The sequence below is a fragment of the Phasianus colchicus genome, chromosome 5, assembly GCF_987193195.1.
Source record: "Phasianus colchicus chromosome 5, bPhaCol1.hap1.1, whole genome shotgun sequence".
Taxonomy (NCBI): domain Eukaryota; kingdom Metazoa; phylum Chordata; class Aves; order Galliformes; family Phasianidae; genus Phasianus; species Phasianus colchicus.
In genome coordinates this window covers 25,887,681-26,009,576 of record NC_143440.1, presented here as the reverse complement: position 1 = coordinate 26,009,576, position 121,896 = coordinate 25,887,681, and the positions used below count along the sequence as shown (strand labels likewise).

At 44.4% G+C, this 121,896-nt stretch overlaps 3 protein-coding genes across 16 annotated transcripts; 1 reads left to right on the top strand and 2 right to left on the bottom strand.

Moving 5' to 3' along the window:
• Positions 1 to 813: 813 nt before the first annotated feature.
• On the bottom strand, positions 814 to 40,476 carry TYRO3 (TYRO3 protein tyrosine kinase). 4 transcript variants are annotated; one of them, XM_031593528.2, is made up of 19 exons: positions 40,247 to 40,476; positions 37,272 to 37,455; positions 34,969 to 35,069; positions 30,834 to 31,004; positions 28,124 to 28,210; positions 23,912 to 24,027; positions 21,251 to 21,428; positions 20,670 to 20,812; positions 19,287 to 19,431; positions 14,957 to 15,086; positions 14,670 to 14,770; positions 13,766 to 13,861; positions 11,433 to 11,513; positions 9,728 to 9,820; positions 9,226 to 9,347; positions 8,834 to 8,943; positions 7,242 to 7,401; positions 5,725 to 5,861; positions 814 to 3,288 (listed from the first exon to the last, which is right to left on the bottom strand). In XM_031593528.2, exons 1-19 carry the CDS (start codon positions 40,332 to 40,334, stop codon positions 2,910 to 2,912), a joined length of 2,622 nt encoding a protein of 873 aa, XP_031449388.2. In that variant the 5' UTR covers positions 40,335 to 40,476; the 3' UTR covers positions 814 to 2,909. The 4 variants fall into 4 exon arrangements, with proteins under 4 accessions (XP_031449388.2, XP_089997118.1, XP_089997117.1 ...); XM_090140992.1 differs by lacking the exon at positions 37,272 to 37,455 and having other exon boundaries at positions 40,247 to 40,385; XM_090140991.1 differs by lacking the exons at positions 34,969 to 35,069; positions 37,272 to 37,455.
• A 40-nt stretch (positions 40,477 to 40,516) lies between these two features.
• LOC116228996 (transmembrane protein 151B-like) lies at positions 40,517 to 74,405 on the bottom strand. Of its 4 annotated transcripts, none has more exons than XM_090140998.1 (2): positions 74,327 to 74,405; positions 40,517 to 46,130 (listed from the first exon to the last, which is right to left on the bottom strand). In XM_090140998.1, exon 2 carries the CDS (start codon positions 46,095 to 46,097, stop codon positions 44,700 to 44,702), a length of 1,398 nt encoding a protein of 465 aa, XP_089997124.1. In that variant the 5' UTR covers positions 46,098 to 46,130; positions 74,327 to 74,405; the 3' UTR covers positions 40,517 to 44,699. The 4 variants fall into 4 exon arrangements, with proteins under 4 accessions (XP_089997124.1, XP_089997122.1, XP_089997120.1 ...); XM_090140996.1 differs by having other exon boundaries at positions 74,270 to 74,359; XM_090140994.1 differs by lacking the exon at positions 74,327 to 74,405 and adding an exon at positions 62,933 to 63,276.
• An 808-nt stretch (positions 74,406 to 75,213) lies between these two features.
• On the top strand, positions 75,214 to 113,953 carry RPAP1 (RNA polymerase II associated protein 1). Of its 8 annotated transcripts, none has more exons than XM_090140986.1 (26): positions 75,221 to 75,359; positions 79,448 to 79,631; positions 80,001 to 80,238; positions 81,210 to 81,358; positions 81,873 to 81,965; positions 83,306 to 83,489; positions 85,409 to 85,585; positions 86,337 to 86,543; positions 90,430 to 90,545; positions 90,977 to 91,075; positions 91,529 to 91,630; positions 93,186 to 93,353; positions 94,476 to 94,664; positions 96,272 to 96,406; positions 96,575 to 96,754; positions 99,333 to 99,490; positions 100,755 to 100,934; positions 101,616 to 101,811; positions 103,168 to 103,277; positions 104,699 to 104,894; positions 105,491 to 105,640; positions 106,057 to 106,199; positions 107,301 to 108,105; positions 109,689 to 109,865; positions 110,564 to 110,620; positions 112,085 to 113,953. In XM_090140986.1, the coding sequence occupies exons 3-26, from the start codon at positions 80,049 to 80,051 to the stop codon at positions 112,241 to 112,243; spliced, it is 4,320 nt and encodes a 1,439-aa protein (XP_089997112.1). In that variant the 5' UTR covers positions 75,221 to 75,359; positions 79,448 to 79,631; positions 80,001 to 80,048; the 3' UTR covers positions 112,244 to 113,953. The 8 variants fall into 8 exon arrangements, with proteins under 8 accessions (XP_031449383.2, XP_031449384.2, XP_089997112.1 ...); XM_090140985.1 differs by having other exon boundaries at positions 79,998 to 80,238; XM_090140987.1 differs by lacking the exon at positions 75,221 to 75,359 and adding an exon at positions 75,366 to 75,532 and having other exon boundaries at positions 79,998 to 80,238.
• The last annotated feature ends 7,943 nt before the right edge of the window (positions 113,954 to 121,896 follow it).

The window sequence follows — 121,896 nt, the reverse complement described above, 5'->3', positions numbered from 1 at the left end:
AGGCACAGTCTTTTACTCAAAATTAAATGTATTTGACTCCAGTGAGTGTTTTAACTGAGTAAAGCCCTCAAGGCCTCGTTGTTGGGCTTTTTAAGAAACCAGTATGGCATGACAGTGCCTGCATCAGAACTCCTGGCACAGAGCAGCACTGCATCCTCCAATGCCATCTTTCTATTTCCTCTCCTCCTCTTCCCACAGCGACTCTCCCTCTGCTGCTGCTTGTGTACCTGATCTGACCGGGCTCGTGTGCAAAAGGATTCAATCATCCTTTGAACCAGATCCAAGGGATGGCGCTGAGCACTGGAACCTCACAATACTAACCAAGTCAGCCACTCCGTGCTTCGGAAGTCATTCTCCCTGCGCAGCAGATGGGGGTGAGCACTCCCTCCCACTGCTCGCCATCGCTCATCCTCCTGGTGGGAATGTATAGGCAGAGGCCGTGCACTGTGCTGCTGGCTGATGAATAATGAACGTGTGATGTGCATCTCTTCTTCTCAGCGAGCTGGAAACCCATGGGCTTTTCTGCGTTGCATTGGGAACATTTGATTCAGCAGCAGAGTTCCAACCACCTCCTCCAAGGCTGTCCTCCTCAGGGAGTGCAGTCAGTGGAGGGCAGGGAGAAGGAATGAGTGCAGAGGCTGCCGGCACCTAAGTGGGATGTGGCACTGCCTGCCTCCATGGAGGTCGCTGAAGGCTTTCGGCTCGGGCTGAGGCTCCCTGGGAGACAAGCCCACGTTACCAATGTACCCACCCAACAAGGAAGATCCATTCAGAGCATCCCCACAAACTCTGCCACAGATAACAGGCTGGGACTCAGACACAGTACATGTTTTATTATTTAAAAAAATGCATAAAAACTATGACATGCTTCCCAAAGTTAGAGTCTCTATGTACATCTGCGCTTCCCAGGCAGCTACAGGGAGCATAGCCTTCTGCCCTCACTGCCAATGTGTGCACTGCACAGGTTTCTGCTAACCTTTGTTAGCTGTTATTTTCTCCCCTGCATTGACAGCGATCCAGCTAAATGATGAAAAAAACCCGTACTGCCCGGGGTGTAAAGTTTTGCAGTTTGTGACCAAGAAACCGTACTGGGCTTCCAGCTGTAGGGCAGCACTGGGTAGTAGGAAATCTTACAGAAAGGACCCCTTCCCAAGCCCCAGATTGAACTTTCCCTTCCCTAGGAAGGTGCTCTCAGCAAGGGATGAAACTGGACCCAAATTTTGTAGTTAGCCCCTCACCTGGCAACAGCCAAGAATGGGGCATTGAATGATAGGGTGTCCTCATACCGAGCCTGAAGTCTATCTTGGCTCATTGGTCCCACCTTCGCCAACCTGGCAAGCGACGACATTGGTGGTATTTGTGTCTGAGGAAAAGCAGTGTGGAATCCTAAGTCCTGTGATACTGCTGAGTTTTCAGCACACTGAAAATAAAACAAATGAAGATCTAGCAAATATTTAGGATAACTAGAGTAAGATGTAGCTGCACTTCCTTGTTGGGAAACACTACACAAAACAAATGCTGATTTTACATTAAAATATTAAATTATTAAAAACCACAAAAGCGCTTGCAGTTACAGTGAGTCAGACATGCTGATTGGAAAACAGAACCCAAAGAGCAAAACCATCAATTTTGCCCTGTGTGGAAGGCTGCAGTGATACGGGTCTACAATCTGATGTGGCTTTTACAGTGTGCCAGAAGACCTCCTAAATAAGACAGCCAGTGGTTCTCAAGCTTTTTCGTGATAAGGACTCTCTCTTTAGAAAGAGGCTTCCCTGTTGGTTCCTTCCCCCCATCTCACACATACCTTCCCCAAAGTGACTTCAGACCTTCACCACAGCAGCTACAGCACTGGATTGTTTGAAAAAGTCAGAGGATGGTTAAAAAGAGAAAGATTAAAGAAATCCTACTTTCAAGCAAATGCTGAATCCTGCTCCTGCTGAAAGTGATGCGTGTCTGCCATTCTCTATCTAAGCAGTCTCCTGCGTGTCTGCCATTCTCTATCTAAGCAGTCTCCTTTCTCTCCTGGAGGGCAGCATTTTGCATCAATTAGCACTGCTTCCCCACACTGCCAGCAAGTCCTCTCTACACAGTTTCCTCTCAATTCCTTTGAAGTTGGATTCTGTCCTCACCCATGCCAGCTGCTCTCCCTCCCTTCCCATTTGAAGGCCAGCTGCAAGGCTGGTCAGGCCCAAACCAGCACCAAACAGGAAAAAAAAAAAACCACAGAAAAGAGGTATGCGGGGTGGAGGGGGATGTTCCACTTTTTTTCTAATTTCATCGCTCCCTGCAAGTCTGAGTACCTTAAAAGGGCGCTGGGCAGAGGGAGCAGCGAGTGTTACTGCATGAAATGTGCCAGATGTTCAATGTTGGATGAATGCATATCTGCAAACTGCAGTTTGAGAACCACTGAGGTAGGCAAGACATCTAGGCAGCACTGCTGAGTGAACACAAGAGGAACTTCCCCCAGTGTCCTGATGACAGTGTAAATACCCACTAGTGTTTTCAGAGGTCCCGAAGTCACGCAGCCAGGATCAAAGACAACATCTACACAAGAGCGAGCACTGACTGAACAGAAGGTGCGTTCAGCTCTGCTCCAGCTGCCAGTGAGAAAGACCAGAGCAGAGGCTCTGACTGCCCACCTTGGCTTTGACCTTCTTTCTGCGGGATGTGAACGGCCTGCCACCCTACCACCTCCCTCCCGAAATCCAAGGGCATGTCAGGGCCGTGGTCCATACAAGCTGTCCGCAACTGCAGCCCACACAGAAATGAAAGCTGCCAAAGCTGCCCAAGAGCTCCGGCCTGTGCTGTTCAAAGCCATTCCAGATCCGGCATCAGAGACCCAGGCGATACGGCACTGTGGCTGCACACATCCCGTCCCCGAGAAGCAGAGTGTCACTGCTATGTACAGACTAACAACTTTTCTCTCCTTCTGTCTCCAGCTCATACAGAAGGCTTTTGTTCTCCCCTTCCTGCCCATCTGGATGCCTTTCACCCTCGACATCATCTCCAAGGCACAAGGGGCTCATGATGTAGCGATAGTCACTCGTGACAGCAGCAGCTGCTGCCCCAGCAATGGTCTCATCACCGTCCGTGTTTCCAAAAGAGGTGTGCACGGCAGGGTCACTGACAGATGACTCTTTGTCCTTCCCAATGTTGACATAGAGAGGGTCTTGGCTTAAAGAGAGTGTGGACATCCTCCCCCGAATCATTTCCAGCTGGGACCGAAGCACTCCAAAGCTTGGGCGTAGCTTGGGCTCAGGATGCCAACATCTGCACATGAGATCGTAGCTGCAACACAGAAGAAGAGCATTGAGACACAACGCATCTAGCCCTGCACAACCCAGCAGCAACTCTGTGCAGTCCAGCACAGGCATCAAATGAGAGGATCTTTGCAGAGGTGAACAGAGCCAGCTCTTCACGAGCTGTCAGAAGGCTCCATCTCACCTCTGTAACACTGAAGCTCATGCAGTTCTTCACCACTTCAAGGGTGCCTTGGGAAAGAACTGTTACCCTAAGGCCTCCAAAATCCCTAACGTAAGACATGAGTGAGTAGGTTCTGACCTCCACCAAGGCACTGGCTTCACTCAACAGAGAAAACAGAGAATGGCAAGAATTCTAGATTTGGTGTGTGATTTTTTGCATAAGATTTGCACACCTTTTCTTTTTAATAGTGAGATTGGGTATGTCTCGGGGGGTATTGCAAACATTTAGGGAGGCATTTATTTTTGCAATCACAATTAACAAACACCATGGGCCCTGTGTAGCTGATGGGACTTAGACAGGTTTTATGGATTTAAAATCCTTGTTTCTTCCTATTTTCAAAAGCACTTTAATCAAAATAATTAGAGAGTACCAAAAAAAAAAAACCCAAAACCCTGAACTTCAAGGCCTGCCTAGTGCTGGCCACAGGCTCCATCCTGCCACGCAGGCAGTGTTTATCCTGTGGTCAAACACCAGCTGAGAGTTCTGGTTGCCTGAGGGCTGATGCAAGATGTCATCAGTATCAGCATCCACACAGAACACAGGGTGATGCCTCTAGCGTGGCTGGAGAATGGCCAGAGCCATCGTTCTCCTTCCTGCACATCACCCACCAAAGCCACAGCTGTGCTCCTGTTTCTTCATTGTCACCAGTTCTGTGGGGAGCAGGGACAAAACACAGTGCTGGCACTGGAAAACACCATGGACAAACAACCTCAGTTAAACTTGTAAGTGGAAAAAATCTGAAGATGGCCCTCACTGGGAAATGAAGCATTTCATGATGGCCTTTACTTTGCTTTTACCTCCCTTGCTCTCTATCAGCTTTATGAGCCTCTTGGATTTCACACTAGTTTTATAGAAAGCTTCAATGCCTCTTTTATCTCAATCCTGAATTGCGCCCCTTGCGAGTGGTTGAAATAACTATAAGTGCTCCATATAAAACAGAAACTCCCTACTCTGCAGCAACAAATTAAATACATTCTTTTATCCCACCCTGTGAACAGCAGAAATTCATTCGAAAGAAGGGGAAAGACCTACCAGCTGTATTGGATCAGCCCAACAGCCCACCAGGACCTTGCCACTGCCAGTGGCCATCAGCACAAGCTGAGGGTGAGCATGTAGGGAAGTGTTTTGAGTGTATCCCATCGGTTTCAATCAAAAGAGGCTCAATGGCCTCTCAAAATGAAGTTGTATATTTTTTTGGTAGTTTTCTTATGCATTTTTCTTCAGTGTCTAGCAGTTCATTGCATCCCTTTTCTATTTTTGGCCCTTATAGCCACAACTGGGAACCAAAGCTACTCACAGCAGTCAAGAGGCAGACATACAATGATTTTAAGAAGTGGCATAACTATGTTTTCATTTAAGCTTGGGAACAGTCAAAATGAAATGCTGAGAAACAAAAGTGCACAGTTTCAGTAACAAGACACAGATTATTCCCTTACACTGAAAAAAAGGGGAAAAAAAAAAAGCAGAGGAAAAGGAAGGCACATGAAATATATTCCACTGTCATAGCAGGAAGAAAGGGGGAAGAAAGGGGAGTTCTTCTTGTCGCTTTTACACAAAATGTACAAATTTAAAAGGCCACCAAAGCCAGTGTTTGCAGATATGCCACAGGAATAAGGCAGGAGCATGGGCTGCAACACACCAGCAAACTACCTGAGTGCTTCCTTTCAGTCTGGAAATGTCTGAAACCCATATCCACAACAGTGTTCTGGTTTTGTTTCCACCTGCAATTTAAGGTGGGACCTTGATCTACAGAACATTATATATATTCTTGTCTCCTATCCCTCTGTCATCCTGATATTTCTGTGTGAATATTAGGTGCAATTTTGATAACTGGACCTAGGTTTGAAAGGCTCACACAGCCTCTGCAATCTTGTTTCCTTGTAATCTTGCTTCAGGCTGTACGATGAAATTCATCTCTTTTCTTAGATGCTGGCCTGAGAAGACAGGGAACAGTGAGCTTCTGGAGACATAGTTACAGTTTCCATACAGCCAAGAGCTTCTAGCATTGACACTGTTCAAACTCCTCAGCCAAGCTGGCTGCTTGCGGAGCTACCACAGGTTCCAGGGAGTTCTGCCAACAGAGAGAGTTTGATAGCTAACCCAGAGACTCTATAGTGAATGCTTTTGTGTGATGGAAAGTGGATGGATTCAGGCTGCAGGGTCAGCCAGCTGCCCCCGTTTCGTTCCCGTAAGCCAAACTTCTCAAGGAACCATGTGTCTGCAGGGAGAGGAAGTACTCACACATCTTCCAGGCACTCCGGCGGCTGCTTCAGCCTGTTCCCACTGATGAGGTAGTTGTAGATTTCTGCATTCTCAATGCCAGCATAAGGGGTTTGTCCTCGGGTCACAATCTCCCACATGGTCACCCCAAACGCCCACTGAAAGGGAACAGCACAGAGAACCGATGAACAAAGTTCCCTGCTTGTTGGGGTTACGTCATGTGAGCAGCAGTGATGCTGGCCCTACTCTAGCTAGAAAACAAAATAAAATCAGATGCTGCTGATGCCAACACATCGTCTGTTGACCAGTCCCATCCTGCAGTGGAGCAGAAGGCTCTTGGAGGTATCGCTGTCTCCCACCTATAAACTTCTCCCAGGCACCTTTTACTCATGATTTTGAGATGTAGCATCAGCTTTGTGGTCCCCAGCTACATAAAGAGTTTGGTTTGGAGCTCACAAATTAATACATGGAGACAGATTCTCTATTACTGGAAATGTACGGGCACAAATGAAAGAGTTTAGCCACTAAGCAGAGCAACGAACAAACTGCTTATGGCTCACACTGATTTGTGCTGTACTTTGTACTGTCATACTTCTAACTTTAAATCAAAACTGGACTGTTAGGTGGAAAAAAAAAAAATCTTCATAAGCAAACCCTGCCCAGTGTCTGTTGTAAACTGGCTGAACTGTGATCAGCAATCACTAAACACTGCCTGCGGTGGTTGTAGCAATCACCAGGCAACACAGTAGCCAAGCTACAAGGCACTCTTGGTTTCCTGTCAGAGACACACATGGGTAAATTTGAAGGCAAGTCCACAGGTTTGGAGAAGAAAACGAATGCAAAACCAGATCTGCAAAACCAGATCAGAAGGCAGAAAGGAAGAATGGATAAGGCATCAGAGCAGAAAAAGATAACAACCACTCTACCCTCTTTCCATTCCCAAACAAATAATAACAGAAAAAAAAAAAAAAAAAAAAAAAAAACAACTCCCACCAAAAATTACCCCATGCCAAAGAGAAGAGAAGCAAAAATCTCAGACAAATGGGAGAAGTTATGGGAAGGAGTATGTAAGCACTGATGTATTCATTCCATGGTTCCACCAATGTCTTCTGTATGATGGAGTGCCATTCCTGCATATGTACATGAGTGTATGCAATAGAGATTTAGATCACCTTCAGATTGTAATGCAGAATAGCAAGGAGAAAGAGTAAAAGACTGTCCAAAGAATAGAAAATGAGAAGGATAGAGAGACAAGTAAAGGAAAGGATAGGGGGAAGAAGTGAACAATGAAGGCTCAAAGGACAAGAAGAAAATGAGAAAAGGGTTCATCACTTCTGCCATAAATCACTCATAATTTACATCTTGGGTTCTGAGAGCACTCAAGGCAGAGGTGACACTGCCCCTCGAACACAGACTACCAGGTAAACTCCCTTTCCCGCCACCAGGGCCTTTCCCCACCCTCCACGATTACAGAAGGATTCTTCCTCCAGTTCTGCAGAAATACAAGCAGTCCCCAAATGCACCAGAGCAAAACTCACCACGTCACTGTGTGTTGTGTACAGATTATCTGCCAGACTTTCCAGAGCAAGCCACTTCACTGGCAGCTTGGAAGCACAGCCCTGACGGTAGTAGTCTCCACTGTAGATTTTCTTAGAAAGCCCGAAGTCTGCAACACTCACATTCATGTTCTCATCCAGCCTATGGGAAAGTTTTAATGACTAAGAAAAGCATTCACTTGCCACCTCAGGCAATAAAAGAGGTATAACCAGGACTACTTGGGCAGGGAAGTGAGGTGTTTAGTCATCAAGTATTACCCAGAAGGATAATGACTTAATCTACTTGACAACTGATGTGAAATAATTCAGTGGTCTCTAATCAGTTCCTTGAGACTAACAGAGAGATAATTAGGAATAAGGAAATAAACAAATGGCCATGTTCAGGTGTCCTGCACTGTCATCCAAAGTGAACTCAGCTACTTTATAGAGGTTCAAAGGTCAATAGTGTTTACCTGCATTGCTCACTGCTATCACTAAGGCCCATGCCTTGTATAAGCAATCAAAAAACACAAGGTCCTTGCCTAGATGCATATCACAGCTGCCTAAACTACATCTGTAAGCCATTCTCTTCTGGCCAAGTTAACAGCCTGAATTGCTCTGTCACACACTTACTTAAACCTAGACACTTCAGTAGGTAGTACAAGTGAAGCCCATAAAGACATGCCTCCAGGCTGCATAAAGGATGGTGTTATGACACAGGCAGTTGGTTTCCTCTAAAGGAAGACTGTCTTTTTTAAAAATATTATAAAATAGGAAAACAATAGGAGTTTCTCAGCAGTGTCAATGCAGGCTAATTCATCATTTTTCATTATTACTTATCAGCCTGCTGTCTGTACAGCTGGACATTTAGATGCCTTTGGAAATCTGTGTCTCACTGCAGATTTCATTGGTTGTTGTCATTTTGTTCAGAGGCAGAGTTCTGCCTGCCAGAATGGGTTGTTCCTTTCCACTCCCAGGAAAGAAGCAGAGAGGAAAGAACAAAAAGGGATTTATCTTCACTTCAAAGCAGGCAAGGCAATTTGGGGACATAACAGCAATGTGGGATCACATAGTGTTCACCAGGCAATTATTTTTAAAGGCATTCTCCACATTAGCCATTCTCCACCTGCTTTCCAGGAAATTCTACATTTCTTATACTGCAATAATCAAGTCTTCAAAAGAGTTACAAGAAATAGAGATTTCAGACTATATTTAAAGCTTCTGACCCAGACAAACCCTTTCTCTTCTGTTGATTACATTATAAAGTGGAACAAATAGCCCATGCTGACACACAACATTGTAATCAACCCTCTGAAAATATATGTATGTCCAAACCAATGATGGAATAGTTTCTTCTAAATATGGTCAGTTTGAAGCTCAGCTGAAGGCTAACAGTTGCCCCCCACAGTACCACCACCTCATACATGTACATTCATGGACAAGACTCTCCCATGCCTCCTGTCAGTTAGATGCAAGGGCCAACATCCCCCAAGAGGATCCCTCCTCACTTCTGTTGTGCAAAAGGCTTCTCATTCCTTCCTCATCCACTCCGATCTTTCTTTTCTCTAAAAATTCATGGTTCATGGTTCACTTACATGCAGTTCCGAGCTGCAAGGTCTCTGTGTATGAAATTTTTTGAGCTCAAGTACTCCATCCCACTGGCAATGTCAATCATGAACTTGAGGAGTGTCTGAACAGGCAAGTTCTGAAAGAAATAACTGAGTTATTTCAACTTTCAACTTCTTATGGCAGGATTGCAACATTTTCTACTAGCTTACTGACCAGGGACAGGAGGATATAGGGAAAGCAGGACTTGGTTCTCAGTGTGCATGGGATTAAATACTTCAACATCTGATCAGAGTTTCCTCTGGTGTCAAAATCTGATCATCTGCCAATGCCTCTGCAAGACCGAACCCAAACTGATCTGAGCACATTCTCTGAAAATCCATGCCCTCCCTACAGGAATTCTACAGTAAGAAAGACTTACAAAAGGATTTTCACCGATCCTTGACATCAGCAGAAAAGCATGAAGGTCTCCATGCTTCATGAAGGGCAGGATCACCATGGGAATTGGGAGACGACCCTTGGGACGGCTCCGTAGACTGACTCCTAGTGAATGCACACACAGCAAAGGGGTTTTAGCAAACAGAGCAGGCCCAAGAGGAATCTTAGAGGTTACCATGCCATTCTTTTTTGAAACTGCAGAAAAAATGTGCATTTTTTGGCAGGTAGGATCTAAACTCCTTTGTATGCTCTGTAGAGGTTTCAAGAACCAGAGAATTAGTTTAAATAACAGATGTTTATTGCAGGTGTATGAGGGCTGCACATATTTGTTTTCAGCACTCCAAACCCTTCTAGGCCTGGAAAGTGCAGGTGCTGCTCCCTACAGCGCAGAGATCGCTGCACCAATTCTGCTTTTGGAGAGCAGTGTTGCTGGGCACGTGAGGCTGGGGGGGATGTTGAGGGAGTGAGCAGCACTGCTGGCTTACCAATCAGCTTAGTGACATGCGGGTGGTCAAACTCCTTCATACAAGCAGCCTCCCGAAGGAACTCCTCGATGTCAGTGGAGGTGAAGATGTCCGCTGGAAGAAAAGGTCACTGTAAGTTTTCTCCCTTGGTCCTTCAGTGAACGGCTCCAAAGGACATTACAGATAATGATCTTCAGAAGCTTGTTCTTTGTGGAGGTTTTGCATATCCTCCCAGACCTACAGCTAGATGAGCCAGTTTACAACAAGGCAGAGCCTGACACTTTCCTCTGGGACAGTGGTCAGTAAGCATGCATCAGGGACATCTGGTAAATTGCTTTTTGGCAGAGGAAAGACCTGACAATCTTTTCTCAGCAACAACTTTCCTTGGAAGCCATAGAAATCGTGTGTGCATTAAAGATGTAAGAATAAATTAGCTAAAAGGACCTAAACTACAGTCTCAGGAAGAGGAGATGGTACACGGAATTAAAGAAAATGCTAAGACTGAGGAGATAGCTGGAAATCCCAGCAGAGGTCACAGAGCTCAATTCATCTCTAATGAGGACAGCATGAGAGATCCATACTTCTCCATCTCTTAGCACAATTGAGCCTTGCTAGAGCTCAGATTTCTTAAATAACCTCAGTACTGGAGACCTTGGACCAAATTTGTTAGTGACACACATCAATATAAATGGAGAAACCATTTATCACTGTTAGTCCAGATTTACAGAAGTATGATATAATCAAGAATTAGCCCAGCAGAATACTTCCTCCACTGGTGCTGTTGAATTTAGTAAGAGTCCTTCAGTTCTGCTACGAGATCAGACTCAGACCTCTATGAGAATATTCTTATTTTTTTTGCTTTAGGGAAGTCATTTAATATGATTCAGAAGACAGAAGTACATGATTTCCTTTCTACAGCCAAGAGGAGAAAGGAAGGTCCCACTAGATGGTAACAGTTCCCAAGTCAGATGCTTGAAGGCAGTTTGACTATCCACTAAACTCCTTGCAAACTGATTAGAATGATTGTTGAGACTGGAGAAAATGTTTTAACTTACACTACTGTGGTATCAGTATACTTAGCACAAACTGGCACTCTGTGGCAGCCAATTTTAACTTCAAAGGTACACAAATGTGACTCTGCTTTCAGTCAATCACAGTTAATTTCTGCCTTACAGGCAACAGGGCTAAAATAACATAGGTTAACACATGTATAAATATATACATGCATAGTTGCTTTCACTTATACCTATTAATTGCTTTTTGTGTCACACATCTCTACCTGATGAACGTTAGCTGCCCTTGTTCTGTACACTCCTCCAGTGACTAATCGGAAGGGAGTTGGACTACTTTGCCACCTACTGCTGACCACATCATAGGGCAAAGCAGCCCTGCCTGAGCAGCCTATGCCAGGTGATGTAGAGCTGCTGTTGAATCAAGCAATTGAACGAGATCCTCTGCACACTGCAGTTATGACATGCTTTTGGTTGCAATTACCACGTGCTGGATGCTGTATAACCAGCTGAGGTAATACAGGTCCTTCCCTGAAGAGCTTCCACTGCAAAAAGTCTTCAGATGAGATGGAAAGAACACTGGTAGAGGGGCTGAGTGGGAAGCTCAGAGGGGAGTAAGGAAGAATGTCAGTAGATATCTGATGGAGAATAGGACAGATTACATTTAATCCTTCCAAGCTCTCTTCTCTACTTCAGGTAGCCCCGCTCCCACTTACCTTTCAGCATCTTCACTGCCACTTTCTGGAAAGAGCCATCATCTAGCTTCAGTAGTGCCTCTCGAACTGACCCAAACTCTCCTGTGAAAAGACCAGAGCAGGCAGTGAGGGAACAGCTTTTAGTGAGGAAAGTATGATTCACAGCAGGATCACACTGGGGGTCGCTGACAGGGAAGCTGAGTAAGCATAAGAAATGCAACTACCAGCTTCATTTTTCATTCTGCAACTTGAGTCAGCAGTTTTCAGCATACTCGTGCCTAGAAGCGGTAGCACAATCAGCAGACAGAGGCCACTGTGCCAGCAGTTCAGAAAGAAAAACAAGAGGGAAAGCAACCAATCCTCTACTAAGTGGACAATGCAGTCACAGTATAGGTTGAGACCTCAGGCAGACATTTCTGGGGAAATCACATCATGAGGAATGCAGCCAAGTGAAATTCTGGTCAGAGAAGGGGCCGTGAATGGGAGCTAGTAAGTGGATGGGCTGGATGAGGATGCTCCCAGTGCTGACCGTTCTTGGAGGTGACAGCTGTCAGAGCTGACAACCCAGTAATGGTGCCAGCATTCAATCACTTGGGACACAATCAGGCCTTATCTCTCAAAAGTCAGGGAACGACTTGCATGAATCACTGCTGGCTAGACAAAATATACAACACCTTCTGGGTGTGTGACACATCAATTAATATAAGGAAGAGTTTATCCTTGTGTTTTCTCTAAGGGAGATGAGAGGAAATGCAAACAGTCAAATCTTCAAATTATTTGAGCCTGAAGTGGCTTTACATCCACAGCGTAACAGACTCTCTGCATTAGTTCTGGCCCTAGATTTGGTCTCCCTAATTTTGTAACTGATTACCCAATCCAAAATCTGTTGATGAGAGTCTCTGGTACCGAAGAGGAAGAAGTAAAACGTGGTACTCAAGATGCATACCCCAAAACATTATCTTTCCACTGGTTTTTTACAGTGTCCTTCACTGCTGTGTGGCATGTGCTTATTTCACAATAATCAAATGCAGTGGATATCAGACCAAAGAAGAGAAGAAAGGGAAGATCTGAGCAATTTTGTATTGCTTCTGCATTGTGCAGCTCTTTTCAGCTGCAGAGTCAGCAGAACCCAAGATAACACAGCCGTGCCCTCTTCTAACCTGTATGCTGAACAGAGGTTGGGTGAATGGAGCTGACAATGTAAAACAGGTCTTTCCAGCTAGCATCCTTCCACCAAGGACCCCAAGCAGCCAATTTCCACTTTGTTAATTGTTGAGGGGACAAAGTGTTAGAAGGATCCCAGAAACTGGCCAAAAGCTGACACTGTTGAATTACTTAGCATTGTTCAGCCCTCTGACCTTCGGCAGGAAGGTCATCTTCCTGATCTAAAAGAGTCTTCAGAAACACATTTGTTCTGGAAGGATTGGAGCAGCATATAGCTCCCAGTGGGACAGGGTCAAGAGAATGCAATAAAACTAGTCTCATTAAGAAAAAGGAAGCCAAACACTTCAGCTCTCTTTTGCGCGCGACTCCTGACTCACAATCCTCTCTTAGTTACTTGCTTTATTGTTACACGCTTTCAGTTGAAAAGAAGGAAAGTCTGATTCAACAGCTAGGACACTAGTCTGCAATTTGGGAAATCTAAATTCAAAACCCTCTTTTACAGAGAGTTTCTGGGCCAATTTTTTAGCTAAAGTTAGGTGAGAAGCATCCCAACTTTATTTTGCCCATTCCAAATGACCTGAAAAGTTGAGAGAAGTGGTAGGTAAGAAAAGAAGTAAGAACTCCAAAGGTCCTGAATATGGACAAATGCCAGCAAATTCAGTACTTGTTTCAGATATGCCTCTTTAAGAGCTCAAACTAATATCTGGAGACAAACCACTTGACATGCCAGAAATATGTGAAATTGAATCAGTGTGTGTTTTGGGCATTGGAGTGTCTGTAGTAGATCATCTACCTCTGTATTGTTGCAGCGTATTTGAATGTGTAAACTGAACGAATTCTATAGCACCACTTTTAAAGCAAAACGAGCAGGAGAAGTTTAAATGAATACTCCTTTGTTTAAATCTCTGAAAAAAAAATCATACCTCAGTGAATCAACAGTTCAGGAAAGCTGAACATACACTGTAGTTCATAACTCTGTAGAGCCACACTGGCTTAGCCAATATCCCCTTAGTTATGCTAAACCTTCAAAACGTACTACATTAGAGGAAAGTACCATTTAAATGCCATGTACATGGCATTTAACAACAGGACAGAAAACAAGCTACTTATAATTGCTTCTCCCTACTCAGCAGTAATAGTAACCCAAACAGACTTTTAATGTAAAGTCTTGTTCAGCTTTTGGTTCTTACCCTTGCCTAACATTCGTCCCAAGGTGAACTGCTGCTCCTGGATAAGGACATCTTTGAGTTTTGTCTTCAGCTCATCACTGATCCCTATACTCTCCACTGAAAAAACAAAAAAAAAGAGTAAAATCAGGGATACTTAAATGTTCTATCACAACATCAAGAGTCACCTGTTTTAATTCCATCTCCAGTCTTATTTCCATAATGCAAGATCAAAAATCTGAAAGAGTTCCATCCCACATCTTCAAGTCTCACCACAGACAAGATCAGTAACTTTTAGCCACAAGAAAACATCTTTTTCATTGCCAAAAGCACTGGAAGGGAGAGGCTGTGATTGCACTGCCCTTAATCACACCAAGAACAACTGGAATACAGAACTATTGTGAATAACTGAGAAGACAGAATGCAAAGAGAAGGGACACTTGATGGACACTGGCTCATTTGGATTCATTTAAGTTGATGGAGATGAACCAGTGTTCAATAGTCTCACTGGCCTTTACACTATTTTAAATACACTATAGTTCTCACAGTACCTGTCTGAATGTTCACACTTGTAGCAAACTGAGCTTAGAGCATACTGCTAACATTGTTAAGCCTCACTCATCTGACTATTACATTGTAGTACAGTCAAAACAATGTGAAACAGGGGCAGGGAAGTGGTGAATTTATGCTTTGCACTGAAATATAGAAAGACTGTAGCTGTAATTGGCAAGTAAATGTTGTTATGTAACTAAGATGGTAACAGCAACTCCTGCCTTTCACTTTTGTCATCATTCACAGATTACCTAAATCTCATTGGAAATTACTTTCCATATTCTTGATCCAAAACCATCAGTTACAGGAAAAACAGAGAGAACAGTACATGTATGAATAGTTTCTCAAGTAGAATCACTGAAGTAACTGGACTTACATGTTGCTTCAATGAGCTCTGGGCCCTCCCTGTTGAAAGACCTGGCAGCTCTGAAATGGACAGCTGGATCCCCTCTGCCAACCACACTGCCAAAGGCATGGCTAGAAAGCAGAAAAGACACATGGAGCCATGATGACACAGGCCATTCACTTCTGAAGGGTGTGACAGACAGATTGGGTGATTATACTTAAACCACAATATTTTTTTGTAAAATTATCAGTCAGAAAACCACACTGGAGGAAGAAGTAAAGACGTCTCTTAAGCAGCACTAGGAGAAACTCCCTTACCCAAATCGAGTTTCCTTTCTTCTTTTTCGAAGGAGAATAAGAGCCAGGGCAACAGCTGTGACCAGAGCTGTGAGAATGCCCAATGCCACAGGAACCCAGGACGTCCCATAAGGAGGCTGTCTCTGACCACCTAGATGATGCAGAAAACACTAGTCAGCAAACAGAAGAATGCAAACAGTAAACAGCCCATATTGGGATACATAAATATTTTGCTTTTAAATGGAAAAGCCATCTTGCTGATTTTGATATACACAGTGAATCATTGTGCACTGGAGCTTTGCATAAACAGCCACCCAATCAGTCTAGCTGCTGGACACAGCAAGGACAGAGCACATACATGCAGCTATCAGATCCTACTCTTAGTTTTGACCACCCATAAAGTAAAGGACACTGCTCCAGATTAAACTACTTTATGTGACATCATGACCTGCAGTCTCAAGACAAAAAAAGTACTTAAAAAGGGAATTTTGCATACAGTTTTCACTTTGTGCTGTTGGAGGCAGCCAGCAGAGCCTCAACCAGGCTCTGCCCAAATGCCAACCAGATAACATTTTGAGAGACAATAGCTCTTCATGGCAATCTGATAGGGACTATTTACACCTCCCCTCCCACAAAGAGAGCCTTGGTATTGGCTGTTAACCTCTCAGTTTTGTTTGCTCCATTTTTATTTTGTAATACCTCTCTACCAAAGAGAAGCAGGTTTTTCAAAGTGCCCTGCAAGTCAAGAAAGAAGTCAACCAGCATGCAGGTTACAAGTCTTGTCTAATATTCGCTTTCAGATTAGATATATTTTTGACTACAAACCTCTCCTCTTCACAAAGGAAATGGACACGTTGCCAATCTGAGTAAGCAACAAGGGAAGGAAGATACTGCAGCAATATGGCTATGAAGAGAAGAATATGATCTATGCTTGGCAAACAACAGATAAATTAATCCAATTCCCTGAGAGATTTCTTCTCCAAATAAAATTGCCGATGACTAAATGCCAATTTGAATAGGTTTATTAAAACCTAGTATAGCCCTCGTATCTCCAATTTGTTTAAAGAACAAACAAGTACAGGTAACAGATCCCTAAGTACTTTTCATCTTCACGCTCCCTTGCTCACCTGCAACTGTCAACTGTGCTTTACCAGAAGCTAAGGATGAGTCATTTCTGATGGTATAAATAATCCTATAGTGGTATATATCATGAGAGCATAAGTAAACGTGTCCTTAAAAGAGGTGCTAGGATAATGGGCTGAGATTTGGATTAACCTTTGCACAGATGTTTGAAAAGGAGTGAGATATTCCAACAGGCAGAGTCCTGGCAGGCAAAAGGCTTCTGCAGTTTGTTTACTGGCTGCATTGTCAAGCCTTACCATCTACGTTTTCAAGGAAGCATTGTTAGTCTATTAAACAGGAGGGGCTTAAGGAAACAGAGCTCTGGAGAATTCTCCTCTTACAAAAAAATTATCAGAGCTAGCAACTATCCATCAGCATCTTATCTTCCTTCAGTGACTCTGACTCTCTTCCCACACAGGGAGTTTTACAGGCTCTTGGTTTTAAGATACCCTTTTTTGCTGAACCTTTTGACCTGGCCTTCAAGGCTGTTAATGAGGAGGGAGGGGGATCTGAAACAGAAGTGCAGCAATTCCCAAGCCAATCACTTGGGGCGTTACCATCAAACAATCAGGGGAGAAACAGGGAACAACACTGATGTGAAAGATCCTTTCTGATAGCTAACAATAAGATTTCCTTGGCCCCACAGTGAGACAAGCCTCCCTCAGTCTATTCATCTACTCTGTCTGCTCTGGTCTGGTAGAGAGCAGGGATTTAGGTCACTTCAAGGGAGGGGTTCCTCCAAAAGGAGGACAGATGAAAACAAAACAAATCAAAGTGATTCTCCTTGTTTCTAAACTGCTAGGAGTCAGGAGCCCATCCCAGTTTATAGCAAACATGTCAGAAATAGAAATGAATGTTGAAATTCACTGCTTCTACTGCTCTGCCCCAGATCTTGGCTTCCCCCTCTTGCCACTGAGCAAAAGAGGATGGCTGCAGCCCAAGAATGAGGTGCCTCTCCCTCCCCAGCTCTGTTGCTTTCCCATCTCTTGCTCTCCTCTTTTCTGACCAGCGTATGCCTTAAGACTGCTCAAGGCAGACAGAAGCCAGTGTTACTGGATGAGCATAAATGAGGATTTAGGAGCCCTTTGATGATGAAAGAAGCCTTTTTATTTCTTTAGGAGGCCTTGTATTGCAAAGGTGTGCAAAAACAATCCGAGAGACCTCTCCTGCCTGTAATCATGACAATTACAGATAGAAAAAAATGCTATTAGGCTATTCCTTTCCTCTGCAGTAGAAGAGAGAGGTTTACACTGAAGATGCTTCTGAACATACTAAAACGTTCTTTGTTAATGGTGCACAAGATCTCTGCATAGCCAGGGTGGAGCTCTACTCGTTTGCTGTGATGACAAATATGCCTTAAAGTTTATACAAGCTTAGTCATCCCTGCTGCCGCACTGGGAGCTGGTCAGAAACCACCCCTGGCATTTCTCACTGAAAGCAACCAGTGCCAGCCTGCTATTTTAGGAAGGGAAGCAACTTATATTTTTTATCAGGCCTGCAACAAAACTGCAGTATTTCTACAGTTCTGCTGCTCTGCTGTTTAGGGGCTATCGGCTTTTCCACAGTGAACCTTTATTTCCAGAATGTTATTACTGTGAACTGAAGCTGAGAAAACTGACAAAGGATTCAGAACAAATATACATGCTTTCATGCACTTGGGCAAAGCATGCACTGCTCCCTGATGATTTTTTGAAGTGGTTTGTAAATAAAAACAAGCAAACATGTTGTGTTTTTAAGATTATCTCATTCTAGCTCCTTGTAATATGCAAATCCTATACATTCCCTGGGGCTTCTTGCCAGTGCTGGGCATTTTCCAAAGGGATTTTCTACTCCTCTACTCTGCCCTTGTAAGACCTCACCTGGAGTACTGTGTCCAGGCCTGGGGCCTCTAGTACAGAAAGGATGTAGAGGTGTTGGAATGGGTCCAGAGGAGGGTCACAGAGACGATCAAAGGGCTGGAGCACCTCCTCTATGGAGAAAGACTAAAGACATTGGGCTTGTTTAGTTTGGAGAAGAGAAGGCTCTGGGGAGTCTTCACTGAGACCTTCTAGTGCTTGGAGAGAGCTCACAAGCAGGAGGGGAACTGATGTTTTACATGGTCTGATAGTGACAGGACAAGAGGGAATGACTTTAAACTGAAAGAGGGAAGATTTAGATTAGATGTTAGGAGGAAAATTTTTAGTCAGGTGGTGAGGCGCTGGCATAGGCTGCCCAGTGAGTCTGTGGATGCCCCATCTGTGGTGGTGTCCAAGATGAGGTTGGATGGGGCCTCATCTGTTGCCTGATATAGTGTGTGGCAATTCTGCTATAGCAGGGGTTTGGAAGTGGATGACCTTTAATGTCTCTTTCAACCCAAGCCTATAGGTTCTTCATTAAATAATTAAAGGTCTTTGATTCTACAGTGAGTGTGCTCACATAAACCATCAGTACAGTCTTCATCACAAGAACTCGGCTGCAAAAGGCCTTACTGAGATACTTGCATGACAAAGCCACCATCAGTACACTGCTGCAGGTAGGGCTGCAGTTCTCCCCTGCTTCTCTGTTCTTTTCCCCTGCTCCAGGAGGTCCCCTCCAGGCTTCCCTGCCATTTCTAAGCCCAGAAGGATCCATGTTCATGTGACTGACCAAAAGAGACATGTGGCTTGGGAAGAAAGGAGCAGAAGTGTGTCAACACCAGAGATTACAGATTTTGGTCTTGTTCTGTTTCCAGATCCTGTTGCAGGACAAAGTCCATCTCCTCAAACACAACTCAGACCTTATCCATACTCCAGCTTCTATTTCCCATTTACTGTGAAATGCAAGTGGCAAGCAAACCAGCACTGATGACCCAACCTGCCCTTTACCTCTAGGAACATCCTTTGTGCACACATGTTCTTTGCCCCCAGCGCACTGTTCCACAGAGTCCAATCTGTACAGCCCAGCTGCTGTAACACAACCTTCCCCTCCTACCAGTAGCTCAGCCTCTCCATGGAGTGTGCTATGCTGCCTTCATATAAACATGTTCAGTAAAATCATCAGAAAAAAATATGCAGATACGCTTTAAATCAGGTTCAACTTTAACAAGTCAGGAATGGCCTTAAAATAAATCTACAAGAACCTACATTAGAGAAGTTTTCTCACATTTACTCTGCTAAATGCAAACCTAAATGAAAGGTTTCAAAACTCTAAATGCACCTTTTCTAATGCTGACTACTCTCCCCCATGTGAAGGAGTGGCAGTGGACACTCACCTATGACCTCCTGGGCTTCCAGCAGGAAGAGGTCACTCCATGGTCCGCACCCAGCTGAGTTCAGAACACACACCCTGATGATTAGGTCTTTGAGAGGGTTCCACGTTGTGAGATTTGCTTTTGTTTCCTGCACAATCATCTCCCCCTGAGAGCAAATGGCAACAAGCTGTAAGATGCCCGAAAAGGGAGCTAAAATGTCTAAACCAAACCATTACTGTGTACTTCCTTGGTGCTATAAGGGCAAGGAACTCTGACTCCTGCTCTAGTCTCAGATTCACCACTAACTTGGGATGTCACCTTGGGTTTCTCTTCTCAAAAATCACTAACAGCTTCCCAGGGTATAGGGAAGATAGAAAGTTTAATGATTTACTTCTTTGAGATCCTTCTATGAAAGTTCCCATATAATTTTTTTTTCTCATTAAAAGACACAATTGCTTCATCTGTTTTAGACACAAAGATGCACCAACACACTGCAAGGTATCCAACAATTTTAATCCAAAGGAGGAATCTTGTCTGCTTTAATTTATTGGTCAAATCTCAAACTGCTTCTGAATTTCATGGCTAGTTTCCACTTACGAAGATGAAACCAACAAATCTGCAGCAATTTTGGGGACTTTCTTATACATCATTTGCAGCAAAGCCACATGAAGTTTCCACTACTGACACAATGTAAACTCAATGGGAATTCACAATATTATCATTCAGAATGTCAGTGATGCTGGCCTAGTACAAAATGGGTCATGAAAGAAAGGAAATAAGTCTCTCTTGCTGCCTGTTATTACAAGCTTGTTCATCATTAATAGGTGCTGGTGAAATGTATATTAAGGAGTGAGAAACCATAAGAAATGCTGTGAACTTCAAAGGCAGATACCTGGGGAAGGTCAACACTGAGAGTCAAATGAAAGGGCTTCTACCCTGACAGGGTCCTTTCAACTCCCCACATATTGTAAATTAATCTCCAATCTTTTTGTCGTTTACTATGTAAGTCGTTCACTTGTTAAGTACACTCTGCTGCTAGGATTTGAAAAACAAGTTCTGCCACAGGAGAGAGATCCTGCACTCTGAGCTGCTTTTGGGACAGAACTGGAAAGGGATAGGGATAAACCAAATCCCTCTCTCTAGTCCTTGTTGCACAAGGAATATCAGGGAACTGGCCTATCTACACGTGAGCGTTCACGAAAGGAATTTCACATTAACTGGGTCCAAATACTGAGGCAGCATCATCATTTGCTGCAAATCAGAACGGATCCATTTACATAAGAGCAATGTCAGCCATCTAACCCCTCATCTGGGTAAAAGATGAGGGACCCTCATGCCCAGAAATGTAATCTGACCATTCTCCAACTCTGTTCATGATGACTCAGCTCCCCCTGGATCTGTTACCTGAGTCACGTTATCCTGAATCCACTCCAACCTGTATCCCAGAACATTCTCTTTCAGCACATCTGGAGCCACGCCTTCCCACTCCAAAACCAAACCAGGATCCCTTTGGATCACATGGATATTTTGTGGGGTGCTGCTTGGAGCTGAAGGCAGAAGACAGAATACAATTACTGTGCAGGAAAATCAAGCCCTACCCACACTGACAGACTGACCCCCTTTCCTGACATCAGCCAGAAGAGAGCGTGAGGGCAGAAACCAATCCTGCAAGCCACCAACCACTATGTTGGTTTCAAGTAGAGAAGATAAGATCAGTCAACATCCCTTGCTTTTCTCTGAAACCTAAGGACCTTGGGGAGCATGCAGGAGCACTGTGGCAGGATCAGTTTGTTTCTCATGCATCATAGTTGTTACCCACACTGGATTATGTATTAACATTTTGTTAGGAGATCCTCAGAGCAGACAAGCAATCTGACAGCATAACCTCTCTTGTGCTTAGGAACAAGAAAGAAGTCCAAAGAAGTTTATCCCCATCTCTTTTTCAGCTTCAGAACCACCTTCCAAACTCATTGCTATTTGCTTACCAAGCTCCAGTGTCTGGAAGTAAACCCTCTCTGTGAAAGGGGAGCTGCCCATCTCATTGCTGCACTGCACGCGAACGCTGTAGTTGGTGGAGTGCTTCAGGCCCTGCATGCCATAGGCAAAGGGGGGCACTGGGGCAACTTCAGTGGAGACCTCCTGCCCATCTGGGGACTCAGCGACCTGTGCCAAGCATGAAACAGAGAGGTGTTTTACTGTGTGAAAAACAGGTCCATAGGGGTATAGATAAGGTATCAGCTGTGTGGAAAGGGAGTTGTCAAATAAGAACCATGAGTAATGCTTTATTTGCTTAAATGATATCACACCCTTATCTTTGGCAACACAGTGACTTTCTATCAGTTGAAAATTTGGTTCCACATACTTAAAAACACATCCTTACCTATGTTAAAAATTCTACACTTGATTATTATTTCCTCTAAAGAAAATGGAGTGTGCCTGTTGCTTGGAGTGCTTCTTGCTTTTGAGGCTTGTCTAAGTTTGGGCAATGAGCGTGGTTAGATCAACTTCCCTTTCCCTGTAGCCTCACACCACCCCTAACTCAGCTTCTTTTTCAGAAGCACACGGTCTTTCTGTCTGGCAGCGGATTAGAGGCTTGGCAGACACCAATGGTTTGATTCAGCTGAACTGTTTCAAACCAAATTGAAAATAAACTTTTTATCACTCCTGCAACTCTCCTCTTCCCCGCCTTCTCCCTCGAGATCTCAACTCCTACGCAACAGGGATTTTAATTCCAATCTGACAGCACTGTGTGCTTTTAATGCACAAGCAGCTTCAATGTTCCCACTTGCTTTGTACTGACAATAGCAGAGATCTCTGTGTAGCGCCCAGGCTCAGCCCATCTCTCTTCCCAAGCACATACGAAGTAGCAGAGCTAGGAGTAAAGGCAAGCTGTATGACAAAAGTGAGACACTTGTGGGACTCTGCATTCTCTAAGACTATAGCAATCTTCCTCCCTGCTCATTCCCACATGCACTTTTGGCCCAGTGATTTATCTGTCTGAGAAAAAGAAGGTTCTCAAATTTCCTTAATAAAAAAGCATATTGTTGTCATTATCAGTGTCCTCCAAAGCAGGGAAAAAACAATCAGACCTTTGTGCAAAACCCTCACGCTGATGGTGCATCTCTGTCCGTTGCTCTGAAGAGCAGGGATCTCACACCTGCACCCCTCTATTCCCTGCTAACAGTGCATGAACACAGTGATCTCCTGCCCCATCCCTGGCAGAAGCGACCTGCCCACCTTAGCAGGGGGCTTGTGGGACACCCGCTGCCAGGCCGCGGTGCCAGAGCACAGGGCTGAGTGCCCCTCCTTCTCCCGCATGGCTCCAGCAGAGGACAATCGCTCCCTCACTGTGAGCCAGGAGCGTGCGCATTCTCACATGGGAATGTGGGTCACTGACTCTCACAAAACCAGAGCCCTCGGAGCAGGAGGAAAGACAAACTGGCATTCCTGCTGTCAAAGCCCACGAGAAGAAAGGCAGCTTTCTCTAGCCAAGATGACTGCCAGGCAGGTTAACCTGCTCCCAGATCCAGATGCAGCAACTTCGTCCTCAGAACAGGAAGAGTTTGCAAGGCACAGAAGAGGGTGACAGACTGCTGAGCAGGCAGAACCCGAGTCGCAATGCTTGGCCTCTTTTCCTCATGTCCTTGTTCCCTCACTCCCTGCCAAAAGTGCAAGAGGAACAAACCTCAGAGTGATTAGAATTGCTGAAGCCAAGGAGCATGCAACCCAGAGAAAATGGGCTGCTCCAACTGGAGCTCACTCAGCTTTGTGAAGAAGGAAGAAAGCCATTTTCAGCTCTGAATGAGAACAGAATCAGCAACAAAAAACACAGACCAGGGCCAGCAATATTCAGGCATTCCCTCTGCCAGGCAGCCAAATCAGGATGATGGTTTCTTTTACTTGCGAACAGGAATAAACATTAGAGTATGAGACCTCTGGTTTCCTTCCCACCTCCCAAATAAAAGAGCTCTGCAAGGAAATTAGCGAGGCTGCTTCCAGCATACCTTGTGCTTGTAATTCTTCCTCCTCTGCATAGTTGGCAACATCCCACAGACATTCCTCTGCAGCTCCTATTAGTGCTGTAATCAGGTGGGAAATGCAAAGGTGCTCCCCATCCACACCCACAGATGAGCCCACGGGGAGCTGCGCTGTTTGCTCCAGGAATTGCTGTTTCTCCTGGACGCTTGGCTGCTGTTTGATCTAATCTTACAGTAAGTGCATATGCTGGAAACTAACTCTGCCTGAAGTTTGACTCCTACCATTGTTTCCAGGAATTTAAAGACAGGATCCCGTTTTTCAGAGATCTTGAGTGCTGAGCACAAGCTGGAGCTCAAGGATACCATCATCCCTGATGCTTTGGGTAGAACTGGTCTTTTACAGTAGAAAGCCAAATAAGATCTAGAGGCAGGGCTTAAAATTACTCTAAACCACACTATGATTCTATGAAAACATGCAAACATGCTTGACTTCATCTAAAAAAGCCCAACTCGTCACCTTCCACCATCATCCCCACTTCTCCTGTACCACCCTATGCCCTGCAAACTCCTCAGGCAGATGGCTGTGGCAAGTCTCACTCTTCATGTAGAAAAACCAGAGCTGTTGACATTAGAGGAGACAACCGGAGCTGTCAACAGGACAACTCTTACCTGAAGAGTGCAAGAATGGAGGGGAGCACGGCCATCAAACCCTGGCACCCAGACCACACTGGCATTGCTGCTGGTGACCTGGCTCACCGTCACGTTGAGGGGCGGCAGAGGCATGGCTGGAAAGGAAACAAAGAGACTTTTCAGCATCTACAGATTTGAGCAGGTATTCACATGGAAATGCATAGAGCCTTGAGGCTAGAAATTATGCAATGAAATTGCAGACAGAAATGGTACAATATCACATCTTTAGAGTGTTCCTGACTGTAGTGAATGAAACGATTACCTTAACATTGAACAACCTATCCATACCCATTCTTTACAAGTGCAGCACACTCGCTGGATGCACACTGGCAGCTACTCTTCAGTAGCAGTGCAGCAGGTGATGCCCTCACCTGCATTATTCAGTCCCCTTCCCTGCCCCCTCCACTGCAAAATGTGACCCAGCCCAGTCTGTGGGCCTGCACTGTGAACAAATCAGGGCTTTAAAATCCCTCTCCCAGTTCAGTCTGGCCTCCAAGCAGCTCCGCTAGCACCAGTTGGAGGGGAGCACTGTACAGCCGTACTCCAGTTCCCCACAGTTGGGCTGCGGCAGCACCTGGAACAGAGTCTGGGTGGAACCCTGCTCCTTCAGCTCTGGGGTTAATAAACTCCAAGGCACTCTCTGTTTTATAGAGGCAATTTGAGGCAAACAGAGTGCTATTACGTGGCTAATGCCACACTACAAATTAATGGCAGAGCCAAAAACAGAAATCAGGATTCCCAGACAGGCATTTAATCAGGCGTTCGTGCTTCCTACATCACAGAGCAGCACTGCAGCATCGCTTCTTCACTCGCTCTGACCAAATACCTCCGTCACCACAAGGGCCTCCAGGCTCTCCTTCTGACACATTCCTCCCAACTCTTTTTCACTCCTGAGCCTCTGTTTTAATTTAGACACCTCAGTCCTGAAAAACAACCGGTTTCACAGACACCAATCTCTCCCTGACCTTATGTTCCTCTCAAAATCATACGCTGCCACACTGAAAATTTTTTTTCTATTGCATCTCAACAGATTATACCCTCAGAAGTTCTCTTTCAAAAATCTAAGGTCCTCAGGACAAGGTTCAACCTAGAGACCATATCTTCCACCTATCTTGGGCTACATTCAGTGAAAAGAGGCAGTGGAGAATCACAAAGCAGGAGTCTTCCATCTGCAATCCCCGCTCTGGCAGAGCTCCTCATCTCACCGTTCTGCTACCAGCAACACCATGGGGCCACCACACAGGACAGCAGATCTGGGGGAGAGGATGAGGCAGGGAACAGATGGTGCCTCAGATTAACCCTATAAAGCCTTCACTGTCCTGTAACTTGTGACCAGGAGGGGGGGGCTGCCACCCGGATGGAACAGTGCACGTGTGTGTGCATGCACACGTGTCGTAGGGAGAGCACAGGGCTGGGATGGGCAATGCATTCTCTGGGCATTAACTTACAAATTCCCAGTGTCTTGCTTTCTTTCCCTTTTGATCTTGGTATTCAGGTTCATAAGGAGAAAAAAGGCTGTCTTTTTGCTTGCTCGGGTATCACCGAAACACTGCCCTCAAGTCTTTTGCAAACACAGAGGCTCAAGAGAGAACTTATCACTCTTGTAGCAACTGCCTGAAAGGAGGTTGTAGTGAGGTGGAGGTCGGCCTCTCCCCCCATGTAAGAGCAATAGGATGAGGCAACAGTCTTAAGTTGTGCTAGGGGAGGTTCAGGTTGAATATTAGGAAACATTTCTTCTCAGAAGAGGCGATAAGGCACCAGAATGGGCTTCCTAGGGAGGTGATGGAGTCATCATCCCTGGAAGTGTTCAAGAAATGTGTGGATGTGGCACTAAGGAACACGTTTAATGGGCATGGTGGACTGATGGTTGGACTGAATGATCCTAGAGGTCTTTTCCAACCTTAATGATTCTATGATAACTTTTGGGTTCGCAGTACTATTTTCAATCCTGGACTGTGGGCCTGAAGGAGACATGAACTATATTAGCAGTGTCAATAATGAGCACACCTACACTGTGAAGCTGAAGAGGGTCAGCTTGCTTGCTCCTTCCCCTAATTCTACAGCATGCATGAGGGACAGATGCACTTCCCCATCACATGCTGAACAAAAAGGAGTGGCTGTGGTCATACTGTGAAATGCATGATATGACCCTAGAAGTCTTAGCTGCACGCACGAGAGCAAAGGAAGCCGAAAACAGCAGCTTAAGTGTTAAGATTATGTGAGTTAACTTCCCCTGTGTTTGCAGAGTGCCTGAAACAATGGGGCTTTGTGCACTGCTGGGGACTGTGGGCTACAATAACAGTAATTTTCTGCTTGGAGTAGACAAGCACATTGTGGGCACTACTGAGAATAGATAATGAACAACAACATAGCAAAGAGGAAGAAATGTTAGCAGTTTGTCAATGCCCTAGTAAAAATATTTGCCACTGGAAACACAGAAGAAACAAATGGTTTAATAAATTGTAGAAAGACTTCAGAGTCCTCATTAGCAGATGGATCTGTGCAAGAGAGAAAGGCCTTGCCCATACATATACAGACAACTGCTCCCAGGAGTAGTATCTTTCAAGTCCACATGTTTATAGGATCAAGTACTAAATGAACCTTATCTGGGCCAGTTCCTTTCCCTGCTGATGCTCTTGTTAGAAGCTCTGCTTGAACTTTGACAGGGTTTGTTCCAGATCTTCCAACACTCTTTAGAAGCACCTCACCCCTTCCCTAGGTTTATAACTTCTCTTTTAGATACACCTTTGAGGCATTACATTTAGAACTATACAACTACAGCTCTGGATTTGACATTTAAAACCTCTTTCTGTCTCTTCAGAAGATGTCACATTCTGGTGTATCATCTGCCATACCACTGAAACTCACTTTCCTCAGCTCTGAAGTGCGCACACAGGTATATGAAGGTGTAAGTCCTTCACAAATAAGTGGTGTTGGTTCATCATGTTATGGTTAACCCTGAAGCATTTAGAGCACTTTTTTGCATTATCCCATCATCTTATCTATGGTTAAACATGTGTTAACATTTCAAAAAAAAAAAAAAAAAAGAGAGAGATAGAAAGAGAAATGCTTGTTTATGCCAAATGTTATCTCCAATTATGGCATTAGGCGACTTTTAAAGCTTAATAGCTCTGTGAACTAAACTCTATCCCAGGATAAAAATATCCATACAAGATATATTCCACAATAACTAATTCCCCTGCGTAGACAAGCCTTTAAGGCAACAACTCCAAAGGTTTTTAAATTAAGTTGTAAATCTTCCTAGTGCAGCACACTGCATTCTTGGCATAGCAGTAACCACAATGCTCGTCCTGAAGAAAAACACTGCAGGAATGGCAGATCTACAGCTGGATTTTGCGCTATATTTCAGTGTATACTCCCTGCTACAATTGTGAATCTGATATAGACATAAGTGGTTGCTGTTACACAGGCTGAGCAATAAGCTGTTTCTTGGAACAAATGATTTTTGTGACATGTCTCCTGGAACTGATAATCAAGTGATTGAACATGCATTAAAGCATGACAAAAAATTCAAATGCAGAGGCATCGCAGCATGAAGAGGAGGGGAAGAGCTGACTGCTCTATTTATTCCTGTTTCAGTCACCTGGATGCAAGGAGATCTGCCATCAGTTTGGGGGCTCTGAATGGCAGCTGCCCATGGAAGGGCTAGGAATTGTTTTGAATTAGTTTCTGAAGGGTGAAGAACATAAAAGTAAGATCCATAAAACCAGTGTGAATGAGTAGGCTTTATTGGCCACTGGTGATTGCCTTCCATGTCTCTTTTCAGCATCTAATGTGATGCCAACTGAAACAAGCAGAAGTAATGGCCTCTTTAGCACTAAGAATACCTATCTATCTCCAGGCAGTAAAGGTTACCCCAGAGATGGTTTAGATGATATCCAGCTACATCTCTCACAAACAATCTGACGGCTCTGAGCCCCTTCTTTTGAAGCAGAAAGTGCTATTTGACATCCCATTTCCATTCCTGAATCAGATGTGCTTTATTTCCAACAGCCTGGGACAGGGCCCTGTGCAGCAAGTAGGATCTGCCAGCAGAGCACAAAGCATCCTTTCGGCTGCTGAGAGCCGCAGCCAGCAGCTTGCCAGCAGCTCCAAGGCAGTCCCTCACATTAAGGAGCCCTTCCTCCACTCCCCACAGTGCAAACCCGCCTCCCACCCCCATCCTCTCACCTTTAATCTGAACCGTGGCTGTCCGAGAAGAAGACAATCCCTTTACGTTGTGAGCTTCGCAGGAGAACACTGTGCTTTGATTAATACCTGGAAATCAGCCAAGAAAAGGAAAAAAAACAAACAGCTATATAATCCAGTTCCAACATTCAGCAGAATTTCGATGGTGTGATATCTAGCTCATGCTGTACAAGCAGTTGGAGAGCTAAGCTGGGTGCCAATCAAAAGCACGTGGATTTCAATGTAATTAATGGGATAACCACATTTTTAATGGAGAGAGCCTGGCAGCATAGAAGAGTCTCCCTCGAAGCTTCAGAAAGCAGTGCAAAAGAAGGATGAACCTGACAGAACAGCAGATCACAGCACTTGATCAGAAGATGTCCCTTTCTCACACTCTGCTCTCTTGGAGCAAGGACCATGCTGAACCATGTGTCTTATCAGCACTCCAGCTCTCAGCCTGACACCTGAGCTCCTCTACAACAGCCACCAGCAGGCAGGCTTCCAGCCAGATGTGGGCTTCCAGCTAATGCCCACCTGCCTCTCGCCTTGCATCCAACTTTGGAAGACATGTAAAGGAAATGAAAGCAAAACACTGCTGCATCAATATGGAGGCACTTTGCAGGGGTGACTCAGTAAACGGGATGGTTATGCACCCTCTCTTCTGTGAGCACCTATCCATCCCACAGGGCCTGAACATGGCATCATACTGATATCCAACTGCTCCAAGATGCATATGGGTATTGTTAATCGAGCATGACTAGGACACATTTGCAAAGCTGCCTAGAGAATCATGACCAACCAGCATTTTTTTTTCCACTTTGTTTGGCCCTCAGTTGCCTTATAAGGCTCTATCAGAGAAAGGTTAAGTGCTGGCACACTACGGGCATGCAGTTCAGGAGGGGAAAGGTCTCAGAACCACATGGTGCAGCTTGCACAATACCTGTTTTTGCCCTATGATACATCTTCTAAGAGCCTGAGACCGACAGCATTGCAAAGAAGATGTAGCAGAGGAGAGGAGGGACTGCCACAAAATAAAAGACCAATACATTTTAGATCCTTTCCGTTACCCCAGTCAGCCAGAGGAAAAGGTTGCCAGCATGCAACAGAGCAGAGAAGCACCTGACATGCAAGGCACTTCCCAAAGAGAGGATCAAATACAGGAAAATGCAAAGAGCACCACAAACCAATACCTCTTTGCTCTCCAACACCACTGCCAGCACCCCTTCCCAAACACAACAGGCCTTTTAAACAGCTTGACAAATCTTTTAAAGGTTTGCTTTCTGGACACTACTTAGTCATTGTTTTCTCCACCATTTGATATTTTCATTAGTTTACAATGCATGACCAACCATCTTTTGACATGCCTCAGCAAAGAGAAGATCCCCCCAAGGAAAATCCCAATTAGTCCTATACAGTTAAAATTCTAAGTAATTCAGAAGTGAGTTTCCAGGTGAGAAAACTATCAATTTTGCCTTTTTCCTTGTGATTAAATAAAAGAGATAAAATGCCAGTACCTGGCCTTTCAGCTCCATCACTGCCCTACAGTGTCAAAAGTTTAGTGAGGCACCAAAAGATGAGGTCAGTAGAAGAAAGGACACTTTTTTTAACCATTTTTCCCCTTTCAATTATCGGTCTTTTCAGTTTTCTTTTCAACCAGCAGATTATATCTTAAGGGAGCAGTTTTCATGGAACAGCATCCAGTGACTACGTAGAAGAAGGAGATGATGATAAAACCATCGCAAATCACAAACCAAGTTCTGATTTACATACAAATTAGGTTTAAAGGGAACGCTTAATTGGATTGGATAGCTTGAAGGATGGCCAGAGATTTAGACAAACAAACTCCCCCTGGGCGTTAACTGTATTAACACCGAGGAAGAGGCCCCAGAGATGAATCTGAGTCATAAAACCTAGTTAGTTCAAACTTGACTCAGGGTTGCCAACAATAATAGCAGCATAGAGACACATCACAAAGCTGTTGGACAAGTAACTAGAATTAAGTTACCTGTAGGAGGTTAATGACAAGAATAGCTACTGGTAGATATACACTGCCCTATTCCAAAAGCAGGCTGAGAGCCCAAAATACTACTGGCTCCTGGTGGGAAGGCAGTGTTACCACCACACACAACCACCAGCTCTGGAACAAACTCTGGTCTCTGAGGTTGTCAACCAGCCCGTTTCAGCACCAGTACAAATAGCCTAAAAGTGCCAAACTGCATGAGGAGGTCAGGTTTTAATGACAGCAATATCCAGCATAGCTGCAAGACTGGAGTGAGGGGGAGAGGGGAAAGCAGTGCACGACATGGCTATATGTGGAAAGAGGAGGTGGTGTCTGTTACATGTGAATGCTTTTAGGTTTCTAAACCAAACGTCACCAACAGAGTCATTTTATAAAGCCATAAACACACTCCACATAGGTGGAACAACAGAAGAGGCACCCAATGCATCACGTCTCCAGTAGCATCTTCATCACAGTGCCAGCTCCACCCGAGTGCTGAGGAGCCTGTCCACCAGCAGAAAATACAGCCATAATCCTCCAAGATAATCTGGCTTCATATGTCGTGTTCATGATCTCTCAGACCTCATATGCAGTCAAAGAACATTCCCAAACTGTGCGACGACTCAGTGTCACTTAGGCATATATGGAAGAGAGCTCTCCTTCCTTTCCATACTTTTGATGCTCAGTGACCCTCTGCACTGGCAGCAGCCTTACCTGACACGTTTAAGATGGAGGGGGAGATGTCTGGAAGCCCCACTCTAGAGTCTCCCATCCACCAGACAATTGTCACTGGTTCAGGGGGACCAACAGCAGCACAGGCCATATGAAATGGGGCATTAGGGGACACGGACACATCCTCAGGTTCCACAGTAAAGTAGGGCACACCTAGAAAAGTAACAGACAAGTGATAGCAACTTGAGAGGCTTCTTCCAACTCTGTTTTTTACCACTAATACTAGTGCCCAACACTGGACACCCATCTACCCTGCCCCTGTGCCTAATCTGACCCTGCCCGAGCCCTTCACAAAATATGCTAGATCACCTCAGGATGTGAAAGGCCATTCATTCTTACTATAAGTCAGCGAGAAAAGAATGCTTCCTCCTCATAATGCCTTTGAAAACCTATCTTTCACCAAGTCTCCCTCAAAACTTCCCTATAAAGTAGCTTTTAACTGTATTATTGCTAATTTTTTCAGTTGGAGATACTGGAGCTTTAAGAAGCAACAGTCTATATCCATAGCCATGCCTGACACCATTTTTAAGACATTTAACCCAGCTGCAGATACTTCTTGCCACACATTAAAAACAGAACTTTCCAAACACACTGAACTAGTGGCTACAGCCACATGTGAATGAGGAAAGAACTCCTCTGGTGAGATGCAGGGATCACTCACAACATTCTGCACAGCCAAATTGAATGGAGGGGCTCCCAGCATGCTCAACACTGAGAGAATCAGGCTGCCCTGAAATTAGGGATGATTTATTACAGAGCTAACATAAACATAACTAGCTTAGTAAGTATCTGTTTGCCACAGTGGCAAAATTCCAGCTTGGTGCAACAGGCCTCAGATCAGACCCTTAGGGAGCTGCAGTGAGGCTACCTCAGGACTTCCCTCAACCAGTAATAGCTGACTACAACGCGGTGCATCCAGAGATGCACTTCCTCTTACAGGCAGTGCCAAGCCTCTGGTGGTTTCAGTGTTTCAAACTAGTCATGCCGTTTCACCAGTAGTAAGTAACAAGTGATACCCACTTCTGGTGTGACCGGTGAAGGAGTTGAAGGCTCAGAGAAGTGCTGAGCGCCTTTTAAACTCAAGCATAGCAGCTTATGACAGTGTCTACACTGAAACGAGAAATGTGGTACCCCCAGACAGAGAAAGCATTTGGGAAACTGCTAACAGAAAGAGGAATGATACTGGTCCCTCACGTGCTTAGGTCACATTGTCTGCCCTCAGCCAGAGGTGACAGGTCCGCATGGCTCCAGCAGGCACAGTAGATGCTAAGCACATCCAAAAGCAGGCAATTAGTAGATGCTGAGATAGATTTAGGAGCCTAACGCTTGACATTCCCTCTGCTCTACAACTAAAAGCGGTGTCCTCCATCTTTTACTGACAGCCTGGTCACCATTTGTGTCCTTCATGTGGCAGTTTCTCTGTGCCTTCCTCTCTTCCTTGCCACTTGTCCCTTCCAAGTGATGTAAATGAATCATCTTAAGTAGGTCTAAATATAGGTCACCTCAGGAATGACAGAGCCTATCTGCACAAAGACCAGTGCTCAGGACATCTATAGCCATCACCACGATTCATCGCTCATTTGTGCTTACATGCTTTACTTATTGTAGTCACGCATAAAGAATAGAAGAGAACGAACTTTTCAGATACCACCTGTGAAACCTCTGCCTGCTTTGTCCTCCTTTTCTGAGAGAGACCAGAGGGGAAAATACCGATGTCCCTTCTACCTGTGAGCTGGATCCCTGCCTGCTGTCCCTTTGCCATGGCACCCAAGGTAACCTTTTGGGAGGATCCTGTCCCGCTCAGCAGGTTTTCTCACTTTGGTAGCAACTAACCAGATCAGCCAAGACCACAATTAAAAACTCTCATAGTTCAGGGAGTGCAGCTGACTCATCTGGCTCAGGAACTTGCACTGCCCCTGTAAATACATTACCTGGACACCTCGCTGTCTGCAGCATGTTGAGCCTCCCAGTTCCCAGCGGGAGGTGAATGCCAGCACCCACATCACTCAGACGCACCATGGAGGCAGCTAGCAGCCAACAGCCAGGAAGCACTGGCAAACTCAGAAAATGAGCCTGTGTATTCTTTATTTCAGCATCCACCCTACAGGGATAATCTTCTACAGCTCAGATTTTAGACAGTATTAAGGTGAACTTGCCTGTGTGGGTCAGGCTGGGGTGCTGACTCCATAGGCATAGTGGGGGTCAGCAGCCCCAGGGACAGCCCCATGGTCAGGGGTGTAATTTCAGAGGGAAAGTTCTGTAAGAAAGATAATCCTTATTTTCAAATGGTCACACTCTGCAGCATGCCTCTTGGATTACCTCTTCAGGCATCAAACGCTATCACCTTCTTAGTAAAGCCAGAATCTAGTTTCTACACCAGAAACATTCTCAGTCATTTTGTTTTTGTAAATTCTGAGGAGTGTTTCATACAATCGAACATTTGCATTGTATTACAGACACAGTTCAAATACCAACTTCTGTCTGATAAAGACCAAGTGAATCTCCACCCACAGATATTACATAGCTCGCTGTAAGTTAGATCCCCAACAGTCTACGCTTTCACTGTACAGCATAGTGAAGGGCGTCAACGCCTACAGAGGGCTGTGTATGTGACCAGAAAAGATTCTCTCTCAGTCAAAGAGGAGAACAGTCACTATTAAAACAGTAAATCACTTCTAGATAAAACTAGCATACCCAAGGAAGAAATACATTCAGAGATAACAGTGAAGGTGGGACTGACAGGCATTTGCATTCCCTAGCATTTTCTTACGCTAACAGCAGCTAGTTTCAGTTTATTATTTTTAAATCCACTCTTTATCACTTCTTGTTAATTTTTTATCTTTTTCCACTACCTTCCAGTTCACATGACTGCACACTCAGTTCAAGTTTAACTAGTTTCTGTCATACTTGTTTTTCTCATAAAAATGACTAGATGCATTTTTAGCTCGTGCTTCTTCTGTAAGCTTTGGCCTTCATTCACAGCACTCCCCCTTCTCTAGCTGCAGCTGGTTTTTGTGACTTTGTTCTTTTATGCCTGTATTATCCAGAAAGGCTCCTTTGTTTTTCAGATTGCTCAGCACGCTGAGCTACCCAGTCATCCCTAATGCACCCACCATGCAAACACAGCCACCTCTGGAGTGGGCCATGGCAATTGGAAGAGAAATAGAAACCCCATACAAAAGCAAATTTTAAGCTATAAATAATGTTTCTCAGATGGAACTGTGCCTGAAATTTTAGGTGGACAAATCCCTGGAACTCATGAAGACAACTGCAGGACAACACTCCTCTTCCCATGAGAACTGCTACGAATGTTTCCACAGCTCTGAATGAGCGAGACCTTTGCTGTAAAATGCCACCCAAACGACACCATCTCCAGTGGCACCCGACCTATGCCCCCTCTTTAAAAGCACTGATTAATCTCCGGCCCAAAATGTTACTAATTACACCCAAGAATCCAGTTCTCTACACAAATACATTGTTCCCATCAACTGCCTCACCAAATATTGCACCATCCTATTATTACCAGCTTCCAAGGACCTAACAAGGCTTAAGGGAAATGAAATACAGGCAATAAGAAGCCGTCAAACCACTCTGCTTCAGATAACTTTTGGACAACCACCCACAAGTTATATTTTGTCAGATAAGACTACGCAAATGGTGCCACATCAAGATGTGTCTATGAAGCACTGATGTACAGTGCTTCACCTGAAGCTCTCAGAATTGGGTTAAAGCTGTACTGTGCCCTCAAAGATCTGTTTGGCCAATACACAGAACCAGCTCAAGCTCTGCTTTGAGAAGAAGGCTGGAGCAGATGATCCCCATGGATCCCCTTCAACCTATTCTATGAACTATTTGAAGATCAAAGCAACATTGGGCTGAGGGACTGGAAGGAAGTGTGCCAAAACAAAACCAGAAGGCTAATAAACTGACAGCTCCTTTCCTCAAAGTTACCAGCCTATCATTTCTTGGTCCTACTCTGGAGCGACCTCACTGCAGTTATCAGCAGTGGTTCAGAGCAAAGAAACCTGTCACTGGAGCAACCCACTCTCATCGCTTCCACCTGAAGTATATTGATGGGTCAATCTGAAAGGAAACCAGCACTACTACTCCTCCTTACCTTCCACTATGAGCCACACTTGCTGTGATTCTTCCTTCTTCCCCCCGTTCTCAACCTGGCACCAGTACTTCCCAGAATCTGTCCTCTCGACGGATTTCAGGCTGAAAAAAGTCAAAAGCCATATCGATATTTTATGTGGATAAAACATGTTTTGCCCCAAAGGACCCTCAAGAATTTGGCAAACCAGATGCACAGACAGCAGCCACAGAAATGCAGCCAGCTTTGGGGAGGAGGGCAATAGCCAGCACAAAGCACATGGAAACCAGTGGAGAAAGGAAGCTCCTCCCTAGAGTGGATGGAAGGATCCTCAGCAGAGCAGACAACCTCTCTCTGAAATATCCTTGCAGATAACCTGTGATTTGTGTCCTTTGAGAATTGCAAGGGGTCGGCCCTCTCCTTGATCCTGAGTCGTGACTATCTACTCATTGAGAGCGACAGCTCAGCCCACAGTGCCTGAACCAGTGGGAAACTCCAAATCACACGCCTCCAACGAGCCCAACTGTTCTTCCTCAGTTAGGTGCCTGGACAGCTTCCTGTGGGAATAAATAGGTCACTTCACTGCACTCAGTGTTATTCTTATTCTAAAGCATTTCACACTGCAAAACAACTTGCGGCTCTCAGTTTCTGCTTTCGAAGAGGTTACACTGGCTTACTCCACACCCTGACCTCACCCTACAAAGCTTTCTACACTGTTCCCTGCTCAGCATTAACTCTCCTTCTGAAAGGATGCACCTAAACAGGGGAAAGCAGTTGTGGCGACTGAGCAGTTCATAGGAGAAATTCTGCTTCTTCATCCACCACTGGATATCTGCAGCATCTTAGCTGCTTCTAACATGGATAGCGTAGTAAGGCAGAATTTGGTCCCAAAGCTACTGCAGTTACCAAAGGCACCAGCATGACTCTGAGTGCCCATCATTATAGCAATGTCTACTGCCCCCCCAGGATGAGCAGCCATGTGCCTACTGTCGTGCAGGGATCCTCAGCAGATCTGAGACCCACTTTCCTAACATTAGCAGTCCTCGGGCACAGGGAAGGATGTCTCAGAAAACACTCTCTCTGAAAAGAGAGAGTGTTAGGTGAAATGCACACAATGGTCCCATTACAGCCTGATTTTCAGAGCTGAACCTTCCCCTGGAAGCAGCAGTCTTGCCCATCCAACCACATGTTCTGAAACACAGCAATTGCAAAGAGTCACACAGTGCATGGGAGAAATGACCGGTTCAGTAGCAGAAAAGAAAAAGGAGAGAAACATGGAAACATCTGGATTTAGCACCCTAACTTAGCCCTGGGGCTGCAGAAAATGCTCAGTGGAAAAAAGCAAGATATGAGAAGAGATCAGATTGACAGAGGCAAAGCAGAACGGGAGGAAGTAAATGGTATAGATTCAAGACAAACTGTTTCCATAACATAATGTTATGCAACAGTTTCACGAGGCATAGAGTTTTTTTTTCCTATCAGAACATTTATTACAAGCAAGTCACAAAATTTTTAGTGGCTGGAACTGGAGACTCCATGCAATGCCACACCAAGAGACCTAAGAAGAAAAGAAGCCTCAGCTCAGAAGATTTATTCTTAGTCAGTTAACAGTTTTGAGCCCTCAGAGTGATGGCATGTTTGCTTGTACAAACTTCCTTTATGTACAGAAAAAGAGCCAGAGGAGAGGCTTGGATCCTGTTTAATTCACTTCCAGAACTGACCAACACCCACCTTCTGCTGCATTAAGCTCGCAGAAAGCTGCTCTGCAGAAGGGAGTTCTTGAGCCTCTGAGCAGGGCAGGCCTGGTATCGTGTGGAATAAACATATTAGAAAAATCTCTGAAAAATAACTTGGGGAAGGTTCGGATGCCAAACACTCTTCCTTAAAGAGAGAAAGCAGATGGAGGTCTGGAAATCTCCCTTTCAATGAGCAAGGCTCACCCCTCAGGCAGACTGACAGCTCGAGAGAGAGAAAGAAAACAGAGTACAAGAGAGAGAACCTGTAAGTCAGGCATTAGTCTTCCAGCTGCACGGCAGAGCAAGATGAACAAACAAGGCAAGAACAGCCTTTCACCTCGAAGTCATGTCTCAAGCAGTACAAGTGTTAGCAAAGCACCTGTAAGCACAGCCAGGAAACCAGTAGGGTTCCAGTGCATCGTCTCAGCCCTCAGTGGCTTCAGTTCTGCTCTCAGTTATGCCTTTGCCATATGCTGAACTGCAGGCCAAAGGACCCTGCCCACCAAGGTCACTGCAGTCACGCAGCTATAGCTGACAGCAGAACATTGCAATAGTTTCCATGATATTCTTCGTTCTCCGCATCTGGTGTACCTGAGGAAGCCGATCCAGTGATCTTCATCTACTGGAATGTACACCTGGTCTACGCTTTGCACCACTGCTCCGTCCTTGATCCACAACATCTCAGGATCTTCCATTCCCTCCAGGCTGCAATTTAGTTTGACGGGTTGACCCTGGGACACCTTTAATTTGATTGGAGATCCTGTAAACTTCATACCTATAAGAAAAATACTACTCCTCCCCACCCCCAGAAAAAAGGGGGGTTGGAGTACAGCAAATTACTCCAGGTTGGCACTCTGGAATTACATACCCTACCAGAATGCTCTGCAAAGAGCAGTGGTCTTGCCTCTGCTCAGCAACAGCCAAAGGCACCAAGATTGCTATAGCGAAGAGAGCTGGTGCTCAGTCTGCATGTGGAGCTGCTCCCAGCTCTGCTTGCTCAGCACTAGGTAATGCTACCGGGCAGAAACAGCCCAAAGGGCCAGAGTTTGGCCATGCCTGTGGTCCAGCTACACTGAGCACATTCTCACTGCGGTACCACACCTCCCTCTTTCTCCCCTGGCTTTCATTTCAGCTTCAGAGCCCCTGTGCTGCTAAGAAAGCATCTTGCTTGCTCCATTGTACACATTTGAAAAGAGCTGGGACACAAGAAAGACTCAATTATGCCATGTTATTCAGCGTACACAGCTCCTCCGTGTTACAGGAAGCCTCCCTGCCATTTACAAGACCTGTGAAAGCAAAGCCTGTTTTGCAGAACACCTGACTGCTGAGCAGGGATTTGCCACCCGACGCAGGCGACGTGTGCTCCAGCAGCTTCCCCAGTCTCTGGGCTCGGCCAAAGGACTGTGCTGTGCTCGGGTCATGGAGCTGCAACCCTAAAGCAGCAGGACCAGTGCCAGTGGAGCTGCTCACTGCCACGCTGCCGCAGAAGCAATCGGCATCTGGCCCAGAGCAATGTGTGTGGGTGGGTGGGTGGGGAGTGCTTCCCTCGAGCAGAGTGCATCTATGGAATGTGTTACCATGAGAGAGCACAGAAGCCAGCTGGAGGAGCACGTTTAAGAAAGATGGCAAATAAAAGAGGAACCAGAGGATCAAAGGAGACCGTGGGAAAGGTGGAATGTGGAAAATAAATGTGAAGCTGGTTTTGTTAGGGAGAGTAGCCATTTCCTATGTGGTGGCACAGGACCGACAGATCAGAACAGGTCTAGCCCAGCCCAATATTATGTCCTGAGAGCGGCTTCCGCATCCTTCAGGAAAACACAACAAAAACAAACCCCAACAACACCACCCCACCACTCCCCTGCTCTGGTGCAGCCACGTATCACCATGCATTACAGGCACTGGCTGCCAGCTGCTTGCAGGATGCCTTACTGCCCTACAGAGCACTGCTGAGCCGGCAGCCCCGCTGCTCTACAACTCCATCACACCCAAAGGTGACCGAAAACAGAGGTGCACTGTGTGCCACTCCCCCCCAGCCCCACACCTCCTGCAGCAGCAGGGAAAGTGTGCAGCCCAGCACCCCAAGCAGCCCTGAATGCTGGCAGCAGGATGTTCTCCCATGGAGTCCCACCAGCTGCTAACAGCTGCTGCCAACATGCTGCATTTTTGCCTACCTGCTGCTGTTAATTCATCAAATAGACAAAAAGCACAGCAAAAACAGTAAGCTAGCTTTAGGTTAGGCTCTGCAACTGGTTTGCAGGGCAAAGGATTTAATCACCTTGGGTGAGGATGATCTAATCTCACATTACTTAACTCATCTGTAACACAAACTGCATATCTCCGTGTGTGCCAGAAAGCAGCCTCCCTGCCACTGCTCAGTGCTGGAGCAAAACAGGAAAGCTGAAAGCTGCACAAAAGCTCTCTGTGCCACAGCAAACCAGCACGGGCAGGAGGCTGAGCACATGGACACCGACCGGCACTCTCAGCTCAGGAGCCTCAAAGGAAAAGCAAACTACCTGGCCTCCCCGGGCTGGCTCTGCTGAAGAGTTAGCCACAAATTAAACAATGAAGTGTCATTAGAGACCCTTTATGGTTTCAGTTCCCACACTAAGTAATGATGGAGGAATTTAATATACGGTGTGAGTATTCAGCCCAAGTCGTAATTCTCCACATCGTATAATGAACCCCCTGTCAGGACGGACTGAAATGAGGGAATACAGGTCAGGGTCTTTTAGTAAATTTACAGGTTTCTGACAAAATGCAGCCTAATCTGCAGCACCTTTCCTGTCGCCTCCTGTGGGAGGGAGCACAGAGGCGATCAAAGTGGATTTTAATGCCTCCCTTTCCTCCTTCTACTCTCCCACTCACACCTTCCCATCTGACAGCACTCGGGCAGCACAGGGAACAACCTCACTCCGCGGGGCTCCTCCGAGCCGATCTGCACCAGCGGCTCCCGCTGCAGCGTGCAGGGCTGATTGAAATGAAATTATGTCACATTCCTCGCCAACAGACAGAACTGACAGCAAAAGAACACACCGGCTGTCAAAACACGCAGCAGATCTGCCCGTGGTGGTTTTTAAAAAAACAAACTCTTGAGACGGCTGAATCTTCTGATGGCTGGGAACAGAAGTACGGTCTGGTGAAGTTATTTCTGGAGCGAGGGGAAGACGGCCGCTGCCCGCGCGCCTTGCGGGGAGCTTCCCTCGCCCCGCCGTGCCCGCCGCTCCGGCTGGCAGCTGCCCGCCCCGTCCCGTCCCGCCGCGGCACGGCCGCTCCCGCGTCCCGCCGCCTCCCGCCCGCCGGGCACCGAGCGGCCCCGGAGGTGAAACTTCGGAGAACCAGTTCGGAAGGAACACCGGCAAAAGCCGCCCGGGAACGCCTCGCGCCCAGCTTTCCTCCGGGGAGACCCGAGCGAGGCGAGGGCCGGGGCGATGCCTCCGTCGACCCCCGAGGCTTTCCGAGTCCGCCGCCAAGCGCGGCTCCCGCAGCCCGGCCCCGCGGGCACGCCGAGCCCCGGCCACCTGTGGCGGCGTCGGCCCCGAGTCCCCGCCGGGCTGTCAGCGCCTCACCTGCCGCGACGGCGCCGTCCCGGAGCGCCGCAGCCCACAGTCCCAGCAAGAAGAGCCGCGGCAGCGCCATGCTCCGCCTCAGCTCCATCGCTCCCGCACCACCATCCTCCCCCGGCTCCTCGGCTTCACCGGGCCTCCGACGCTGCGGGAACGCTCCAAGTTCCGCGTTGGCTCCGGCCGGGTCAGCGGCGCTCCGGGCGCTGCGCTGTGCTCCGCGGTGCCGCCGCCGGGCGCTGAGTGCCGGCCGCTCTCCCCCTATCGGCGCGCGGCCGCGCGGCTCCTCCCCCGGGTCCGGGCCCGGCCCTCCGCCACCGCCTTCTCCGCCAGGAAATGGCGCTTTCGGGCGGTCACCGCGCGCTGTGCTCCCCCTCTGACATCACGGCATAAATATGCATGAGCGGCCCCCAGATCGGAAAATCACCGCCCCGCCGCCGCCACCGGCCTCTCTCAGCCCGGCCCGAGGCGGGCAGAGCCGCGGGAGGCTGTGGGGGGCCGGGGCGCAGTCGTTCCAACAGCACCACCAAAGGGCTGGCACGCACGGGGCGTCGGGGAGAGGACGCCGCTTCCCTCGGGGCCTCCGTGTGGGAGCGGAGGGCAGCGTGGCTCGGGAGCCGCCCTATGATGGGGTTCAGCCCCCCTGAGCCAAGGATCTGGTGTGCGGTCCGCAGACTCACCACCCCTGCTCCGTCAGTCCTTCCTGCGGGGATGTGCACCCTCAGCCTCCTTTCTGCCGCTGCCAGGACAGGAGGAGGGCTGAGAAGATCTCCGCTCTCACAGAGTGACCCACAAAGTGTGGGGAAAGTCACTGACAAAATCTGGCACTGTCTTTTCACAGGGATTATGGTGAGAAAATTATGGTTGAAAGATGCCATAAGAAGCACAGTCATTACAGTGCAGCATTCAGCTCTGCAGTAGCAACCACAGCACTTAACTGGTGGCCCTGCAACTCTCTGTGCCCCTGCAATCCGCACTGGGGCACTGGGCACAGTGTGGAGCCCTGCTGGGGCTGGTGGGGAAGGGACAGAGGGACACACTGGTAAGATGGCAGTGGGAAGGCCTTCCTGTGTGATGTGGGCCAGGCCCTGGGCTGGTATGAGGCAGCCAGGCTTTGCTGGAAGCAGAGGAACAATTAGAATTGTAAGTAGCGGGGATCTGGCTTCAGAGTGTCTGAGAAGGGCTTTATTTCAACAGGAAGAACTGCATGGAAATTGGACCAAGATCTGGTGAGCGTTGCCAGTTGGAGTGCAAACTGCTGTGGGAAAACTTACAGAGAAGTGCAGCATTGCTGTGCAGAGTCTGAGGAGCTGGTGATTCCAAAATGCTTTTAGGAATTGAAGACAAATACTCTCTCCTGGCCATTGGTGTTGCTGCATTAATCTGTGTAGCTTTGTTCTGCAGGTCGTGACACTGGTGATGGTGGTGCTGTGTTAAGGCAAAGCACACAGCACTGAGGCACACAGGTGGCTTCAGTGCCCTCCTCTTCTCCTTACTTCTGCTGTGGCAATAGATCTTCCATATCTGGAGCTGCAGCAGAGGGTGACAACAGTGTGATTCCTGAGGGCACCAGGAGCAGCCAAGCTCTGTAGGCATGAGCCCCGAGGTGGTTGCTCAGGTGCTCTGTGCACAGGCCCTTTGCTGAAGCCAGCTGGTTCAAGGCCAGCCCAGAGCTGCTCCCAGCTTTCCAGTCACCTCCACCAGCAGCCATGGCGTGTAACAGGAGGGACTGTTTACACCTTAGGTAATCGTTCTCAAATAAGTGCCCCAAAGCTGGGCTACACCATGAGCAGTAAGGAAGTAAAAACCCTCTGGGCTTCTCAACCTCTCACAAGGACACAGTCCAAGAGCTGCTGGATATTGCAACAGCTTTTGAGCACATTGCAAAAGGTTAAACTTGGCATAAACTGTCTCCTTTCTCTGCCCAGCCCATCATAATAATGGGATTGCTAGGGCTTGTTCATGTCGGATAATAACACTGTTTGACGTGGCCACTTCTGAGGACCCAAATATAACACTCAGTCCTGAAATATACATCAGACTGAGCAGGCCATGGCAAGGCATGGGAATGGTGTTTAAAGTTGCAGGTAAATGCAGCAGCTGCACAACCTGCCTCTGTGCCTGAGCCTGCTGTAACTGATTTCTGCTGCTCATTTATCTGAGCTGCATCCAAACTCTGTTCCCTTCTAATTTATGTTATTCTACCATCTCTTCCTTTCTTTCTCATCTTCCTCCCTAACACCTCCTTCAGTCAGAAGCAGTGTTGAAATATTCCAGCCTCTCTATTTCTTGAGGCTTCAGCCTCCTCCAGCTCTCAGATCTTCCATATGTGCTGTTTTAAACTTTCTGTGTGTGTGAAGACAAGAGGAGGGAACCCTATGCAAGGCATGCCTTTACTCCAATAAAGCAGAGACAAATCTGAACCTGAAGGTCAGGTCTGATCCTATCCTTATCCCAGGCTCTCAGCTCTGCCAGGAGTGACATGATATCAGTAGGGACCAGGACTGCGTCATTGTGGGGTGGGTCTAAGTTTTGATTTTGTTTTGACTTTTATCCACTTCAGGATTTTGGCCCCAGTCCAACAATAATCATTACCCTAAGCCCAAACCTGGTTCTTCCTCGTGTCTAGAATGGTTATTCTTTTTTAGAGGTGACAAACTAACACATCCTATGTGTTACATATCTTTCACAATAAATGCCAAGCTGTCAGAATGAAAATGTCACATAAATCATACATACAGTGTTTACTTTAAAAAAGATTGGCTCATACAAATTTAAACAACCCTCCTGATGGTGCCATCCTCCGCAGTGTGTTAGCCAGGTACTGCCCATGTGAAAGCAATGTCTCTGCTTCCAGAGTTGAAAATAAACAGTGCATCAAAACAGTCATCAAACCAAAACAAAATGTATTTAACATAGTGCAACAGTCAATGCCATAAGAAATCACCATATGCAGTTACATATAATCTACACATACTAATAAGACTTTACAAATCTCATATTACACAGATACACACAGAACTGACTCGGGAGAAAGCATTTGTTGCTAGCCCCTCTGAGGGATCAGCTTCTGATCTACCTACCATAGGGAGGCACAACACCTTGGTAGTTACTGTATTGAGATTGTATTGCGTTCTCCTGCAAGTTGGTGCCCACTTCAGCTACCCACCTGATGAAATGTTGCAGAGCTTGCTCAGCACATGGCAGGTTTGGCACCTGTTGAGGCCCTGGGGATCCTGAGCAGGCCAGAAGCCCTGGGCTGGTCCCTGGCTCTTGGAAGCACCAGCCACTTCCTGTGGGTGACAGTGCCAGGCTGATCTCATACCTTACTGAAGGCTCTGCACCCACTCGCAGGGAGCCTTGCAGGAAGAGGCTTCAGACACTGGTGAGTGGGCTGTAGTGGATTAACACCTTTCCCTCCCTGACCTCTCTCCTCCTTGCCAGTCCCTGCAGCTCCGAGCAAGTGGTAGGAATGAAGTAACCACAAACCAGATCTACATTCTTAAAAATAGTGGCACTAGCAGGGCACTGATCTACATTACAGCTCTTGACGATTGCTAACACTGGTGGAGCTGAAGGAGGTTAACTACATCTGGAAATGCAGCAGCATCTGCTGCAGACCAGGCAGGGCATGGTTAGCAAAAGGCATGCTTTTTGCTTTGTGTGTGTATCACTACTCTGTGGTGAATGTCCTCAGCATTTCTCAGGGACATTTCCTGTGTCTGTGTCAGCGGACACTGAAATTTGTGCTGCAAATACCTTATTTTGGGGCAACAGAAGCCAATTACGGGCTGAAAGACATCCTCACTGACAAAACCCCAGAAAGGTGCAATGAGAAATTGGAAAGCAGAGGTGAAAAAAACAAAAAAGGAAGATGAGAATAGGGAGAGAGGAAGAAGTACAAAAAAGGAGACAATAAATGAAAGAAGAGGCAAAAAGACTGGCAGAAATAATTTTTTTAAAAGCCTTGTTCGAGGTTTGCAGCAGGTGACTCAGAGCTGCAGATTTGAATTCTCTTTCTGACTTGACACTGACTGGCTGCAGGCCTTTCAGCATCTTGCTTGGCCTTGCTGTCTCTTGAGTTTCCTACCTTGCAGGGCAAAGGCATTGCAAAACACAGACTTTTTAAATCCTTCATGGAAACAGCTTTCAAATACTGACTGAAATGTAAAAGAAAGAGCAGGATGGGAGGAGAGGCAGAGACTCAAGAAACAAAGAAACAGTGAGGAGTGAAAGAGTGAAAGGAAAGGGAAAAATAAACATGGAGACGAATAGGAGGAGGGAGAGAAGCTTTGGAAATGAGGTGGGCCACTTGGCAGGGTGACCATATCCTCGTGCAATGTCAAAAAGAAGAACTGAAATCTGAAGCTCGTCCTGCTGACTGACACTTGCAGGCCGGTGGTATCTCTGCAAGTGAAGCTGTTCCAGAGCTGAAGAGCTGAGAAAGCACAGGAGCCCATCACAGAGACGTTTCTAAACAAGAGGAGCGTCTGACATAGAAGGGCTGTCCATCGTGCCCTTCCGGCCTATGCACGATCAAGACGGGGAAGAAGCGGGCATCGTGGTAGGTAGGGGGATTCTCGTTGACAGCCAGCTGGCTGGAGTAGGAGCAGCACTGCTCATCATGGCAGCCCCGGTCAGCAATGCTGCTGCTGCGGCTCCGCCAGAGGCCTGTCCTGTGGGAGCCATGGACGCGGCAGAGGGAGAAGCGGCTGGTGTTGAGGGACAGATGGGAGTTGCCACTGCAGCTGTGGAAAGCGTGGCGTGAGAAGATGGAGGAGGTGCTGGAGGCACGGTTGCAGCGCTCGCAGCCGTGGGCCACCTCACTGTACCGACACACTGTATAGCTGTTGTATGCTGGAGAGTCAGCCAGGTCCATTAGCATGGCCTCCGAGTAGCTGGGGATCAGCTGCCGGTTGGTGCAGATGTGCCACTCCAGCTCTGTGCTGTCCTGCGTGGCATCCCGGGGCATGCGGTAACGGTAGAGGGGCTCCTCCATCGTGGCGGGTGCTGTGTATTCCAGGCCCAGAAGCTTCTCCACGTGGTAGTGGACGTATGCAGTCCGATACTCTATGAGTACCCTGAGAGGCCAGGAGATCATCAGGATGGCTGCCACCCAGAAAGCATAGTGAGACACATACCATGGGAGGTGATCTGGGTCCCCGTAGGCCATCATGAGCTCTTTGAAGTCCACATTTTTGAGCTGCATGCCTTCCCTTACCTCCATGTAGTCATCCAGCCCCTCTATTTCTGTGAAAAAGTGAGCCCTTTGCGTCAGGTAAGAGTTCTCAGACTCGATGTTGGCAAAACTGAAGCATTTGGTGAACCTCAGCTTGGTGGCTGTGTAGCTCTCCAGGCCCAGGAGCTCTTTGGAGATGTCCTTGTATCCACAGTGAGAGTAGTCAAATTCAGCTTCGGCCACGTGAGTGTTGACCCTCTCGTGGTAGACTTGGGTGGTGGTGTAGGCATCACCATTGCGGTACCGTGTTACCTGCCGGGTTCGCCGTACAAAGTGGTAGCTGATGGCCTTCCACCAGATGCACGGAGTGGCTTGCTGCATGCGGTTGATACATTCATAGACACTGTCCACATCAGCCTTGTACTGCAACTCTCTCTTGACGTGGCAGTGCCAGCACTCCACCAGGTACACCACATACAGCATGGAAAGGAAGGCCAGCGGGATGTAGACGTAGCCATCTGAGCAGGGACTGTCATGGTAGATCATGGACTTGCCCTTGAAGGAGCTGTCGAAGGTGAGCTTGGTGACTCGGGCCAGCTGACACCAGGCCACTGCTCCCAGGCAACCATACATGAGGATGGAGAGGAGGAGGCATTTCCAGTGTGACTCTCTGCACATGCAGGCACTCAGGGATTGCTTCACAGGGCGTTGCTTCAAATCACACCACCAGAGATAAAGGGAGAAAGACAAAGAGAGGAGCCTGTCAGTCACACTGCTTTACATAGTACATATGGTGCCTTTTGCTTTCCAGACTCGGTTGACTGCCTGTGGATGGGGACACCACCCTACTTCATAGAAATGGGAATATTAACTATTTCGCCAGAAAAATTGTGACAGGGACAGAGGTCTGTGGACAAAACCACATCCTTGCTTCCTCCAGCTTCTAAGAGAGAAGTCCTTCATATGGCAGTGCCCACACTCGGGTCAGATGGGCATCTCGATGAGGGTGAGATGGGTCCTCAGATACTGTACCCTGCAAGGAGCCAGCACCCATCCCCATCTACACACCTTACTCCAGGGCCAAGAAGGTTTTGGAGAAGGGCTGTGAGCTTCCCCCTGTGCTTTAGGGGATTCTCACACCATGCTGCTGCAGAATTGGGGAACAGTGTCCTTTGTGGGGCCACAGCCCAATAGGTTGCACCAACGCAGAGCTCCTGTGCCTGGCAAAGCTGGAGCTGCTGACTGAGTCAGAGCTGACTCAGCCCCAGCCCTGAAACCTACTGGGTGATTGACACCATTCTCTTGGAGGCAAGCCATCAGGAAAATTACCAGATTCGAGTACATTTATTTGAAAAAATTGTCAGGATTACAGCATGGTGCACATAGCTTCAGGCTGGTTAGAAGACAAGCTTCTACCTAAAATACCTGAAAGGTTCAATCACTGGGGCTAAGGGTCTGTGTGAGTGAACGTTTAAAATATAGCATATCCTTCTCTTTGAAGTCACAAAAGTCAGGGTGAGAGTGGAGAGGGAGTTTGCATTCTTGTATTCCTGCTATGCTCACCAACATGAAGTGATTGTGGTCTTACTCCTGCGATGCTGCAGTGAATCAGCTTCATTGTCATGCTATGTTGGGCTATAATAAAAGGCATGAAATCCAGCCAAGCAGCTAGCGGAAGCAGAGTTGTCTCTCTGCAAAGAGCAGCAACAGCACGGGTTATAATCTTGGCTGGCAGCAACTGGTCTGTAGAAAGCGTGTGACATGAGACCCCCTGCTCACCCAGTAGGTAACGTGGAGGGCTGAACACATCCATCTCGTCACTGGCGTCCTTTGCCTCTCCTTAAGTCTGAGAAAAAGACAGCAAGACATGCTGATATTTGTGCATCAGCATGCCCTCTGCTGAGCCTGATTTCATGCAAAAAATAGGAGCATGCAACTACTCCTTCTCCCAAGGGATCACCTCTAATGCATCAAACTACTTCATAGATGCCAGCAGATGCTAGGTTTGGGAAATGTCTTCTCTTTTTCTACTGGGATAAAGTCCTCCTCTAGTATAGCTTCTCCCAAACCCAGAGCAGTTAGGATTCTGTAAGCAAGCTTGAATCACCCAGGAGTTTAAGGACCAGCATCTTATGACTCAGGAAATAATAGCACAGTACCACTAGAAAGAATTTACTGTTTTCTCAATGAGATGGAGGCATTGGCACCTAACCTTGCAGGGCTATCAGATCAGATTTAATACTGCTTTTTTTTTTTTTTTCTGGAACAGAGAGCCACTTCTGAGTAACTATAGAGGGTTTTATGGCTTGCTGTGAGCATTGCCAAACTAGACTTCACAGGGTTAGGTTTTGATTTCTTAGCTTCTAATCTGACACTGTGTAAGTGCAGAGCAATTTTATTTATTTTAGGGAACGACAGCATTCATCTGCAGCAAGGAAGGGCAGAATTTGGCTCCTGATTCCTCCTGATGCATCTAGAAGGAGCCTATAAAGATTTCTATTCTTATCCCAAGCCTTTTGCGTATATTTATGTGTCAGAATGAAGAATAATTATTTTGGACGGTATTCTCGTTACTAAAAAATGGGTGCAGAGGAACAAAACAGGTTATATACCTTTTCTGCAAGCAGGGAAGACAAAAGACTTCAGTATAAGAAGGAATAAGGCTGTTTTCCCTAACTTTTTTGCAGGAAGGCTCAAGGAAAGCGAGGAAGTGGCTTTAGACAATCGCTACTTATGGGAGTTTTGCAGGGTGAATTCTTGAGTCTATATCCAGTCACAAAGAGTTTGATCTCTGGAAACTCTTGTCAAATACCCACTGCTCTGTCCCAGTGCCACTCCTGACCAATGCAGACTTCTCCCTATGGACCCATCTGAGGATGTCTAGTAGTCAGTTGTAATGTAAAGTGTGTGCTTAAATACATCAGGAACCCCAACAGCCTGGCCCTGCATGCAGCCATGTGAAGGCTGTCCTGTTTCAGTTAAGGCACTATTTGCCAAAGGCACTGCAATCCTCTCCTTTATCTTGCTTCCCTTTGACTAATAACTTCTCTGATCTCTGAAGCTTTGTGGTCCAACTTGCAACCCACAGCTTGGCTCCTACCCAAGGACTGATTCAACCAGCCCGGCTTGTTAGGGTTATCAGTGGCCATACTGGAGTCTGAGAGCTGGCAGATGCTTCTTGATGTGCTTAGCCACCCCCACTTTGGGGAAGAGGGTGGCTCTGGTCTTACCAGTCTTCATCAGAGCTGGGCTGGCAGCAGCTCCAAGGCTTGCAGGTCCACATCTCTGTGGAGACACCTCAAAAATAGCCATCAGCCCCCTGTGCTGAGAGGGCTGGATCTTCCTGCGATGGGTTACCTTCACTATTTTCACTGTAGCTTGTAAGAAATGCAATTTCTCTCCTGGCGTTAGTGAGGACATGCAGCCATAGTGCCCACTGCCAGACCTCTCAGATTTACACACACCTATCAGTCCAGTTCAGCCCAATCTTCATGTTCAGAACCCTTTGGGGAAAAGGCTCTTCTATGCTGCTAACTAGATCTTGTTCTCTGCAGATCCTCAGTTACAAAAGGATATCTCCTATAGGGTCTACCCCACTGGCTGTTCCTCTCATTTCAAGTCTTGACTATGTTCCTCTGGCTTATATCTCCTTATATCCTTCCCTTTGCTGAAACAATTATCTAACTCTACTATAGTATTAGAAATACTAATAGTGTGTTCATAAGAAAGACAGGAAATGCAACAAATAATTACAATAAAAGCATCACACATTCAAAAGTCTAATAACGAAATGTATCTTTCCATCTATCTTTGCATAACAAATTCATTAGTATGCTAAGCCAGTGGCTCCCAGACTTTATTAATTAACATACCAACTTCTTGCAAACATGGTGTTTGTGGTACTACGTGGAATTTTCTCCTTTTCAAGCACAGTGTTTCAGATCAGAACAGGGTAAGCCTGTATTTTGGGACAACTACAATAAATGCTTAAGGAAACTAATAATTTCCATGATAACTTTGGCCAGACAGTGAATGAAAGCTGTGTTCTCTGAGGAATGCTGCGGCTTCTGTATCAGTTTGATGTGGGGCAAAGCCCTAAGCCCCAGGAATATATTAGAAGAGAAATGTAACTGAAGAAATTGAGGACAGCAAGCTCTACAGCCAGAGACAAGCAGTGACTGTACCATAACAGGCAAAAACTCAGAAACCTTATTTGCAAACTAGAACTCACAGATTTGAGCCCAAAACATGAAAAGTTGGGGCAGCCTTCCCCTGAGCTGCCCTTGGTCCCACTCTGCCTTTGTACTGGGGCTTTTTGACCCGTCCTTTCCAAAAAAATCTCAGGCAGAGCGTTGGGTCTGTGTCCCACTCAAAATGGAGAGGGAGCTCCATGTTCTCCCGAGCTCTGTTTGTTGTCTGATGGTATGAAATCTTCCAAGACACCAAATGATAGATGCTATTTAATTAGTTGCTGTAGTTGATGGAAAATAGTTTCGAAAGCCCTAGCTGCTCACAGAAAACAGGAAATTCAACCGACACCTGCAGCAGACAGGAGTTTCCAGGCTGGCAACATTTTGGTTATTTCTCCTTCAAGGAACTTTTGTGCAGAACTTAGTTTGCAAATGAGAAAGCACACTGGCAGTGGCTGAAAGGGCAGTTGCCTTCAAAGCCACCCTCAGATGCCAGATACCCAAGATCAAACACCAGTATGAAGGGACCTGTGTGGAGCAGGCACACCAAACCCACACTTGTCCCAGCTCTGCAGCATCCAGATTGGCTTCTGGCTACAGCAGCAGTCATTAAAATCATTAAAAAATATTTTGCATTGTAATAGCATGTAGATTTGGGCTGTTAATCTTGCCTAGTGTAAAGGGGTGGGGAGAAAGCAGGAGGAGAAAGTGTGGCTTTGCACTTAGCAGCTGGAGCAGATCACAGCCAGGGGCTGGAAGAGTGGGTGGGCAGGGTTTCATCCCTAGACAACTTGTGAGCCACCAACATGAAAATATGCTCAGCTAAACTATAACTGACAACCATCCTAAGTGAGCTTACAAGCAACTGCACTGAGGGTGGCCAAAACAGCAAGACATTAACAACTGCCCCACCATGCCACAGTATCTTCTTAGAAGGCACATTTAAACTGTAAGAACATGCTTCTGCATGACTTATGTCCCTGGGTTTCATCCTCTTGATGGGTACATAAGAACCAATGAGTCCTGGGGCATGGATTGAGGCAGGCATCCTTGCTCCTCTTCGTGAGCATCCACTGGTTAGAGGAGAAGGAAGGGATGCTAGTAGCCCAGACAGCTTCCATCAGTTCAGGTTTTTAGGTGCCTATCTTGAACGTCTAGTGCCTCAGTTTTGCCAGTGGGGGATGCTTTGCTGACCTTTGGACATCAGCATCTCTGATAGCTGGATTCACCAGCTGGCCACATGGCTGCACCTAGGTGATGGCAGGGATAGTTATGATACAATAGTTTTTTAGTACTCCCAGGTAGTAATAGGAATTTCTCCTATCAACTTGTGTTGTGAGTCAAACTGCATTTACATCTTAAGACCAGGAGACACTACACCTTCTCTCTCTCACTCGTATACTTCACAGGCAATGCAATGTTACACTACGGTCCTATGAATAGCCCAATGACTGGTAGGTGGTAAAAGCTCATCTTGCATAAAAACTTCCTGCTTAACCTTACAGACAAAAGCAAATTAAGAACTTACAACCCCTTCTGCAATTTGTTTGATGATTTAATTTCACTGCCATTGTAATTTGCTCTCACTTTAGCCCCCATTGATGGCAGTGGGGATTCCCATTCTGAATGTAATAAAAGACTCTTTTCATACTGCTGCCTTCTTTCTCCGAAGGTGCCTCTCCATTCTAATTATGATACCTCTTGGCTTTCTTTTTCCAAAATAAGTGGGTCAAGGTCTCAGAGTCCTTCACTGCAGAGCTTTTTTCTTTTTTTTCCCCCAGCTCTCTTTGGAGCTCTTCTTTTTCTCTATCACCTTTATATCCTTCTTAATGTGTATCCTGCAAGTGGATGCAGGATTTCAGCACTTATTTCACTAGCATTATACTCAACCATAAAATCACCCGCCATTTCCACACATTTTACCTTTTTTAAAAATCTCCAAGAGTTGTATTAGGAGATTTTGGCTTGGGAGTGTATATTCAAGCATTCACCCACTTTGCTCCTAGGTAATTTTTGAGATGCTATTTCAAGGACAGCTAAAAGTCTGGATGCACTCTCCACTCTGAAATGTGTAACCTCAGATTTGGCTTTGAACTGAATAATGAAATTATCAAATGAAGCAGATCTCTCTGTAGGACTGTGCTCATTGTTACAGACCAGCCTCATCATCTTTGTATCAATTGTATATGTTATCAGCAGTGATTTTATGCTTAAATACAGTGGATAGTGTCAAATCTAGCAGTTATTTCTCTATAACTCTGCCAATCTAATGGCTAATATCCCATTAACTTATACAGGGCAATTGTCTTCATAAACCCAAACATCAGTCATCAGCACAAGGCTGTGGGTGTTGTGCGTGCATTGAGGTGCTTCCAGTGCTACTGCCAGGGGCAATTCCATGTGCAGCTCTAGATGCAATGCTTAGTCAAACCCTGCCAAAGCTTCAGTAGAGCACGTCATTACCTAGCCTGTTGTTGTCATACGCTATTCATCAGTAGTTGTATTTTACTTCAAACGTGGGTGCACAGCGGTGTGGGTTCAAAATGTTACTTCTTTTTCTTTGCCACTCACAGCACACAAATGGTTGTGGTGATAATTACAAATCTCTGGTTTTGTACTCCTTTAATTAGGACTGCTGTACCAAATTTGAACCAAAGGCTGCCAAAGCGACCCTTATAGAAATAGCCCTTATAGAAACAGCCTGTGAAGCTCAAAGGAAGCTGATCAAACTGTTTTGCAGTTAGTCTTTAAAAAATTTATATATAATTTTGCCAGATGTTTACTACTTCTCTTTAGCTTCTAATGACAAAATGGCTTTTTCCTCTTCTGTCAGATTCAGTGCTTCAGTCTCCTTGAAAACTCCAGCAAGAGCTGGATAAGCAGAAAATATGCTGCAACAGCATGAATTTATTCTAATGCTTGTTTTGTGGACAGTTTGGGGTCCAAGTTTGACTGCCTGTGTCTGGTTTGCAGTCAGATATCTGAGTTCCCCGATTTCAAAAGCATTCAAATTCTCCTTCAGGGAAATCATGCCAAAAGCGTTTCCTGTCCTTTGAAACCCCATGTGTGAACATGTTTGCCCTTGGTGGCTGACCTCAAGAGCTTCAATTTTGCTGAAGCAAAATGCTATCATGTCTAAAATGAAAGAATAAGAGAAAACAGAGGGTAGTGAGGACGTGGCCAGAATGGAAATAGAGAAATGAGAGGGAAATACAGGAGGGGGGGTGAAGAGGTGGAAGAGAGGCGAGGATAGCCTAGAGATGCTCTGAATGCAGATGTCACCAATGCAGATGTCACCGAGGCAGGGAAAACGAGGCAGCAGGTGAGGATGGGGATCTGCCCGCCCAGGAAAAGAACTGAGCAAGGATTGATATAGGAAAGGAGTGACCCTGTCAGCACTGAGGGACCCATTGAGCCAGCAATCCTCTCAGCCCATCTACAGTCTGAAGGAAGCTTCTCCTGACCAGATACTCCCCTTCTGCTGGGAACTTCTCTAAAAAATCAGATCTACAGCCCTGTCTGCTCTACAATGGAATAAAGCTGTGCTAAGAGGGAGCAGAGAGTCCTGCAGTGGTGACACCATGCTGCAGTGGTGATGCTGTGGTCGTGCCTCAGCAAGCAGAGATGCACAGCAAAGCCTGGCATCACAGTGTGCTTCTGCTCTCCTCCCAGAGCTGGCTGCAGCACTGCAGGGTGACCTTATCACTGTCTTCAACAGCAAAGTGACCTCACAGCTTGGGATTGCTCACATGAGCAACGAGTCCATCTTGTCTTTTTTTTTTTTTTCTCCTGTTTTAATTTGCAAACAGTCTTCCTGTCCATGGGAAATTACATGGAAGAAACACTGGCACAGGGATAGAAGAAGAGAAATAGAAGCAAAGAAGAAAGAACTGAAAATGGGGGAAAAATTAATGCCAGCCACAATTTAATTTGCCTTTGTGGATTTATACTTTTGATAAACATATCCCAGTGTGATAAATGAAAGGTAAAGAACAATCAATAACTACAAATCACACACTGGTGTTGTGACCAGCCTGGATGAAAGCAGATTTTTTATCTATGTCTTCTTCCATGTTGATCAGGAGAGGGCAGTAGAAAATGTTCCTGATGGACATGGCAGAACATAACACAGAGAGGCACACCACGACTTTGGTGAGGTGAGTCCTCAGCTGTGCTATTGAGGATAACTGAGGAGATCTCTGACACCAGGACCAGCCTCGGGTATGCTGAGAACAGCTTTACCATTTGTGCAGTAAGACAGGATGCTGCAATGAGGGCAAGCAGATCTCCATCTGCCTTCCCTTAGAAGACAAAATAGATGTGGGTGCAGATATCACCTTGCAAGTCCTGAGGTGATCCTGGTGAAAAACTGGCCCAAAGAGGCTGAGGTGACTACAGAGAAGACAACCACAGGAGAAGATTAAGAGTACAATCCTTCCTGCCTCACAGGGCCAAATGAACTCCTATGTGAGATGTTCATTAGTACGAAGAGGAAGGAGCCTGCAGGGCTATGCTAACCCAGATGCTAGTATATGATGGGTTGAAGAGCTCCTCCATTATGTGACCCAATCTGGGCACCGCACGGGGCATCAGTAATAAGGCCTGGTGAGGGAAAAAGGAGATATTACAATAACTATCTCATAAATCCCCTCCTGGGGAGCCTGAAATAAAATCCTTCCTCCATCCATCTTAAACTGCAAGAAGCCCATTACCCCCAGCTCATGCTGAGCCAATAGAAAGTGCTCTCTGCATGGCTGCCAGCATGGAGGGGATAGGAAATATAAGGGAAAGAAAGCTGGAGAAAAACATTAAGCATCAAAGAGAATTTCCTTTCGGTCCTTGAGGATATGGTACAGTTGTAGCTGCATGTTTTGAACACGTCATTTGCTCCTTTGCCATTAAGCTCCTGCAAGAATGAAAACCTCATGCAGGCAGAGGCTGTCACACTGCTTCCAAGCAGAGATGCTCTTTGACTTGGTTTAAAAGGAATAACCTGTGTGCATGGCACAAGTCAGTAGCATCACCAATGGAAAGGCATTTGCTCTGGCAGCTGCACTCCTGTGGTGAGCCAGCTTTGCTGGGTTTCTGGTTGTTTAAAGCCCTGTGGAGATTTAATCTCATCCTTCCTTCACTGGAGCTGTAAGGGGGAGGTCTCAGGCTGGTTAGGTGCACAGAATGGAAGCATTCAATTCAATTCTCAGCAGACACTATAACCAGACAAGACAAACCATGAAATGGCACGTCTTGCTGATCCACCTGAATGCCAGCTGATAGGACCCCCTTGAGGTACAGCACAAAGGCAGCCTTTTACTTCACATCTCTCATCCTCATGTATCTGAGGATTTAAGATACCATCAGAAGAAGAAGAAAGCAGAGGTCAGGACAGAAGGAGCTTCCAGTACTCTAATACTTAAGAGTTCTTCAAGAAGAAATAAAGGAAATCCCAGAAAAGAAAGATGTTTGTAGGTAGACAGTATTTATGCCACACATTATGACAGGATGGGAAATACGCTTGCTAATATGTAAGGGTAGGAAGTTGAGGGATGTGAAGCATTTGTGCCCAGTCACCTCCATTGGTGAAGCACACACATGCTGTTGCAAGGGAAGCTGTGCAGGTACGTTTCTGGCACAAAGGAATCCTAGCAACAGAATGGTCACCATTTGCAAAACAGAAATCAGGGCTAAAAAACAACAGTTTTTTACAGGCTTACAAAATACTACACTACAAAAGTGTTTTCCCCCAGATTGCTGATGTTGCTACTGCTGACTTTTGACCGTAGTGACACCAAACCAAATTCCCTGCACATCTCCCGTGGATAGCGACAGTTTCCAGTAGACACATGGTAAATATTACTGGTATGAGGTTCACAGATGGGTACAGAGCTTCAGGATGGGGAAGGAAATGTCCCTTTAGGTCAGAGCTGAACTTACACTTCATCAGTCATCATGTCAAGAGACAGACACTCATTCAGCGTGGAGGGAAGGTTCAGAAGGCAGAAAGACCTGGCTTCTGCCAATCAGCTGCTCAGACCAGGGCTGGAAATACACCAGTCCCACATAGTGAGGAGGGAGGCCATAGCAGCTGTGCACCGTGCAACCCACGTATTAGATATAGAGAAGATGGCATGAGCCCCTTGTTGACAGGCTTCCCTGACTGCGTTTTTGCTGCATCCAAAGTGTGTTTCATCATGCACTGACCTGCAATAGTAGGCATGCTACTGTGACATGCCACTGTCAGTGCCAGCCCAGTAAACTGCTTCATGCCTGAGTGCTGAATGGCTCCAGCCAAGCAAGGCCTGCTGTGAAGCCTACAAGTGAGACTGCTGGAATGCTACCTCTACTGGTGACCATACTTCCTCCTGTTTGGCTTGGAGAAGCAATTCATGGGCAAGCAGAACCACATCTGAGGTAATCCTGCAGCTACTGTCTTAGCAGCCTAGTTGTGAGAGAAAATGAAGGAATGACCTTTGAGAGGCCACACTAAGAGACAGTGGCAGGACTCCATGTGCCTACTCTGTCATGCCCCACATTCATGAGAACAAGGGGGGCAAGTGATGGCAGGCAAAGGCCCACCAGCCAAGAGAAGACAAGAGACCAACTCTTGGTGCTTCAGCCTGGAAACAGGGACAGTGGAAATGGTGGGGCTCCATGTGGCTGACATCCCCTGGATGGATGTGACAGGAATCCATGTACACCATCTTGTCAGCTCCTCACTGGCTGTTGGCAGTCTAGTTGTCTAATGCCTCTGTTTAGACAGACTTTGCAAATTAGAAAAGTAGTTCATTATTAATAATGCAATTTAATCTTTGCTTACTCTAAAGGAACACCCTGAGCTTTGAATGGATAGAAAAGTGCTCAGAAGAAATGTGATCTGGAACTGATCCAAGTTCCAATGAACTCAAGGGAAGACTTTCAATGTGAACTGTGAACCAAGCCTGATCCAGAACCACAAAGTTTATTTTATATATATATTTTTGCTTTATTATTATTATTATTATCATTATCATTATTTTTGCAATGGTGTGCTTTTCTCTAAGTGGTAACCAGTGGTAAAGCAGGACAAAATGGATCTGTGATTTGGCCTCTTAATCTCCACCCTTCCTGTCTCCTGTGTGTGACTTTCTATTTGTAGCCAGCTAGCCATGCTACAGTAGAAGACTTCCCAGCACCATGGCATTGGGCTCAGGCTGCAGCTAAGTACTCCTTGCAATAACATCCACCACTGCTCTGTCAGACTCACACTGTGCCTTTCCCTACCTCTGTACTTTTCTGAACGCAACTGGAACTTCAGCAATGTGAGATTTTTTAATAATGGTGCTCCTGTTAAGATGGCATAGCATCCCACAGTGAAAAAAGAAGATCTGTGATGAGTATCACTCCTTTTTCTCTCATTCTTCTCTTTTCTCTCCCAAATACACATTCTGCAATAACATATGACAACAAAGTAGTTGAAAACTGAACTGGGATGCATAATATATCAATCTGTACAGAAAGAGTGCTACATGTCAGCTGGCACTCCCTGTACATTATGCACCTGATGTAAAGCCACAGAAACTGCAAACTTTGTCACCTTGTGAGGCATAATCTCCTCCATCCTCTCCCAGACATTGACACAGCACCATGAGAAGGGCTACCAGGTATGGCAGACACCACTTCCCAACCTTAGCTCTGCTGAGGGAAGACTACCAGCCTGACGCCAAGCAGCCAGGCTTCTCCAGCCTTCCCACTCACCATCTGTCCTGCCTGCTTCTGCAACATCTCCCACTGCATCTCGGGGGCTGAGGATGCCCCTTCTGCTGGGGCAGAGTTAAGGTTGCAGTGGGTGTTGCCTGTGGCATATGGTAGCTCTTCTAAGGCTAGGATGCATGGGGGAAGAGCAGAAAGCACAAACTCCTATGCAGGAACTTCTTTTCCTTAATTTGGTGTCTTGGGATGAGATGCAGCTCACATAGGACCCAGCATGGGCAGTTCTGCTACCAGCAGCATTGTGGGGATCATAGCTCATCTCACGCTGCTGCAAAGATGATGTGAGCATTTGGGTTTTGGTTAGTTAACCCCCTGCTATGAGAACTGTGACTCCACTGATGTTTCATGATGTGCTAATTTTAACTTTGTAGTTCTAAGACTCAGAGGAGCCAGATGAATGATTATATTCTTCAGTGAACTCTTCAGTGAACTATATTTTCCATGATTAGAACTTAAAAACTAATTGACTACTTAGCTGTGCTTTTCTGAAAACTAGAACTCCTGCTATAAGTGAAAAATCAAACAGAGCCTTATCTCTAGTGCCACAACAGTGTCACTGGAACAACTCAGTGGCTTGCAGAGCTGGCAGCTCAACAGTGCAGGGTTAGGTGTTAGCTCGCTACCATGTGTCAGGACACACTTAGAAAAAAACCCCAATGACTATGGACCACTTTGGGACATTTTGCTGTTTTTAATCTTCTGGTCACCAGCAATAATTTAAGCTATTTTATTTCAACTCCATAGTGTAAGGAGAGATGAGAAGAAATCCCACGCTGTGTTCACAGGAAGAAGATTCCTCTTGCCTCATCCCTGCAATGGCTTTCACTTGAGTGAAGGGGAGCCTTGGTACCCACCCTTCCCTTCTGGATGGCTATTATCTTCTACGATGTCTGAAGTGAGAAAGAGAGAACAAGAAGCATATTTGGAGTTTCAAAGCAGTGTACAGACCCCTTGCTTTCTACTGGTATCAGCTGACCATCTGTCCTCCCGAGGGCACAGCATTAGAAATGACACCTGCATGGGACCTACCACCTGGTTACCTGTTCTCTCCTTTTCCCATCGATGCACTTAACAGCTGCTTGCCAACTGTCCTTATGACTCTCTAGTGATGGAGCTCCAAGGGAGCACTCTGTCAGAGAGGCCAAAGCCCTCAGAAACCATCACAGCCAGAGCCCAGGATGCCATTCAGAGCTCAGACATCTGTCTGATGTTTCCTATCTATTTCTTTAAACTCTCAGAAGCTTTTCATGCAAAATACAGAAAAGAGAGATAACTTCTGAGCACCAAGAACAAGCACGTGAACAGAAGATAAAGTGGGGCAAAGGAAAGAACAAAAGCAGAAGAAGATGTGATGTCTCAGCACGGATTTTCTTTTGACAAGATCTGCAATGCAAATATTTCCTGGAACTGCAGGATCATGAAAAAAGAGCTATGCTGTTCCCTCTGATGCAACTATTGTTGGAATTGTTCCCTTGTCTTTAGTAGAGACACTGTTTGCATCAAGAAATAAGGAGACCTCTTTGGTTTCTGCCTGCTGAATGAATGGGCAGGAGGGGTAGAAAAAGACTTTACCTGTTTGACTCTCACTCAAGAGGGGCAATATTTTACTCCATGTGAATAACATCTCTTAGGTCAATCATATTTGCTCTGGATAGTGACATCCGTCCACCAGGCCAACCAGAAGCTATTATTCAGGGTGTTATTTGAGCAAGTCTTATGCAAGAGATTCAGAAGAACTGAGGGGAAGGAAAAGTATTTCATATTTCATATATGTGTGTATATATATATATGTGCGTATGTGTTTCCTGTTCTCCCTTTAGCCAGAAGGCAAGGTCAGTGCCACTCTTGGGACAGAGATTTAGCAAGCAAATAGCCTTTCTCTGAGAACTGGTACTCAAAGGTCCCCCCTGACCTTCTGCTTGGAAGTGGTGGCAGGGACCAACACTAATCTCTGACACAGGCCTTGTGCCCTCCTTCCTCTCCACCCCCTGTACCTGACTTTGTTTCTGCTGGGCACAGAAGCCACAGAAGCAGTGAAACAGCAAGCCCCTGGAGGAGGAGGAGGCAAACACAGGGACAGTAAGGAGCCAAGAAGTTCCTGTGGATCTGTGGAGGAAAGGCTTTGTCAGAGCATGAGAATCTGCTGGTGAGAAAGGTGAGAAACTGTCCTCAAAGATGGGGACAAGAGAAAGCTAGCTGATCTAAGTTATGAAAGGATTTTTGGCTGATGTTTTCAGTGCCATAAAATAAGCCTGAATAAAATAAACGTGTTTAATATTCACAAAGGGGAAAAGGGATAAAAAGCTGGAGGACTAAATACAGACTAAGCCCCACGTAGCAGGTGGCTATCCAGCGGCACACTTAAGCAAAAAGGACGCAGCTATCTTTTGACCTGACAGTCTACAAAGCTGTAGCCTGCAAACAAGCCAAGCCATATGTGTGTTTTCTGAACTTGTCGCACTCCTTGGTGCTGCTGTGGCCACAAACGGCACTTTTGAAACACATTTCTGCTCCACTTAACATTGGCAGCAAGAGGCAGCTGAGACAGTTTTCCACAGCATTTCCAAGAGTATCAGTGGGTTATGACCACTGGTTTCAGGAGCATCTACCCAGGACGTTTTCCCTCTTTTATTTAGACAGGCCAACCGATTGCACTATGTCACGCCCAATTAGAGTTCTTAAATATGGAAGACAAGATAAAACCAGTCATGGACAACTGCTGTTTGACTCTGCCAATACAAACAAGACAAATACGTATTTCAAAATGTCAAGTGGCTGCTGCCTTCAGCTTTCTTGAGTGATTACTTGGCTTTGGTAGCAAATAAATGACATTTGTACTCACTAGGTTTATTTTCCTCAAAAAAAAAAAAAAAATCCAGCTAAGTTTTAAAAATGTAAACATTTAAGACCATTTCTTAATTGGCAAAAAATGCAGAAAAGCCACCATCAAGTCTTCAGTGTAGGTGTACGCTGTCACAATAACAAGTAAGACAAGAAAGACAGCCAGCCCACAGCTTAACCAGGGCAGTACAGAGCAGAGGGGAGAAAAGTAAAGGAGAATATATCAGAAAAACAGTCAACAATAACTACTGAAATGCTTAGAAAAATAGGGCCCTTCTATTCCTTCCCTTCAAGAGTTAATGCACAAGAGTTAATGGGATGGTAAAATCCAACACCACTGCTGAAACCATGACAATTTCAGGTCATCCAGTTAAAAAAAATTGATATCTCAATAGGAAGAAGAAGATATAAAAAAAAACAAAACAAACAAACAAACAAAAAAAAAAACCACCAAAAGAAACCCAGCAAAAACAACCAATAATCCACCCCCCAAAAATTCCAACAAACCACAGAACATCAGAGTAGTGGCAGGTAATCTGAGAGCTTGCTCTGACATTCAGCAACAACAGCTGTAAACCCAAGCAGCCCTTGGAAGAACTGGATTCATGATGCAGCTGGGAACCAAGCAGCCTCTCCCTGCTCCCCAGCAGCATCCTCACTTGTGCTGTTTTCAAGAATAACAGCTTGGACTTCAGACACATTCTCTGTTAGTCACTGAGGATTTTATCTCACGCTGATTTATCCCCACATACAGGCAATTTAAAACCATTGTTAAGATTTAAGTCTACGTATTTGATCCAAGGGAAATCCATAAATGACAAGAGTCATAGAGAAGCCCATGAAATGCCTGTTTAATACAGGACATTTCAGTACAACTGCAGATCCAATCAAAAAAGACTATTTACATTGGGATGGAAGAAGCAAGAGGAAAAGACCAATGAAGTAGGACTGCAGGGTTAAGACATCACTGTTACAGGCATTTGATATATAGACTCGTGCAAATGTTTGTGCTGGAACAGAAGAAAAACAGAGAGGAGGATGACTGAAGTGAGATATAATGTGCTTAGCAGAAAGATCAAGTGCTCTCATGTCTAGAAATGACTTAGATATTTTTATGGTGGACTTAATATATTGGAAAATCTTCTGTAGCTCATGGTTGTAGGCCAAATAAATCAAAAAATCCCTTTCAGCATTAACCATCTATTGATCTTCTGCGGGGCTGTAATTACACTGGGGAGCTCTACTGTCAGAACAGCAGCTGTATCCCGGGCCCAGTAACAGCTCTTAGCAGTGAACTGTGTCGCAGGTGTTTATAAAGCAATTGCACAGGTGAAAACCCTCATTTTCACCCACAGAAGACAATTTTTTTCAGCCTAAGCTGAAAAGTCAATTTTCTATTCTAGGTACTTTAAAAACTGTTGTTTAACCTAAGCATCTTGCAGTTTGACGCAGGCTTTGCTGAGCCTACTTCATTTCAACCACAGGACCATGAGACTGTTGACAAGCTATGGGATCCATTAGCAAAAGCTTTAAGCAGACCAATTGCCCACAGAAATGTTCAAGGTTTGTTTTTACTTCTCTGACTGCTTGAAGGCTGCTCCTTGCATCCTTGGAAGCGTCTACGTTTGTTGTTATCTCTATGTTATGAAGAAAGTTCAACCACTTCCACGATTTGTACGTGGATTAGGAAGTCTAAGTGGCAGACCTGTCAGAACAGTTGGGAGCAAAGACTGCATGAGGTGCAGAGGGAAATCCCAAGCATTGTGAACACAAGACAGCTGGCTGTCCTGAATATACAGGGCTGCGAGCATATTGTCATCGGCTGCCGCACAGCCCTGCAGCTGTCTGGCTGGTGCCTTGTGGCTCAGTATTTGTTGTGTCAATGCTCAGACACATCCGTCATCCCCTGCCTATGATCTTCAAGGCCGCAGTAAGGGCTTCACAGATGATGCAAAGAAATACATTTAGCCATATGTGCGACAGCGTTTTCTACTGCAGATTAGGCATCGGGAGAGCCTAGACCCCACGGGAAAATGGGAGGGATGACCTCAGTCCTTTGGCCCAAACGCCTGAACGCCACCCAGCTCCAGGCTACAAACCCATTTGTGCACTCATCCTGCCTTTCCTGCAACTTACGCCAGTGCCTGAGAGCCGCAGTTCCCTTAACCATCTCAGAAACCCTCGTGAAACGGTAGGCACCCCTAGGACAAAGCCCAAGGCGTTCCTGGAGGCAAACTTCCACCCGACAGACCCCGTTGCTCCATGCCGCATCCTCCCGGCACGGAGATGCTCAGCGGGGCGGCAAGCGGCACCGGGGAAGGACCGCAGAGGGGCTCCCCGCCCGGCCGGGTTGAGCCGCTTACCCGAGCCCGGCGCCCCCAGCACCTGGCCGCCAACGGCCGCCCGGCTGCGGGGACTCCGCCCGCTCCCGCCGGCACCCCCGGCACCGCAGGGCGCGGCGGGCACCGCGCAGAGCCCCGCTCCGCTCCGCACTGCCCCGCTCTCGGCTCCCTCCCGGCGGCTGCTGGCGGCCGCCCCCGCGGCGCGGCTGCAGGTCCCGGCCGGGCTGCGGGGGCCGCGGCTGCCTCGCCGGCTTCCCCCGCTCTGCGGATCCCCTCCTCGGCCGCCCGCTCCCGCTGCCCGGCGCGGGGCTCGCCGGCCCCTTCCCCACGCCCATCTCCGCTTTTGCCTCCCGAGTCCCCCCGGGCCGGGGCGGCTGCCCCCGCCGCCTCTCACCTCCTCCCGCTCGGCGGCGGCCGGCCCCGGCGCGGGGCTGCTGCCCGGCCCGCTCTCAGCAGCCGCCTCGGCTTCCCCCTCCGAGGACATCCTTGGCCATCACCGGCGGCGGGGGCTCCGGGCCCCCGAGCCGCCCCCCGCGCCCAGGGCCGCCCCGCCGGGTCTGCCCGGCTCCTTCCACCATCCCAGGCAGGCGGGCAAGGAGAGAGGGAGGGAGGCGGCGGAGGGGAGGAGAGAAAGGCGAGGCAGAGGGGGGGTGCCCCAGCCGCTCACGGCCCCCCCAGGTGGGCAGCGAGCGTCCGGCGGCTCCCGGAGAGCCTCTGCAGAAGGCTGAGAGCCGCGGGGTGAGTCCTTCCCGCACCGGGGGCTCCTTCCCGCCCCCCTCCTGGAGCGAGCTGCCCCCGCCCCTGGGATGCTCGGCGCGGCTTCACGCCTCCGCCGCCCGACCGCAGCCCCCGACCGCCTCTCCCGGCTTTTCCCGAAGCCCGCACCCCTCCCGGGCTGGCGGCGGCACCGCGCGGCTGGACGAGGCGGCAGGACGAAGAGGAGGAGGAGGAGGAGGAAGGCTGCCCCTGGGGCAGCGCTCCCACACGGAGCGGCCGGACGGCCAAACTTCCCGAGAAGCCCCGCTCCTCTCCCGGCCGCTGAGACCCGCAGAGGGAGCGAGCCCTGGGGCTGTCCCGGCCCTCACACACACGTGTACCCTCGAGGGATTTCTGCCGCGATCCCTGCGACAGAGGAAATGGAGGAGCCCCGCTTCTCCTGCCCCTTCCTCCCTCCCCTCTGCCTCAGCCTTCCTTGCTGGTTCATCCATCCAGCACAGGTCCCCCCCCAAGCAGCCTCCTGCAAACCCCCTGTACTGTCAGCATTCCCTCCTCCCGCCTGCGCCCAGCACATCCAGGCATTATCCGCTGTCCTGCATCCAGGACTGGTGTACTGCACCATCTTATCTCTGCATGTTTGCTTCATGTTTCATTACACTCTTTGCCTTGTGAGGCTCATCTCATTTGATCTGTTTCTCTCTCTGTGCCCTACAGCAGTATGTATTTTAAATGCTTCGTAAAATCTTGCAAGCAGGCAAGTGAGCAGACTTGAAGCATCAACCTTAGCTGTAATATTCGCACCTCAACTCCTGCCACAATGCGCTTGCAGTTTATCAGGCGTGCTGCTCTGCACAACTCCGCTCCTGCGTAAAGGCTGCAAGTGAGGTTGGCTGGGGGGGCCTGCGGAGCAGTGGGTTGCTCGGTGTGTGCGTGTGAAGATGCAGAGAGAAAAGCCCCAAAGCTGGGATTTTCTAGAATTGCTGGGTATGCTAAATCTGGATTTCAGGACACTGATTGCATGGGATGACTCTTGGCTGATTCCCGAGGGAGCAACCCTCCTGGATTTGGAGGTGAAGGACACCAATGAGAGACACTTGGCAACCTCCCTTTGGCTTCTGTACCTTTTGACCACATTGCAGCACGTGCACTGCCACCATAACTGCAGCCACATGTGACTTTTCCTCCCCTGAGCTCACCTCCTTCTGCCAGGAGTTGCACTTGGTTCTGCTGCATCCAGCATCTATATGCAAAGTACTGGTTTTTGCTTCTGTCAGCCCTGGAGAGGAACTGCAGGAAGCACACAGTGCTAGACAGTACAGTGCAGGTTTTCTAAACCACATGAAAATGCACATTTAAAATACCTTGTTTCATTTCTGTAAATGGCACAACAGGGAACAATCTCTCAGGGCTAAGTTGGCCGGCAGACAGCAGGGAGTGGATCACATCTGGGATGCGGGAAGGAGCATCAGAGAATGCATGAGGAGTGCCCCTGCCTTACCCGGCAAGGCCTATAGGGGAAGAGAGAAATTAAAATCCCGGTCTGCTTGGTCAGCTTGTGCGTTTGTCTAGATGCTTTCCGTGACCTCACACACACCATAAAAATGGTGGCAGTGCTGGGATGTGAAGGAGCACTGCGGTTAGAGGGGAAATGTGCCAAGACAGAGAACTGTCTCGGAAGATATCTGTACCCAGTGTTACACGAGTGCCAAATTCTCCTGGTAGGGACTGTTACGCAGCACCTGTCAAAGGCACCAGCAGCAATGATGGGAAGAAGCAAACATGGGGTTCAGCGTGCTGTGAGGCAGCAAGGAAGGGGCATCCCTATTTGATAAGGTGACAGGGGTGAGCAGTTCTCTGAAGTCAGGGACTCAACTCTTACAGAGAGCAGGGAGACACTGTGGAGAGAGGTGTCAGCAGCCCAGCCAAGCAGACCAGGAGTGAGAGCATCAGATTTAAAAGCTGAGTCACACAAGGACAGAAAACAAAGATCTGGCAGAGCTCAGGTCTGTCTGTCAACCCATACCAAACAGTCACCTCTGTTTAATAAATACATCTAATACCCACTGGGCTTTGCGGCGGCCTGAACAGCTTCAGGATGGTTTTTAATTTATTTTCATTTCCGCAGACACTCTGCTTTTGATGTTGAATAACCTGTGATTTATTTAATCTAAGCCAATCCTGTCTGGTGCTCAGGTCTGCAACAGTCCCAGGGACTGGCTTTCCAGCCCTTCCATCTTTAAGAGAAGAAGACATTTCCTGAGGTGATGTACCCCCAGCTGAGCACAGGGTTTTGATCCAAAAAGCAAAGGTTTGTACATCTTTCTACCTGACATACTGTCAGCATCCTGGTGGCACCTGAAAATCATGGGAAAAAGCCTGAAGATGAGGCAGACCCAGAGAAGGGATAATGAAGGTTGCTAGCCCTGAGATTGAAGATTTAGAAATGTCATCTATCACTCGGTGCTGTTATTTCCACCTCTGTGGCTCCAGATTCAGTGCATCAATCTCCGTTATCAACTTTCATGACCTGAAGAAACAGGAGTAAACGAAAAAAAAAAGGAAGCTTGAATTCCAGAAAGACACTGCAAAAGCTGTGCAAAGCTCTTTTTTTTTAATTTCAGAAATGCAGAGGATCAGTGTCACTGGTGTAAGCTGCCTGAAGAGGCTATTTTTGTTCTTTAGAAGCTTTTTCCCCTATTTTAACATGGATTAATTATGAATATTTATGTATATAGTACAAAAAAATATGATGAGCAGTTTGCAGGCTGGCTTGCAAAATATGTATACCATATTGTAAAAATCAGTTCTTTTTTCTGGGCTTTATGCCTGGTCACTCACTCTCTCTAAATGGCAAGCAGAGAACTGAGACAATGCACGTTTGTGGTGCTGCCTCCCCTATTCAGAGCACCAAGGAACTGGTGCAGTCAGGAACTGCAGTCCATGTTGGTGTGAATGCCACTCCGAGTGTGCCTCTGCTAAAACGCCAATCACCCTTCCTCTGAGCTTGGCTAGGGCACAGCACAGATTTAACAAGCAGAATTTTGTTCCGCTTTTTAATGAGACACACTATTTGGGCTAAATTTGCAAAGGTCTGATATGAGGTATACATGGGAGCTTGCTGACTGTCTTCAAGATGAGACAGCTATGAGGATCCTGAGTGCTCACGGCCATCAAAAGTTGCAGAGCACTTTAATGAAAGAGAAACATTAAGCCTTCTGTCCGGGGGAGATTCCTACTGGGGAAATTGCACTGACATCTTCAAATCACTTCTCTGCTGCTCCAAGAAACAGCATAAATTAATATATACTCTTAACAAACTGCCACATGCTGCCCCAAAGCAAGCAGGAATGGGAAGAGTATTTCCAATACAGATGGTTTCTAAGTTGACTTATGCAAATAGGCATATTGGAAGAGAGGAGCTATTGCTAAATATAAAATAAGTCATGCTGTCCTACGACTTGTGTGAGCTGCCAAAGAACGAGACAGCCTATCCCTAAGGAGCAAGCCCACTTGTTTCAACAGAATTTCAGGATTTCAATCAGTCCTTAATGTTGGAAGAAAAAAAAAAAAAAAGAAGAGGTGAATTTCTAGTTAATAACAAGCTCTTTCCTTTTTGAAATTATGAATTTAAACATCTGTTGGAATCACAAGTGGCATTTCCCTCACTGTACCTGTTTACGAGCCAATATAATTTAAAACATATATTAGCCTTTTCAAATCCTGTAAAGGGAGAACACTGCATTGCTTCAATATTAGTGCTTAGTGTAATATTTGTGAATTAATTTGTGGGCATACCAAAAGAGAATCTGTCTGGACCATTCATAAAATGAGCTTTGATATTCTTTTAGTAAGTAAAAAGCTGAAGAGAGACATCAATAATTTATTAGTACTTGGATTACATCCTCTGGCACTTGTAGTTTACTGCCTTCTTGGAGAAAAAGAGGACAAAGGCAATATTGTCTCCTGGGTTGTGAAGTTTTTGCATTCTCTAACATGGTGGTGTTGACAAGGGAAGCCTAATTTTTAGTGGCATTCTGACTCTGATAATACCCGTGCCTCTCAGCATGATGCTCATAGCTCCAGGAAGCATGGTGGGATGAACCATCAGCCCCAGTGCCATGCAAGGCCTTTCCAGATCCCAGCATGAAATGACACAGGAGGCAGCAGTACCATGCCTAGTACACAGGTACCCCTGCTGTAAATGACAGAGTTATTGTCCAAAGAAGTCTGGGCTTCAAATAGCTAATGTACAAAATTGTGGTGGCCATGGGGAGCCAATATGACTGGACAGCATGGGTACCACTCAGAGAGATGTGAAGCCCAAGACAGGGGCTCTTTCCAGAGGCCAAAGTGATCCTCATTCCTTGTCACCTCCTGCCATGGTCACTTCCTGGCACTGCTCACCACCTTCTCTTCATTTCTCAATCAATCTCTTTATTCCAGGCTTTTTTTTTTTTTTCCTTTTTTCTGTGTTCCCTCCCTCCCATTGCCTCCAATGTCCCTGCCCTGCTTCCTACCTTCTCTTTCCTGTTGGCAGTGATGCCAGCTCTTCAGCTCTAGGCTTAGTAATGCTATTGCTGTCTTGTGCAGATATGCCAGAATTTGCACTGACATTTGCTCTTTTTCATCAGAATGAAATGTTCTTCCTTCTGATCTATTTCTCTGGCTTGTGCCTTTCAAATTTGGCACTAGCCATCTATTTCTCTTTCCCCTATCTTGCTCTTTGTGACGTGCTGTTCCCAATGCCCAAACAATCAAAATGACCTAGCCATCTCCTTTCCCAGCTTTGCAGTTTCTCAGTCCTGAGGAAGCTTCCCCCATTCTGTTCCAATCACTGCCACTGAGAACTGCACCTCCTCTTACTATAATCCCTCAAGCACTCAGCAAGAGCATTCCTCTGCTAACTGAACTGCAGCAGAGTCCAACCTCTTCCCTTTAGGGGCTGCTCGTGAGGGAGGACGTCTCCAGCCTCCAATGACAGAGTACATGCTGTTCTCTCAGCCCCAGGTAGGACACAAAGGGCCACAGGCAGCATGAAAACCTAGAGCTGCCTCTGCCCTTCTCTATGCAGTTTTTTTGTTTTCTGCAGGTGCAGACATTTCCTACTCCATGAAGAGAGCTGGATTAAAGCAGAGAGATGCTCTGAGAGGCAGGCAGCACTGAAAGGCCATGCCACGTGCCACAGCCACAGCCTGAGTCTGAGCAAGGACTTTGCTCACGTTATGCCAAGTCTGAGTCGATGTACCCTGCTGTTCAGAGGGATTTTTTAATGCTACTCACAAAGTGCTTTGGGGAAAATGAGGACAAAAGTTTTTTTTATAAGTATTGCAAAGGCATTGATGGGCTGCTACAGACAATTAGGAGGAATTTGAGCCCCTAGAATCTCTCCTCAGCACTGAGGGGCTTCATGAATCAAAGGTGGTAGCAACTGAAGAAACAAAAGAAAAGGGAATTTGCTTGTAACTGCTCACAACACTTTGTTATCTTAGAAAGGAAAGAGAGCTCTTTAGACATGGTGGCTGACCAGAGGAGCAATCAGCAGTGGCTTCAAGTAAAACACAGTGTGCACAGCTGGAGAAAGAGCAAGTGCACACTTCTGGTCCTTAGCAGGAACACCTAATATCTTGGCCATCTCGTTTCCAAAGTTAAACCCAGGGGCCCAAACCTATGCATTGACCTCCATGTCTCATGCCTTCTGATGCAGAACAGCCATCTGGGCAGTGCCACTCCAGAGCCAAGATGATAATTTGGCGGGTTCCCAGTATTTTCCCATGGGAAAAAAGCTGGGCAGTTGCTGCTGCTGTACGTCTCCAGAAGGCAGCCTGCCAGCCCCCAGGGCTCTTGTCCAGTGCCAAACAGATCTTTAAATGCATGGCCCTCAGTGACAAACCAAAATGAAAAGGTGCCCATACACATCTGAGCAATCAGTGCTCCATCACGGTGATTTTGTGCAGCCACTGGCATGATCTCTGCTGCTTCTCCTGTAACTGTGTCACTGAAGAAAAGGGCTTTTAAGTGTTGGTGCTGCTAGCAGCACTGCTTGCCGCTAACAGGAGGAGAGCTCTGCCTGACAGCCCTCCTCTGGGAACCATCGACTCCTCTGCTCGTGACGTAGGCAGCTGTCACGAAAGATCACAATAGCTATAAATGCCTTTGAAAATAAAATTAAAACAACAACAACAAAACAATGAAGAGAATTTGTTGTCAGGCAAATAATGAGCATAAGAGAGCACTGTAGAAAAATGTTTTCACAACAACCTGGTAGAGAAATGCGGGTAGCTGAAGCTTTCTGATGACTTTGCTCCCCTCATCAAGTACTACCAGCAAGGGAGGAGTCCTGTCTTGGTGTTATGCAGACACCAAACATTGCAAGTATTGAGCCCTTAGAAAAAAAAAAGGAATTAAAGAGGGTGATAATATCTGTATGGAAGGCCAGCAAAAGCATTTCTTCCGTCTACAAGGTGACAGAAGAGTTCAGAAGCAACTTTGTAGCACTACCACATTTACGTGTTAGATATCCCATGCAACACCATCGAGGCTCTGGAAGTTTCCTTTGAATACTCCTCTTCCTAATACCACTTCCACCTCACGGGTATTACCTTGAGACAAATGCCTTTTGCTAGGCTGCTGGTCTCCCTCTACCCAGGAAGCTAGGTGAATGCAGTGCTCCTTGAGAGGCAGAAGTGCATACCACCAGCATGCTTGTCTGGCAACCCACAGCATCTCACGTCATTCCCAAGGAGATGGAAAAACAGCTTTGGTCTAGGGAGACTGCAGGGGTGAATCCTTGCAAAGATGAGGTACAGCAATCTGCAATGGCCCTTTACATTTTTAAAGATGAAGGCAAAACCCCAACTCTGTGTGACTGCAGCTAGTTCTGCCAGACTTAAATCATCAGGACATCACGATCATCACTATTAAAAACTCTTGGCAGATCTAGCAGCATTAGCATAGCTATTTAGAGTTAAGTACTTCAGGCTCGGTTCTCCTGGCAGTACGAGCTAGCTGCTGAATACGCATCTACACTGAATATTGAGCTCCCCAAACCAAGCAAATAGCAAAGGCCATGCCTTCTGTTCCAAGGGTGTGAGACTGGAATTCTGGGAGAAGTGAACTACTCTGGGCATTCCTTTTTGTGCACATTCTGTTTGGTACAGGTGGGATTTGTATAAAGATGTATGTATAACTGCCACCCTGCTTAGATGCAGAAGTATAAGGTTTTCCCCAACCTTACATCAGGAAATAATCTGAAGTCAAGAAAGGAAAAAATCCTGAACTGAGGTTTGCCACTGAGGATAATCATCTGAGCACATCCAGCGCTTTAAACTGTCTTAAGTTGTGTAGAAAATGAGGCTTAGGCATTTTGACAGGCTTCCTTTAAAATCTACAACAGTGGACTTGATTGCATCTACTACTTTGCTCAGATTTTGGCAGACAGGTCCAGCAGCAGCCACGACTGACACTATCCTCAGCCCAAGGAAGTTGAAGTACAGAGATGTTGCTTCCCTCTCCGTGATACAAGAGGTAGATGGCATTGCCAGGCAGGGTCAGCTCAGAGACTGTTTTCATTTAAGCCTTCTGTGAATCAATGAATGTCAATGACAACGCGTTTGCCACCGCACAAACAGTGATTTTCACCTGTAATACTCTTCAGATGCAATGTTTGAATGACCCGACTTGAGAAGCACACTTGCACAACTGCCCCTTCTAACTTCCACAGTGGTCTGTCCTCTGGAGTCTCAGCTGTATGTCAGCTCACTTTTAGTTGGATTTTATTTTGACATTGTAATGAGGTGAGGAAGTCCAGTGTGATAGGCATACATGATATATATCAAGCAAGAAATTGCTGAAGATGTGTGTTATTTCAGGATATATTCATTTAGTCTGATAAAAATGCCATTTCTATAGAAACAATTGATAAAGCAAACAACCATGAGGAAATCCCATGCTAACTGTCAAGAGCCAACACAGAGCCTTGCAGATGCACTGCTAGAGATGAGTAAATACTCTGCTGCTTTGGGCTTTTAAAATATGTAACCTCTTCCCCTCACATGGTTAAATCAATTCACTAGAGCATGGATCCATGCTTTTTATTGGTGAGCACACAGAGGTTTGATTTAAAATATCTTTGCATTACATAGTCTTAGGAATCCAAGCAGGCTATGATCAGTGAGGTGTTTTTGTCACAGACAATGCTTTTGTGCTTCCACTCAACAAGTAGGCCAGAGAGCTGCAGAAAAAGCCACCCAAAGTTCTCTGGGCAGATCACCATCTCTTCTTATCGTGCTCTCCCATCAGCAAGAGAGCTGCCACCAATTACTCACAATCCAGTTCTCACACATGCACATTTCTTCAAGAACACACATCTTTTTTTTTAATGCCACTTGAAACTCCTGCTGTGCTTTGCATGACATTGCTGTGTGTACTTCCCTGCTTTGCTGGTTTGGGCTTTGACTCTTCCAACTGGATTCCTGTGGAGAAAGATGTTGATGTGCACTGCAACTACTAATTTGAGGAACAGTATATTACTGTCCCTTCCAAGTTCAAGGCTCAGACCCTCACAGAATTGAACCTATAGCACAAATAGCAACTTGCTACTGAATGTTTCTCCCATCAGTCTCAACTCCTTCTTACAAAGAAGAACTTGCAAGGTCTTGAATCATGGATCTGTTCTGACTTATCATCAATCCTCCAGTCCCAGGCAAACCTGTGCACTTCCCACCACTCTGCTCTTCAGCTACTCTGTTCCTGACTTTATTCTCCGTCTTCTTGAAATTAATTTTTAGGATAATCCGTCTCCTTGGCCTTCTGCTTCTTAGGCAACTCATCCTAATATATACCTTCTCTGCAACACATATAATACTATTGCATTTACATGCTTACTCTTTCTAATCTCACTAAGGCCACTGCCGTATTGTCTTTGTTGTTAAGATCCCTTCCATTTTACAGTTCAGTGAGAAAGCATTTGGTTGTAGACTCTCATGCTTCTCTGCTTTGGAAAACCAAAAACATCTACCAGAGTCACATACAGCTTTTTGCTTGTGGCAAGCACAAAGAAAGGAGTGAGGAAGAATATTAGAGCTTATGACAAAACTGATGAACTTTTAAATTAAATCTCACAGAACAGCTCTCCTTAAGTTCAACTCCAGTGACTCTTACAGATGCTCTGGTGGGAATTTCCCTGTCAGAATAGGTTAGCGGATTCATGCAAGCATGTAGATACTTATAATTTACAGGATAAATATGAAGACGCAGAAACATGATTTATTGATAGTGCCTAAGCTATATATAGCACTCTTAACTGTATTATTAAAACAAAAGGTAAATAATTAATGGAAGGAAGAAAAGATACATAAAGCACAGTCAGTCTTGACAGGAAGTATTCCTGTCTTGCAGTAATTAAGATTAAATATACTTGGAGCACATTTTTTATATCTTTCTGACAAAAAAGATTATTTGCTTACTTTGTATACCCGTAAGAATCATTGTGTGTGGCTGCAGAACTTGTGCAGCCAATGTGAGCAAAACTGGAGGCGGGGGGGGAAATGCTTACAGCTGCTCAGTTTGGACACCACTCTATGCTCAGGATAGGATTACCGCCTGTGATTATTGACCAGTTACACCTGGTAAACCCTCAGTTTAGTTTCAGATTAGATACAACTCAGTGCTTGCTAGTTTTTCTAAATCCAGTGCTGACCATACGTGACAAGTATTGCAGAAAAGTACAGGCTTACTTCAGCAGAAACCAAGAAACAAAGTTAAGTTTTTTATCAGAATCTGAGAATTACTCAGGCAAAGCAAAATTCTCCTAGCAACTGTTTACATATCTCACATACGCATTTCTTGGGTTTAAGAGGAAAAGATGATGAGCAGATCAGCCCTAAGAACCTGTAGTCTCAGGCCATCTACTTTGTTGAATTGATTCTGTTTAAGATACATAGGGTCAAATATCCTGTAACAATATCAGCATATATATTTTCTCACTGGACATATAGTAATTTATTTACATCATTTCCAAACTAACAATGTTAGCAAGGTCAAAGTGACCTTACAAATAGTTATTAAATTCCCTGGAACCAGAACAGCTCAACCTCATAAGCGGCTGTCCAACAGTCTAAACAGTCTCAACACTTAATTGAAAAACATTCCAGTGCAACCAGTGCCAAAGCTTTCCTGTCTTATTACCAAGTAACAGAACCCAAATGTCTTTCTGAGGCCCAAGGCAAATCATTCCTAAGTTTAGTACCAGCAAAGACTCAGAGTTGGAAAGGTCTATTCCCACCAGCACATGTGACAAACTCTTCAGTAAAATCAATGCCCTCTTGTCTTGTCTAAAGATAAACAGTGCAATAAACTAAAATTTAAGTTCCACCTTTTGCTTCAGACAAAGGTTTTAAAGCAGCACTACACAATCTTTATTGAGCCACAAGCGATACTGCACAAAAGCCAACAATGCACCAAAGGGAATATTAAACTTGTAACTTCCAGACACCATTCCTGTGGCAGCCACAGAATCCCATTGCCATCAGCAGCATCAGATGGTTCCATGGAGAAGGTTTATAGAAACTGCTCTTGACTTTTAACTACAAGAAACTTGATCAATTATTTTAAAGTGTATCTTACATCCCAAACCAGCAGAATCTGGAATGACAAAACTAAGTGCAAGATGGTGGCAGGAGGGTAACAATTGATTTCAGTGAAATGGAGAATTGGACCTCATGTTTCTCAGTCACTGCTATTCCAGAATAGAACAGATTTTACTTTGATTTCAGTTCCTTAGGGAGTGCAAAACAGAGCTCTACCATCTGATGAACGGCAGCCTGGCAGGGCAGTATCGGGGAAGTACTCTAAACCCTCTTGAGGCTCTCTTCTGATAATCTCCAAATGTAATTTAGAGTAGCTCTATTTATTCCTCCTGCTAGAGCCACCTATAAGCACTAGTAGTAACTGCTCAAACACTCGTGCCAGCATCAGGCAGAAAAATATCTACTCACAAGGACAGAATTGGACTTACTCTTGGTTACTGAGTTGGTCTAGCTGGGCATCATCAAGTCTTTTTGGTGGTTCCTACCTTAAGAAGTTCTTAATGATCTAAAGCAGGGCAGCCTTCAAATTCACCATCTCAGGAACAGTATTGCTCATCAGAAGACTCACAGCTGACGGAGATATTTTTTGCCCAGCATTTTCACAGAAAATTTCCATTTTGTATGAGTTCATCACTGGTTTGCTGCCACTGCAATTAAGCTGGTTGTCTTTGGATAGGATTATGATTTATCCTAATTTCTATGGAGATTTAAGTGTCAAAGTTGCGTCTGCCAACAGTTTTGCTGTAGCATCCAACACCGTCTTCTGAAGGGATAAAAAGACTGATGAGGATGTGTCACTCCTTACAGTCACTCCGCGACTTATCAGGGTGCTCATGGCAAGTCCTCCCCATGCAGCTGGCCCACCTGGCCCAAGGCCTCCAGTCTACACACAGGTTAAAAGGCTGAAAGGTGGCCAAGCACCAATGCTTCTGGTAGGTATGACTGCTCTCCAGCAGCTTTTAATAGAAGCTGACATGTATGAATAATAAATGGATATTCAGACATGAATAATAAATTATAGCTCCATTTATATAGCTTTGTGTATCCCTTCTCCGGAAACACCACCACTCTCGGGGACACAAACACCTCTTAATAACGAGAAGGCACAGATGGTACATTTACAGAGATGGCTTTCTGTACGTGTGGGCACACGCTACCAGAAGTGAGAGCCCGTATTTACACCTGAGGCGGAACGTGCCTTTGGACTGCACAAACCAAAAAGGATTTAGGGGAAATACTTCAGCGATGAGACCCGTTATCCACCATGCGCCAAGCCGGAGCGCACGGAGCCACACCTCCTCCCCGGGCAGCAGAGAGGCGGCACGGCCCGGTAGCCGCGTATCACAGCCCCTGGGCGGGCCGCAAGGGCAGAACGCGCCAGCGCCGCCGCTGAGGGCAGGAAAAATGGCGGCGCCCCGCCCCAGCCTGCGGAGGGAAGCGCGGGCGGAAGTGGCCGCGGAAGTAGCGCGGCGGCGCAGAGCGGAAGTGCTGGCGGGGAGCGGCGCGGGCCGGGTGCAGGTGAGTGGTGCCCGGGGCCGGCCCGCGCACCGGGGCCGTAGCGGCTACGTGGGCCTCGGGGCCGCTTGTCGGGTCTGTCTTCGCCTCAGGCTCGCCGCTGCCCCGCCGGAACAATGTCCCGACTGCCCCGGACGCTGGCTGCTGTAGGCCCCCGCTCTAACGGCCCTGTTTAGGTGCGCTGTTAGGGGCCTGGCTCAAGCCTACAGGCGTCAGGGCACTTCACCTCCTCAGCTTGGTAACAGCAGGCGTTGTTACAGGCCTGCTCTGAGCCGTGCCGTGTGATGCTTTCACTGGCTGATAACCTAGAGCAGAGAAACTGTGCTTTTCTCTTGACAGCTGGGCTGCCTCGGTGAGGCTGAGATGTGACTGATTCTCACTTCAGTTCTGCATGTCAGCCAGCGAGGTCTGAGGTGTAAACCAGAAATACATTGATGGGGGGCACTGATATGAGAGCAGGACCTTGTTTTCTTCTTTGACCCAAACCTGATTTCTTTTGTAGAAGGATGCAAACTTGGATGTTGAATGCAAGTTAGGCTTGAAAATGGGGATAAAAACTAGAAGATAATGTCTAATTCAGATTGGACATTAGGAAGAAGATTTTTACAGTGAGGGTGGTGAAGCACTGGCACAGGTTGCCCAGAAAGGTGGTGGATGCCCCATCTCTGGAGACATTCATGGTAACAGTGGACCAGCTTTGAGCACTCTGATGTAGCTGTAGGTGTCCCTGTTCATTGCAGGAGAGTCGGACTAGATGGTCTTTAAGGGTCTCTTCCTACTCAAATTCTGTGACAAAAAGATGACAACATTTAGAAATTGGTAGAATTCTTAGATGAACCTTTGTTTTTACATACGGTTGCTGCCTTTCCTTCTTTAACCCTTTCAGGTTCATGGTTGTTGTTGTGTTGTTAAATTATTCTCGTGGGCTGTAGATCTCTACTGCTGCAGAAGAAAAAAACGCATTGTAAATTCAGATGATCTAAAGAAAATAGAAATTGATATGATAGTGGCTTATATCGAGTAAGTGCATTTTTCTGTAGCCTGGTGGCAAATGTCAAAGTTCTTTTGCTGAAGTGTAGTAGCACTTAGCTCTAAACAAAGCTATGCCTGATTCTTATGTTGACTTACATCTGCTGAGAGTAGTAACAGGGATGGATAACATGAGCCTCAGGAGCTTAAATGCTGCTCCAGGAGAACCAGAGGTATTATACATCTTTGTGTTTTTGTAAAGTAAGTGCAGTCTTTTACGATGCACTGGTGATGCATTAATTTATGGTTAGAGCCCCTTACTGCCCTAACTGTCTTTTGTCCTCAGGCTGAAGCTTGAGCTGAAATTGGTTAATCCAAAAGTGTGTCTTGGCACTTGAAGCAGGCTGTGGCTTTGTTGCCCTCTGTGTTTTTACACCTTTTTTAGTCCAACTTCAACCAGTTTCCAGCTACATTTGTAAAACTATCTGCAGGACTGGCAGACTTTTCAACGACTGTATCTGGGGCAGTACAAAGCATATCAGAAAAGTATATTTTGAGATTCTTAGTGCAGACAGAGAATAAAACAGCAAATGATTCCGTGTCTGGTGCATATAGGTGCTTGTGGTCTTTTCACTGCATTTCTGACCCCTTGCAGACTTCTCTAGGACAGCGTTCCCATGGGCTGTGTGTCAGTTAGGTGATGGTCCCTTTAGACAAACAGCGTTTGTTCACTTAGCTTTTAAATAGCAGGCTGCAAGATTGGAGAAAACGAAACTGTATGGAGGTGGCATCAGTGCTGCTGATCAGTACTGGTAGTTATTTTTCTTACATGTTTCTGATGGATAAGAATTGCTCTTTATGATGGCCAGGTAAGTGTTCCTAATGTTCTTAAATGGCCTTTGGTGGGTATAGAAACAGGTTCCATTAGAAAGCGAACTATTTTCCTTACATTTTTTTTAGCATTCAAGTACAATTTAAGCAATTTCTCTCTTGTTGAACTGTAGAAGAACCATGTCAGAGGCCTTGGTTTTATTAACTTTCTAGACCCAGTTAGTACATGGAAATAGCACATTTAAGTCTTTTATCTATTTGCTACACAAACTAGTTGCCACCTCAGTGTTACCATCCTATAACAACTTAGTTTTGGATGACCTTCTAACTTCTTCAGGCAGTGACTGCAAAATTGTCTTCTTGTGACTAACAATTCTCAAGACAAATGAAAGCAGTTCCAAGGTCCAATTTATTTCTGAGTAATGTAATATGTGGAGACTCAGACAACTGTGTATATGTGTCCCAGTGTGGAAGAATCCTATCACAGAAAGGTTAGCAGCACATTTTACTTATAACCAGGCATTTTGCGTCTGCTAATCCTACTGCCATCATCCTCCTTTTGTCTTTGAAGCCCATGATGACAGGGTATGAAACATTTGCCTTTTGATGCGTGTGCTGCTGCTTAGGTGTATCAGAGAGGGACTTATCAACAGAAGTGTGACCGTAGCAGCCCCTTTATGGCAGGCAGCTCCATAAGTAAGCAGCAAATGCAGGTGCTTATACTTGGAGTGCAAAAAAAGGAGCCATCTGCAGGAGCTGCAATCTTTGCTGTGTGTTTTAAAGGGGACTAGGCTTCAAGGGAGTGTTTTTGCCTTTTCAGCATCAGTCAGAACTGTGGTGAGATCCCAGGTGTTTTTGCTATGTTTTGAGGCAGGGTAGCAGCATGCTCCAATCCCATCCTGCTCTGAAGTTGCCCCTCACTGGTGAGAGTTCCACAGCTGTCCTTGATGGTGTTGGCAGAGAATTAAGGCATTTCCTCTGTAGGCTGGAGAGGATTTTATGGTTCAGAGGGCATGGGGGAGTTCCCTTGCTGCTATTTGTGCCATATGTATGCTTGGTGTAAATGGAGGCTGTTGTTCTGGGACTCTTGAGCTGACAGCTTTCATTAAGGCCAGTGTTGTGAGATGTCTGATTTTGAGCAACTAACTCATGATGCTGGCATCATATGAAGAGGTCTCTTTCTGCAGTAATGAGTGCTGAAGTGAATGGAGTCCCTGGAAACTCAAAGCCTTGGAAAATTCACTTCAGATTGGTGCACAAAGCTCTTAAATCCGTATGCTTTAAATTCATTTTTTGCACAAAAATTGGGACGGAAAAAAAGATTTTCAACAGGTCTCATATTGTCTTTGGTTGTGCTTGAAAGCCCTGATTAAAAAAAAAAAAATCACCAAAAAGCTCTGAAGCAAAAGAATACAAAACTGTATAACTACCCAGGCCTCTCTTAATTTAGCGCTGATGGAGTGAGCCGCTCCGTATCTAACTGAGGCTAATTAAGAATGGGATCACTAAAATTGGTATAAACGTTCCAAGCATTGGTCATAAATACTGCATGAGGGAGGTAATTCTTGTGTCTATCAGCATCCTTCCCAGAAGATATCATCCCACATTCTTCACAATGAAAGATGATATTAGCACAAGACAAACAAAATGTTGGTTTCAGGGCAGGCTGTGTCTTCATGGGAGTTGGACTTTGTTTTGGTCTGAGATTAAGACAGAGATTCACTTTGAAACTTTGCATTTTGTCATGTGTACAGCCTATCCACGTGGCAGGTGATCATAATTTTAAAAATCCAAAATCCACATCCATTTTCCTTTCTGACTTAAATCATTGCTGAGTCCCAGTGATCTTTTAAATGTAGAAGAGATCAAATATGTACAAAATATTTTGAAATACCATGTGTGGGAGGGTGTCAAGTCTGCAGCATTAGTGGTGATCAGTGATTCAATTAGCGTGAAATGTATTTGCAAACACTTTACTTGCTGTGTATGAGAAATGAATTGATGGTCCCAGGCTCTGGGAATGAGAGATGTAGAGTAAATTTGCAAGTATTTTCATGGCTGGTAGACAAGAGGTGGAAGAGTTGTCTTCCTTGTACATTCTGATATGCACCAAGATACAAGTGTTTATAAATACTACCCCCAGCTTTCAACCCAAAACTGGTCTGAGCAGTGAATGAAAATGCTTGGAAATAACATACCTTCCACCAGGAAAAAGACAGTGAACCAGAATGAACTAAAGCAGAAGTATTAAATAGGGAAGAAAAGCTTTTTTTTTCTTCTTTTTTTTTCAGTTGAGAGGTTAGAAAGAGAAGGGGAGCTGTAGTACTGAGTATTCTGTCCACATCTACATGAAGAGACTTTTGCATCCTGATGGAGATGTTAACACTGGGGTATTGAGAAGACAACAGTGTGGTGGAGGGAAGAGATTTACATGACACTGTGTCTCTGGCATTCTTGTTTGGTGCTGATTCTGGAGTAAGTTAAATCCACTGCCTTAGTGTAAGTAATTCTGTGGCTTTGCAAATCCAAGGCCATGTGTTTGGCATTCTGACAGTGATATACTTGTTGGCTTGCTTCTTGCTGGGTGGGTGCCATTCTGCTCCCAGCTGGATGGTAGACCGGGTGTCGACTTGTCTAGTAGCGCATTGTTTAGCAGTGAAGAGCAAGTAAACTGTTTGTCTGGGATGCTGATACAACTAGTTGTGTCCTGGGGTGTTCGTAAAGGGCAGCTGTGGTATGTACATAAAGAGCAGAGCAGGACAAAAGTGAATTGTTTTCCCTTGTTGCTTCTATCCTCTCCCTAGGAAAGCCAGTTCTGTGACCAGCTTTCCTTGTGTTCAGTAGGTTCTGTGAACAGTAAGCAGGATCAGCCTGCAAAAATAAGAAGACAAGATGTTCTCAAGACCAAAGCCTGGTGAGTCTGAGGCAGACCTGATACACTTTCAAAACCAGTTCCTGGCAGCCAGAGCTTCACCTGCAGTAAAGATTGTGAAGAAAGCAGACAAGAGGAAGGGAGAGGAAAGGAACACAGATGCTGAGAGACCCCAGCCACAGGACAGCAAGGATGTGGTCATGCTGGACGGTAATTTCCCTTGTGGGGTTCTTTCATAAATACACATATTTTTTTCTCTTTCAGTGTTCCTCTTTGCTTGCCCCATCACCTCTCCCAAACTGCTTTTTCCCTACATGTGTCTTCCCTGCAATATTATTTGTTCTTAGCCTCATTTGAAAATGCACATGTCCAATACTGGTACCTCTGTTAGAACCATCTTTCCAACACACTGCCTTCAACCCATGTATCAGCTGTCTGCGGTATTCCAACAATCCCAATGCAAGAGGTATTTTCTGTGATTTGCACTCATTCAATTCCTGAGTGCTTATTTTACTACCTATCCAGATCCTGCTCTTAGTGTCTCTGAATTCAACTCTGCTAACAGTTCCAGCTTCCAGCCAGCAGGTCTATCGTGATAAGCCTCCTTCCTATGTTTTTCTTTTCCTTCACCAGCAGTAACTGTAAGACTTGTCACGCACTCAGTAGTCTCAAAAACTCAATATTCTTTCTTAAAAGCAACAATTTAAATCTTACAATGCTTGTTTCCAGGTAAGAAAATATGACCCCTGTTTCTGAACAGTGAAAAGGAAGCCTTGACTTGCTCCTGATCATGCTAATCATTCACTTGGAGCTGTCAGTGGAATTGTGCTTTTCTGTGAGCACAAACTGCAAGGATAAGATTTGTTTCTTGTATAGTCTTTTGCCTCTTCCTTTAATATTTGAAGTCAGGCCTGAATATACTTTCTCGCTTATGCAGCCCTTTGAAGGGGCCTTGATGCCAAAACATAAATAATAAAACTCTTAGGCATATTGCTCTCCAGTGCCCAGTACAAGTCAGAGATGAAACCTGTATAATTGTCTTACTGCTTCTTCATCTTGCTTATTTCTTATCAGAGCAATAACATGTGCTGTTAAAGACTGTTTGGTTTGGTACCTATTGTGCAGTAGTTATATATGAGTAACTTGGATCTTTTTTTTTCCTTTTTCTTTCCCCTCCACAGATTTTCCTGATATTCTCCCTGCTCTAACTCCTGGTCCTCCAAAAAAGTCCAAAATCAAAAGTGCCTGTGTCCACTTTGATGATGAAGATCCAGAAGAAAGACTAGAGAATCATGATCAACACATTACAGCAGTCTTCAGCAGAATCATCGTATGTCTAACTTTTATGTCATGTGTATTTTGAGTGCTGTGACTTGAGCTGTGACAGGGATGTAGGGCTCTGTTTCTGCTTTTATCTCTGCAGCATAATGAAGCAGCAGTAGCACCAGTGTCCTGGAGCATTGTGGGGGAAAATTCTGAGTATATTTTTGCTGTCAGTTAAACGTGGGTTTGAACCTGCTCTCCAGTTCAGACTGCCTACAGGTCATGTTGCTTGCATGCAGCTGGGTGCTCTAGTATGAATTTGGGTGAAATTCTGATTCTCTAGTGGAGGTGTTCTTTGGCCAGCACACAGCAACAAATTTCCTTTTATCTGAGTTTTCTGATGGTCAGCGGAACTGGCAGCACAGCCTTTTGGAAGATAGCCTCACTTTGGCTCTAAGTAAGCACAAGGTGTTCTGAATCTGACAGCTACATAGCTGAGAGCTTAGTCCACTCTCAGCAAAATGGTACAAACATGTCTGGCTATTGTAGTGGTTTTATTAAGTTGGATTTTTTTGATGCAGGAACGAGACACAAGTGCAGAAGCAGTGACCATGCCAGTGCCCACTGGAGACCCATTTCCAAGGATATTTCACCGTTCTGAGATAAAAAGTGAGGTAAGAGCAGGACCAGCTGCTCTGTTCTGTCTTCATTAACTATTAAAACTTCCCTACAACAAAAGGCAATACATGGTGAGTGGTAGGACTCAGAATGCACGACTTGGCATGCTGGAGACGAGAAGCTGGCTCAGCAGCTTCATGGCATTGCCTTCTTAGTATAGGTGAAAGTTCTCTTACAGAACTGTCATCAAATAGGTAATCTATACCCTACAGTTAAATAATATTGGAATCCTTTCAGTTTAGGAAAAAAGGTAGTCTCCTTCACATAACTTTAGTAAGTAGGTTCAAATCTGCCCTGTTGTTTTTGCTTTTCTTTGAGGAACAATCTCAGTGAATCTCAATCTCAGCCCACCAGGTTTGCATAAGTCTGTTCTAATTCAAGTTGCCTCTGATTCCTCCTGGAATGACACTTGAATGCAGTTGCATGGATTATCTTTTACAGTGTCTTGGATTTTGATGTAACATTTGTTCCAAGGCTGTAAAACTGAAACCTATGGCTGCTGTTGTCAGAATAGTTGCTTTAGTAGCAAGAGCTGCTAGCTGAGTGGGAATCAAATGCTGGGAAATTGAATGTCATTGATAGCTGTAGTTGTTTTGAAAAAAGTGTTTAGTTTGAAGGACAACTCTTTTGAGAGAAAAAAGTAGTACTTTTTAAAGCTACCAATTCTGTTTACCTGATGCAGGAGCGTACAGAGTAGCCATTAAATGTTAAGACTGCCTTTTAAGCTTCTTCTCTGGACTGGGGATATGCAAGAGACTTTTTGCTTAGTGTGCTTTGGATTTCCTGTGTATCAAGCTGTTCAGAACCTTGGTCTTCTATTGCTTAGGCAAGCAGCACAGTAATTTAGTCAGGATTATTTTAGCACCACTTGCCCACTTCTTACTGTGTAAATCTCTTCACCCTGGTGCTCTCTAATCACCTTATAAGAAGCCTTTTCCAAGCATGGGGTGAGCACAGTACAGTACAGCTCCATTTATCCTCAGAAATGCAAAGTATTCATCTACGCGGGGTTTCTAAGCAGCAGGAGATCTGGAACTGTTATGTTTGGTGATATTTTAGGTATACTTTCCTGGCCTCAATTCACTTATAATTAATCATCTTTTCTCTCTAGGTAGCAAAAACATTCATATGTTTTGTCTCCGTTCTAGCATTATCTGTATATTAAAATAGAATAGCACACATACAGAAAAGGGCAGGTGGCTGCCAGTAGCTTCTCCTGTGTCACATCCCAAAGTCTTTTTAAAAATGTCTTTAGGATCAGATCTATACGCTTGTTAGTGCCAGGTGTGTGGGGGAGTCTGAAGGAGAGTGGTGACACACAGTTCCTTGTTTGCAGGTGAAGGTGGGATCTGGAAGAAAAAGCATCTTTGCACAAAAGATGGCAGCAAGAAGAGCTGCTGAAAAGCCAGCAACAGCTCCCTCTGCTGAGTGCACTCAAATAGCAGCAGCTCCTCTGGACATTCTGAATCCTGAGGGATCAGCAGAAGAGGCACTGGAAGCTAACTCCGGCAACAGGGATAGTAAGTGTTCTGTTTATGGTAGTAGTAGATAGTAAGGTTCTGTTTATGCAGCCTACCATATTTCCATAGCTGTTACATTACTGCACCTAATCTTTAAATCAGAGAAGCGCTATTGTCCTTAGTTCAGAAACTGTGGTCACTTGGAAGATCTGTGACATGGCAAGGATTTGAAATGGCCAGAGATCCAAATTAACATTCTAGAGATAGAGTAGCTTTATTTAATTTTCTTTTTGGTTTTTACATTTTTCAAGGCTTTTGCTCTCCTTTTCCTTTGTTTTTCACATGTAAAATATTTCTTGTTTTGTCAGTAACTTTTGCAATTTTTGGAGAAGGATTCATCTTGTGCATGACCTCTTATGCAGGTGCCCATTCTTACCTACCTAGAAATTGAAAGCTCAGTCTTCCATCACTCAGTGCTCTGCCGTGAGACTGTCACATTGCTCCATAAGGAATGCTGAGAGGCAGCACTGATGAGTCAGTGCCACCTCCAGCAGTTATTTATCTGACAGCACTGTGACAAGGAAAGATGAAACCAATTCAAGTGGTACTGGCATCTTGAGGTGTGCAGGTGTCTTGGACAGTCTTATCTGTTTAGGACCAACATATGTCTGTCTTTTTCCCTGACATCCTCTTTTTCACATTGGAATGGATGCCAGATGTCATCTGAAGGTTTTCACCATTTGACTAAGGTTTCTGTTTATGCTGACCCCTCTCAGAGAATTGGTAAGAGAACCCTCAATCGTGCTGTGTGCGCACAAATCCACCATCCAGGTCCATTACTGTGTTTGCTATGTACCCTGTTACAATTGTACACATGTACTTCTGTCTGAGAAGTCCTTTGGGAAGCAATAGTCCTCTGGCTGTGACCCTCTTGAAGTCAGAGAACACTGATAGATGTATTAAAACAACTGAGGGATCAGCAAATTGTGTGTCCTCCTCTGCAAGATTGCTGGAGAAGAGTTTTTGAGAGAGGATTGCCAGAAGTCACAGAAGAAGGATAACCATATTTCTTGTAGTGCCTGGTAACAATCAGGTGAATTGCTGAATGGTAAAAAGTTTAGTGAATCTCTTACCAAACCTTTCTGTCTTCTCAATTCTTTTTGTTCAGTGTGCAAGACAACTGCTGTGGAAATGACATCAGACCTTAGTGCTGATTGAACAAGAGTTTGATGTTTTCATTGGCTGGTTTAGGGTCACAGGGGTTATCCAGGTTGCTATATGGAGCATGTGAAAACCCAAACAAAACAACACGTAGAATAAAGCTACAAAGACAAGTCCTTGTACAGTGGGCCAGCAAGAGAGTCTTGCTCAGTTTGACCAGAGGAACATGTTATCCTACTGCTACAGTTAAATGAAATGAGTCTTTAGATCAGGTGATAAAGGAGACTGCATTTTGTTCAGAGTAGGAGAAATATCTGCCTTTCTGCAGCTCCTGCTGTGTTTAACCTTTAAAGGTGAATACAGAAAGTTGCTAGAAGAAAACAGGCCTATTTTGAGGGTGGATTCTGTATCACACTGGAAACTGGGCTACATAGTACTTTTCATTCTCTTTCTTGCTCAGCAGATATCAGTTCAGGTCTTCTTGGGCAGAGGAGGAAGATAGCTCAAAATAATATCCTGATCTGTGAATTATGCTTAGATTTACCTTTTGTTGCTTTCCTTTAAAGAAACAAAATATTTTCTTCTCTGTCTCTCTCCAACTCCTAAAGAAACAAGAAAGAAGTGGTGTTTTATTGATACATGCGATGAAAACCTGAAAGCCCGGATCTCTTAATTTTGTCTCCACATAAGCTTCTTTACCCATTTTTTAATTTGGTTTTCAAGTTTTCAGTGCAGACTTGCTAATGACAAAATCTAAATGAGCTCGTAATGCTGTCGAGACTTAAATGACTAACTGCTTTATTTGCTGGATCTTTCAGATAAAGCTGATGACGTTTTCATCTCTCAGCGTCCTTGTATCATAACGGGAGAGGGTCTTGGAAGCCAAAAGAGTGAGCAGGAAGCTCAGGCTATCCATGAAGAGAATTTAGAGAAGCTGCAGTCCATGTCCCAGGAAGAGATCCTGAAGGAGCAGGAAAGGCTTCTGGCTCAGCTAGGTATGTGCTTCTTGGAGTGAATTCTCCAAGACATGTTCAATAAGCTTCCATACTTCTAGAAGTCTTGAAGTTTCAACAAATTTACAGATCAAAGGTGGAAGCTTAGGATCACTAGTCATTGCATATGGAGATAGCTGAACCTCCATCTCTTATCTTTATCATTGTGAATAAGAATCAAGTGTGAAGAAAATTGAGTACTTATTCCTTAGTGAGAGGGAGCTTAGTTGAAGACTGTCTCATCTTGCCTTTGCTGTGGAATAAGATGGTCCATGCACACAGCTACTTTGCAGATCTGATACCTGGCTACATGTATGTGTATTGAGAACCTAAAAGGTAATTCTCTGAAGCAGATAAGAAAGGTGAAAAAATATTGCCATTTAACTTCACTGCTTATAACAATGGCATGTGTATGAAAAAAATCTTATTTTTGCTGTTTCATCTTATGACTGATTTGTGTGACCTTTGTTCCTTGTCTGTACTACTCAATCCCTAAGAGATTATACTGAGGCAAACACTTGGAGTTTAAAAAGGGAAGGATATATGCTAAATTTTTTTCAATTAGTTGACCTCAGCTTATGTGCTGAACATAAGCAGTTACTTGCTTCATTTGAAAACAAGTGACAGTTGATAGAGAAGAAGGGGTTTGTGGAATGGGATTCAAAAGACTAAAACATAAATGGCAGGACCTGTAGATGTATTAGGTACTTTGAGGCTGACACTTATCTGTCCGTCTCTTTGTCAATATTTGCAGATCCCAGTTTAGTTGCTTTCTTAAAGTCACGACGCAGTGGTAATGTAGGCCAGAAAAACGAAATAAAAATGGAACAGAACAGACCGGAGGAGTTCGTGGAATCTCTGACTGTGCCTCAACGTGGTGTAGGAACGTCACTTTCCATGCAGGAGTCAGGTCTGCAAGAATCTGTAAGGAGGGATGAAAATCTGAAAATGGAAATCACAGGTAAGAGACATAGAACATGTTGTTAATGTTCTTAACATAAATGTAAAGTTTTTTATGGTGTTTGCATCGACCCAGATTAGAGTTCTGTGGAATTGTTAATTTGTTAATTATACGAATCAGAATTTTATCATGATATTTAAAGATTTTTGAGCTCAAGGAAGAGCATTCTTCTTGTTTCTAGCTGAGCTCTAGATTAGAAGGATGATGCACTACATAATTGAGGTGGTGAGCCATGCAGTGAGAGGTCTTGCTTTGTTTTGGAAACTTGTTCTGAGATCACTTGAAGGAAAATGTGTTTTAAAAGTAAGCATCATTGCTATTCTTGTTTAGTCATGTAAGCAGGGAAATAGAAGAGCGTGATATTCAAGCAGCACTTGCTTCTCACTAATTTCTTTTAACTGGGACAGTTGGTGGGTAGATCTCCCTGAAAAGACTCGCTGTTGTGCTCACAGGATAGCATGGAGATGAAAGCCCATTAAATAGCTCACATAGCACTTTTATCTTAATGACTGCTCCTGATAGCCCCACTGTGTGGCTTGTATTGCAGAGCCCATGCAAACATTTCCAAAGGTTATGGTTCTTTCTTTTCTATGCTGTAGATGGAAAGAGATGCTGACTTATTGAGAGTTCTGCTCTTTCAGAAGGATTGTACAGAGCTGTTGCATTTTACAATGATGTTCTAATACTCAATTTTACTATTGATTCTTTAACCTTGTATATTTTGATGATGGAAGAGTGGTAATGTGTCTAAAATGAAGATGTGGAAGTTTTGTTGATGAGAATCTTTATCTTTGCCTTCAAACTGGCAAGAGACCTGAGTGTGTCTGTATACTCACTTTGATATCAGAACTGCATTCACTGAGGCTTGCATGCCTGTGAATCTCCACGATGTTCACATCTCTTATTTTCCTTACTAAATGGCACAAGGAGTCTTTGCTGGGTTACTAGAGGAGGATTTTACCTCTTGTTTAATAAAGTACTTGTAAGTATTGACTTACTTCAGTTGTGCTAAGGAAGCCTGCACTGATGCTGTCTGTGTTGGATCCGCAGTTTCTATGCTTATGTGAGAAGAAAGCTGCTTTATTGCAGGCAGCTAGAACAATCTTTGTGTTCTTCATGACAGACCAAAGAAGCATTTATCGCTCATGTTTCTCTTATTGTTGCTTTCTTCTGCGGGTTTTCTTCTTAGTGATAACATTAGGCTCCCATTCACATCTTCCAGAACACTTTTGTTTGTAGCATGTGCAAAAGAAGCATCTCTCCTTTATTAGCATGCTTTTCTTCCAATTTCATGTTAATCTTTGGCTGTTCTCATCTCTTGATTCTCTCTTCTGATGCATTCTTTGTCTCTCAGTGCAACATGCAGTATGATTAAAGAGGTCTCCAAATCTCTCTTGGATTTTAGCTTGGTGTTTGCAAGAGATAACAAGTGTTTACCATTTTCTTGATGAGAGGGATGAATCTGTGTGTGTATGTGTATACGTGTGCGGGAGAAGGAAAGATGATTAGCCTCGTACTCAAGAAAACACCTCACTTTTGCTGTTTCTCCCCAGGTCTTTGTTTTTCGTGAACTCACATTAATCAAAATAGCAAGCTTTAATGCTTTTCCCAGAACAATTGAGTACGCAAGTAGCATCAGATTAAGTGACTTTCTTTTACTCATAGGAGCAATAAGAGTGGGCTGTTTAGCTGTGGAGACTGAACAAAATTGTAGTAGTGCTCTTGGAAAAGCTCAGTGTACAAAATGTGTGCTGATAATGTCTTTTACTGCCCCTGCAAGACTGCAGACAGAAGAAGAAATGGAGTTTTCCCAGAATATTTGAAATAACAAAGAAAGAGTGATCTAGAACACTGTTAGGAAACCAAGGGAAGCCTTTCTAGCCCATCTTAACCCACAGGAGACATAAAACATTAATTTGACTTTCTAAAATAGTGTTGGGATTTTGCATTTTCTGGTGCTCGGAATTTAACTCATCAAAATAATGAAACAGAAACAGTAATTCAGAATTTCCTAAGGATAAGGATGATGACACAAAAGAACAGGATTGCTCAAAAGTCATACTTGCCTCTCTAATGAAATAGAAGGCAACTGTCTCTAATTAACAAGACAGTAAAGCCTTTCTTTATATAGCAACTTCTAATCTTATCAAATAGAAAAACAAATCCTGGCACCAAGACAAAAGGAAAAGCAAATAAGAAAAGAAGCAGTTGGTTGGTAGTCTTTAATATAATGTAACTCTGAAAAGTTCAGTACAGATTTTGCGTTCAAACTGTCAGCTTCTGTTTCTGTGAATGGTTTTCTCAGTAACTGAGCAATCTGCTGATGCCTTGGAATGTATATCTGTCTTTTCTTGTTGACAAGTTCATAATGCTACAGGCTGATGATAATATGCGTAATCCTATTCATAGAATGATTATCCAGTTTAGTGATTAATGGAGAAGGAAAAACAATTTGTTGAATTACAAATGTCAATAGATCTCCTTTTTTTTTCCTGTTGATTTTTATTTCCTCTGGTTTTGCATCAACCACCTACAGACACTCCACTTTCTTACATATCAGATGCTTTTTTCCGTCAATTAAAATGTGTGTTGAGCCTTTGGCTGAAATTCTGTGCAACAGCTTTCTGGCTGGGGAAGATAACTGTATACTTGGTTCTTTGCCTGACTCACTGCCACATTGATCATAAGGGTGAAGCTTCATCCTAGAAATGATGAGTGCCCTTTCTGAAAGTTTATCTGCTAATTGGGAGAAGGTAGAAGATTGGGTTTTCGGCCAGTTATCAGCAGGGAAATCTCTGATGAAAGAAGAGCATCTCAGTGGGACACTGTTCTTTGCAGTTGAAAACAAGAGCATTAGGATTAACAGCTGCAGTGCAAATGAATTCTGGTCTTGTTTTGCTCCAGTAGGAGTGATGATCGTGCTTTCCATGCCCTCAGTCTGCCTGCCTCTGTCAGTGTGTGTGATTTCTCTTGAGATAGCAAGGACTTGTTAGTTCTCTTTTCTCATACCAGCCCGGGACAGTTTTGTGCTAGCAAGGCATTACCTGTGCTAGCAGTTAGATCATTTCTGCTTAAATCTCTCCTGCCCGCCCACCTGTCATATTTTTCCATGTGCTGATCTTAGGGCAACTCTTGTGTTGTCAAGCAGAAATGTATTGTTTCTCAAATTGTTCTGGTCAGAACTCTTTAACAAGTTAAATCAATCATTTCTTCCTGTTGTGCCTTCACCTCTGAAATTCTTGTTCCCCATTTTTCCACTGGGCTGTTTCTCAGGCAAACTCTGTCAATTTTCCTCTTATGATTTTTTTTTTTTCTCCTCACAAGTTGATTTCCTCAGTTCTTTAGAGGGAGGCACAGAATGGAGAGTAGTACTGGAAATGCCATGGAAGTATGAGTGGTAGCACTGGTGTGCTCCTTTCAGTGTAACTAGGCTGACACTGCCCTGGCTTCTTTAAAACCATACTTCATGCCAGGCCAGTAATTCATTTAGCCTTCTTTGCATTACTACTGTTCTTGACTCCACTAATGCTCCCCTTCTTGAATGATACTCATTTAGTTGGCAAAAGTAGGACTGATATTATTTTCTGCCCTTGTTCTGATCGTTTGGCCTTATTTGTGTCCCAACTTTCATTCAGTTCCACCCTAATTAGCGTTGTCTGTGGATTTTGTTACAGTGCTGCATAATTTCTAGCTCTCATGAAGGATGAAAACAGCTGTCTTTGATGTTTATACATCAATCAGCAGTTCATTTGAAAATTGTTTTCTCCTTATTTTACATGGATCCTTTATTTGATGTAGTCTTTAAGCCAAGTGGGCTGTCAAATAGGGAATAGGATTTTCTTCATCTTTGCTTTGGAAGGTAAGGCTGTCATTTTCTCTCCCAAAGATGATGATCTGCCTGTGAAGCCAAGGAAAGAATGGATTCACATGGACAATGTGGAGTTTGAGAAGCTGGAGTGGATGAAAGATTTACCTTCCCCCCGGCAGAAGAAAACTAAAAAGGTTTAAAAGCAGAAACTGATTTTTTTTTTTTCTTGTTTGTGAAGTGTCTGGTTCATGTTTCTCACCAGTGACAATTTTGAAGTTTTCTTAAATAATCCCCTGGTTTGTCAATCTGAGAGATTTTGTAAGGCTGAGGGGTGACCCAGTGTAATCCCACCTTGTGGAGAACATGTGATCACTTTAGCCTCTAGTGTCAAAGAGAGCTACGAAGTGAGAGTCTGATAACTCACAGATGACCTGTAGTGAAACAAGTCTGAAAGCTAAGGAAAAAAAAAAAGTGGAGTAATTTTTTTTTTTTTAAGAATCTGAGATCTGATTTGGGGAGTTTATCAAATCAACTGCTAGGTGACACCGCAGAAATGGAATTTTATTTGGTGAATAGTGTAAGACAATAAAAACAATCTTTCTCTCCACCATTTTCTTTGTGCTAGGGAATGCAAGCTCGATTCAGTTTAAAAGGAGACTTGATTCCTGCAGATGCTGATTTGCCTACTCATCTAGGTCTGCATCACCATGGAGAAGAGGCAGAGGTAGGTGTAATGAAGCAGAAAGGAAAGAGCACACCCATTTCCATTTTCTGTGTTTATTTTGTCAGATTCCTTTTGTGTCAAGGTGTTTTAGTGACAAAAACCTCAAGAAAGTGTAGATGGATGGTTTCCTTTGGAAACAAGCTTCCGAAGAGAAGTTTAGTTGCCATGCACTAACTTGCTTTCTTTGTTTTCAGACAGCTTTCTGTTAATGCTTTTCTTCTTCAGTGCCATTAAGGATCTGTGGTGATGGAACATGTCCTTTTTTAAGTACAGTTTTCTCCCATTACATCGTTTATTGCAATCTCTTCTGCAGTTGATGTGAAACAGCAAACAAAACTGTGTTGCAATTTATCTCCTGTTATGCACTATTTACAGCAAATGTTATTTTAAGGGGTCTGTTTTTATCTGTACTTGGTTGTTTGTTGTTTTTTTTTCTTTTCCTCCCCCATTTAGAGGGCTGGTTATTCTCTCCAAGAGCTCTTTCATTTGTCTCGCAGCCAGCTTATTCAGCAGAGGACACTGGCCCTACAGGTTTTGGGTCGTATTGTTCAAAAGGTAAGTCACTTCCACAGAACTCCACCCCATAGCTGATATTTCCACTGCATCAGGGTCCAGATTCTCTGATGCTAGTTTGTCTTCTGTTTTAATACAGGTGAACAAAATCACTGACAGAGTGTTTCTTTTTACACCAAAGATCTCACTGCTAAGAAAAGTTACAGTGTTGGTACATAGCAAATTGAATTTCAGGATTCTCTGCGGGAAGAAGCTTTGCAGCTTTCAAGTGTTGCTCAGCAGCACTGCTGCAATTTATGTTCCTCTGTTTCTTTGGACATGAGTTATTTTTACGGTGTTACTTCTGTGACAAAAACTCACAATGACCCTTTAGTTCTTGTTGCCTGAGCCAGCTACATGATGTACTTGTTCTGTAGGTGGTGAAAATGAGCCAGCCTAATCTTACAGTGAAGGGCATAAAGCAATATGAATATTTACTTCAACGCGCTTTCCCACCTAACTCTTGGGGGAAGTGCTAATCTTCCCTCCAACAGCAGTGGAGGCTGAGATGAAGTAGCAGCATGGTTTTGAGAAGAAAGATGGGGCAGAACAGAATAAAGTCATAAGAAGTGTCCAGACATAAAAAAAGAAATCTTTTCTGCATTAAAGAACTGGAGTTGTGCCTCTCTAGAGAATGAGGAGAAGAGAAAATACAAAACAACTTTCTTAAAACCTCTTCTGTGGGAAACAACTGACTTGCGTAAAGCAGCAGCAGCATCATTATGGAATAGTTGTCAACTACTCAGAGACGGTGTTCCAGTATTGATCTAAGCAGAAAAGAACTTCTTGTCCTCTAAACCAAATAGGAAATATACCACAAAGTTACAGAAATACCATAGGAATGTGCAATTATTCTCTTAGAACTTTTCTTTTTTTCTTGGACTGGCCCTTGAGTCGTAGAATTTTAAGTGGGGAGAGATGTTTGCAGCATGCAAAGCAGGGTGTACATCCTGGCGGATTCCAGTTTGCACATTGTAATTGCACTTGGGATATGTGACCCTTCACTTATGCGGAGAGAATATGTAATGTAGAAGCAAGAGCCATTCATCAATAGGCAATGTTCCCTAGAAAGGATACCGATTCTCTCATTTATGTTTATGAGCTCTTACCAATTTGTTACCTGCTGTATGGGGCAGCGCTGGAATTTGGCAAATCTGCATCAATTAGTTATGTCCTGAAGTTAGGTAGCATGGAAGACTTCTAACTAGTGTAAACAGCAGGTGGTCAAAATATGACTCAGGTGCCCAGACTTATGGTTTTTAAGTGGATTTTCCTGCATTGCTGGCACTGTAGGTCTTTGAGGATCTTTGGAGTCTTAAGCATTTCTTCTGTCCTTTTATATCACTACTTTGGACTGAACGATATAAGATGTTTCTGTCCCTGTAGATGGTTCTACGCTTTCCTTGGAGGATTACCAAGTAGAGCAATTTGTTGTGCTGACTGCACAGTGTAGCTGCTTTACAGTAGAACTGGGAAGAGGCAAACATGCAGAATGTTAAATTGTACATAGTTGAGGTGAGATAGCTTTAACTTTATCTCTGTATGGTATACTTTTCAGGCCAGGGCTGGAGAGTTTGCTTCCTCCTTGAAGGGCAGTGTTCTGCGTCTCCTTCTCGATGCTGGATTTCTCTTCTTGCTGCGCTTCTCTCTGGACGATGCTGTGGATAATGTCATGGCAGCGTCTGTTGGTGCTCTCCGAGCTCTGCTGGTGTCATCTGATGATGAGGTGAGAAAATCATTACGTCCCCAGCTTTGGTTTCATTCTGAATCGTTTATAGAATCAGAATGAAAGGACAAGGTAAGTAACTTCTAAAAAAGTCTTGCTGGATGGGTTAGCTTAATGGTCAGTAGAGTGCTGTTTCTGTGCTTTGGGACAGACAAAGGACTATATTATCTGTATTTGAGAGATTCAGTCCTCTTTTCTCCTATTTAAATTAGCTCTACCTATGATTAAATTCAGTGCAGGCTGTTGTGGGGGTTCTCTTCCTTCTTGACACCTTTAAAATCTAGAGCATGATACTTCTAGTGTATATGTACGATTTAGACGTTTTTATTTTTAATACAACCTCTTCTGTTGTTGGCTTTTTGCTATGTAGTTTTCCTGCTTCTGAACAAATTTGTGACTAAGTATTTTTCCTGCTTTGTCAGGCCTCACAGTAGTACTAGTCTCTCTCCATCATTGTCCATCATCTGTTGTTCTCACATACTTTTCTTTCACTACTGTATACCTATTTTTCCATTCTTAAGAGTTTATTTTCTCCTTGATGCTTTTTCTCTTGTTAGAAAGCTGAAACTTCTTTTGGATGTTCAGGGATACTGGACCCTGAACAGCAAGGTTAAAGAGTCTTCCTGGTTGGAAAGAAGCAGGCCATTATGGGCAAAGCAGACTGTGGTCTGTGTTTCAAGTTCGTTTTATGTTAAGCTGCAAAGAGAATAGTGCTAGAAAAGAGTGGTTAGATCTCTAGAAGCCTACCATGCAGACCCAGAAATCGGAATAGAGCTAATAAATGTCAAATTCCAGTTTAACTTTTAGAGCCCTTGGTGGTTATTTATTTTTATCTTAAACATTTTTCAATTAAGCTGCATTTCTGTTCCTTGTCTAGTGAATTTAATTCACGTCACAGTAATTGCTTTTCATGATTTCCCAAGTGTCTGTGGGTCATAGATTAAAGTCACTTCTCTGAAAAGTCATTTCATCTACTTGTAAATGTTTAGAGTATACTTTGTGTTCCTATTTTCCTGAGTTAGGTGGAAATCTGTAAGGCATCCTGTAATTAAGTGTTCGTTTTTTTCTTTTGGTGATGATCTTTTTGTGAGAGGATTTTGTGCGTTTTTATTCTCCTCATAGAAATATCTTGATTGGACTTTCTCATGGTACCAAGGGATGGCTGCGTTCCCGTTTGTCCCCAGCAATGAGGAAGAAGAAGAGGAAGAAGAAGAAGAAGAAGAATTAACTGGAACAGAGAAGTCTCAGAATAAAAAACAAAAGGATGAAAACAAGCCAGATGCAGATGTAGCCCGTTATGACGTTGTAAAGGTAAGCACACAGCTTGGCCTGAAATCTTTCTGGAAAAAATAGACTGTGCACAGCAGCTGTGTGTGCTTTTGAAATGTGTACTCTTCTGTGTGTGTTAGTAGTGTTATGAACAAAAATTAGAACATTTCCGTGGCTGTTGGGTGTTAAGTTTCTGTCATACATTATCAGTAGTGTGATTTTATTAACCTCTAAAAAATGGTGAGACTTGACCAGTATGATTTCATCATTAATTATCTCTAATTTCCTCTGGGGAAATTGGCAACAAGTATGCTGATGAGCATGATTTGCTGAAAGATTGAAGACAGACATGATTTTCATGTTTGCTTACTTGAGCTAGAAGTGAAACAGTTCAGACACTATTGAAGTTAAGCAAGAGAATTACAGCTGGATAGTTCTGAATTAGAATGGTACAATGACAGTCTCTTTCCATTTGGTGCAGTGACTACTTAGCATTTCCCTAATATCACTCTTCATGTTGCATCTCTCAGAATGAATGTCACATATGCCAGGAATGTGAAGTTTAGCTTAAATATGAGATCTAACAACAGTAATCTTTGCCATCTTAAACTCCACCCTGCTGAAGCTGCTGTCGTTAAAGTCTGTAGTCACATCACTTAGTTCATGTATTCGAATGGCAAATGGTTATAAACTTCACTGGGCAAATAAATTACTGTACTTAGCTATCTGGTTTCAGTTAGTGAGTTTGTGAGTTCAGATTTGTTCTAATAGGCTATGCTGCTTAAGAGGCTTAACAAAAGAGATGTAGATAAGAGATGAGGTCAGTTTGTCACTCTGGAAACAGTTACGTGGTCTGAACTCAGAAGAGATTTGGCATAAAATTCTCCATTTTTCCAGCTGTTGTGAAATAAATTCCATTTCACACCTGCTAATTGGTTGTTACATCCCAGTTCCACATATTGGAAGAATAATATTTAAACAAGGAGCTGAATCCACTCAAACATAGAGCTTCAGACTTGCCTGGCTGCAACTTTTAGAAGTATCAGTCCTATGAACTAAAGTGTTGCACCTTTTCCCTAAACTAGAAGTGCATAACACTATCACTAAGATTGATTCTTACCATAGTCACTGATCTTCTGCTCTGTGAGCAATACAAAATCACACAATCCATCTGCATCTGTCATTTCTTACAGCAGAATAGAAACTGGTATCTGTTCTCCACTTCTGTCAGCTTTCTCCAATGGGACAAGCACCATCAGGACTAAAGAAAAAGTACTGTGTTAGATGAAGGTGGTGGCTAGCCAAAATGAATCAAAAAGCATGAGAACCCTTTTCAACCACATAACATTTTAATAGTCCTTTGTAGGAGAGGTATTCCCTGTTACTTGCAGTTTCAAACTCTGGAGAACACAACTATCCAAAAAGTTCACTGGTGGTCTAATACAGAACAAAAGTTCAGATGTTCCTGCTCTGTTGGGCTAGCATATACTAGCTTGCAAATCTACAGAAACTTCTGTCTTTGTTTCCCCAGTGGTGATTTTAAGGCTTCCTATCTGCAAAAGATTTAATTGCATCTGCTTTTCCCTTCCTGCAACTGCTTCTCAGAGAGCAGTTAATAAGAGCATAATGAATATTTTTTTTCCTTTCAGGGACTTCTGAAGACACGGATTCAGCACCGGCTGAGATATATCCTTGAGGTGGTACGACCTGTTCCAACAGTTGTCCTGGATATCCTGCACATCCTTACTCACATAGCAAGGCACTCCTCTGAAGCATGCATCCAGGTAAATCTGTTATTGTACAGGAGGAATGGTAGGAAAAGATTTGAAAAAGGGAAGAAAGAAGCAGATAAAGTTATGACAAGGAGATAAGACAAACTTGCGTGTTCTGTATGTATGGCTACTGGGATTGCGTGCTTTCAGTTATTTGTAGTGCCTGCTATTTCTCTGCAGCTGCTTGACTGTCCTCGGTTGATTGAAACCATTGTCAGGGAATTTCTCCCTACTCGATGGGATCCTCATGTGGCTGAACCAGGATGTTTACTCACCAGTCTCCATGGAGTTGCTTGTGCTGCTGCTATGAAGTTCATCAGAGTATTGGCATCTGGAGGCAGAAATGCAACAGCCAGGCTGGTAAGTGATTATCAGAAGAGCTTTTTGGTTATCAAATACCATTGTTTTCTGTGCCTTGCTTCCTCACTAATGATGGATAATTAACTGGGGGTGACTAAGCTGAAGAATGTGATTCAGACCTGACCAGTACATATGAAACTGGGAGATATGTGGTCAGGGTTTCTGTTTCAGTCTCACTCTGAGGTAAAGGCAAGCAACAGGGCCACTTAAATGAGTAAGAGATTGAAGTATCTGACATACAGCTTTAAATCTTTCCCTGTAATTGTTTAAGCTTGGCAGTGGAAAGCTGGTGATGATGTGTGTTTTGTCGAGGGAGTAAAGAAAACAGCAAAATTTACCCTTTCAGTGGATATACTGATGAGAAGCAGCGAGCACAAGTTGAAATACAAGACAGTTAAAAATAGAAATTTAGTTCTAAAGTGAAAGTGGTGAAACTCGCAAACAGGTTGCCCAAGGAGGCTGCAGACCTCCCATCTGCGAAGAAATCCAAAATCTACTGGACCTAGCTCTGAGCAGTCTGCTCTAAACAGAGAGAACTGCAGTTTCCAGAGGTCCTTTCTGACCAGCAACTTCTGTGACTCTATGAGCCTCCAATTAGACTTGCTGGTGGTTCAAGCACGGTGTACCTCTTAACCACAATCTCTGTGAGGTTACCTCTATAGATATCTTCTGCCATTTGCAGGGAAACCTCAGAAATCTCTTGGAAGACAGAGTGTGAGCTGAAATAAAGGAGCCAAAATAATCCTTGTGAGGAAGATGTGTGTATGTGTTCTGAAGGAATTGTTGACAGTATTACAATGCGTCTTCTGTTGTATAGCCCTAGGGAAGCTATTTCAGTCTTTTCTTTTCTTTCCTTTTTTTTTTTTTTTTTTGAGGTTGGAGGGAGGTCTGTGTAGTGCAGCTATGCAAAAATCACGCAGCACAGCTCAGTGATACTGGCCAGCATCAGATGCTTAGAGTGCACTTCAGCATGTATTGCTCTGTACTGTCCTGTGGCTCCAATGATAGGCAGCTTAGGACTTCATAAACCAGAGGTCTTATTTTTGTCTTCATGTTTTACAGCCCTAGTTGAACTTTCCTGCCATGAATTTACCTTTACATCTCAGGTTATTTGTCAGTATTTCCAGCCCCTCTTATCTACTTCTGGACAGGTTTTCCATTTCAGAGATAATTGTGTTCACTCATAAAGAGCATCACGCAGGTGCTATAAATACATAACATCAGCTCAGAGCAGCACCCATTACAGTGTGCACGTCTGAGGTGTTTTGGTTTTCCTGCTATGCAGGAAATTACTAGCACCAGCAGGAGAATACTAAGTTGTGCTATAAAATATGTAGAAAAACGTGCTGATAATAGTGGGATATTTAAAGTTGTAAGTGGTGGTAGGAACATAACAGAAAATCTCTACATTTCATTCTCATTTAGATTTTGAGTAGTCCAGGTATTCCAGGCATGCAACCATTGTTTACAAGGTTCCTACCGCTCGGGGTTTGGTTCTGTTTTACTCTCATGTGACTTATTGCAGGCACTTGAACATGGGAATGGAAGATACTAAAAAACAAAATAGCGTAGGAATTTTACCTAAAAACAGAATTCTTCTATCTTCCTCCTCAGGAAGTAAATTTAACTTTGCCCTCTGTTCTGTAGGAGGGGTGTCAGAATTCATAGTTTGATTCATCAGCTCCTTTGCTTCTTGTGGGTGTGCAGTGATTTCCCAATGAGATGGCTCTAAAGCATTTGAATTTCAAATTATCTGTAATGTGTCCTTGTGTTGTGAGAAAGACATTGTTGGTGCATTTGTTTAGACAGAGCACACATAAGCTCTTGTATGTGTGGGAGAGGGAAGGAGAAGCTCTTTTCTATGGTTAAGCAAAAATATCCAGTTGTTGGGGAGGATAAAAGTTATTTCTAGAGAACTGCAAATGAGTCATGTCAGGCTTAATTAAATACTAAAATAACCTCAGAACATTTTCAAAGCACTAAAATTCTATATTTTTTAAAAAACTAATAGGTAGGAGGTACCCTTTTTGTAAAACAAACAAAGAACTATAGAATGATTCAGGTTGTATGACCTCTGAAAGCCATCTAATGTAACCTCTTAAGAGGAATGCAAGAAGCCATTCAGTGATTTTTGTGTACGGTGTTTTTGATAAGATAAATTTCAGTGTAATCTTGACTACTGGAGTTCTACTTATGACTAGTTAGAGTAATTTTTGTTTAAAAGTTAATGCTGCAAAGAGTCCCTAAAACAAGAGTGTGGGGGGGGCTAGGCAAACATCTGTGGTTTAAGTGTACTCTTTCTGTGGAATGGATTAGATAACACCCAGGCATCTCTTTCAGGGATACATCCATCTTAATTGCCATTGATGATTTAGTGACCCTTTGTAGTACGTTCCTTAAGATTACACAAGATGAAGACAGGTTAGAACAGTGCTAGGGGAGTTTAGAATAAAGTGCAGTAAAATCTGCAGTTTTTTTGGTGTGTCAGGTTAGCGACTGTTGTAATACGTATGAGTGAAGTCTCTTATTCCTTGGTTGTGTTTTGATCTTTGTTTATTTGTTTTCATTTGTTTTGCAGCTTAACAAGTTTGAAATGAAGAGCCGGTTAATTCGATTTACAGCTGAAGATCCGCAGGATCTGCTTCTGCCAAGGGAAGAGGCCATCAGACTGAACACTGAAGCCTTTCGGCTCTGGGCAGTGGCTGCTGGTTACGGTCAGGCCTGTGACCTCTACCGGTACAGTCCTAAGCTGGAGAAGTGGAAATGGTGGGGGTGGAGAGCACAACGGAGGCATCATGTTCCTGAGGGTTTAATTTGGGATCTCTAGAATCAGTTGCTACTCCCTTCAGGGAGTCTTACCTCCCTTCCTCTGGCCTCCTGCAGTAAAACTCAGTTTCTGAAGGTGTTAGCGATGAGTTCTTTTCTTTTTCTGGCTCTCTTTTATTTCTTATGCTTAATCACTTTTAATTTATTGTTTCTTCTCTGTCCTGTGGGATAAACCTAATCTTTTTAGGACTACATCTTTTTTCCCCTCAGAGGCTTTTGAATCAGCTGTGCTTGTGTGACCTCAAGACATGCTGAGTGCAGCAGATCTAGGACTGAATCTGATGTGCTAAAGGTAGTCTGGGTAGCAGTCCCCAGCATGTATGGAAATTGAGGCAGACTAATGTAGACAAACTCTGCATCATGTCTCAGTTCAGTACAAAATTCAAGTTCTTGTACTTCAAGGTCTGCTCTGGAATAAATCTAACCTTCCTTGAGCATTGAGTCTTCCTTGAAAGCATGGAGATAGCTGTGGAGTTCCCCTGAAGAGGAGTGGAGGAGAGTCCAGTAGTACTTGTTGGAAGTTGAATTGTTGGAATTGTTCTCTTTGCAATAGCATTTTGAGCACAACGATGTATTGGTTAAGAAAGTAAAACGCAGTATGTCATTTTTTAGCATTGTAGATAATACTGAGAAAAGAGAAACAGCAGAAGATTGCTTGAATTTGCATTATTATAAGTATGTATTCTCTGAGTATTTGAGAACTGGAGGAAAAAAAGAAGAAAATATTTGGTGTTTTTTCAAGAGTTGGTTGGAATGTTTGGAAGCAGGGTAGATTCCTTTCAGTTGAGTTGGAAATGATAGAATTCTTTGTCATTTTTTCCATGTCTGTTGATTATTCTGTTTTGGGGATGTTGATGTTTCTCATCTTGTCTTAGCAATGTGCAGTGAGAAGGTGTTCAGGGAAAAAGGGGCCAGGTCCTCCCGGTGATAGCAGGAAAAGTACAAGGAGCAGTGGTTACAAATCAAAATGAAGGAAATTTCTCTTAAGTATAAGGAAAAACTTCTACTGTGGAGATAATCACACTGGAACAGATTTTTCAGAAAGACTGGACATCCTTGAAGATACTCAAAACCTAACCAGACATGTTCCTAGGCAAACTTGCTTTAGCTGACTAAGCTTGAACAGGGCATTGGACTACTTCCAACCTCATGTATTTTGCATTTTACACCATAGGGATCTCTATCCTGTGCTGGTGAGGATACTGCAGTCCCTGCCTGAGTTGCTCAGCACTAGCCATGAGAAGAACCCCATGTTTGAGTTATCTGTCCAGCGAGCTGCAGCAGTGGTTACTCTGCTGGTACACGTGACGCAAACTGCAGGCTGCACGGTGGAGCTGCACACCAGGCTGAGCAGGTAGGGCCTCTGTCACCTGTTTTGTGCATCTGAGCAGTTGTCTTGTATTCTCTTCAGTTAGGAGACCTGGCTTTACCTTTCTCTATTCATTCATTTCATATGGTGTACTGTCCCACATGTGAATACCTGCATGGAGGGATGTGTTGCTTTTGACACGAGGACAGAAGAGGTAGATTGAAGACTGGTAGATAGCTGTATGCCTGCTAGCCTGATAAGAGGGAGGGGTAAAAAATCTGCATTTAGCAATGCATTCCTGCCAGAATGAGCTGAAGAACTCTTTTGACTTTTCCTTCAGGGAAAAAGGAAATGATCTCTCTGAGGTCTGGAGGAAAGTAACTGTGGAGAACAAGGTGAATCAGAATTAAGAAAAGTGGGCTGTGGGTTTGCTAGTTTTATTGGATAATGGGGTAAAACTAAAGCTTATCTAAGGAGAGAGTAATGCAGGTGAAGAAACTTTAGTTTTCACGTATAGTTTCTCATTTGACTTTTCTGTCTAAAATGATTTGTTCTTGTCTCTGGGAATGTGCAAAGTTGTTTTTCCCCTCGTAGCTGTCATTAGTCATCTGTCTTCCATGCTACATGTAACTAGAAATCTTGCTATTTAAATGATATTTTAGAGAGAATTGTTTTCAAGGCATCCTCACTATCCAGTGTCATTCTTCTGCTGTGTTTCAATAATAGCTGTGAAGACAGTGAACAGATTCCACCTCCTCCAGTAATGTGGAATCAAGTGTCAGGCTTACAGCCCTTTCTGGAGACCAGCATGAAAAAATTCCTGCAGGTGATATCTTGGACAGAAACTTGGCAAATTCTTCAGCCTCTGACCACAACTTATATGATCTACCTAGGAGTTTATTACAGTGCTTGCAGTCAACAGGTAAGGACAGAAAAACATAGCTTGTCTTTTCATGTCACCGGTATCAGCTTCTGTATTACCACTGAAAACCTGGAAAAAAGAAAGGAAGGCTTTGAAGAGCACAGATGAGGACTAGATGTTGTTTGCCACACCTGTTACCTAGGCTGGGTGCTGATCTTTCACACTGGCAATGCCAAATGTCACTGTCTTAATTTCTTCTGCGCTTGGAGTCTCAATCAAAGAGTGTGGTAGTGCAATGACTCATTTGATTTACTGCAGAGATACCCAGCATGCAGTAAATATGAGCTAATTCAGTTTGGCAGTCCTTCCTCCTTGTAGGCTAAATTAAGTTGCACATTTTTGCATTTGGGATAGTCTGAGATCCTGCATGTAAACAGTTATTGCAATAACCTTGTAGGAAGATTGAACATAGAGGATCATACCATATGAACTTTGGACAGGAGGCAATAAAGACGAATTTCAAGATGTGGGGATAATTTAATGCCTACATTTATTCAGACCTCTCTAACTCCTCTGAAATTTGCCTGCAACAAATGAATTTATTTGCCTTGGCTAGGGTGGAAACTGCCCGTGTCTTTCAAAGATATCTTCAATTCTCCAAAGGTAGTTAGCTCCTTTGACCTGCTGTCATTAGGTCCTTAGTTTAGCTCCATTAGTTTTCCTGGACTACTAAGGGTAACATTTAGATTTTGCTGACTGATTTCTGGAGTCAGCTTTCACCTGGGGGAAAATCAGATTTTGCAATGAGTATTTCTCTAACAAAGGCAAAGTATAGTGAAAAAAAAAGTGCCAGCCTGTTTGTTCAATCTGGAATATTGCTTACTAGGGTCAGAAGAATTTGGACGGTTCTCTTAAAAATCACAGATCCTCCCCTGTGCAGTGTTCATCCACAGCCTTGTCTTGATGGGTAGGTCAATTGCACTCTATACAGCTGAATGTTATTATTTTTATTTTTTTATGCAACCCTCACGATGCCAGTCTGTTTTCTCCAGGTAGTTCTGATCACCTTTGTGTTTTCTTCAAGTTAAATGAAAAGATCAGCATATATGTAGAATGTTAAGAAGTGGGGATGTCAACCACATAGAACAAATTTACATTTAGGGAATTCTGCTCCCAAAGATCCCATACCTTACTTCCAGCCAAATAAGAGTTCTCTCTGATGCATTCTAATACTTGAGTATGAGGACACCTTGAGGTGCCTGCTCTCAGCTTTCATACTCTCAGCAGTTAAGCTAGCTCTAACCTATAGCAGTACTGTTATGTAGATGATGTGGTGTGTCATAACGATATCAGAAGAGAATGTAACTAAATCAGTGTGTATTTTTGCATTCCTCTGTTTTCCCTTGTTTTATGCAGCCATCAGTCAATCCAGTTGACTGCTTAGAGGAATTGGAACGTTTGACATCTGAGGTGCTGCAGCCTCTGCTCAGCCAGCCAGCCATGCACAGCATGTGGGATTTGCTCAGGTAAAATTATTTCATTGCTTCATTTCTATACTGTACTGCGTGGTCAGGAGGGCACGAAACATGGTGGTTCCAGGGGCTGGGAATCCACTCACAGCAAAGAAATTTTCTAACATTGGCCTAGAATACATCAGAAAGTATAGTTATGCTTTAGATGATTTTCTCCCTTCCCATTTATTTACCATTTACATATGTACCTCATATGTGTGATACTGAAAGCTGGATGAATTACAGTGCAGGCTCTGTCTACATCCCTTCTTTGTCCTTTCTCCCCTCACAACACAAAGCATCTACTGCAGAGGTTCTCCAGTTCTTCCCTGCCTACTGATACTGCTGCAGTGCCTGCTTCTCTATGTAGCTGTGTTTTACACCAATTTCTAATAGATTTTATTCACTCTTGGCTTTGATTATTTTTTGGTTTCCCTGATTTAAAAACAAGAACAAAGCAATGTCAATTTGAGCCCTTATATCAGTGGGAGTGCATGCACCATTCACATGCTGTGTATGAACTACTTTTATAAAACAATTTAAGTTCTTGCAGAGCTCCACAAAGGCCTTGAAAGCCCCTGCAGGAGATAAAGTGAAAGGCTGGATACCAAATTGTCCCTTCAGAAATTTGGATAACTGTTGCCGCTCTCTCCTACTACAGATACCATACACATACACACTGCCTACTACAGATAACATAAATTTGGTCTCAGGCTCTGGGCACTGTTCAGTGCCGTGGATGTTCCCTCTTTCTGCTGTAGAGGGAGCCTCACTACCACCCTACAATCAGTTCTCTGAGGAGGGGTAAACTGAGAAGTTTGACTTGTATTATGGGAAACGTCCACTCTTACGTAAGGGACACTGGAAATTGTTGATTTGAAATGATATTTGAATGTTCACCGATCTGGCTCACGTTCCTTCATGACTGAGAATTGAGTTCTGAAGCTTCTAGCACCAAAATTTCTGATGCACAAGGCAGCATTTTTTGCAGTGGCAGTTTTAGATATAAGCTGGCTTTTTCGCTTTGCCTGTTTGATAATTTTTGAAATGTCCAAAATATGTGGGCAGCTTTATTAGCCTGGATTACATATGCATGTGGGGAAGTGTGTGTTTTTTTAATCAAGGTCCAAAGCTTTCAAATGTTTGACATCAAAGATGCATCATTGCATCAATATTTCTACACATCATGAACAATATAGCTGGAAACTAGAATCTGTGACAGCTCACTGGCATTAGCTTCTATGTGACAGTCCTTACTTGACCAACTGTTGATACTGCTTTGGTTTTTTTCCTTTCTATTTCACAGTCCTTGTGGCTTTCATTTTGCCGCAATGTGTGGCATGGTTTGGATAGTAACATTCCTACAGGATAAATTTTCAGTAATGTGAATGCTTTTGTGCTTTTGACCTGATCTCTTTCATTCTGTCTTCACACAGGCCATGTTCTGCTCTGTGCAACCCTCTGTCCTGTTCCCCAGCACCTGAATCTGTCTTCAGCATTGTATCTTTGAGTTGTACTGGAGGCAAACCTCCTCTGAGCCTAGTTGGCTCCAAATCACCTTTCCCTTTCCTCACTGCCCTCCTATTTCTCATCGATAGCATCACCCATATTCACAAAGGACTAATCAGCAAGGTGAGAATATGCTTTTTCACTCTGAGTTCTGTGTGAATAATAGCATGCTTTGGAAGGAGATCAGTATTTGTATCGTCCCACGTTATTAAAATAGAACTGGTGTATTTTTAATGTAAAAATATCAAAGTACTTTGGAGAGAAATACCTTCATTTTCAGAACAGGCAGTCTTTGAATTCCCATATTCCATTCATGCTGGGAAGCTGGGATTAAAGAGCAGGTGCCAAATGATGATGAAGCTTAAAGGATGGAGTTATAAAGAAGATTGAGAACAGTTAAACAACTGTTTGGCTGAACTAGTGTCAGATAACAAAAGAGGGATGGTCGAAGGATATATTACAAGGAAAAATGAGGTCAAACTAAACGAAAGAGGAAATTTCTTCCTTCTTCTGATGTTGAACACAGGTGTGAGCGCTGTGGCAGAAGGACAGATATTTCTCAGGCCCTTTCTGAAAATCTTACAGCAGCCAACAGGAATTCTTAAGGGGGATGGTAGACTGATGGTATGGGATGGTAGACTTCAGAGAGGACTGTTCTGCTTTCCTCCAAGTGCAGACTGTGTTAGTAATATTTGTCTCCATTTCTGTTTCCTTTATAGTACAGCTCTGTGCTGAGCTTTGAAGGCCTGAAGGATTATCTGCATCAAAGCTGGCAGACTGCACCCCCCTCAGTAACTCCCGCATCTGCATGGATGCTGCGCCATGAGTATCATCTGCAGTACTTTGCTTTAGCATTGGCTAGGAAAATGGTATCCTTAATGGCTCTTTCATTTCTTTCACTCCTGGAGTTGATTTCACTTTAGTTTCTCTAACTCTGGCAGCTGGTCTTTTCACATAGCTGATCTAGATTTGGTTTTCTGCTATCTTGACTGTGCTGCCCCATAAGCAAGTAATATCTTTGTAGTTACTGACATGAGGATTTAGATCCAAAATACTTCAGATGGCAAAATTATTTTTGTCTGTCTTTGGGCTAGAGTGGGAACAACTTTTCTAGCAACTCTCCTGAAAGATGTCTGTGTGAATTCTGATCAAGAATGTTGTTCTTGCAGTCCTCTTCAGCCTCTCACTTTCCAGTGAGATCTCTCCCTCAGCTGCCTCCCCCTCCCAGTCCTTGCTGATGGCCTTGTTGACAAACAGTGGTTTTATCTATTTCTTTCCTGTGCAGGCAGGCACTTGTCCGGATTACAGCCGTCATGCCTCGCTCTATCACTGTGTTGCCATGGCATTGCTGAGCCGTCTGTTGCCTGGGAGCGAGCATCTGGCTTATGAGATCCTGCTGGATCTTGCCTTTAGTCCAGAGTTTCTTCCGTAAGCTGTGTTTCTTTTTGGGGGGGTTGTTTTCTTTAGTCTGGTACATGGGAAGACTTGAAAATGATGAAAAAGCAGATGCTGGCAAAGGAACTTGGTCGTGTTTTTTGACCTTCAGTAGGGCTTGTATTCAAATTTCAGATGCTCACTGGCATATTCTTAAGTCATGGAGCCTCCTAGTCAGTCCGGAAATGTGGTCGTAAATTTATCTTGGTTGTATCCATATTGAGAAATATGACCAGTTTCTTTTGATCCCCTCAATGGCAAGAGTCCAGTGATTTCTGGTAGAACTGATTTTCACTAAGGTCCAGCATTTACTGCACTGATGGAAGCAAGTCTAGGAAACACATGGGATCCTGATCCATTCTGAAAAAATTACTAAACCTTCCTTTTAACCCTTACTATACAAATTCTTACACAATTTTTTTTCTCTTATTTGGTTATGATGTATTCTACCTCCTACTAGAAATAATATGGAGCACCTCAAATGTGACACATCCTACATCTGGCCAAAATGGTAGCAGTTTATTTTGTTCCTCACAATCAGTTTAAAACTTGAAGTGGTGCAGCTTTGTAGGAGATTGGACCAGTGTGCTGCAAAGAAATACCATACGTCTCTAGCAAATTTTCCTTTAAAAAGGAAAGCTTCTCCACACCCCCTACTCCTTGCAGATATTTGCTTTATGGCATTTTGCATAAGTTTGGCAAGTAATCCGAGACCATGATAAAGTCTGATGTGAGACTGTGGCACACAAGTTTGACAGCCCCTCTGCCTTAATTTCTGTTTGTCAATCTGTGTGGTTCTTTTGACTGTGCAAAGCTACCACTGTGGGAGCTGTCCTGTTGACTCAGGGTGGCCTTACATGATATACAGTATTTCACTTCAGCACCCTGACATCTGTGCTGGTAAGTAGGTTGTCTCCCTGGACAGGGAATTGCAGCCTCCTCACCAGACCACTGGCTTTGTGTGGAAGTTTTTCATATAATGCATTTGTGTTGGTAATTCCAAGTGTAGTTCTGTGAATTTCCTGTAGATATCAAGATAGTTGATGCTTAATGTATTTGGGATTTTCTTGACTGATATTTGCTTTTATCTTACAGTGAAGGGAAAACTGGAGGACCAGAAGCAGCCGACTTTTCTGATATCTTGCATCTGGGTACCAGCGCCAAACTGTCACAGCCTGGTTCTGCAGCAGCATCATCTTCAAAGCCTACTCGTGGTGCCCTGCTGAGAGAATCATACCAGAATCTGCCTGCCATCCGCTCCTGCTACCTCTCTCATTTTGTTCACTTGCAGCCTGCCCTTGTGCGTTCCCAAGCATCCTACCAAGGACGTAATTACCTCATCCAATCAATGCTGCTTCCTGAAGTCAGAGGGCCCATCCTGCCTTCAGACTGGCCGTTCTTTCCACTTATCAGCCTCTACAACAAAGTGTCTAATGCAGAGACGCGTGGGGCTGTGCTGAACTCTCTCCCACTTGATCTAGTTAACACTGTGACCTGGAACCTTCAGTGGGTCTTGTTGCTGGAAACTTGGCGTTCAAAAACCCTTCAGAGCATCCCTACTGCTGCCAAACTTGCACGACTTATGTGCATCTTCCTCACAGGTGGTGACCTCTTTCTAGAAGCACCAATCCACTGTTACACGGCTGCACTTCTTTCTGTGTATTGCCAGCCTAAGGCTCTGGACTCCCTGAACTTGGATGCTCCGCTCCCTGGTTTAGCGTCCTTCCATGATCTCTATATAAGTCTGCTGGAGCAGTTTGAAGGTGTCTCTTTTGGAGATCCACTCTTTGGAGTCTTTGTTCTTCTACCTCTGCAGAAGCGTTTCAGTGTTCATCTGCGTCTTTCTGTGTTTGGGGAGCACACAAGTATCCTGCGGGCACTGGGAGTGCCCCTTCAGCAGGTAATCACCTGGACTTGGAGAGGGAAACAATGTTATTGATTGTAAGTCTGGAGAATAGTGTCCAGTTCCTGTAGATTGCCCTTGTTAAATCTTTCAAGAAATCTTTCAAGAAAGATTTTGAACTTAGTTTTGAGAGCTGATAATACATATAATGTGAAAGGTGGGAGCTATGAGATTGTTCAGTCTTCAGTGGACGCTGTCCCACGTCCTGCTTGGTCTAGTGGCTGAGAAGCTCCTAATTTATGACTTCTATGTATGAAGGGCTAGTCTGTGCCCCATGCTCTTCTTGCATGAGTTACCTTTTCCTTAACTCTTTTCTCAGCCTGGTGAGAATCTGTTCCTATGCAGTGTGTGGGCAAACACACATTTTTCCTCTCAGACTGTTTACAGCTGGCTGTACTGGAGTTGTGCTTGACTGGGTCACTAGGTGAGAAAGTTTTATCTGTGAAGTGCAGGAGTGCATTTCTTTTGAATCAGCAGAGCAAAAAAGATTGAATTCAGCTGGCTTTAAATTCTTTGTCACTTGCAAAATAACAGATGATGCCTGACTTAACCTAAAGTTTGCTAATACAAAGACAACTTTTGAAAAAAAAAAAAAAAAGTGAATTAGCAGTTTATATGCTTTGCCTCACGTGATTGCAGTGCTTGTGTTCTGGTTGTAGTGGCCCTGCAGCCAGTTCTTCTATATTGTTATGGCCAGATGAGTCTTTGTTTCTTAAGTCAATGAAGGCAAGGATCTCTGGCCTGGTTCTTATGATAAGCTCTCTTGGCGCTTGTGGTGCTTCCAGTAGCCCTTCCCTACATGTGTTTCGTAAGTATAGGAGCAAAATTACTTTAGGGGGAGGTGTTTTTTTTTTCTTTTATTTTGTCTTAGGATATGTTTAACTTACCTTAGTGGGCAGTAAAAACTTTGCCTTTTTAGCCAAAGGCTAAGTTCAGCATAGATGCTGTGTTTTCACTGAAGACTGTTGCTGAACTGAGTAGAATCAATGATTTTCTTTATCTTGCAAAGAAAATACTTCAAAGTGAAATATGTACCATTAGATCTAGAGAACTTGTGAAAATATAGAAGAAAACTACTTGGACTTTGGAAGAATGGAGAAGTGAACAAAATCGAGTTGTTATTAAAAGTGATTCTAACCTATTTTTCAAAGCTAGACAGTGAAGTCAGAAAATGTTGGAAGGTTAATTTAACAGCAGCATTAACTCTGGCATATATATCTGCTTTCCTTTTCTTGCTAAATGCATAGGCTGTTGTAAGTCTCTCTGATACATTAGCAGAAAATATAGTGCTTCTGAAAGCACTTTGTCTTTTCACTTTGAAACACCTTTTCCTACCTGTGCCAAAAAGCAAGTACCGTCACTTGTCTGCTAAAACACTTATCCATAACGCTGAAGAGATCTCGAGGACACTTTGTCAGAGGCATGTCACATCAGTCAGCATGGTCCTGCTCCAAATGGGGATTGTGCCACTGAAATGTATTATGTTATATGGCAGCATGTGTCTTAATAGCTGGGGAAGTCGTCACTGCTCAGATTCTGCCACAGAAGGTAATGTTGCCTTTTGGGTGGGTTTCTTGCAGTTTCCTGTGCCTCTCGAGCGATACACTTCCCCTCCTGAGGATAACTTGAACCTCCTGCGACATTATTTCCGAACACTGGTCACAGGTGCACTGCGCAACACCTGGTGCCCTGTTCTTTATGTGGTGGCCGTGGCTCATGTGAACAGCTTTATTTTCTCCCAAGACAGCACAACTCAGGTAGGTAAGGAATATCAGTGCTTCAGAGCTGGGAGCTTTGGATTTTGCACCTGGTATTCCCCAGCATTCGTTGTGGTTTGTTGATGAATTACCCACCTTGGACTTGAAAACAAAGATTATAAGTATGTGTAGAGGACTGTGCAGTTGTCTGAGATGTGAAATTTGGAATCCACATAGGAGACAGTAGACAGCCACTGTTGTTTGTAATATCCTAAGAAGCTTGCACTAATCATAGCCAATCCTGCAGAAACAGAATCTAAGCATCTGTGGGTGAACGTACAAAAGGAAAGAATGAAGCACGTGTAATGAAATTGCTGACCACGCAGAGTAGGCTTGTAATAGTCTTAGCCTCTGCCAGGGACAGTATGGAGCGTTTTTTCCTTTCACCTTCTTTGAGTAACTCACTGCCTGAGTTAACCAAGCAGGAGCCCTACCATGGTCTCAGATCTCTAGCACTGTTTCCTCCTGCTAACTCTTTTCTTCCCTGATCTACGATTCTACTTGATTGTTGAGCTGTCAACAAGGAAAGGAGGAGAGGGAAGGACCCAAGTGGTTGCCACCTTAAGGCTTTTTTGATAGAGCAAGCTGCTCTTTGGACCATCATCTTAATAAGTATAGCATTATTCTACAGTGCTGCATGGCCTGTGGGGAGTGATGGCATTGTGCCATATTAATTGAAGTATATGTTTTGTTCTTAGGAGGCTGATGCTGCTCGGAAAAGCATGCTGCGAAAGACTTGGCTCTTGGTGGATGAGGTAAGATCTGTAAGGATCAAAGTGCACCACTGAGGCTATGGTTTTTCAGGCATGGTACTCTTACAGATTTGCATTTTGGCTTTTGAAATTGTTGTTTATCTACATTGCTAACTTGAGAATGAGAAGATTAGCAGCAAGATTTTAACATGTAGTAGCTACCAGCAGTGTTATCTAGTTCTTGTTACGATTAAACTCAACACAGTGAGCCCTCTGGAACATAGATTAATGATTCTATGAATTTCTTCTACTCTATTTCCATGCTTCTTGCCTGAGCAGTGTTTTTTCTGCATAGTGATAGGTCCTACGGGGCTGGTTCTAGCACAGTTATGAACAGGCAGCCAGCATGGATATCCCTTAACATTTAGTTGGATGCTTCCCCCATAGAAGAACAAAACAGATATTAAGTTTCTACTTTTCACCTTTCCTTCCTGCCTTACCATACCAGATCTTGCCGAAATTTATCATTTGTGTAACAGAGCTGTGTAATTTTGCCCTTTGTGTTTAGTATTTCAGTCCATAAGTTCCCACTCAAATCACAGAATCACAGAATCACAGAATGACCTGGGTTGGAGGGGACCTCAAGGATCATGTAGTTCCAACCCCCCTGCCTAGCAGGGCCACCAAACATACACCTTTACTAGATCAGGTTGCCCAGAGCCTCGTCCAACCTGGTCTTGAACACCTCCAAGGACGGGGCATCCACAACATCCCTGGGCAGCCTGTTCCAGGACCTAACCACCCTCCTAGTAAAAAACTTCCCCCTAACATCCAACCTAAATCTTCCCTCTTTTAACTTAAAACCATTTCCCCGTGTCCTGCTATTATCAGCCCTTATGAAGAGTTTACTCCCCTCCTGGGAGTAAGTTCCCTTCAGATATTGAAAGGCTGCAATGAGGTCGCCCCGCAACCTTCTCTTCTCCAGGCTGAACAAACCCAACTCCCTCAGCCTGTCCTCATAGGGGAGGTGCTCCAGCCCCCTGATCATCTTCGTGGCCCTCCTCTGGACCCTTTCCAAAATCTCCATGTCTTTTTTGTACTGAGGGCTCCACACCTGAACACAGTACTCCAGATGGGGCCTCACAAGAGCAGAGTAGAGAGGGACAATCACCTCCCTATCCCTGCTGACCACCCCTCTCCTGATGGAGCCCAGGATCCCATTTGCTTTCCGGGCTGCCAGAGCGCACTGCTGGCTCATGTTAAGTTTCTCATTTGGGCTTCTTGCAGGGGACTTTGAGAGAGATTGTTGTGGAGAGAGTTTAGAAGAGGAAAACTCATGCAAATCAAAAGACTTTCTTGGAAGAAACTTGTGCTTTTATAGCTCTTCTATTGAAAGTGTTGCAGTTAAATATGTTGGATGTGGTATTTGTATTGTCTGTCTGGTTTACTTTGTTGCGTCAGAAGTAGGAGAAAAGATTAGATTTGTACTTCTAAGACATGTCTAATAGCTTCTATTTCTCTCTTCAGACCTTGAAAAAGCACCTTCTCTACTACAGACTGCTGAATGCAGAGAGCCCTTTGGGCTTTGACCTTTATGAGCAACTCCCTCCTATACGACTGAAGTACCTGCAGATGGTGACGCAAAAAGACAATAATAAGGAGAACGCACCAGTGCTTGTCTCATAGCCAAACACTTGTGGAAGAGGACAGTGAGGGGAAAGAGCAGAAGAAAATTATGCTCCACTGATGAAAATATGCACATTTCAGATTGTTAAAGTGTCTTTCTTTGGCACTCTTGGTATCTCTGCAAAGTGAAACACTGATAGAGTGCTCCCAGCCCTACTGTACATATCTTCTCAAGATATGGCAATACGTGTATGTGGTCTCTTTCTTATGAATGCTAGAGCATTTTCCAGAGTTCTCTTTCAGATTGTTCTGCTTCATCGTGGAGGAGGTGACGATGTGTCTGAGAGGCACTGGACTGATGAATAAACAAAAAGAACTGGAAAAAAAAAACAAACAACGTTTCATTAATTCCAACAGGAGATTGTGAATCCTTATGATGATGTCTGTCTTCTCGGGATCTTTCTATTGCTTTTTTGTGTCCTGGATTCTGAGTGGTTCCTTTCCCCTGCAGCTCCCAGCAAATAGAATGATGACACAGGAGGAAAAAACTGATTCTTTGAGGGGTTTTTTTGTTTGTTTGTTTAATTTTGGTTCTCCAAGATATTTCTTGAGGATTGTATTCTGTGCATGTTATCAGTCTGATTCTATTGTGTCATACCTCTAACAAATAACAGATCCTGATGCAGTGGTATAAACACTGGTCATTCTACCTTGGTTGTCTTTTGGATAGCCTCTAAGCTGCTTTCTTTTCTCCCTTATTTAGTTACACATATAACAAGATCTGAAATAATTTTGTTCTAGGCAGAATATTAATCACTCCCCATTAGAGGAAAAAAAAAAATCTGATTGTTTAACTAAAAGGTTCATTGTTTCCCTTCTGAGGAAAGGGGAATGTAATTTAAATTCTGAAGTAATTTAAATCCTAAGTTTACATCTTTGTTTTTTCTTCTTAAAAAAAGCTTATTTGATTCCAATTTTACATCCAAATTCAGTACTGCAGCCTCAAACACAAGGGCTACAGAAGTGCCCTAGTGCCCTAGAAGACTCATCACATATGCCAGGTCAAGCCCAGAATTTACTCTTTAAGTGTAATCTGAGCGAGGTGGATGTTTCATTTATATCCAGTCGTTCTTGTAGAACTACAGTCAGTCTGGCAGGCTTTTTGGAGAACTTCTATGAACAAAGCTTGTTATTTCTTTTCTGTTGTTATGAATAAATTCCTCTGGGAGGTTCATGGTGATGCCTATCCTGAAGACTTCAGATTCTACTTATTAGACAATTTTCTAATTCTACCAGTACCCCTTAGGCTAGAAAATAAGTTTCACCTTTTTTGTCCCCTTATTTCAGATAGGACATGGGTGTAATTGGTGTGTCATTTTAATTTTTTTTCATTATTGCTATTTTTTCTATTGCAATTTTTGGTCTGCTGAGGTTAATAGCATGTAATGTAATAAAGCACCAAGTTGTCAACTGTGACTTTTATTGTTAAATTATTTTAAAAATATTTGATGTGATTAAAAGTTCAATTGAAGGCATGCAAGTTTTCATTTTAGATGGTTTAAGCCCGAGCAGCTGTCTTTAGAGAGTAACTGCATAGTAAAATTTAAGGACTCGTAAATGCCCACTTAGCTGCCAACTGCCATCAGCAAGGAATTCATCTTTTGCTCTTCTGACCTCCAGTTTTTAAAAACCTTTTCCAGTCCTCTGTGTGATGTGAAGTTGAGTTTTGAAATCTGTATGGATGTAAATAAACATTTTGATAGTTCTAGAGTTTTTGTGGAACAGTGAGAATGCTCTACTCTTTATTTAAACCTCTTCAGTTTCAGAGCTCTGTTTGCAGTTCATCAGTACATTTGGAGTGCCACATGCTGTGAGGTGGGGTGAGTCACTAACTGCCAAATGTGTGTACATGGTGCAAGGGAAAGCATTAAAAAAAACTTGTGTGTTAATGGGAAAGCAGTAAAAAAAATCTCTTCATAGATAATATTTGGAGATAAAGGGAAGAGATGTAAGAAAGCTATTTTATGAGCTCTGAGGAGGAAGAGATCGGTTTTTGAAAAGTCCTCTCTCATTCCCAGGTGCTCCTCAAGCCATCAGTGGATGCCCACAAAATACTTCCATCTTCTGCAGCAGGCATCAGAAATATAAGGGAGGGATCCCAAACAGTTTTGCTTATTTGCAGAGCATTTTAAGCATGTCGCGTCTTAGCCATGAGACTTCAAAACTTCGGCTGTGACTAAGACTGTACAGCAGCTCCAAGCTTGAAATTTGTAAGGCTTTTGGGAGCCTTCTTCCAGATTTCTCTGCAGAACACTAGAGGGCATTGCTTTCTCTAGTTTAAATACAAACTTTCACACTTGCAGCGCAATTGGTACTAAAACAAAAAGCCCTTAAACTTAGTTTGAACTTCCTGCGTTTTTGAATATACTGTGGGAGAAAATGTGAAGAATTCGGTGAACTTTCAGGTGAGTTATTGCTAAGAATTATCTCTGGAAGAAACAGTTGATTTGAGTGACCCTTTCACAGTTGCGAGTGGCTTGAATTCCCTGGACTGGGGTCTGGGTTTGGTGGCATGGCCTGCTTCTGCTGAGCAGCTCCCAGAGAAACAGGCAGCTCAGCAGCAGTGCTCCACGTGGGGGTAGGACTGAGCCGTGTAGGAGAGAGAGCTGGGCAAGAAAGAAATCAAAACCCCAGTGTAAGAAGCAGTGTTTGGGATATTTAAGACAGTAATGTAATCATGAAGCATTATACTTGCATTATAGTTGCATTCTGCTGTATTTATTGACCACTTCCAGTTGGCTGTTGAATATAATAATCCATTTATTTACTAATGTTTTCTGTCTGGCTACTTAGTATCAGGCAAATTCTGAAAACCTTTTGCTTTTGAAGTCATGGAGAGATGGAGCCAGCTGTGAGTTTAGGGTGTGCAAATACACTGCAGGTCAGACACATATCTGTTACCAGGTCAGGCACAGCAGAAATGCAGCTTTTGCTCTTTTGCAGTTCTACATTGTTCTCCTTATAGATCTCTGCAACAACCTTGTGCCTCCAGCTCAATTGAATTTGGGGCAAAATATGTTTTCTTCTCATTTTTGAAAGTTCATCTATTCCCTCCATTTACAAAGGTGGCCCTCTGATATTCCTTGTATAAATAACTTAGGGGTAATTTACTGGCCTTTGCCCTAGTTTTCAGAAAGTTTAAAAAAAAAAAAAAAGATTTTGACCAGAGGACCCCCTGTAGAGACATCCCCTCTGTGCTCCCTGCCTCTGAGTGGTCGCTGCGGTGCACAGGCTGCTAATCAACAAAGGTCATTTTAAACCAAGCAACACCTGCTCTACCTTTGGATCAAGTTTTAATTTTTTGCTGAGGCACAGTCAGCAGATACTGGCTGCCACCTGGCTCTGGAGACCACCTGTAAGCCCTGCTGACCCCCCACAGCCACGTGCAGCGCCCGGTGAAACAGCCAGCGCAGAGCTGAGGGGGCCGGGTGGAACTTTCCAGAACGCCCTGAGTGGTGCCAGCTGGCCCCAGGGCGGCCCCCACGCTGAGGGGAGGCAGCTGTGGTGGGGCAGGTAAGCAGGGGCACCTGAGCCCTCAGGGAGCTGCAGAGGGATCGGCAGCAGAAGCAGGAGGAAAGTGCTGCATTTCTTCCATTTTTTTCTGCTTTTTGGTGTGCGGAGTGGCTGGTGGAACTGTGGACGCCGTGAGCTAGGTTAGTAGCATTGAACTATGTGTTTTGCGTGGTGGGGTCTGGGCTGCTGTGTGCCTGGTGGGCAAGAAGGAGGGCACCTGTGCCTTCTCATTGGGGTTGTGGAGGATTCTGTGCTGCTGAGGTGATGGTTGTGTTCCAGCGCTGCGCTGGAGGTTACCTCATGCTTGCCCCATGGGAGGAAGGGAGTTACCCAAGCCCCCCAGCACAGTGCTCTCCCTCGCTTCAGGGAGGCTTTGCTTCGGGGTGGTTTGCAGGGCCCTGGGTGCACAGAGGGGTTCTAGCAGGTCCTGGGACCCCCTGGTGGGAACAGCCTAGCAGCAAAGGGACCCAGCAAGGCAGTGGAATGTGGATGGTGGCTCAGTTTTTGGTTGTGTTCTCCCTGGGCTTCTTGCAGAGCTGAGGTTGTGGTTCTCTACTCTCTCTTGCGTCCCTCTCTTTCTGTACTCCTCTCTTGTGTTTCCCAGCTGTCTTTTATCAGGCTTTCTTTCCGTCCTGGTCTTCATCTTTCTGTTTTTAATTGCCCTCATTCTTATTGCTTGTAGCTGCTCTCATCTTTTCTTGCTCCTTTGGCTGTGTGCAGAAGCACTCAGTAGCACACCAGGTTAACTGGACAACAAAAGTGCTGCTGCTGAGTTCCATTTGGTAGCTCAATGGTTTCTTGTCTGAAGGTCTTGGCAGATACCAATAAATAATGCTTGTGATGTGCCTACTTGGAAGTCGTAGGACAAAAAGAGCTATAACTTTAAGGTTTAGATTGCACTGCACCATTTGGGTCTGTTCTGTCAGAGATGTGATGACACTTTAGTAATTAATCTGTTATGTTTGTCTGTTAAAGGGAAAACTGAAGCTTGTGAATTAAGTGACTTTTCTATTATTGCCTCCACCGTCAACTTGTACTGCATAAAATCAATGAGCATATCTCCAAAACAATGGTTTAGACTTTTTTGGTGCAGATGGGCTTTTGCTAGCAGCTTCTCTCACTGTGTGCATTCAGCATGGTTTTTGATCTCTTTGGAGTACCAGGGTGTAGAACCATAGGATTCTTAGAGTTGGAAGGGACCTTTAGAGGTCATCTTGTCCAAACTCCTCCGCAATGAACAGGTCCGTGAAGAGCTCTTAATTACCTCCAGATGTGTGTTGCTGTTAGTGAATTGTAGTTTCAGGCAGGGTTGATCTGTGTCACGTTGTGAAGATGCTATGACAGCCATGCTAATGTGTTGTGCAGCAACTGTCAAGATAGTTAGCATTCTTCACAGAAAATCTCGCTGCTCCTGGCATCAATATTTCTTTCGTATAGATTATAAAAATTAAATATAGAGCGATACAAAAGTTTCTCTGTTAAAGTATCGTGCATCTCTTGTCTGACATGCATGTCAGCTCACTCACAAAATCTTAGTTGTACTGCACGCCACAGATGGCAGCTCATTTTTGTTCCTCTTGGTTCTGTCTCCTCTAAGATTGATCAAGTTTGGATCGATGAAGTTATTTGGGCAGAAGCTGCCACTGCTCTCCCGCTGTCTGTCCACTGATAAAAGAAGTGGGAGGAGCACGGGAATGTTAAGTGAACTTTTGAGTGTGATTCTGTCTTTTTTTCTTTTTTGGTACTGTTACATGTTATTTCTGGAGGAAAGTGTGGGCTTGCTGACCGTTCTTTTTTGCCATGAGCTCTCATCAGCAAGTTTTACTTTTTATAGTCATCTCTGAAGCTCAGATTTCAGTGGTGGATTATTATTTATTTTTGTTAAAATACAATTTGCAAGCTAAAAGTAGGTTTCAGAACCTGGATGTCTCTATTCAGCAGCACTCTGGCTCTTCAGAAATCAAGTGGTTTTGCTGTCAGTGTACACTGGTGCCATAACAACCCAGCATTGTACTGTTGGAAAAGTTAGCGGGTGCACCCATGTGCTTTTTGCAGAACTCCTCTAGAGCTAGTGTGTAATTGTCAGTATTCTCCCAGGGGCAACAAACTGATTGCCTGCCGGCCAGTCCCTTCTGCTACCAAGTAACTCTAGAGGTTAAGAAACAACTCTTAATTTTGTAACTTACCTTTTTCTTTGAATCAGCAGTCTTTGCTTACTGGTTTCCGTAAATATTTATTTTGGTCCTTCTTACAGTTCACTGCAGATGGAGGAAAGAAGAAAACCTGTAGCTAGCATGGAGTTCTTGGCCTCTGTTTGAACAGAAAAAGCCATTTTATAGCCATTTTAAACCCTTGCCAGGAACATGCAGTTTTAGAGAGAAAACATGATGCACTGTAGAAAAAACAATAGACTGAGGTTAGGGTAATCTCGCATGATGTAGAAGATCCCTGTCAGAGCACCCCCAACTTCTGGGCTGACAGTTGCTCTGACGCAGAACGTTTTCCCAGTTCGCTGATGTTTCCACCTTGTTCTCATGCTACACTGAACTTTGATGGTGTCAAATTGTACCTAAAATCAAATTCTTACTTCATGGTTCATCCTTACCAAATGTTTATGAAGAATGAATTAGCACGGGATCAAGGTTCTTAGAATATTATTGGTTTCGTTCAATCTTTTTTATTTAGGTAACCACATATTACTGCATTAAATTGTACAAAATCAGTAACTGGAAAATATTCCCATTCTCCTTACTGAATACTGTAAGCTAAACGTTGCTGGTGCCTTTCTGACTCATCAGTTTTGCCACCTGTGTGAGAGGAGCAAGAATGAGTGAGTGTGAGGGAGTCCTGTTTGGGGATGGGGGTGTAATCTCCTGGCTGCAGAGGGCAAAGGCTTACTGGAAAGTCGCATGCATAAAGAAGGAAGTCATGTGCTTTTATCCTCTGTGTTCGACAATGAGACAAACTTCACAATGAGAAACTGCTTCAGCCTGGTAATGCCAAGGGATCATGGGAGGTAAGTGCACTAAGTAACCATAATTGAGCACTTCTTTGATAACAAGCTTTCCTCTTCCTCTAACTGCAAAATGATAGCGTACTTCTCTTGGCAGACAGTTCTGGATGGAGAGCTCAATTCAAAGGCAGCCTTTGCTGTTAATACCCAGAGGCACATTCTAGCCCAGGCATTCCTTTCTGTGTGTGCAGGCATGCTCGTTTTAAGACTTTGATTGTTTCAAAGCTTAATTCTTCTGGTGACAGATGTGATTGTCCTCTTACAGTTTTATTAAAGTAAAGATCCCTTGCCATTTTGCTACATCTGTATTCCATGTCTTCTGCAGATCAAGCTGTGTGTGCCTTCAGGATTTTATTGCTGCTATACTCCTCTAAGGGATGATCTGTCCACTGCACTGGGAGACTAAGCATTCACTACATAGCCCAGTTGAAGCTTCTGTTATTTGCTTTTTCTGCTCTCCCATTCACTCTTATGGATTTCCATATTTGATAAACTTCAGGGAGTTTTGAGGCCCCAATAATGCTATTTGTAAAGACATTTTGGAATTAATGTATGCTTCTGAGACATCTTGCGTGTTAGCTGGTGCCTGGGATGAACCTGTGTGTTTCCCTTAATTTCTATCAGAAAATCTTGCTCTGATGATTGAAAATTTACTTGCTAAGACCAGCTGCTGACCATCTGTTTGGCTTTGTTATTTCAAGCAATATCGAGCTATCCTGAACTTGTCCCCATCTCCCTGGATGCTGTTGTATGTGTTTATTCAATGGCAAAGGTGTAAATGTTCTACTCTACTACATTTGTAACTTATCTGTTAGCACCTAATATTTGGGAATCTTTATTTTCTGATCACTCTGATGTACATGGATTTAATGAAAATGGAACCACGCTGAAGTACGTAATAAATCTCTCACCTGTTGCACTGTGTGCTTCCAGGTTCCCTAGGAACATTAGTGTTCATAACCTCATTGTAGGGGCAGCAGGCAGTGTGCACACGTGGATTGCTTCACCTAATGCTGAGGTAGGGAGGACTCAGTCATGTATTACAGCACACAGAAACGCTATGTGGTATTTTAGCCTGGAGAGCAGGGTACTGTATTTAGACAAATCTGTAAGATTGATTGAGGTAGTTATCTAAATTGGATTGTTTCCAGACCAGTGGGATTAACAGCCCTCTTTTTGCAAAAAGTGTTATGAGATCTTTAATGATCACACAGGGTCAAGACCCCTGTTTTATGTCTCATCTGAAAGATCATGAACTTATAACTACTGATCTGTCACTGTCTTATCTGACTATCTAGTCTAGAGACTACTTTATTTTAGACAAGATTTGTGTTACTGGAAGCCTAAATGCCATCAAAGCTTTTAGTCCTTGCCATGTTCCTTGCCTGAGGAAGTTTTTAACAGGTTTTTATTCTGATGTATTTTTGATTCGTTTTTCCCTTTTCATGGCAGGCCAAACTGAGACTGCAAAGAATATTTTCCAGTTTGTACCTCTGTCATTTACTGCTACACAGAGGACTGCCTACTGAGCCAAGCCTGAAAATGGCTGATTCCTGGGCTGTTCAGGAGGGTGTCTGCTTCCCAGGGCTTTTTCTGAGGCAGCTCATCTCCGTCAGTGTGCCCACCTCTCACAAAAGCCCCTGGTTGCTTCTTACAGTAAAACTGCGTCCATAGCAAACTGAAGAATGCAGCAGCTGTGTGCAACACACACATGCTTTTAAGTGTTTCAGAAATAACTGTTTCATGTGTGCATGCATGTGCCTGTACAGAACCTTCCAGGAAACTTAAAAGCAAGTTCTTTTTGGTAGCCTAGCTCTTCTCTGATGAGATATGCCAGGAAATTAGAGGAGCTGCCCCTCCCAACTATTCTTAGTGTATTACTTGTAGCATAGGTATGGAGTATGGACCCAGATCACAACTTCACCGTTTTTAAGGTGTGGGCATCAGATTTCCATCATCTTAATGCATTTATATATGGCCACATGATTTACATGCTACCCATAAACACCCATAAACATCCCATAAGCATGTAATAACAGCACAAAGACATACAGACATGTGGTTCCTGTGAAGGGTCTGTTTGGCCCACAACAAGGAAATGCATCTCTGCAGTAAGATCTCTCTGACCAAGACAGATATTATTTGATGTAAGAGAAAATGGACAAAGGAAAATACTCTGCTATTTCAGGGTGTTCAGAGAATGAGCTGTGCCCTATCCCTCTGTTTATTCAGAAGCTTTGTCTACCCTGAAGAAGGCATCACCGCATGTCATCTGTGCTTTTAGCAGCTTCATTTCAGCAGCAGTAGAAGAGGTGAAATTGAAATCAGAAGGTCTTAATTTCACAGGGAAGGAAATTTGTTCTGAGACGAAAGGTTTTTCTCTCTTGAGTCACCAAAATATTATTACCCTTGATTCAATTTGGAAGCTCTTTAGGATGCTGTAGTCATATGGCTGGCTGGTGGTCTGGGTAACCTCATCACTGCTGTGCTCATGAACGACGTGCTGCATGCTGGTCACACTGCACTGTTTGACTCATGCCTGTGAAGGTCAAACACAAGGGCCTCATCTGGGGGCTGTGATCGGCAGGGGCATTGAGCTGGTAGCCATGTATAGGAATAAATCAGTCCTTTCAGCAGGCGTGGGTGGAGGAGGAATCCAACTGCGGAAAAATAACACTGGTATTGTGCATCAGTCAGAGCTTCTGAATCATCTGGGGAAGGCAAGTCAGCGAGACCTATTTGTCCAGAGGAAGCATCTTGTCCTAGAGCTCTGAGCTGCCACAGCAAACTCGAAAAGCTCACTTCGTGCCTCTATTGTCTGTGCACTGTGCTGTTGAAAGTTGATGGCTCAAAATTTCATCTTACATAATAAATAAATAGAATTTCCCAAAGTAGTCTATAAGCACTAATACATTTGAGCAACCTGATGCCTGCTTGAAGCAGACTGTTTCTCTCCCTGTTTGACAGATGGGAAAGTTGTAGCATAGAGTATGTAGGCTAAGGCACCTGCCTAAGACCTCACCAAAAACATGTGGCAGAGAAAAGTCAGCCTTGTGTCTTTCCCTCTTTGTTCCTCCTGTTACTGTAACCAAGGTCCATCTCACTGCTCTTGTGGAGGCTCAGCCTG

Bases quoted from the DNA above. Each gene is read 5' to 3' on its own strand.
- TYRO3 (XM_031593528.2), bottom strand. From the start codon at position 40,334: ATGGAGCTGAGGCGGAGCATGGCGCTGCCGCGGCTCTTCTTGCTGGGA. The intron at 35,070-37,271 runs GTACACCAGATG...GACTTTTTTCAG, and splicing joins CACTGGATCGGCTTCCTCAG to CCTGAAATCCGTCGAGAGGA. The intron at 8,944-9,225 runs GTAAGTCTTTCT...TATTTCTTTCAG, and splicing joins GGATCGGTGAAAATCCTTTT to AACTTGCCTGTTCAGACACT.
- LOC116228996 (XM_090140994.1), bottom strand. From the start codon at position 63,022: ATGTCCTCGGAGGGGGAAGCCGAGGCGGCTGCTGAGAGCGGGCCGGGC. The intron at 46,131-62,932 runs GTGAGAGGCGGC...TGTGATTTGAAG, and splicing joins CCGCCGCCGAGCGGGAGGAG to CAACGCCCTGTGAAGCAATC.
- RPAP1 (XM_031593523.2), top strand. From the start codon at position 80,049: ATGTTCTCAAGACCAAAGCCTGGTGAGTCTGAGGCAGACCTGATACAC. The intron at 90,546-90,976 runs GTTTAAAAGCAG...TCTTTGTGCTAG, and splicing joins GGCAGAAGAAAACTAAAAAG to GGAATGCAAGCTCGATTCAG. The intron at 94,665-96,271 runs GTAAGCACACAG...TTTTCCTTTCAG, and splicing joins CCCGTTATGACGTTGTAAAG to GGACTTCTGAAGACACGGAT.